The 144,179-nt window shown below is 45.1% G+C and overlaps 2 protein-coding genes and 1 long non-coding RNA gene across 7 annotated transcripts in view; 2 read left to right on the top strand and 1 right to left on the bottom strand.

The window, feature by feature from the left end:
- LOC115658007 (tumor necrosis factor ligand superfamily member 10-like) overlaps positions 1-11,880 on the top strand; it is a 16,065-nt gene extending 4,185 nt beyond the window's left edge. Inside the window, exons 2-5 of the mRNA XM_030576458.1 lie at positions 4,687-4,833; positions 5,689-5,725; positions 8,375-8,482; positions 8,850-11,880. Of these exons, the coding sequence (XP_030432318.1) occupies positions 4,687-4,833; positions 5,689-5,725; positions 8,375-8,482; positions 8,850-9,292 (735 nt within the window). The 3' untranslated portion in view covers positions 9,293-11,880. The remainder of the gene's footprint in view (positions 1-4,686; positions 4,834-5,688; positions 5,726-8,374; positions 8,483-8,849) is intronic.
- Positions 11,881-33,616: 21,736 nt separating this feature from the next.
- Positions 33,617-117,464, bottom strand: LOC115658110 (H(+)/Cl(-) exchange transporter 5). 4 transcript variants are annotated; one of them, XM_030576642.1, is made up of 14 exons: positions 117,250-117,464; positions 109,299-109,437; positions 75,280-75,432; positions 54,440-54,591; positions 51,998-52,097; positions 50,335-50,522; positions 49,176-49,298; positions 48,403-48,609; positions 46,290-46,370; positions 44,221-44,763; positions 41,216-41,402; positions 37,393-37,791; positions 34,721-34,937; positions 33,617-33,987 (listed from the first exon to the last, which is right to left on the bottom strand). In XM_030576642.1, exons 3-14 carry the CDS (start codon positions 75,413-75,415, stop codon positions 33,897-33,899), a joined length of 2,424 nt encoding a protein of 807 aa, XP_030432502.1. In that variant the 5' UTR covers positions 75,416-75,432; positions 109,299-109,437; positions 117,250-117,464; the 3' UTR covers positions 33,617-33,896. The 4 variants fall into 4 exon arrangements, with proteins under 4 accessions (XP_030432502.1, XP_030432503.1, XP_030432501.1 ...); XM_030576643.1 differs by lacking the exon at positions 109,299-109,437; XM_030576641.1 differs by lacking the exons at positions 109,299-109,437; positions 117,250-117,464 and adding an exon at positions 81,594-82,045.
- Positions 78,976-103,612, top strand: LOC115658111. 2 transcript variants are annotated; one of them, XR_004002156.1, is made up of 4 exons: positions 78,976-79,208; positions 91,452-91,928; positions 98,304-98,457; positions 103,166-103,612. It is a non-coding gene; the product is annotated as an uncharacterized LOC115658111 (long non-coding RNA). The 2 variants fall into 2 exon arrangements; XR_004002155.1 differs by lacking the exon at positions 91,452-91,928.
- Positions 117,465-144,179: the final 26,715 nt, after the last annotated feature.

Below are 144,179 nucleotides of genomic sequence, written 5' to 3'. Positions count from 1 at the left end.
GCAGCATAGGAACAGCATCTCCCCAAATGAAGTTACCAGTGTTGATGGAAACATTCTTCTTTCGTCACAGCTGCATCTCGCTGGGGGTCATGGTGGCATAACTAAATTGGTCAGGGGTGTGCCCATATTAACTTTTCACTGTATGCCAGATCTTAGTCTGAGCCAGCTACTATAGTCTTTCTGATCAGGAGGAGATGTCAACGCAGTCCCCTGCCCCTGTGAGTTCACAGTGAGAAGCAAGACCCAACAGCTAGTCAAAGGCACAGAAACGGTGAAACCCTCCCGCTTCCTACAGGATTAGAATGAGACAAAGGATTCAGCGTAGGGAAAACCAGCAGGGACTGGGCACTGAACTGCTGCCTAGATGGGTAACTAACCCTACAGGGATGCCTGAAGGACCATGCTGGGTACAGTATTTTAATTCTCCAGCTGTTCGGTTTCCCATGGGTAATGAACTGGGGGGCAGGGCAGGCCTCAGTCCAGTTTCAAAACCACGCACTCAGCAGGTCCCCTGGTTGGCAATCTGAGCAGGGAGGCCAAGGACCGATTGTTCCCGAGACCCAGCTCCCCTCTCTCCAGTACTAGGGGATACCTGCAGGTCAGGGTTGAGGCAGACTGGCAGTTAAGGGCACATTTGGCCTGCTGGGTGGCCACACATGCCCTGCAGCTAGAGGACTCTATTCTCCAGGGCTGTGAGCCAAGCACTTCTCCCCAGCAAGATTGTTTGTCTGGGCTGGTGATTCATGCTGAGCGAGGAGACAAAAACATGACACCGCAGATTAAACCAGCCGGAGGGGAGGCTAGGCCTGGGTGTTTATTACAGACTGAGTCAATTTCACAATGCCTGACCTAATTCTCTGGTGGTAATAAGGCAATGGGAGAGCTGCCCATTCAGTGCACTGAGCCAAGATGTACAGGCATTTCAGCCTCAGCACAGCTGTAGGCTCCATACGGTGCTGCATTCCAGTTTTTCTCCTTTATTTCCTTAGCAAGACACACTAAATCAGTGCCCTCCCCAAACAGGGGCAGCCCTCTCTGCAGTGCTGGGGGCATCTGTTTCCCAAGGACACAGTGCTGCAGGGGCTGAGATTCTGCACCAGCGGGAACATCCATTGCACATTTTGGCTAACAAACAGGTGCAGGGTCGGATGCTGCCGAGGCTTAGAATTAGGCAGTGGAGCCTTTTGCCTCTAGGTCACTGGTTCAAATTCAGCCCAGCTGAGGAGTAACCACAAACATCGACCCTCTGAGGCCCAGGAGAAATAATTCAGGGGCCTCAGGCTAGGTCCTGCATCAGAATTGGCACTAACTGGAAGCCTCAGCAGTGAGCAAGGACTGAACAGACCGTAGAGACTTCCAGGAGGGACGATGGGATTGAGGCATGCAAAGCAGGGCCAGGCTGCTACATCAAACTCTAGAATCTCAGCATGTAGCACGGGCCTCTCCGCTTTCTAACTAAAGCTGCCTTGCCCACAATGCTGTTTGCTGCTGTGTCACCTATTGCCAATGGGTAATGGGCTGCATTCACTGTAGGAACCTTCGCCTGCAAGGTGATCAGTCTCAGCACTAATTTCATGGACACTCCAAGCACAAGCACCTCACTACAACAAAATGGAGCGAGGTTTCATTTGTCACAGCCATCGTCCATGTCAGCGAATAGCCTCCCACCATGCCTGGTCTCAAGAGGGCATAGCTGGCAGCAGTATTCAGCTGGAAATGGTTCAGTTTATCTCCTGGGAGTCGATGCAGATATTTACAAGGGGCGGATTAAGGCAGGAGCTGGGGTTTGTGAGGAGAGTGAGCCCAGAAGGAGCACCCAGCTCCTATTACACTGGGCTCAGGCTCCCAGGCAGGAGGATCAGAAACTCTGGAGTAGGAGAAAGAGCCCTCTGCAGATGAGAAAGAGAGCTCAAAGAGCCAGATCCTGCCAGGTGCTGAGCAAGTTTGACTCCCAGTGACATCAATGGATGTTGAGGGTGCTCAGTGCCTAGCAGGTTCAGGCCATAAATGATGGGGAGCTTAGCCCCAGGAGTTTCTCCAGCAAGGAGCCGAGTCCCAGCTTGTCTCCTGAGCATAAAACATTTGCCATTGTTCCTACTCAGCACGAAAATAAAATGATTCTAAGACAGTGGGAAATGCTTTTGGAGAACAGTTAATTCCAGGGGCTGATCAGGCCTGTTCACCAGGGATCCCTTCAGGACAGAGATGAGGCAGGAGGGCAGGGCAGCCTGCAGGAAGTTCGCCTTGTCATTACCTGTCCTCTACCTGTTCTGTAGATGGAAGGCTCTGGTCTTAAACCAGCATCTTTCACCACAGTTAGATTCACACAGCCACAGTAACATGGACTGCGGGCAGCTTGCCTAGCAGCATTGCTACTAGGGCTTCAGGCTGGGTTTTACTGATAGACAAGCCAGAAGCCAGATGTCCTAGGTTTGATCGCTGGGACTTGGGTTGCAAAATGACTGAAATCCCCTGAAGAAGAGCTCTGTGTCAGCTCAAAAGCTTGTCCCTCTCACCAGCAGAAGTTGGTCCAATGAAAGATATGACTGCACCCACCTTGTCTCTCTGACATCCTGGGACTGACATGGCTACAACATGACATGAAACTGCCTTCGACAATCTCAGCTCTGCCATTAGCTTAACAGAAACACCCCCTCTTTCTTCCCCTCACCTCCTCATGTATCTAAGCCAGCAGCCCTAGGGGGTCCAAAATCCTGAATCAAATCCCCCCACAATCACAAGGGGAAATAAAAATCAGATTTTAAAAATAATAGCTATGGGATCCTTGCCTCCGAAGCCTTTGAGTCACCTTTTCAATGTTTTCTCTGCAATGAGGAGAGCTAGAAACTTAGTGGGTGTCCCCGCCTCCACCACCAATGAAAGCTCAGATTTTTACTTCACACACAGCCCTAGTAGAACTGCCTCAGCTGGACACATATCAGCTTTCTGTGTTTGGGTCCCACCACGCTAGACCCATGTCCCTTCCCTTGGGCAATCCTGCAGCACTCACTCTCTAGGCCTCTTTGGCATATTTCCTAGGCACAGGCTCTAGGTCTGTTACCTTGTCACAGAAATGGAACTATGCAACCCATCTGCTGTAGACCCCCCAACCAACACTGACACCACCATACCGACACCCAGGGGTGTAACACACTCTGTCCTTGAGACCACCTTGATGGGACCCTGGCTTTACAGCTACCTCTTCAGGGGCACACAGCAGTGAAAGCAAACAAACAGGTTTTGAAAGAGTTTCTAAACACAATCACTCTTTAACTAGTACAAGAAATACAGTGATCCAGGCAAAATAAGAAATACCCATGCATGTTTCCCTGCCTCAGTTTCCTCATCATGCTTGAGCATTTCCTGGGCTCAGGGCAGAGCTCTCTGGGATGTCCAGGATCTTTCTGCAGCTCACGAATTCTCCTCTGGATCATGGAGTCTCTCTCTCCTCCACGTCAGTTTCTCTTGACTTTGGGTGGTCCTGCAGTGAGTTAAACAGATCCCCCTGCTACAAAAGCATGTCCTTTCTCCTGCCTCAGGTTCTCCGGTGTTTCTGTGTCACCTGAGTTTAGAAATCCTACTACCAGCACCTGGTTCTGCTGCTGGGGAAATTCCACTACTCCAAACCCAGCCCACTGCAGAGAAGTTGGAGAAAATTGGCTTCCCCCAGATGCCTCATTGTTCTGTCTGGGCTATGCCTATTTACTAGTTGGTAGCTTTCAATGACTGTCTCTTTCAAAGACAAGGTGGAGGAGGTAATATGACTTATCGAACCAACTTCTGTTGGTGAGAGAGACAAGCTTTAGAGCTTGCACAGAGCTGAAGAAGACCTGAAGAATTCGTGTAAACACAAATGTCTCTCTCATCAACAGAAGTTGGTTCCAATAAAAGACGTTACCGCACTCACCTTGTGTCTCTAACATCCAGGAACCAACACGGCTACACCATCATCTTTCAAAGGCAGACTTGTAGGCACCATTCCCTTCCCCTTAGCACAAGGAGCATGAGGCAGCGCACAAAAGACAACAGTCATAAGGATAGAAACAATTCATAAATTCAAGCTAGAATTTATAAATTGTACACAGATTCCCCAGATTGTCAGAGTCACGTTTTCACATGATTCCAGGAGCTGGAGGTTCAATGAAGACATCAAATATCACAAGACTAACAATAAAATTGCATGAGATAGCAACACTGCTCAGCTATCGATCACTAATGTGCCAAGCAGTGCAGGAGTCTATTCCAGGAACTGTACTTCAATAGCACTCATCTTGCTAGATCTCCCAGTGCTTTGCTGAAGCTAGCAAGGGGACCTGAGACCCAGACAGGGGAGGTGACTTGTATGCACAGCAAGTCAATGGCAGAGCTCAGGGACTGAATCCAGGTCTCATGGCTCATCCACTGGCTGGTTAATACCCAAGCATCACATTCACATCACAAGATCTCAGCCCCTCTGGCACTGAGATCAGAGAAGCACAGGCTTATTCGCAGTTCCTGCATCCAAGCCTGGCACAGGGCTTACTCTGGATGAGTATCAAAAAGAAGAGCAACAGTCCATATTTACATAGGTCTGAATCACATCAGCTGAGGTCTCCCTCTGCACCCTACAGCTCACCCATGCATGCAATCCTTTGTACGCTCAAGAGGCTGCCTCGTTAAATTGATTCAACTCATCTTATTTTCCAGTTAAAAGCCCAGACACAGGGGAGCTCAGAGGAGCTGAAGTGTATGCAGCTGATCAATAGATTGCAGGAAGTCTCAAACTTGGAGGAGCTGATTGGCAACCAGTCCTGCCTCAAGCTGGCCAATAGCATCAAATCCTACGTGACCATGGTGAGTCCACGACAAACCACACACTGCTTGTGGGGAGGGAAGGGAAGAGGGAGGTAGACACTTGTCAAGGAAGACCCTAGAACACCACAAAGGGTGACATTCCAGCAGAAGGTCTTGGGCCAGTCCCTATAGGTGTCTAATTCCAATCAGTTCCCAGGTCAGGAGGGACTCAGAGTTGGTACCATCTGGTGGCTGTTGATGGCCCATGTGAAATGAGTTGGTGTATCTCAATCTAGGATCTCATGGACGACATCACAGAAGACACTGTATCAATGGGAACGCCTTTGTTGGCCCTCGCGGTAGAAAGGCCAGGGAATTAGTTCAGCTCCCTCTTTCACCTCCACCCTTTCCTGCTCTGACAGGGTTACCTGCTACTGCCATTGAGTGTCTGTGGCCAAACCAGAACTGAATGTGGTTAAAGAGGATGGGCACAGACAGATATCTTGCTCTGAACAGGGCTGTGATGTGGTTTCCGAGGTGTTGCTGGACATGGTCTGTCCCTGTCTGCATTTGCCATCAAACCAATGCCAATTCCAGTGCCAGCAATGGGTCAGTTTCCTAGTGCACATGCTGCCAATATGCCTCAGTTTCTCCATCTGTAATACCCACCTCAAGGGGAGGGTGATTCTTATCAATTTTTGAGCTCCCCAGGTGGACAATGGTAGAGTAAAGCAGAGAGGCGGCAGCAGGGTGTGCCTGGTGCTTTATCCTACCAGGAGGGGCTTATTGTCCGATTGAGCTTGTTGACAGGACTAGAAGCAACGACAGATGTGGGGGCCTGGAAGAGGCAACAGGACACAAGGGAGTTGGGGAAAGTCTCCTGTTTACTCACTCACCTCTCCTCTTGCCTTCCAGGTGACAGAGAACATTATCCACAGGAGTGCACTGAAGGGTGAGTTTCTGGCCCCTGGCAGGAGGGAGCAGGGCAAGTGCCCTTCTGCACAAGGGATAGAAATGGCTACATTACCTTAAATCTGCTTTTAAATGTGTGAAGATCTCACCCATCTGGCCAGCATGGGTCCCTGTTAAGTTTGATGGAAAGCGCTCGATTTTCCAAAGCAGCCTGTGACAGAGCAGACGGCCTTTTACACGTCCACCTTCCTGTGCGTGTAATGCTCAGATTTATGCACAGCCAGAGGATAGTGAAACTAGATTGGTCGGAGTGTTGATCAGTTTCACTTCTTGGTTGGGGTGCACTGGCACAGAGCTGTGCTTGCTCACCCCAAAGTGAACCAGCAGCAGCATCTCCACGGATGTCACTGGAGTCACAGCAGGATGAAAGCAGTGTTAGGGAGAGGAGAACTGAGGCTGTTGTGTTAAGTCACCAGAACCAGATGGGATTCACCCAAGAGTTCTGAAGGAACTCACATGTGAAATTGCAGAGCTACTAACTGTGGTATGTAACCTATCACTTAAATCAGCTTCTGTACCAGGTGACTGGAGGATAGCTAATGTAACACCAATTATTTAAAAAGGCACCAGAAGCAATCCTGGCAATTACAGGCTGGTAAGCCTAACTTCAGAACCAGACAAATTGATTGAAACTATAGTAAAGAATAAAATTATCAGACAAATAGATGAACACAATTTGTTGGAGGAAGAGTCAACAAAGGTTTTGCAAAGGGAAATCATGCCTCACCAATCTGTTATAATTCTTTGAGGGGGTTAGGTCAACAAACATATGGACAAGGGTGATTCAGTGACATGGTATACTTGGACTTTCAGAAAGCATTTGAAAGTCCCTCACCAAAGGCTGTTAAGGAAAGTAAGCAGTCATGGGATAAGAGGGAAGGTCCTCTCATGGATCAGTAACCAATTAAAAGACAGGAAACAAAGGGTAGAAATAATTGGTCAGTTTTCAGAATGGAGAGAAGTAAATAGTGGTGTCCCTCATGGGTCTGTATTGGGACAAGTGCTGTTCAACATATTCATATGTGATCTGGAAAAAGGAGTAAACAGTGTGGTGGCAAAATTTGAAGATGATGCAAAATTACTCAAGATAATTATGTACAAAGCAGACTGTGAAGAATTACCAAGAGATCTCACAAAACTGGATGAATGGGCAACAAAATGGCAGATGAAATTCAGTGTTGATAAATGCAAAATAATGCACGTGGGAAACATAATTCCAATTATACATACAAAATAATGGGATCTAAATAGGACCTAAATTAGCTATTACCACTCAAGAAAAGCTCTTGGAGTCATTACAGATAGTTCTCTGAAAACATCCATGCAATGTGCAGCAGCAGTCAACAAAACTAATAGAATGCTAGGAACCATTAGGAAAGGGATCGATAAGATAGAAAATATCATAATGCATAGTATAAATCCATGGTACGCCCACACTTTGAATACGGCATGCAGTTCCATTTGCCCCATCTCAAAAAGGATATATTAGAATTAGAAAAGGTACAGAGAAGGGCAACAAAAATGATCAGGGGTATGAAACAGCTTCCGTCTGAGGAGAGATTACAAAGATTGGGACTTTTCAGTTTGGAAAAGAGATTACTAAGGGGGGGATATGATAGAGGTCTATGAAATCATGACTGGTGTGGAGAAAATGAATAAGGAAATGTTATTTACTTCTCATAACACAAGAACCCGGGGTCACCCAATGAAATTAACAGGCAGTGGGTTTAAAAACAAACAAAAGGAAGAAGTACTTAACACAATGCACAGTGTGGAACTCATTCCCAGGGGATGTTGTGAAGGCCAAAACTATCAATATAAAATAATGGGGTCTAAATTAGCTGTTACCACTCAAGAAAAAGATCTTGGAGCCATTGTGGGTAGCTCTCTGAAAACATCAGCCCAATGTGTAGGGGCTGTCAAAAAAAGAATTGGTTAAGTTCATGGAGGATATGTCCATCAATGACTATTAGCCAAGATGATCAGGTATGCGATCCCATGTTCTGAGTGTTCCTAGCCTCTGATTGCCAGAAGCTGGGAATGAGTGGCAGGGGATGCATTACTTGATGATTGCCTGTTCTGTTCACTGCCTCTAATGCACCTGGCATTGGCCACTGTCGGAAGACTGGATACTGGGCTAGATGGACCTTTGGTCTAACCCAGTATGGCCATTCTTATGTTCTTATAAAAACATTCTTTTTGCAAAAACCATGGTGAGCTTGTCAAAGGTGCTAACAGAGTTTGGTGTTCAAATGCCAGGAAATTGCAATGGAAGGTGGGTGGCCAACTCCCTGAGGCTCCATTCCAACACCAGCCTTCATTCTTGGGTTTAAATGGCCCCGACAGCCTGCCCCCTAACACACACACACACACACGTGTCCAGGGCTGCATTCCTTTCTCTCCTTTAGGGCTAAAGGATCTGTGGCAGGAGGAACATGGAATCCTGAACTCAGGGCTCACAGGCACCTTTCGCTTCCCTGTAAATGCCTACGAGTAAGAGCAAGTCTCACCATGCTGGCTTCACAACACTGAGGTGCTGAGTGCTGCTGTGGGGCATATGTGTGTCAGAGAGAGAGACACACACACTTTACAGCCTCTGCAGATCCTTCTTTCTTTCATTTCACCATAGAAGCCAGGAGGAGCTATTTCAACAGCTCCAGTGGGCAGCTGTCTACAAGAACACCTGGCAAGCCCTCTGCCCACCTCACCCTCCGGCAGCAGAGCCCTTCGCAGGACGGTGAGTCTGGGTTCCTGATAGGATACTAGTGGTGCCCAGAGCCATGGGAGCCTGGGGGCAGAGGAGGAGGGCGAGGACTGGGGAAGCCTTAGCCTGGTGGCTAGTATTAGAAGACAGGCTTGGGCAGTGAGGGAAGGGGGGTAGAAATTTTTGTTGGCAACTCCACGTCAGCTGTGGAGATTCAGGTTTGGGGCAGTTCTCTCCCCCACACCTCGATCTGGGCTGGGATCCTGGTTTTGTTTCTGTCTCAGGCCAATCTCTGTTTATTATCTATGCCTGAAGCCCATCAGCTAGGTTGATGCCCAAGCATAGGATGCTATTTGCTCCCGTCAGCCTCGCAGTGACCTCTGTCTGTGTTCTCCTCTAGGAAGCTCAGCACACTTTGGGGAGCTCTCCCAGTCCTGCCGACACCCCATCACCAGGTGGGAAGACAAGACCATGCACTCGCATCTCCAGAACATCACCTACCGAGATGGCAAGCTGCGGGTGAGCCAGGCGGGCAAGTACTACATCTACTCGCAGATCTACTTCCGCTACCCCAGCGAGGGCGTCACAGCCCGCGTCTCGGGGCACCAGCTGGTACAGTGCATCAACCGCGAGACCTCCTATGGGCAGCCCATCCTGCTGCTCAAAGGCGTCGGCACCAAGTGCTGGGCACCCGAGGCAGACTACGGCCTGCATGCCCTCTACCAGGGCGGCCTCTTCGAGCTCAAGGCAGGTGACGAGCTTTTCGTCTCCGTCTCGTCCCTGGCCATCGATTACGACGATACAGCAGCCAGTTACTTCGGGGCCTTCCGGCTCGAACTGTGAGGGGGTAGGGCCAATGTTTTAAATCCTCCTCCCATTGGACGATCCGATTGCAGACTCTCTTGATGTCGCTGCCCTTGATGGCCCAGTTATGACAAACCTCGACCAGGCTTTGATCCGATCACTGTTTCTGCCTTGCAAATCCACCTGTACTAGCAGGTTATGGATGCTGTGACATTTGCCAGGCCCATGGATGGTGGCCAGGACAACTGCTCTCCTTGACTTATGGGGTGATGCCCTGATTCCGTTCCCATTGGGTTTTGCCTTTGGAGGGTTGCCCCCATAGCTGCAGAACAATCGTGGTCCCCTGCGGGGTGGAAGAGCCAGGGGGGCACCTCCAATGCACCCCTCACTCCATCATGGAGACAGAGCCATAGGAGGAGGCAGCAAACTGTGTGGAGGTCTCCAGTGAGAGCAGAACAGGGCTCCTCACCCCGTCCTCAGGGGGTTGGTGCCTTCCCCAGGAGTGGGCGCAGGGAGACGCCCTTATGTGCTGTGAAACTCACCCTTCAGATCCCTGAGGGGGTAATGCCTGGGGGGAGCAATAAGAGGGTCCATTTCTCTCCCCCCAGCACACCAACCGACACGTGGAAAGGACTCAGCTGTCAGCAAGCTGCATACAGCCCCTTACCTGGGGAAGGAGTCGGGCCAAGAAACATGGGTCTGCTCTTTTAGGATGGAGCAGATTGTATCTGATCCAGCCAGCACCAGCTTTGGAGCAGGCCATCACAAACACACGACAATGACGCCTTGAGATGATGTGACGCACGCACAGCCACGTCATAGCGGTGTGAGGGGAATGTGACATGGTTCAGCGTAATGGCATCAAATCTGCACATAGGGCTGTGCCACACCACGTCGCCACCTTGGTGTCCCTGTAGCCAGGATGTGACAGTCCAGTGTGGGTCTGAATCCAGGTCCTTCTCCCACTAGGTCACCTGGGTCCAGGGCATCTGCCTCTGTGCAGTACAGCAAGCTGCATGTTGTCTCAACACAGAGCCAGAGGGAGGAAAACAGGGACCAGGAAGAGAGATGACAGCAGAGTTTGCTCACTGCAGGCGGGGAATGTAGGTCAGTGGATTGGGTTCGCCCTTCTTTGCTCTTCCTGCCCCGCTGCACAGGCAGGTCTGAGACAGCCTACAGGTATCTAGAGCTGGGCCTGAGCCATGCACAGACACGTTCTGCTTTCACTGAAAGTGGGATTTTAATCCAATACAACTCTGCAGGTGCACACCACTAGATCTGCGTAAGAGGGTCTTAACTCATGTTAGCTGAAGTCAACTTGTAATCTATTTAAGTGAAACTGGTTTGAGACCTTCTGAAATGGACTTGAGTGTCTATGGTGGGGTGGCACCGATGGAACTAAATTAGCTTTTAAATCAGCTTAGTTAAATGAGTGCACAAGCCATATAGACAAACCCAAAGCAACTCTGCGAGGGCCAGAGGCTCCACAGGACCCTCTCCCACCCATCCACTTCAGCACACCCCTCCCCTCTTCAGTGCTGCACCATTTACAGCACACCTGTCAGAAAGGACTTGATGCTACCAGGATTCTGGGTTAACATCCCCTCCTTGGTATTTGCCGCTCTGGTGACCCAGCTCGGAGCTGGCATGGCTGGCTGCTAATGGACAGGAACAAAGAAATGCTGGTTTTAGATGCTGTTTGAGGTGGGGTTAGTTTTTAAAGGGAAAGAAAAAGTTGTTAGGGCCAAGCTGTAGGTTTAGAGGAAGGGGACAGGGAGTTTACAGAGCCTGTGCTGAACGGAAGCGCTTGCAGGAAAGTAGACAGATTTCAGTGAATGTTTCTCCCAGAAAACACTTAACAGCTGGCTTTCCCTAGCTGAAAGTGACTCTGTGAAAACAGCATCTTCTGACTTGCAGATCCGCCTGCCATGTGGATCGGTCAGAGCTTCAGAAACAAAATATGCTTCATTCCTATCAGCCCTGCTGAGTCAGTGCATCTGAGAGCATGCGAGCTGGATTCCATCCTGGCTCATGCATCACTATGACCAGTATTGTTAACTAAGGCCTTGTCTGCACTGGGATTTCAGACAGCAGTAGAGCTGCAATTATGCAAAACCTCTGGTATAGACACAATTTACACCAGTGCAGTTTATCCTGGGGTTTGTTGCCCCTGTACAAACTGCTTCAGCTGCACATTATGCCTTACCCTAGGGGTCTGCACTGGTACAGGTTCTCTGGTGGCTAAAATCCCACCATAACCAAGGCCTAGGTCTCAATTGCATAGTCCACTTCTGCCCCCAATTACACCTTGAAGGCCATGGGGTTGCACAGGTGTAGCTGAATGCAGATTCTGAATGTCTAGCATTGAACCAAGGCTCACTGGCTTGTCCCACACTAGGTGTAAGATACTTGTAGATTCTGGGCAGGCAGGAGAGAGACCCAGCTTCCATCTGTGTAATTACTTGTATATTCTGTGTATCATAATAGCACCACTAAGACTGTTGATATGTACAGACATGCTGGAATGAAGGATCGTCTCCAGTGAAGGCTGTGAGTATGCGCTGCCCAGCAGGTGGACTTTTGATGTGAGATTTCTGTGCTTGTTCAATAAAACTTGTATTCAATCATTGCGTTTGCATCTGTTTATATGGAGCAAGGCTGCTCTGCTGATCACGCTGCTGCATGATGTCCAACCCGCCAAAGCCAGTTCAGGCTCATCAGGCTTTTAGAGTGGGCACTGTGCCTTTAAGGGCTGAGCTTCCCAGACAAAGAGTCTGGGTGGAGCACTGCGGCACTCGTGTTATGCACAGCCAGTTGGTAGCAGGCATCCCAACAGACTCAGAGCTCCTGCAAACACAGAGGCTCAGATACTCGAAGTTATTTTGATGTCCAACTGCAGCTGAAATCAATGGGAGCTGGGTGCCTAAATACCTGTGAGAGCCTGGGCCCAAGTGATCACTGAACCCCACGCTTAGCAATGCTCTGCTTCTCGTTAGTACAGTTACATGGAAATCTGGATTTGGTGTTAACGTCATGCTCTCAGGCCAGCCAATACAGCCCATAAGGGAAGGGGGGGGGAATGCCACGGGCTGAAGCCTTGCTAGATCAGGACTTGTAGCCATGGAACTCAAGACAAGGGCCCTGATCCCAAGCCCATTGAAATCAGAGGGTGAAAAACCTGGCTGCATTGGAGTCAATGGGAAAGTTCCCAGTGACTTCCATAGAGCCAGCATTTGCTATGGCGTGTCAGAGTATTTCCCACTTTAAGACCACCTCCCCTGTCAAAGAATTCCATAGCCCAAGGCCAGCCGGATGCATGTAGCACCCTGGGAACGCAGACACTTACAGAATCAATCTGCACAGTGGGCCAGAGACCAGGGCGAGCGCCTCTATTCACTGAAATTCTCTGCAGGTTCAGTGCCTATGTCGGTCCTGGGGAAACTTGGAGTTTGTTCCAGCTTGTCTTGCTGTTCTCTGAATCTCAACCACAGGCCCTTATGGCTGAAAGGATGTGTGAGGAGAACTCAGTCACAGGAGCAGCCCAACACCTTCCCTCATGAAGTCTTAGGCCTGGTACACGCTCCTCTGCCCTCAGTTAAGCGCCAGTTCAGCTGTGGGGCTTACAGGGAATCTTGTTCTTGAGGGGTGTGGTCTGGTCTGGTGGTTGAGATGCTAGTTTGTGACTCCGGAGATCTGGGTTTGCAGGTTTCCTGGGTGATGTTGGGCAAGTCCTTGAATCACTCTGTGCCTCAGTTTCACATTGGTAAACGGCACTAATAGCACTTCCTTTCTCCCATTCTTTGTCTCTCTTGTCTATTTAGATTGAAAGCTCTTTGGGGCAGGGCCTGTCTCTCAGCATGTGCCAGGCACTGTGTGCACCTATGCATAACAGGGCCCAAATCTTGGCTAGACACTAGCTGATGTTTCTCATTCTCCCTACTGGTGTGTGTCTGTCCCTAGGCTGCGCACTCCTTGGGGTGGACTCATTCCTAGAAATCTGTCTGGAAGGAACATAGTATGAACTACCATGAATACCCCATACATTAATAATCAGTGATGCTCCACAGGCTCTCAAGTCCAGCTCTGGGTATCTCCAAACCTGGGCAGTCCAGTCCAGATATGCTAATGCCTGCATCAGCTGCATAACTGGCCATTTTGGCTGCCTCCCTTGCACTTACCCAGCTTGCAAATGTACCTGGCCCTTCAAGATTTTCACATACTAAACCAGCCTCCCTGATTTTTATAGCAGTGAAGCTGCAGGGTTGGGAGCAGATCCTCCTGCAGTGTAAGAGGGATGCCACACTCCAATGTCTTACCACCGCTGGGAAGAGGGAGAAGGTAGGGGCAGGGTGAATGAATAAAGGAAACAAGCTATCAGTCTGTGGCCTCTCACTCCAGCCTTCTGCTAGACAGAATTTTCTAGCTAAAGGTTCATGATGTGCTCATCTGCATGGCATAGGAGCAACTGATTAGGATTAACTTTTGCAGATGGATTTTAAAAGGCACCTGCAGTAACCAGCTGACTCTCATTGTGTATTTGATCCCTCTGCTAACAGGACTCCAGCTCCAGCTTTCCTGTTCCAATGCAGCTGTACTCCGGGCCCCGGGCTTTCACCTTAACCTCTCGCTCCTGATCTGTTGGCCAAACCATTTAAATCTGCATCCCCCAGAGTGGTTCTTGCTCCCAGGCTAATTCTCTCACCTCTGCCCCCTGCAGTGACCACTACTTGGTATCTGCTGTCCACTCAACCCAGCTTCAACTCCTGGGAATCTGCTCGTGCGATTCCTCAGCATTTGCTCTGCCTCCAATTCCATTGGCACCTGCAAAGGTGAAGAGCTTGTTTCTAACACCCTTGTCCAAAGAATTTATAGTTTGTGATGATCTGACACAGTCTCAAACCAAGGCCCAGAGCCCCTCTCTCAGAGCTTCCATCCAGCCTGGAAAGTCCTCAGCTCCTGCTCAGCAAACAGGTTCCTTCTCTTGGAGCCTTCTCAATTGCTTTAGGAGAATCCATGCACTGGGTGTGTGCGTCAACAGGATAGGTCCAAAGGATAGAAAAGACACTGAACTAGACGTACCTAAAGATCCCAGGCAGAGCAGGACCCGCACCTCCCTCCTACTGGGGAAGGGAACAGCTCAGGCGCCAAGGAGAGAGTCTGCCATGGGAAACCCCTTCTACCAGATCCCGCACACATGACTCAGGAGGTGGAAGGAGGAGGATGCCCTCTGCCCCAACAAGGGAATGCACCCTGGCTCCCTGCTCCCGTTGCCCTGAGGGATCCATGTGCTGCTCCTTTGTTCTCATTGGGAGATTTTCCTGTCTCAACAAAGTCAGTTTGTTGTTTGGGAGCTTGTCCCAGGGCTGCCTGTGGCTGGGAGAAAGAGTGCAGGTAGGGGCTGCCCGGACCTGCCTACAGAGTGCCAACCACCTCCTACAGAGATTTGCTAAGTGCATGATTCAGACTTTGCAGGAACCGATGAGCCCAGGGACAGGGTTCCCTCCCTTTCATTCCCTCTGCTCCTACAGGGGCCAATGGCTGCCCCTTCAACCCTGGCTCTCTCCCATCAGTGCTACATGGGGCCCAAACGGCCTTTATCTCTATTCTGATACTGCATATTCTCTGTGGTTTCTTCCAGCTCGTTCTCCTCCATGAAAATAGTGCAGGCACTGTGGACTGTGCCTGTTCGTTCCTTTGCAGATTGGGCTTTAACAAGCCCAGGTGAGACTTTCAGCGTCACCTATTGATATTGCTGGGCCAGCTCTCTCCTGAGCTATGAGACAGCTCCATTTGCCTCAGACAACCAGACATTTATCACCCCTTTCACTCCCAGACAAGCAGCTCACTCACACACACAGCACTGCAGCTGCAGTGCCCTTGCCCATTTCACAAGGGCCTCTGAACTTACTGGCTATGCCAGCTAGGGTGACCAGACAGCAAGTGTGAAAAATCAGGACAGAGGGTGGGGGGTAATAGGAGCCTATATAAGAAAAAGCCCCCAAAATAGAGACTGTCCCTATAAAATCAGGACATCTGGTCACCCTAATGCCTGCGTGCCTGGGTCAGGAGCCCATTCCTGCCACCAATGGGCAAATCTATTGCTCTTTGCACAAATAACGTGAAGAAATTCCCCGGGCCCTGCTGGGTTGATTGACAGTGGTGTTTAGGAAATAGGTCTGACAGGGGTGGGTCTAGCTACACTCACACTGCTGCTTGGAGTGGTTTCTGGTGGGCACCACAAGAGGTGCACCAATAGGGTACTTGAAATAGTTCTATACAAGTGGTCCCCAAACTGAGTGGGGAGGCCACCCTGCCAAACCGTCCCAGCTGTGCCCTTAACTGTGGTCCTGGCTTCCAGCCACGGCTCTGCACCCGGCCCTGGACACAGCCCTGCCCCCCAGCCTTGGCCACTGGCCCCAGCCCTGCCTCCAGCCTCAGCACCCTTACCCTTGTCTGCACCCCACTCCCCACATGAAAGGTTTGGGGACCACTGTTCTATACACTACCCCTGCTTAGACCCAATTTTCCTCAGGCTTTTTCCAAAAATACCTAAGTGACTTTCACTGCAACTTCAGCTCCTAAGTCACTTAGATGTTTTTGAAAGTTGTACCCATAATCCTGCAGGCAACTTGTCTCCCCTGACACACACAAATGATTCAACCTTTTAGGGTTACTTAGCAGCTGGCTGCCATGCTTCCTCAGGCTGTGATCACAACAGGGTCAGGGCTACCCAGTGCTGGATCAGAGACCTCCAAAGACATGGAGGTGCTGCAGGAAGTAGACCTGGTGATTCATATGAGGGCATAGATGCCAACTTTGTGGGTGTTCTGAGGCTCAAGCACCCACAGAAAAAAAGTGGGTGCCCAGCAGCCATCACCCATAGCTGGTTGGCGGCTCGGGGAGAGGTTTGGGGGAGGGCAGAGAGCAGCAGGCAGTCAGGACTTTGGGGAGGCAGTGGAGTGGGGGTGGGAAGAGGCGGAACGAGGGCAGAGTCTTGAGGGCAAGGGTTGGGCAGGGCCTCCGAATGGAGGGAGGGTGAAGAACCTCAGGGGAAAACTAGAAGTCGGCGCCGATGATCGGGGGACCACTTCTCCCCAGTCCATATTAAAGCACTGCCCCAGCATTGTGGTAGAAAGTGCTACGCTGCTGGAGGTGTGCCTGCCAGCTCACAGGCCACCCAGGAGCCCTGGTCAAAGATCCTATGGCACTTTTTTGCAAGAGTCTGGGGGCTAGCCCTGGCCAAACTCCAGTTTGGTAATGGGTGTCTGGCACTTTAGTGGTAGGAAAATGATTTCTGTGCCTAGTGGATGGACCCTTGGGGACAAGCGGAGCTATAGAAATGCAAGGCAAACGATCAGTAGTGTAACATGACTACAATTACAGCCGGGTGCAGTTCAAACTGTGCTGAGCAACATGCAGCGTATTAAGGGAGAGAGCATCTGGTATCATGTAGGATGAGGTCAGGTGCTCCTGCCAAGCCAAAAGGGTGGGGAGTCCTGCCACGCTATCCCTCCCCTACATATCCCTGACCTGGGGCTCTCCATAAATCTACGGCCACTCCCCAGCTCTGCTGTCATTGGCTAGTCAATGGCCAAGTCTCCTCTGTGTCTGTGGTTCACACTGGTGTTTGGTGGAGCAGTGGGGCAGGGACAGTGGTGGTGTGCTAAGAGGCCTGGGCACCCCAGGGTAAAACAAAGTACCAACCGGCATTAGGACCATTTCCAGACTTCTCATCAGTTTCAGGCGCTGGTATACAGCTGCCAGTCAGGAGATCGGTAACCAGACACACCCCTGGAACAGAGAAATTCAGTGTCAACTCAACACTGACTCTGAAAGTCAGCCACACAACAGCCTTTCTTGGCTCCAGACAATGAACCCCAGCTGGCTCTGTTCACAACACAGGAAACGCATTTTATTCCAACCAGAGCTCCACTGGCGAGAAAGGAAATACAAAAGCTTGGAAGTCTCAGAATAAAAAAAAAAATCAGAAAGAAAAGACAGGAATGCAGCTGTCTCTGGCGTGGAAGGCAGCTGCCGTTTTCACCATGAACATCAACACAACTCTTTAAGAATGGAGGAAAGGAATACGGCAGCCAATCAAAACTGCATAGGACTTTGGGGAAGCAGAACATCGTCACTCAAACTAGAATTGACCAGAGCATGCAGATTAAGCCCTCTTTTCTCACCAGAAGTACCATGAGGTCTTTTAATGACCACAAGTGGTCAGAGCCTCTGTTCTAAGTTCACAGTGGGTTTGGCAGCATTGTGCCTGGGTATATGTTTAATACCGATCCTGAGAACCTGACTGCTACTGAATGCTCCACACCACTTCCTGGGACCTTCTCTGGAGGTCTTCTGTACACCTATAAAGCAGGACTGATTCAGAATGAATGTACATAGGTCATTTCACGGCTACGGGGAAGGCTGAGGGTTCAGATCCCAGTCCTGAGCCCAAGCTCTGAGCTAGGGTGATCTGGGGATACTGCAGAAGTAAAGCCACTGGGAAGAGAGCAGCAAAGGAATCATACCACCCCTGAGCAGTCACCTCCAGGCCTGAAGCAGGAGGAACTACATTGGGCTGCCAAGGGCCTCCTGTCCGGGGCTCTGTGCTTAAAGGGAAGGTGGCTGTGATACATGGCTTGAAAAAGGAGAAGGTGTATGTATATAAAGAAGGGATAAACAGCCGTGCCGGAAGCTGTGCTAAGGGTATGAATGACTCCCAGGAAATATTACTAGGTGCAGGTCGTTTTGCTTACAGTGGATCCTTGCATTCAGCAAACTCCAACCAAGTCCTCACCTGCATCCATGATCTCAGCACAGAGCCTGCACTGCAAAAGTTCTACCCTGGAGCAGGGAGGAAAGATAGGTCAGGGGTAGGCAACCTATGGCATGCGAGCTGATTTTCAGTGGCACTCACACTGCCTGGGTTCTGGCCATCGGTCTGGGGGGCTCTGCATTTTAATTTAATTTTAAATGAAGCTTCTTAAACATTTTAAAAACCTTATTTACTTTACATACAACAATAGTTTAGTTATATATTATAGACTTATAGAAAGGGACCTTCTAAAAACATTAAAATGCATTACTGGCATGCAAAACCTTAAATTAGAGTGAATAAATGAAGACTTGGCACACCACTTCTGAAAGGTTGCTGACCCCTAGGATAGGTTTTGCTGCACAGGAAGCTGAATGGGCCTATACTTCCCATGCTCTGCCAATGAATGCCACTGGAGGGCAGAAGCCCTGGGCTGACACAAAGCAGGATGAGGTTTGTAGTGCATGGGACGATGCTGCTGAACCTAAATCTGCAACGTGTGGGTTATTATTTTATGGGGCAATGCAGAGAGGCTCCAGTGTGCTGCATGCACACACAGGCAGTCCTTGCCCAGAGAGCTGACAAGCTACAGAATTTGCAGTCAGCAGACTCCAGATTTACATCCATGTTAACAGATTCCCTGGCCTTGTCTCAGCCTCTGCCTTGCTCCTGCAGCACTGGCACATGGCTTTCCCACATCTCCCCACACAGCATTTCCTTAGGTGGAGCTGGATCGCCTAAGTTCTCCATCACCCTGAGTCTGCCCCTCTTTCCTGGCTGCATCAAGACTGCCCAACATGTATCACACCCATCTGCCAGCCCTGCCTCCACCCATCCCCAGCGCAGCAACCCCTGGATCACAGCATCTCCCTGGAACACCACATGGGTTTGTCCTCCATTCTGGCTGATTTGTTAAGCTTGGAGCATTAGTCCACTAAGCCCTTTCTTGGCTGGTGGGCTGCCTTAGCTGAGTCATCCTTTCCTGAAAGCTATTCAGCCAGCTGCCCCCAGTATTTCATCCTTGCTATAAAACTTCCCTTTTAAAAGTAAACTCATCATCCCTGTCTGCACTCTAGTACAGATCCTGGGCGGGGCGGTACTCAGGAGGCAAATCTCAATAGCTGCCAGGGGTATGGGGCTCTTGTTGTTTGAGCTAGCTTTGATGTAGCTACATCAAAGCTAGTTTGGGTATGTCTATGCATGCTGCAATCACGCCTGGTTGTGGTGCAGACATCCCATGTCACAGATGGCAAAACTACAGGTGATAATGATGTTGACCTTTGTGAAGGGCTTTCAGATCTACTGATGAAAAGTGCTAGATAAGATTATTTTGATGTAGTTTACACTGATTTTTTTTTTACTTTATTGAATTACAGGACACTCTTGCTCTGCAATAAATGCCTATACACAGACTTACACTGGGATAACTAAAGGTGTGTATGGTTATTTTGGTTCCACTTTCCACACAGACAAATCTTAGCTGAGTGGCCTTTTCTGGATTGTCATAGCAGTGAACCAACTGAAGAGCTACAGAAATGAACTAGGAATTCTGGAAGACCTGCCCCATAGCCCTTAGGAGACCTGCTCATGCACCAGGCCTCCATTGCGCTAGGTGTGGTTTATTTGCAAAGACTGTGCACAAAGTTCTGTTTCTGTGAACACGGTAAGAAACAAATAGCACCTTGCTCACAATTTCTAAATCAGCCCCTTCAGCTGGTCCTGTGTGCTCAGGAGCTCTCTTGCTGCTCCCTCCCAGGACCATGCTCCCAACTGCTTCTCTCACACACAGAGCTTGCCAATCAATTCCGTAGCTCCTGTGTTTGAAGCTAGTCTCATGGAATTCCTTCAATCTCCCTGGATTAGTTCTTGCTCAGGCTTTACCCTGCATCCCCAAGCCTTGGGCAGTGACTTCTATTGTTTCCAGTTATCACGATGTAAAATGGGCTTAGTTGCTTCTTCCATTTAGCCTGAAAGAAGGGTGCTTTACATACCCATCCACTTTAGGTGGGTGTGTGATTGTTTTTAGATCAAAGATTCACTTAATGGCAGCCACTTCCACTTTTCAGTATAAGCAGGTAAACTTTTTAACAACACTACCTTAAAAGCAAATTCAGACAAGCTTATACTTTCCAATACAATAGAAAGGACACCAACAGCCAAGCAGTGCCCACCCTGTTGTGGCTCATCACACATCTCACTCCCATTTGCTAAAGATTTAACTTTCATTTCCTTCCATGCTGCATTTCTGGTTTGTTAATATATAATACAGTTCTCTAACAAGGCTGAATGGGAATTTAAAGGGTTGCAACTTAAAACTTAGCATCAACATTTAAGCTTTGTTGCGTTTTTTTTTTTTTTAAAAAAACACCTCTTTGAGCAAGCTCCTAGTCAAAGTGATATTACAGCATGGATATTATATATTCAGTTTTGCCAACCCCAAGTCTTCAAAAATCATGAGTGAAGTGCCCCAAAATCATGAGATTTTTAAAATTTTAGGATTTTGTAGCCAAATTTAGAGTGGCCTCAGTTTCCTCATCTCTAAAATGAACATAGTGATACTGATCTTCTTTGTAGAATGCTTTGAGAGCTACAGATGAAAAGTGTTGTATACAAGCTAGTCTTATTGTCAACCATCTGGTTTTTGATTTGAGTCATGAAATTAATTGGTCGTGTTTTTAGGCTTTTCACTGTAACCAAGAAATATATTAACCTTAAAAAAAAGGGGGGGGGGTGAGATTATCCCTTAACCACATGCCGAGGCTTTAAGTAAAAACAGGAAATTATTGTGAGAGTTGGCAACACTTTATACTGAATTTAAATAAAATGTAGAGAGAGAACAATCTAGCTGCTGGGTCTGAATCCCAGACATTGCTGCATAGGGAAAGTCAAATGACAGTCTAATTTCCATCCATGCTGCAATTTTGCATTTCTTAGCCCTGGTCTACAGTGAGGAGGGGGAGGGGCAGAATTGATCTAAGCTACGCAACTGAAGTCGACGTACTTAGATCAATTTACTGTGATGTCTTCACCGCGGTGAGTCAACTGCTGCTGCTGCCCCATTGACTCTGCAGAGGTGGAGTACAGGAGTCAACGGGAAAGGGCTTGGGGGTCGATTTATTGCGTCTCGATCCCCGCTGGAGCAATCGCTACCTGCCGATCCAGCGGGTAGTGTAGACATACCCCGAGAAGAAGATAATCCAGTTGGCTAACAAGACTGAATGGGAATTTAAAGGGTCACAACTTAAAATTGGATCCTACCATTTAAGCTTTACTAAAAACAAAGCTTTGGTCAATCTCCCCTCACCCCAATAAAAGTGACTGTTGCGTTTCTATGTATATTTAACTGAGTATTTGTTCAGGCCGAGGCACCAGCTGGAGTAGATGTTACAGGAGTTGTATACAAAAAGCAGTATCTGTATGTGTGTGTTTATAGTTAGCACACACACACGCACGCCATCCATGTTTGTAGGGTCAATAAGGGTTGTAGGGTCCATAATGATTTCCCGTCCATACTTCTGAACAGCAGAGAAAACAGCACACCTTGGCTTGAGAAGAGATGAGAGGCCCAGGAATTTCAGCAAACTGGGTTGGTGATAGATCCACATCCCTAGCCCCTCAATTAATTTCAAAAGTCTCTCAGAAGTGGAAAGGGCTAGAAATGTACCTTCCAGTTTGAAGTGAAAACTGAGATGAGCACTGATATCCAGAAGGTTTAAACAGACACGTTTCTAATTTCTGCCTGAATGACACAGATTTTACAGGCTCGAGAGTTCTTTGCAAATTATTCTGAATTCAACCACTCAACCAACAGCATGAAGAATTCACTGGGAACAACTGGATTCACAATGTGCAGTGTCAGAGACATTAAAAGTAAATAAAAATCCTAAAACAGTGTTTTTCCAAAAGCAGAAACCTCTGAGTTCTCTAATTCTGTCTCATTTTATATGCCTCGAACTTAGAAAAAACAATTCCCCAGTAGTCAGGAGGCATCCATAAGACATTTTGGGAGAAAATATATAAAAAAAATTTTAAATAAAAGAAACTGGGGTGAGGTTCAATCATGGCCTCTAATGAAAAAATTCTGATTAATTCTTGTGGCCCCATAATGTTTAACCCATCCAACAAGCACCTTTCCTTTTATTGCTGCTAATAGTGTCTTTATCTTCATTGCCTTGGGATTCTGTTGACTTTGAAATCAGTGTGTGTAAGCACATATGCAGCTCAGGCAAACACCCCTCAGCTGTCTGGCAAACTGCCATTGCAGCCTGCTTGCCCTTTATCTAGAAACAAAACAAATACTCAAGCTAAAGGCTTCCCCGTTTTGTGATTTTTCTAACCAATCATCTCAACAGCCAGATCTTTTGTTTTGTTTAGTTCCCTTCCAAACTGAACTGGTTTAGGTCCCAAACATGAAGCAAGCTCACAAAGATAAGGAGGAAATCCACATAGAAAACATGTCAACACTCCAGGAAATTTCTTGGAGTAGTGTAAATAAACCTTACAGAAAGTATTGTCCCATTTGAGGCTGCTGGGGTTGTGACTTTACCAGACATGTTCTAGTTGCTATTTAAAGAACCAGAGGAGAGATCTTGTGCATGATTTGGCCCCTTCTCAAATGTATTCAATGCTAGCATAGTTTCAGTTTGTGACTGCTTATATCGCTTATAAAACTTTTTGTTTTTCTGCTGCATCTGCCATTATCAACCCTGCAGCCAAGGGTGAAAAAACAAACAAAAATGTATCTATTCCTCTGGCCAAAAGTTAATGATTAATGGCCACTGTCAGCCAAAGTGCAGTTATTGTGCAGTCTGTATCCACAGGGAGATTGAGAGGTTTGGTTCAGAGATGTGTAGGAACTTGTGGCCTTGCTCATGCGTTCCTTCATAATGGGTAAAGGCTTGGACTGCAATAACATAATGCACTGTTAATACCAGACACGTTATGGATTGGGGGTGGTCAGTTGCTCATAATGAGGTCACAGTTTTTCCATTGGCTATTAAACTTTGCATGCTTGCCATGGGCTCAGCAATGATTTTTTGCAAGGGAAGTTACACCGCTAAACTGCTTTAGCTCTATGTATTATTTAATGGGCAAGATTTGTAAATGTGAGATTAGGGATTTCAGGTGCCTAACTCTAGACACTGTAGAGAGGCCTGAAACTGCCATCTGGAATCAGGCCCCTTAATAGGGGTGTCATGTTAGGCACCTAAAATTTGAGGCATCCACTTTTGAAAATCTTGAGCACCCCATACATATGGCGATAGGCAGGTAAATCACATTGAATCCTGCACTGTGCACTCTGTCCACTAACCCAGACTCCTCAGGGCTTATTTGAAACATTCTAAGCTACTGAGCAGCTTCAAACAGATGCTCTAAGTTACAGCAGCCTCCAGCATGCAGCACAAACCAGAACAACCCAAACAATGTGTCCTAGAACTGTCCCCACATGCTCCCATGCCAGGGCCTGTGTAAAGGGCGAAATATTACCCTAAGAGCTCCGCCGAGCTCATGTTCAGTGTTCATCATGTGGAGCATCTGACAGTGCAGCCCTAGAAGGTCAATGCTCTTCTGCTTGGTGTCACGGAAAATCAGGGCAGCATGGTATTGTGTGCACTCCTCGAGACTCAATGACACCCCCGCCTCACCCCAGTATTGGGGCAGCGAGCTCTCCGCCCGTTAATTGCAGTTGCTTCAGTGCTTTCACTCAGGGTATGTCTACACTATGGGATTATTCCGATTTTACAGCAACTGTTTTTTTTTAAAACAGATTGTATAAAGTTGAGTGCGCGCGTCCACACTAAGCACATTAATTCGGCGGTGTGCGCCCATGTACTGAGACTAGTGTCGATTTCCGCAGCGTTGCACTGTGGGAGCTATCCCATAGTTCCTGTAGTCTCCCCCGCTCATTGGAATTCTAGATTGAGATCCTAGTGCCTGATGGGGCAAAAAACATTGTCATGGGTGGTTCTGGGTACAGCCTCACCCCTCCCTCCGTGCAAGTAGCAGACAACCATTTCGCGCCTTTTTTCCTGGGTGAACTGTGCAGATGCCATTCCACAGCAAGCATGGACCCTGCTCAGCTCAAGACAGCAGTCATGGACATTGTAAACACCTCGTGCATTCTCGTGCAATCGATGCTGAACCAGGACTTGCAAAACCAGGCAAGGAGGCGGCGGTGGCGGCGGCTACGGCAGCGCGGCGACAAGAGCGATAAGGACTTGGACAGAGAACTCTCTCAAACCGCGGGTCCCTGCGCTTTGGAGAGCATGCTGGTAATGGGGCAAGTTCTAGCCACAGATTGCCAATTTTAGGCCCGGGAAACAAGCACAGACTGGTGGGATCGCATAGTGTTGCAGGTGTGGGATGATTCCCAGTGGCTGCAAAACTTTCGCATGCGTAAGGGCACTTTCATGGAACTTTTGTCACTTGCTTTCCCCTGCCCTGAAACGCCAGAATACCAAGATGAGAGCAGCCCTCACAGTTGAGAAGCGAGTGGCAATAGCCCTCTGGAAGCTTACAGTGCCAGACAGCTACCGGTCAGTTGGGAATCAATTTGAAGTGGGAAAATCTACTGTGGGGGCTGCTGTGATGCAAGTAGCCAAAGCAATCATTAAGCAGCTGCTACAAAAGGTTGACTCTGGGAAATGTGCAGGTCATAGTGGATGGCTTTATTGCAATAGGATTCCCTAACTGTGGTGGGGCGATAGATGGAACCCATATCCCTATCTTGGCACCAGAGCACCCAGTACATAAACTGCAAGGGGTACTTTTCTATGGTGCTGCAAGCACCAGTGGATCACAAGGGACGTTTCACCAACATCCACGTGGGATGGCCCGGAAGGGTTCATGACGCTCGCGTCTTCAGGAACACTACTTTGTTTAAATGGCGGCAGCAAGGGAATTACTTCCCAGACCAGAAAATAACAGTTGGGGATGTTGAAATGCCTGTAGTTATCCTGGGGGACCCAGCCTACCCCTTGATGCCATGGCTCGTGAAGCCACACACAGGCAGCCTGGACAGTGGTCAGGAGCTGTTCAACTACAGGCTGAGCAAGTGCAGGATGGTAGCAGAATGTGCATTTGGCTGTTTAAAGGCTTGCTGGCGCACATTACTCACTTGCTCAGACTTCAGCCAAACCAATGTCCCCTTTGTTATTGCTGCTTGCTGTGTGCTCCACAATCTCTGTGAGAGTAAGAGGGAGACCTTTATGGCGGGGTGGGAGGCTGAGGCAAATCACCTGGCCGCTGATTACACACAGCCAGACACCAGAGCGATTAGAAGAGTACACCAGGAAGTGGTGGGCATCAGAGAGGCTTTGAAAATCAGTTTCATCATAGGCCAGGGTACAGTGTGACTGTTGTGTTTGTTTCTCCTTGATGAAACCTCCCCCACCTCCCGATTGACTCATTCTCTGTAAGCCACCCACCCTCCCCCTTTGATTACCGCTTGCTTCCTAAGGAAATTAAGTCACTCATTTAAAAATCATGTATTATTTATGAATTAATTATAAAAAGAGGGAGAGAACTGACAAGGTAGCCCAGGTGGGGTCTGGGAGGAGGATAGTAGGGAAGGAAAAGGCCACTAAAAAAATTTCAAAATAATGAGAGCCTTTTGGTTGGGCTGCCCACTGGGGTGGAATGGGCGGGTGCACAAAGCCTCCCCCCACGCGTTCTTAGTCATCTGGTGGGTGAGGAGGCTAAGGAACATGGTGAGGGGGGTGGATGGTTATACAGGGGCTGCAGCGGCACCCCGTGATCCTGCTGCCAATCCTGAAGCTCTACCAGACACCAGAGCATATCTGTTTGATCACGCAGCAGTCCCGAGTTGCCTCCTGACACCTCAGATCTTCCTGCCACCACCTCTCATCTTGAGCCTTTCTCCTCTCCTCACGTTGGTCCCTCCTATCCTCACAGTCACTGGCATCTTTCCTGTACTTTGATACCACGTCCTTCCACTCATTCAGATGAGCTCTTTCATTGCGGGTCACTTCCATGATTTTCGAGAACATTTCATCTCGCTCTTTTTTCCCCGCCCCTTATCTGAGATAGCCTTTGGGATGGAGGAGGAAGGGAAAAAGGAGAGAAGATACCCATTGTTCTGTAAAATGTATATTCTTTCACAGTGAACCCCACTATTCACCTTACATTGCACGTGTGATCTCACTACAAGGTCGCATTTTGTATCTTAATATTGAGTGCCTGTGGCTTTGGTGTTAGAGATCACAGATGCAGGTCTGGGCAGCAGAATTCGGCTTGCATGTGGCCATGGTAAGCCATTGTCTTTCGGCTTCTGCAGCCTTCATATATCCAGCGCCCTCCTTTCCCAAATAGCAAGCAAAGCCCGTTGAGTGCTGCTTCTTTCCTGTTAACATGCAGCACCAGAACCGCCCCCATCCAATTCTCTGGGATGATCACTTTACCCCTCCCCCCACCGCGTGGCTGGTAGCAGGGAAGATTCCAGCTAGTCAAATGCGAAAAAGTGCCACTCACCCCCCCCCCCCACACACACACATTCCCCCTGCTTGGCTAAAAGGATTTCTTTTAAGCCATAGGCGAACAGCCCAACCATCTCTGTTCCCTTAATTAAATTCGCGTATTTCAACCCGGTTACCATGAACGATATCACTCTCCTGAGGATAAAACAGCGAGATAAAGAACGGATGTTGCTTGAATGCCAGCAAACACCGGGACCATATGCAGCTAGGCTTTCTCATGCAATGATACCAGATTACTTGCTACATGCATGGCATGGTCAAATGTCCTACCATGGAGGACGGAATAAGGCTGCCCTGCCCAGAAACCTTCTGCAAAGGATTTTGGAGTACCTCCAGGAGAGCTTCATGGAGATGTCTCTGGATGATTTCCACTCCATCCCCAGACATCTTAACAGACTTTTCCAGTAACTGTACTGGCTGTGAATGCATCTCAAGTCCTCAGGGCAAACTAATCATTAAAAAATGCTTGCTTTTAAACCATGTTTTATATTTACAAAGATACACTCACCAGAGGTCCCTTCTGTGGCTTCACTGTCTGGGATAGTGGCTTGGGAAGGCTGAGAGGGTACTTCTGAGAAAAAAGTTCCTGACTGTTGGGGAGAACAGAGTGCTGTGGGCTCTCTGCAAGCTCGTCGTCCTCTTCCTCCTCCTCCTCTTCCCCGTCCGCAGAATCCTCAGGCAAGGCTAAGATTACCCCCACCTCGGAATCCATGGACAGAGGTGGGGTATTGGTGGCAGACCCCCCTAGAATTGCATGCAGCTCAGCATAGAAGCGGCATGTTTTCTGCCCTGCCCTGGACCTTCCGTTTGCTTCTTTGGTTTTCTGATAGGCTTGTCTGAGCTCCTTAACTTTCACATGGCACTGTACTGAGTCCCTAGTGTGGCCTCTCTCCATCATGGGCTTGGAAATTTTTACAAATGTTTTTTCATTTCGTCTTTTGGAACTGAGTTCTGTTAGCACTGAGTCCTCTCCCCATACAGTGATCAGAACCAGTACCTCCCGTACAGTCCATGCTTTTTCGATTCTCAGACTGCATAGTTACCTGTGCTGATGAGCTCTGCGTGGTCACCTGTGCTGATCAGCTCTCCATGCTAGGCAAAAAGAAAATGAAATTCAAAAGTTCCTGGGGCTTTTCCTGTCCACCTGGCCAGTGCATCCGACTCCAGATTGCTGTCCAGAGCGGTCACAATGGTGCACTGTGGGATACCGCTCAGAGACCAATACCGTCGAATTGCGGCCATACTAACCCTATTCCGAAATGGCAATACCAATTTGAGCGCTACTCCCCTCATCGGGGAGTACAGATATCGGTATTAAGAGCCCTTTATATCGATATAAAGGGCTTCATTGTGTGGATGAGTGCAGGGTTAATTCGGTTTAACGCTGCTAAATTCGGTATAAACCCGTAGTGCAGACCAGGCCTGTCTCCCCCCTATAAACATCCCTTGTTTCTTCCTTTCATTTCTATGCCTATTGCTTACCCATTTCACATGCTGCACTGCCATCTGGTGGCCAGCATCATACACCACGTGGGATGCTGCTGCTGGCTTTCCAAATACTTCCTGTCCCAGAGGGAACAATAAAGTAGAGAAGATAGGAGAAAACACGGGAGCAGGTTAAATCCAGCCTAGCACCTCCACTCAGAAAGGCAATCAACATCCCAAATAATTAGCCAATGTTTCCCCTTCCAGTTCCATGGCGGAGAGATTCTGCAACCTAATATAATGCAAGTGTCAGTTCCAGTCACTTGCTCACTTCAGCACAGACCCTGCATATTCCCTCCACCGGTACAAGCAGGATGACAAGTGAAGACTTGGTTCTCTCCCTAATGCCTGTTGCTGCTCTTTTTGTTTACCCCTCTCTTTCCAGTTTGATTTAATCTAGTCTGCAAAAATTCCCAAAGAGAGCACATTCTATCGTCTTCCGGAACAAAACCAGACAATCCTTGTTACTTACCACCTAAAAAATTCCCAAACCTGCTACTGTACTAGGGGAGTGTCTTTAAGATGCCACAAACCCGAGGTCTCCAGGGTGAGCTCTTCCAGAGACAAGAAAACACAGTTGCTGATCTTTCCCCTAAACTCTACAAACCAGAGCTCCCCAGCCTCACAGCAGCGTTCTACAACTCAGCCTTCCCTCAGCACTGCAGCTTGATCAGGTTCCTGCCTTATGTTTTGAGCACAGCCCTACAGAATACTAAGAGGAGGGACTGGGTAGGAAAGCAGTGATACTTTGTCATGCTGCAATGTTTCATTCAGACAAATCCAGGGCAGTGTACAGGATTTCTATTGGGGTAGAGCTCAAAGGAAGGTGGACAGACACAGATGATAATATCCTGTCCTGAAAAGCACAGCTCTAAAAAGTACAAAACTCGAGTAGGAAGCAGCCTATAAAGTCATAATACCCATGTAACCAAAGTAGGCTATAGACCACATGCTAGAGAATTACATTCAAGTACATTTCATTTGTCTTTATCCTGAGTATTGATATTAAGAATAAATTAACACCATGGCCCCTATTTACAGTTTCCACTAATATAAGTCCCCCACTGATAGGCCTGACATGAGCACCTCTTGCCAGACTGGATCCAGGATGTGTACAGAAGTAGGGCAGCCACCTCCTCTTGAGTAGGCAGCATGGGTGTGTTGGGCTGGACACCAATGTATGCAAGGGTTATGAACACCCCACAGTTGGTCAATGGTGCCTTTTTAAATGTTGCTCATCACAATAGAATCCGAACACCTCACCCTCATTAATGGAGTATTATGTTTTCCTCACACACCAGCCCTGCAAAGCATGGAAGGGTTCTCTATAGCTGGGGAATTGAGGCCTAGAGCAGATTACGAGACTTGCCTGAGATGGGAATAGAGCTCCCCAATGCCCTATCTGCTAGTGCATCCTTTTTACTCCTTTTAACACGAATCACAGAACACAAGACTGCTGCATTTTGCAAGAGAAATTTATTGGCAGAACTCTACTTGTATAGTTATGTGACTGTATTTAAATTGGCATAACTCCCACAACTGCCACTTTCTAGAATAAGTGTTCACCCAAGCAGATATAGTGTGTTAGTCTACATAGTGAATTTTACAGCACAATTATACTCACATATCAGTATAATTCTGCTGGTAAATTTCACTAGGAAGAATGGCCCTAAATGAATTTTGAAATGGCTTTAATTAAGTGAATACAGCTTCATTGTGCAGACACGGCTCAAGTCTCTTGTTGGCAATGGTTTATTCAGTGCCCTTTTAGCTGTAGCTCATCATTTAAGACCAAGTGGATGCGTAAATGGGGCTTTTAGAATGCTAATCTGTTACCTCCTTGACCATATCTGGGGCATATTTGGCAAGAGAGAGGGAGGCAACCACTGAGAAACAGATCACTACCCATGAGATCCTGTTCTTTCATTCATAACTGCTCAGACATGATTTACAGGCACTCTCATCAGTTGGCAGTTACTGACACAAACTGAAGTTCCTTTTGCTGCTCCACTGTATGCCAGAAGCTCATCTGACTGGAAAACAACTGTGTTGGAGAAGAATCATCCATGTTTCAGTCATCACAGTTCCTCATGACGATATCCTGCAAAGAGGTCATGTTGCCTCTCCACCCGCTGCCACCTTCTTGCTTCCTCATGAGGGAAGGCCCTGAAAGTTAAGAAATTGTTCCTACTTATTTATTTTACCTTAGAAGTGTAAAGTCTCTTCCTCCTTCCCTGTTTTTTGGTAGCGGATTTTTGGAGGACTAGAGCTCTCTCAGCCTTCCATTACAGGGGCACAGGGACTGCCATTTACACAAAGAATTTTTCATCCAGGTGCTTGACAGGAATGGGTGTGACAGAGTGTTAAACATTTTTAAAGAATGGCCTTGACTAAAAATGTCTTCTCTCAATTGTTAATGCTTCACTCATTTCTAGTCTCTTACCAGTTCTCCAGCCCTCGCCAGAGTCCTCCCACAAAACAGAGATGGATAAGAAACCCGAACATACCCTCTTTATTGAAAAAAATCTTTCAGATCTTTTTACATCAGAAAGCAGCAAAAAAGGGCACTTTTCCTCTTCTTCGAAAGTCGTCTGTAAGTCCCTCCTACCACCACCTTCCTACATCATTTGCTCTGTACCATTATGATAAACCACCACCTTAGCCTTCCTTCAATTTGAGGCTCTAAATACCCTGACCAATGAATTTTGGGAGGAATACCAAACTTCATTTAAGGCCAACACAACCAGATCTTTTCCACTCCTTTTGTGATGCTACAGACTGTCCCCCACCCAGTTCTATCAATAGAATGTTTATCAAGCAGGGTCTCCCAGAGCTGAGGATCCACTGCAGGCTGTGCCACCTACACTGGGTGACCACATCAGCCTTTACAAACCAAAAGGAATCTACTGCGTAATGCAGTGAGCAAACTGCCCCTTAGACGCCAGTTGGTGCAGTCTGCAATCCAAAGTAAACTCATGTAAGGTGGATGAAATGCTGCAAGATTCTAACAATCTGTCGGCTCACACCTCGTTCTTATATGGATGCCAGGCAGATATTTCCTGCTGTTAAACCCAAGAGCCTTTTAGTGCCATAAATTTCATGTAGTGAGCAGCAATAAAGCAAAACCCTTTCCTCTCCTTAACTTCTCCTGGTTTGTTTTTATTACTCAACGGGTATATGCCTATGGCTTCTGGCAGTTGGAGAACAGAGAAACTCTGATGTCCATTCTCCTTGGAACATGGGTCAAGGTTGTGGCTGATACTGGACTAGCCCACTGCGATGTTCCATGCTGCTGGTTTTTTCCTTCCATCTCCTCCCCTGGCCCACCCACAGTGTGCTCGAACAGCAGTTCCTTTCCCCACATGACATGGGAACTCAACGGGTGAATCCATTTGAATGCAACATACTGACAGGACTGGGCAATCTTACAAGCCATTTTAAACCCTCTAAATATGGTGGTCCAAATGATAATAGCTCTCAAAGAGACTAAATTAGGACCATGCAGTGTGTATGTTTGAGAGCTTGAGTCTTCTACACCTAAGGAAACAACAAGAAATGTGAACTTAAAGCCATTTGTCTCTTCCTGGAACTGAAGTGTGAGACGGGAACAAAGCTGCATTAGGAATATGGCATGGGGTACACAACATGACATTTGTTCTCCGGCTGAGATAGATTTGTTTGTTTGGTGCAGGCTTGATTATAATTTAGTAAAAAATAGCTTTTCATGGTGTTCTTTACAAACACTGGGCACGTAAAGCATTAGTTTGTTGAGGAATCAGGGACAGCACTTGGAAAACAGGACAAAAACAGTTGTTTCAAGGTAAACCGAGACTCCAAGTACAACCCATTGATAGAGCTGAGGATAACAAAATTTAAAAACTACTTGTTCTGAATTGCAAACATTTTCCATTCCTCCTGTAAAAGAGGGAACAAACAGCAGTCTCCTGCTGAACAGGAAATGCTGAAGACAAAGTCAAGGCTTTTATTTTCCACACAGAAGATACTGATGTGGTGATAACATTCTGGTCGGCTGACTTGACTTCTCCTATTCAATATGATTTGAGTAACAGCTGCTGTTGTCATTTGTTAGGATGCTGAAGCAGCGGTGACAGCTGCCCACTGCCGGAGACACTTTGAAAACACTTGTTGTGTGCTTTAAACAGAAACCAGTCGATTTACACTGGAGTGAACTTTTAGTGCTCATGGAAGTCTGATTTACCCATAAAACTGGTTTATCAAAGGCAACCTAGATGGTGTAAACTTTCCACATTGCCTCCTACTCTGAATGGACCTCATCTAAGGATGAGGGGATTTCAGTCCCCAAGGTCCTTAGCCAAGACTGCCCCAAAAATGGCCAACTTGTTCTAAATGTAACGCCTGTTTTAATGGCCCAATAATTGCCCATCAGGAGCTAAACTAAGAACACAACTCATTTCTCATAGGCAGCTTGATAGTTAAACTGCCAAAAGCAATGGCCAAGTATTTGACACTCAGTCAACTTTTGGCCACTTCCCTGAATTCAAATCAGTGAGTCAGAGGTGAATGGCAGCTCCGCATTCCATTGCTAATCCTTAGCCATGTCTATAAATCGATCTGGGGTGGGCGCTAAGATGAACAGGCTGGTTTCTGGTTGTATTTCTGTATTTGGAAAGCATCAGTAAATGGTCAGTGATCTCATAACTGACACCAATTCAATTTGCTAGAATCTGGGACAAACAGAATTGGGAAGGATGATCCAGGTTATAAGTTATCCTGCTGCAGTGATCAGGAAGGGTTTTTCATTGCATAGTTGGTGGTAATAAAACAGACAGCAGCTGGAGAATGCGCATAAAGTGGCAGTGTTACTCATTCCCAGAGACAGGATTCCATCCTGAGTTCGGCATAGTAAAGGGCATGGAAAAAGGGAACAGAATATGCATACATGTAAACATTATGGATCTGGGAAACTCCAATAAAATGGACATACCCTTCAACATACGACACTGCTGATTAAGAAAGAGGTCAGTTGTGCAATATTTGTAACATGATCAGGGATCATTTGGACGGAGTGCAGTAAAACTTGGGCAAAACTCAGGACTCTGACTTAACCCTTTCATTGCTCATTATAGAGAAGGAGAAATCCTTGGTCCTTGCCAACAAGGGGAGAGTTGCAAGAATATAACCAGTGAGCCCTTCTGCTCTCCCTTGGGCACTTTTAACGAGCAAATCAGAGGGTAACTTAATACATTCAGAGAAGACTAAAATGAAGCTTCGTTCTGATTAGAAGCAGAACTTCCAAAACAAGTCCTCATTTAGCTGGGTTCAAATATAGAACTCAAAAAAAACCCCTAACATTTTGCTGATTGCTTTTAGAAACCTAAAAAAGATCAAAATGTGTGTTTTCACCAAGCAGCTGTGGCCCTGGGAATTGTGGCCCTTAGTTATGATCATCTCTTTCTCAGGCATCTTAGTGCTGTGTGCAAAAGTCATCCTTCTCCTCCATGGCTTCTGAAGACTTAAAACTAGATAGTCTTTTCTTCCCCTCCCAACATTAGTTATCAAAGTTCAAATAAAATAAGGGAACAGATCTAATTCTGTAGCATTTTGCTTTTACTCCTTCATGGAATCTTTCCAATGCAACTTCACAAAAGCATTATTATAAAAGTCTTTTCTTCTAAAGAGAAGATTAATTTCCACAGATTATGTAGTGCAATTGGTTATTTTGTAGAAAAAACATGATTATCTTCAGCTCCATACAGGAAAACTCTGAAGATCGCTCCAGTTTCTTAATAAAAATAGAAGAGAAAATCCATAGTCTTTCATAAAGTTTCATTTTTGTGTTAAACACCCAATACTTATTAGTCTGTTTTTAATTGAAGAGTATGGAATCTGGGTCTTGATTAGCCATCTGTGCAATGTGCTTTAATACATCCTTTTTGGTAATGATCCCAAGTAATTTCCTGAAAAGTTAATTAACAGATTATTAGCATATGAGCTCCTTTCCCTGATTTTCCTCCCACAATGACTATGACTCTGACTTCTCTGATGGCAATTCTAATCCATGATCATCAAGTGTTTCCACGGTTCAGACTCTACGCAAAGTGTGAAATTTACATTTTTGATCAGACCACTGGTCAGTCTACTTTGGGTATCCTTATCTAAACAAGCAGATCTACAAATATTAGTCAACAATTTATTTTAATTCCTCCCCCACACCCATCTTCCACAGGTTTTTCTAAAAAAATTCCATTTTGCATTCAAAGTGTCCTAAAGAGAACCAATGACTCCCCCCACCCACCCACCCACACACACATCCCCTCTGCCCTTCCTCCACACAGCTCATGTGGAAGAGGATTGTGTCTCTCAGATGCAGTGATCTGACATGGTGCTGTGCCTAATGGCTTTAACCCCTCCCAAACTGTTTACTGCCTTTACCAGCAAGGTTTATTGTTTTAACGCAACTTGTTGGTGAGCTACCCCTGCTTTTTACTTTTTCTATGCTTTTAATTCTCTATTATATGGATGTAAAACTAGAATGACTCCAACTAAATCAATGAGGTTACTCTGGATTTACACCAGTTGAAAAGGAGAGAAGAATTTGGCTCCCTGAGATCAAGAAGCAATTTTTAATGCTGTGTATTCAGTGCTACCCTATTGGATTCCCAGCCAAATTTCTCTGTGTGGCGTTCTCACCCATTGTGAGTGACGAGGCACTGGCGCAGTCCCAGCTTGCGGAATATATCCACAACTATCTCCATGGGCGTTTGGTCTGTCACTGTGAATGGACTGAGGTCCAGGATGCTCCTGAGTTTGAGCATGGATGGGGAGCTTGGAGGCAGCGGAGGAGAGTGGTCAGTGAAATAAATAATTGAAGTGCTCACAATTCCATCCTGCTTCTTCCGGGCATTTTCTGAGTGAGAGACATTGTGGGTTATAAAGGGAAGACATTTAAAGCATAGGTTTTTCCTCCCTCTGTTCCCATTCACAGAGCTTTACAGGACCTTTCCTTTATCTACTAAAGCAAAGGAATAGCAGAGGCTCTCTCCCAAACCATCTGTCCAGCCGCCTGAGAGGAAGGGGTGATGACACTGGACAACAACTCCCTTTTCTTCAGCTGAAGATATCCCAGCTCCTGGGGCATCATAATCATCCCACTCCTGAATGCTACTTCAGCTCAGCACATTACATTCAGCTCAGCACCGAATGGCATTCACGACTGAGTTTGGATTAACCTTTTAGTGCTGCCAGACCAGCTGCATCACCTTGTTGCTGCCAAGAAACCCACCTATAGAAGAGCATTTCTGGACATGACTAGAGTACAGTACTAGGCACAGATCTGCTGCTCAGGAGAAGTGAGAGAGGGATAATAGTTTGCCTTTATGTAGCACTAGTCATAAAAGGACCTTCAATCTACCCACCTAGACAGAACTTTTTAAGACGGGCAAAATGATGCACAGAGGGGTATGCAACATGTTCAATGCCCTTACCCGGCTACTGAATCGGGTCTCTTTCATATTTAGCAGAGAACAATATTTTATAGCAACTTAGTAGATAGGGATCACTAGGTACACTTGATTAGAGAGAAGATTCCCCCCGGTTGTTGAAGACATGGCTCAGGTAAGATCTTCTCCACCTTTGTAAAGTTTACTTTAATGATAGTAGCAGACCTCACCTCCCAGCCATAACAGGCTAATCTGATACTAGCCATACCTACCACAGTGTCTGGATACCATTTAATTATCATTATTGCCTACAACAAGGAGAGCAGCTGGCCTGACTTCTAAAAGTCTGAATTCAGAATTGTGCCCAGCTTAGACATTCACCAATCAGATCAGGCAGATCGCTGGGAACAAATTCTTTTTCGTGCATCTTCAGAAAGCATGAACTACTCCACTGGAAAATCTCTGCACAGGCCTGACTAAATGAGACCATGTTGTATCCCAGTGCAGTCAGGCCCAAGGAAGGAAATCATTAAGCTATAATGTACCTTTCCTGTATTTCCTTCCCTCCCATTGTCAATGGCTGAAATATTTAGTAAGATACATATCAAGAGCAAGCATTCCCATACTGAGAGCCAGCGAGTGAAGTCTGTACTGCATACAGTCTTCAGAATCCCACCAAAATCAATAAGTGTTTTTGTACACTACAGAGTCTCTCACTAACACAGGCATGAACAGGGCTGGTTCACACACATCTGGGTGCACCATTACAAGCTACATTAGGGAGCTCAAGAGAATGTGTTTGCTCTGCCTGCTCAAACTCCTCTGCCATGTCAGGCAAAAGGATTCCATCCCACAGAGGGCACCAACAGGTAGTACACCCAGAGACAGTGCCTGTGTTCATGAAGTTGAGGACAGAGTAGGTGAGAAGTTCCTGATAAGCAGGAGGGTAAGGGGAATTTGCAACATGCCCCAGATAGTGCTGTGATGAAGGAGGAGTAATCCTTATTTTCAAGCTCTGAATCAATACAAAGGCCTGGTCTACACTGGACGGGGGGTGGGGTGGGGGGAGGAATCCATCTAAAGATACGCAACTTCAACTATGAGAATAGCATAGCTGAAGTCGACGCATCTTAGATTGAATTAAAATTACTTACTTCACATCCTTGCGGCGCGGGATTGATGGCCGCAGCTCCCCTATCGACTTTGCTTCTGCCTCTCGCAGTGCTGGAGTTCAGAAGTCGACGGGAGAGCGACTGGGGATCGATTTATCGTGTCTACACTACACGCAATAAATCGATTCCCGATAGATCGATCGCTTCCCACCGATCTGGCGGGTAGTGTAGACGTACCCAAAGCTGCTCACACTGCCCACCAAGCAGCACTGAAATATGACACACAACTAGCACATTAGCCTTTCAAAACCTGTCCCTGGTGGAGTGGAGGTTGATGGGAACCCCGTGACTTTAATCCTCCATCTGCAGGTTTGGCGCACCATCTCAAATGGCCGTGGGTGTGGATGAAACACTGACTCACTCTTTTAAGTGCATCTTAGGTTTTGTTTTTAAGTGCATGGAACCAACAATACTCCAACCACACTGAAGCTTAGCTGCAGAAAATGTCTTTCAAAAATAAGTCAGCCAATAAAATAAAATATTTTTAGCTGCTGCTGGGCCAAAGCCTTATTCTCCATGGCAGTGCTCTCACTGTGTTGATTTAGTCAAACACACACACTGAGTAGCACTTTGTGCACCAAGGCTCGGGGTGATGGAAGTTAGATGCCCTGATCACAGGCATTGCATAATGGAAACGTTCACTGAAGCCTACATCTACAGCACTCTATTTAACAAGTTGTAACTGGTGACATTTAGAGGTCTCTAACTGCAACGCTTTTATCCACATTGCATTTCACCTGTGTTCTCTTACCAATTGAAATGATGAGATCTCGCCGGAGGACAAATCCGACCAGCCTCTGGGACTCCCGGGACACCACCACCGGATAGCCGCTGTAAGTGGTTTCATTGATTATGGCCTCTACATCCTCTACCATCATGCTGTCCTGTGTGATGACAGTCAGAACAGGGTCATTCCGACGGGGTCTCATTACATCCATGGCGAGAGTTTTGTGCGAGAACTCCTCCTTGGCTTCTAGGAAGGGGTAGCCATTGAGACGAATATGGGCATCATAGATGCCCTCCCGTCCAATCGCATCTGCCACCCACTTGCTAGTCATGGCTGCAGCCATTAGAGGAACAATGTATTCCAGTCCACCAGTAAGCTCAAACATAATAACCACCAGCGACACAGTCATACGAGTTACTCCACCTGCAAAGCAGAACACAAGTCTCAGAGTTTGACACACTCCTAGGAATTCTCAGCAAGAGCTCCCTTGTTTCTGATGTGCAATGTAGGCATACTACACTAAAGTCAGCTCTGCTATCATGAGGATGTAGCAGATGGACTTCCCCAGTCTTCACATTCTACAGACAGACAGGACATCATTTTCAAGGTTACACTGGAAAACAAATGTGAATATAGGTAAATGTTACTTAATTACAAAATGTCCATGCTTTATAGCAGATTGGTTATACGTTTTAGTCTGGATTATAGGAGTCATTAAGTTTGTTTTGGATAGATCTGCTTCTCAGTGTCACTTAAATTCCATGAAGCTAGGAGCCAGAATTGTTCCTTTGACTCTCCCATAGTACACAGAAGTAGCCCAAGGAACCACACACATTCATATCAGCTGGTTGGGCATACTTCTGATCTGGACTGTTGCCTCATGCTTTTGTGGACAGAACCATGTAATTCAGTGGGTCTGCTATCATGAGGAACTAACAACCTCTGAAATGTGTCTGATATTTACATTGGTTTAGTAAGTTATATACATTTATTAATTTCCCAGCAAGTGGGAACTGAGAATCATTAGTTAGTAATAAATATACATGCATCTACACACTAATATATTTTTATATACAAAAATAAAATACCAACTGGTGTTTTAGTCCCAGCTTGCTGGAAAGTTGTTCATTGTTCCTTGACAAGAGTACAAAAACTGTTCACACACACGCAGAGTACAGATCTGAAACACCTCATAACCACAAGGACAGATAACTGTTTATGATCAGTTTCTTTCAGGCTAGTGTACTGCCAAGCCAGGTGGCATTCTGACTGTCACTGTTGCCATCTTCGGTTCCTTGGACAGCCATGGGAGGATACAAATGGCTTTTTAACTGGTTTGGTTTAGCTACCCACAGGCATGAACACTGGGAAATACACACACACACACACACCAGTTTTCAAAGCAAAATGGATAAAAAACATTCAGAAGAGCCTGAGTGACCTAGGCTCTTAAGTCACTTTTGAAAATGGCACTTAGGCTCCTTTGAAAATTTTATCCAATGAAGCTGCCTTCTTGAGTTCTGAGTCCCCATAGATACTTCTAAAGCTTTGTTCTTTTTACTTTTACATTTTACAATAGGGAGGTTTTTCCTCCGGTAACGGTCTTCTGCTTTAAGTGACATCTCCACTTCAGCATTTGTCCACCAGTGACAAAGACCATAAAAACAACCATGTTTATTTAATGCTATTGCTCATTACTACATATTAAGTACTCTGCCAACAACAGTGGAAGTGACTAACTGATCTATTTCCAAGAAGACTGATAATGTTCTAAAACAGCATGTTTACACGCCTTCTATTTTACACCGCTTCTCCAAAGTCAGGAAGTATTTTAGATTTCAACAGCAAATGCATTACTCCTTTTTCCTAACAGAACCCCAGCACCAGAACAATTGTCTCCAAACTGTGGGGCATACCCCCTTGGGGGGTGCAAAGGAACATTGGGGGGCATGGCAAGGTGGGAAGGGAGCGCCACCCAGCCCCGCTCTGCCCTCCGCTCTGTTCCAGCCCCAGATCCACCTACAGTTCTGCTCCCAGCCCTAAACCTTCTCCCAGCTGCAGCCCCAGCCTTGTCCCCTGGCTCCCAGCCCAGCCACTGCTCCAGCCCCAGCATCAGCCAATGGCCCCAACCATGGCCTCAGCCACAGATCCAGCCCCACCCGTGGTCTTGCTCTCAGCCCTGGGTCGGGGGGGGGGGGGAAGGGTGCAACAAAGTTTGGGGGCCACTGGGCTAAAAGTAAGTATTCTGAGTTTTTAGACACGTGTCCTCTCTGAAAACAGCAGCAGCAGGACCGAGAGAAATCTAAACTTCCAGGGTTTGCTCCACTACTTCCACTTGGATGCATTAACTGAAGTTGGTGTGACTTGTGATGAAAACCAAAGGCACAACAGATCTTTGGGAAGCATAAGGCAACATTGTAATAGGATGAAATTTAATAGTGAAAAGTGCAAGGTCATGCATTTAGGGATTAATAACAAGAGCTACTGTTATAAGCTGGGGAGGCATCAGCTGGAAATAACAGAGGAGGAGAAGGACCTCAGAGTATTGGTTGATCACAGGAGGACTATGAACCGCCAATGTGATATGACTGAAAAAAAGCTAATGCAATCTTGGGATGCATCAGGTGAGGTATTTCCAGTAGAGATAAGGAGGTGTTAGTACCGTTATACAAGGTACTGGTGAGACCTCATCTAGAATATTGTGCACAGTTCTAGTCTCATGTTTAAGAAGGATGAATTCAAACTGGAACGGCTTCAGAGAAGGGCTACTAGGATGATCCAAGGAATGGAAAACCTGTCACATGAAGGGAGACTCAAAGAGCTTGGCTTGTTAAGCCTAACCAAAAGGAGGCTGAGGGGGGATATGATTGCTCTCTATAAATATATCAGAGGAGTTTATGGAGGGGGTGGTATAATGGGATAGCCTAATTTTGGCAATTAATTCATCTTTGACTACTAGTGGTAAATACGCCCAATGGCTTGTGATGGGATGTTAGATGGGGTGGGAGTTACTACAGAGAATTCTTTCCTGGGTGTCTGGCCGGTGAGTCTTGCCCACATGCTCAGGGTTTAGCTGATTGCCAGATTTGGGATCAGGAAAGAATTTTCCTCCAGGGAAGATTGGCTGAAGCCCTGGGTTTATTTTGCCTTCCTCTGCAGCATGGGACCTGGGTCACTTGCTGGAAGATTCTCTGCACCTTGAAGTCTTTAAACCATGATTTGAGGACTTCAATCTATCAGACACAGGTTTGATACAGGAATGGGTAGGCGGGTGAGATTCTGTGGCCTGCATTGTGCAGGTCGTCAGACTAGATGATCATAATGGTCCCTTCTGACCTTCTAGTCTATGACTGCAGCCCATTAGATTGGGAATTGTGTCCCAGGATAGAACCCGGTCAGATATGCTCCTACTTCACAAAAGGGATTTTTGTTAAATGGATGAAGTGTTCCCAAAAATCCACAACAGAGTACATGAAACAAGAATTGTACCATGAAGCAGAAAGGCTGACAGAAGGACTGAAAGACTAGAGAAAGGCTTAAAATCAATTAGGTTGACCAGGGATTTAAGTATTTACTCAGGAAATTCCCACTGAAGTGTTTCATCTAATTTCCAAGGACATCCTGGTGCAGATTAGACCAGACAGAAATATGATCAGTACATTACCCATTACAAAGTAGTTTCAAAGAGCTTCCTCTCTCCAGATAAAAGCAGTTTCAAAGTCCACAAACCTAGTAGCATTTCGCACAAAATCATTTCTCTGCAACTCTGAAGGCAGCTCTGTAGATAATTGACAAAGTATGACACTAAGTTTTGGCTTTAAATTAGCAACAAATATTTATTGCTTACCTAGACATGCTGCAGCACCAACCATTGCATAAAGGCCAGGAGTAATGCAATCAGCCCCCTGACTGCACCAGCCACTGAAGATAGTCCAGTCATGGTGATAATAAGCCAGCTGCTCCATTCCTACTCCTAGTAGTCTGCCTACTATGGCACCAACTGCCATGCTGGGAATGAAGAGACCTGAAGGGACCTACCAAAAAATATCCAACACATCAGTGTAAGGTAAAGGCATGTTTGCAACAGTAAGTCAACATACATGGGGGGTAACAGACAGAAGTTGAACACAGAATCAGTTTGGCAATCATAATCAACTATGATTGTTGGCGATAATCGTCAAACTATATACTGATCTGCTCCCTGCAGAGGGAAGGATACATACTGTAGTGACACTGCTAGGACGTCCTGAATGAACAGGTAAAATACAACGTCTATGGCGCCTGCCTGGATAATGCAGCCCTTACTGTAACATTCATTCTCAGCTCCCTACGTAATCAACTGTACTTACCTATCACTCACACCTGAAACCGTGCAAGAGCTCTGTTGTAAAAGAACCTTGCTTTAGCTTGAGGCGCCAACAACTGATCATTTCAGGAAATGCAGAAGAACTGAATGAGATGGACATCATGCTTTACAATATCACCGCCAGCTCCTGCCCCATTTAAAGGAAAGACATGGGGGCATTCAACATCCCAGAGGAAGGTTTAGGTATCACACACTGCCCCCTTTCCTGTCTTATGCTTCCACCATTAGTTTTCAGTCCCATGAAAATATGTATGCTAGGCTCAATTCTTAAGCCATGTACATTGTTTATAACAACTCTATGGTGACACAGCACCAAAACACAATTGCAGGTTGAAAAGGACATCTTATTGTGAGATAGGGTATTCCAGAGCCCGTCTTCATTTTGTTATTGGGGTTTACTTACACTATGGTGGATTATACCTGCATACATAAAGTACCCCCCTACACCCAGGATTTGTTACCATACATACCTAGTTACTGTTGCTCTGTTTAATAAGGTTCTAATAAGCCACTGTCCTCCGAGAATAACAAAATAGCTACACACAAATATACATACATACATATACATATACATATATTAGTGTTCCCCTATGCCTCTCCAACTGGACAACGGCTGTGTGGTGTCATATGTGAAACACCTGAACAGAGTGAAAATTCCATTGCTAAAAACAGAAAAATCCCTCTCCCAAGCATGAAAAATATCTAATTGAGCCTTGCTACAGTGGTCCCCAGAATAAGCTCTTACAGGGACCATTAGTAATTCTCACAGCCATATTCACATAATTTACTCTGACATGATTTGACTTATAAAGTACAAAGTGCTTTCAGTCAAACTGTCAGACTAGCTGAAAGCATCACATCCTTTTTCTCATACATTTGAGCACTGTCCACTGTAGCAAAGGACCACTTCACTGTAACATTAAAGGGAAAGTTGTTTTGCATATATTTAGTGATTCATAAGTTTGCCGTTAGTGGAATTAGATGGTCACTTTTCAAATACTGGTAAAAAGAATCTTAGTTTGCAGTCCTACAGCGAGCATCTCAAATTACCCCTGTTCAGTTTCTTATGAGGAAGCCTCCAAGTGCATTATAATTTTAGTGGCTCAAAAGGTTGCCAATGAATAAGCATGAAAGGGTCTCACATTTGATACTCTAAGCTTTTTTTTTTTTAAATAATGAAAAACAGCTTACAACTGGTGTCAAAGCAAATCATGTCCAAAGGCGGGTATTTCAAATTAACTATCTTAAGAAATGACCATTTAAAATAACTCAAGCTGAAAAAGACGCCCAGGGACTACATTTTTATAGAAGAATGCACTTTGATTCTGCCTGCAAAAAATGTAGAAGCTGGAAGGATGTGAGAAATTAATTTGCGATTGTGCATACAATTAACTTAAATGTTTTATATGTGCAACTTCACTCAAGTTCTAGTCTAAGCGTCCAAAACCAAGACAATTCAGAACTGTGCTTGTTGCTCCATTTTTAAATAATCTCAAGAAGTGGCTGTGGCGGAGGTGGAGATGCTATGTGAATACTATGTAGCCTGGTCAGTGAGGTGAGATTGTTGTACATTGGGTATAAGACTTATACCCTTAATAGAGGCTATGGATAAAACAAGTAGGAAAGCAACCCAATGGATCTAGATAAGCAGCCCCCAGCAAACACTGGGGGCAATTACAAGACAGAGGTATACTTCTAGGGTGAAGTATTTTGACAGGCTGGGAGCCTACAGGTCAAAAAGATACTAACCAGTGAAAGCCTTTTAAGGAAGAGATGAGTCAACTGTCAGGAGCTGTCAGGAAGACAGGCTGGCACAGGGAAAGACTCTGCAGAGGAGTCTGAAGGCACTGAAGCCTTCCCCCCAGATCCAAGGAAATGGTAAGTCACAGGGAAAGGCTGGCATACATAATCACTGGTTTATTGCTTTTCAGATCTGTTTTCTCTCAAATGCCTTTGCTTTGAGAAGGCTTCCCGGTTACTGGATACCACTTGCTCCTGGGGGAAAGAGATCCACAGGCACTGAAGATAAGTCAGGCCTGCTATGATGATCACAGGGGACTGCAGGCAAGGCCTGGTTTGAGAGAATCACATGATACTTCTAAAGACAGGTGATGGCTCACAGCTTGAGAGGGATGCACTCAAAGCAACCAGCAGGGGTGAGAGGTGCACTTAGCCCAGTAATTGTGACAGTGGAGTGTCACAAAATACTGCTAAGAGTAACCCTGCTAACTACCAATAATTGGGCACAATTAGAGGAGTTTAGAATGGGGGTAAAATTTGCAAGAGCATATTAGTCACTTTGCATGAGGTCAGTCCCATTGAAAATCCATGGGATGTAGGCTATTAAGTGATTAAGGCTAATCTGAAAATTACTACACTTGATTCTTAACATTTAGAAAGACTGAGTTTCACTTTCTCCCAATTCTTTACAAAAGGCATGGATTTGAATCTTCCTACCTGCATACCATTTTACATGTCATTCTCACCTTCATGCCAAAAGTGAATATGGTGATGAAGACTTTTAGGATAAGGGCCAAAGCCAGCTGCCACATAGCTGTGTAGACTCCTGGGCCAGCAGCTCGGTCCGGCAGAACATCCCCCGTGGTGCTGTTGAAGTCATTCACGTACTCGCAGAGCTTGGAGAAATCCAGGAGCCCACAGTCATTGAACAGCTCAGAAATCAGCTCACTGGTGCTCATACGGGTATACTCATTGGGGAAAGCCAGAACAGCTGTGATGGCAGTCACAACAAGCACCTCCAGCACAGGATACTTGCCAAGCTTGGTTGTCTTACGTCTTCTGCACCAGGCAATGTTGCTGCGAATAAAGAAAGATCCCCAAAGACCACCAAAGATTCCCAAAAGGATGAATGGCACAAGCTCCAGAAGATGCCAAGGTGTGTGAAACTCCACGTAAAACAGAACCAGGCGGCTATTTCCAAAAGGGTTGATGGAGCGCAGGGTGAACGCTGCTACCAGGGCAGCAAAGAAAGATCTCCACAGTGTCTTGAGGGGAAAATAATAACTCACCTAAAGAGAGGGGAAAGTAGATTCAGTCATTTATTGTAAATGACATTAATTACTGTCCAATAAGAGCTACCATTGCATAAAGTAGGGTTAAGGACTCTAATGTAGAAGGTTGGTGCAAGATACCTTGCCTATAACACAGTACTGTATATATAAACAGCCATATTATAATCAATGCATTACACACATGCATAGAGTAGTCTTCATACTAGTGTTTCCATACTGTACGCTAAAGATAAATTGTTTTACTCAATGAACCACCAAGCATTCTAAAACTTAAAAAAATTAGCTACTTAAAATTCCAGATTGGCCTAGTAGTAAGCCATGGAACAGTCAAGCTACTGCTTCATTCAAAAAGAAAACCCTTTTATATAGTAAAGTGACACATGAATGGCATAGTAGCCCTGAGCGCACCACATGTGCACCCTACTGATACTATCCACTGGAGACTTCAGACTACTTCCACATTTTGGGATTAAGTCATAGGATTTTCAAGCTGTATTTACAATGAACACATGTTAATGAAAAATTATTTCAGAGGTGCAATCGATAGAGATACTAGGCAGAATGGAGAATTCTTTCCAAAACATGGTATAAGGTTCTGGGCTTGAAAATATAAAGGTGGCAATGCTTTTTATTTAGTAAGAGGGAAAAGGGGCATCTAGATGGCCTCACTGATTAATACCTATGTCTTATACCAGGTACCCAGGCCTGATCTGGAGTTCCATTCTTGACTGGTCGCATGGAAGATATGTTTTGTGGTCAATCTGATCATTTGTGGGCATTTGCTGCATAGAAAGCCATCCCCATCAGGGTAAGTGAATATTATTACTTTGAGAATGTTGTGGTACAAACTGCTGACAGCTGGAGCTGAATGACTGGTTACATATCACTGATGAGTCTGGCATGCTGCATCAGAGCTGAGCTGTAAGATAGCTGCTAGAGTGGCTACCACGATATTACCACTCAGAACAGGTATGAGAGGATTGCTAATTGTAACATTAAATTCTTAAAAGGGTAGCAATGATCTATTCCATTTTTGTGGCTTGTGGCCCCTCCAAAACTCAACTAAATTAAAAGTCTCCTTGGAGAGAGCCAAGACTGGGTTATTAAGGTGGATATAGATTAAGATTGAAGTACCTCATCAGTTTTTTTCGGGGGTGGGGGGGTAGGGGAGTAGTGCGAGACAGAGTTTGGGAAACAAGACTATGAAAACTGCAGGTGTCACTGGTCAGTACCGGCATGCAATGGCACAGTTGTGTGGAGGAATTATCTGTATTGCTGTAAAAATAAAGACACTAATTCACATCTTTCAGAAGTAACCTTTCAAGACTCGAAGCATTCAACTGACACTCACAAGCATTCATGTTGCTTAGCTGGCTCTTACAAATACTCCAAATGATATTTAACTGCGTATGCTTCAAAACAGCCATAGAGGGGATTGAAATGCTTTATGTTTAAAGAGAAGGAGCAGTTAGTATGACTGCAACAAAATCACTTGCCAGGAGTAAATACAAAGTTTAGATTACCTCTTCCAGACTAAACAATACCCCTCCAATTGGTGCACCAAAAGCTACGGACACACCAGCAGCAGCAGCAGCTGACAAAACCTAAATCAAGAGGTTAAAAGTCATACATGGACAATAGTTATATTACTCCTTTGTTCAAAAAGATACATTTTGTACAACTCAGATTTCTATTGTATAGCTCACCTAACATCTGAATTGATTTAAAATATGACCACAGTAACAGGTGAAATAAACTGGAGATTATTCCATAATATACTACAAAATGTTATCATTAACATTTAAACAGCTCTCTATTCTCAAACTTGGTAGTATCAATGTAGTTTACAATTACCTGCTTCCTCAGATTTCATGTTGTGTGTGTGTCTTGGAAAAAGGTTCAGAACAAAGTCACAATCACATCTCAATAGCAAACACAAAAAGGTATTTTCTTGTTAATTCTACACTCAACAATCACATGGCTCTCTTTTATCTTACACCTTATATCCAGTTTCCTAGAAATAATTAATTCATGGAATTCTAAACAAGAGACTGCGTGAAGTCATTCATGATGCATCTCTACCCCGATATAACGCAGTCCTCAGGAGACAAAAAAAATCTCACTCCATTATAGGTGAGACTGCATTATATCGAACTTGATTTGGCCCCCCCGTTCCTTGTTCCCTGACCGCCCCCTCTAGAGACCCCCATCCCTAATCACCCCCAGGACCCCACCCCCTACCCAACTCCCCTGCTCCCTGTCCCCTGACTGCTCTGACACCTATCCACCCCCTGACAGGCACTCACCGGCTGCGGTGGGAAGCAGAGTGACGTGGCCCCAGCCTGCTCCGCTCCGCCACCTCCCAGCCGCATCGCTCCGCTTCCCGCTGCAGGTGAGTGCAGAGAGGTGGGGGGGGAGAAGGACACTCACCTGCGGCAGGAAGCGGAGCACCGCGGCTGGGAACTGGACGAGTGGAACAGGCTGGGGCCAGGCTGCTCTGATTCTGCCGAGGGCGGGGGAATCCCTCTCCCCCAGGCAACACAGCTGGGGCCAGGCGAGGAAGTGGAGCGGACTGCTCCCAGCCCCCTGCTAATCCCCCGGGCCACTCTGGGCCTGTGGGGCCCCCCAAAGTGCCCCCCCTCCAGCTTTTGCTTCCCAGATCCTGGGGGGGCAGGGAGAGGTCCTGACTGCCCCCGACACCCTCTGCCCCTTATCCAACCCCTCGGCCCCGGCCTAGCACCCTTAACACGCTGCTCAGAGCAGGGTGTCAGAGCTTTACTGTGTTGTATGTGAGCTCGTGTTATAACGGGGTAGAGGTGTACTTAAATTGTGTCCTAAAGGCGTTGTACTTATGGTTGCCAAAAGATAATCCAGACAAGGCGATACTAGGTATCTCAGTCATCACTTTCCAAGAGTTGCCATAAAATGTCATAGGAACTTATGGAATATCTCTCCAATTTATTTACGTCAGTTCACCAGTTTACTGCGGTCATATTTTAAATCAATTCAGATGTTAGAATTCTCTCCTGAACTAGTTAGGCTCTTAAAATGCACCGATCTCCATGGTATTTGAGCGTCAGATGGCCCAATACCTCAGCCTGTACTTAGGTTAAGTAGTGTCTACTCCTGTCCAAGTCCACAGAGCACTACTTGTACAAGTACTATAACTCAAGGGCTGCAGAACTGGGCTCAAAGCAAGTTTATATCATTTGCTAATACTTATTTCACAAACCAGAAAAATCTCTACCCTATATACATTAAGGAAAAGTATCATTTCCTGGTAGAAATATTTTCACAGGAGAAGCCAAACAATTTTTGCCCCAAATAAGTGTTGTGTTAGATTAAGAAATTGGTGCTAGATTCCTTACCTATCAGACGGGTACATATTTAAACAGCAATATTATACTCAACACATTACACATGCACAAAGTAGCCTTCATATTACTATGTCTGCATACTGTATGCTAAAGATAATTGTTTTACTCAATGATCTGCAGAACCACCATTCTAAAAATTTTTTAAATTGGCTACTTATATTCCAAATTGGCCTAGAAATAGTAGTAAGCCATTTGGCACCTAGTGCAAAACCCACAAACCTTCCCCTGCAGTTTTTAACAAGATTACAGTATCTTTTACCTCTCTGCGCTTGGCCTCATTTTTCCTGTATTTGGTGAAAAGGTGACACAAGATGTTTCCACAACAGCAAGCTACATGCACCAAGGGGCCCTCTTTCCCCAAACTTAAGCCAGACGATACTGCCAACACCAAGGTAACAGTTTTGATTATCAGGGTCCACTTGCCCAAATAGCCTCTTATGATGAAACCACTCAAGATCGTTTTGATCTGAAAGTCAAAGCAAAGTTTTACAGCCTTTCATTCAAACATTTGGTCTGCAAATGGACTAGATCTCTGTTTTATCAGAGGCCCACTATACTGTCAAGGACTTTGTTTTACAGCTGTATTAAACACTTTATAGTTGCTAAACAGTTTATTTCTTTCATATTTTCACTGAAAGTGAAACAAAGTTAACTGTTGGTCACTGACACCAGCTAATCTCTGTTGAGCTGCTGGCTGGTATACATTCCAAGTGCTATACAAACAGTAGTGTTTAAGTTCTGTGACGACATGCTGATGGGGAAGGTGCTTTTAAAAATATTTTTGCAGTCATTACTTGGAGACATGGGAGACTAGTTATATTTTAACACTGCAATTTGAAATGAAATGAAACAAAACAGTTGGACCATTCTGTTCTTTTCTAGTTCTACATTTTTAAAAAGTGCAGTTTTCCATGGTATTGTCATCTTCTGATGAACAATTACATCCCTCCTCTATCCCAGAAGCAACCTTTAGCCAAATGATGGGATATGTTTCAGACTGCTTTGTTTGAGGAAAGTGACAGTCAGACTCACCTCTGGGATTCCTGAGCCACAGGCATAAGGTGCAAATCCCCTGACCAGCAACACTGCAAGGAGAGAGAATACCAGGGCCCAGAGAACATACATGAAGTAATTGAGAATGTATGCAAATGCCCCCTGAAATGGAGAAAAAAATTGCTTGATTTAGACTGTCACCCTCAATCACAAGCACATTGTCTATGAAATATTTAGAGAGATTGATGAGGAGGAAGAGAAGCATGTAGAATTTGTATTTTATACGGGTGACCGCTTAGTATCGGCACGCCAATACACAAGCAGTGGGATATCTTGTGAGCATATATAGTACATTGGCTAATGAAGTGGACCACGTGGCTTTAAGGACAGGCTTAACTTACAGGATAAAGATATACACCACTATTTGAACAAATATAAATGTCCTACTTATTAGACACACTGGTAAAGAACACAAGTTCTTAATCCTGTTCTAAAAAAGAAAAACAAAAATCAGCAAATTCTGCATTGCCCTAAAAAGATTTCAACTATGCAAAAAACCCTTTGCGAGGCCAAGAACTCAAATGTGTGTTAGCACACTGATACCTTTACACAATGTAATAACCTTTCAGCTTCCCTCACTGGATAGAACATAAACATAACTAGGCTTGGAAGGATTCGATTTTTACTGGCAAATGTTGGTAAACATCAATTTCACTATATGCACACAAACTGACAAAATATTTCTATCAATAATAAAAATTTACAGATAGGCAAAGAGAAATACTACTTGAGAAGTTTGATCTGAGGATATTTACTGCATATATTTTGCCATGTGATTTTGAAAATTTGCATCTCAATAATTAGTGAGCTTTAAGTTTCGAATCTCAGTGTCTGTCACGAAATAATTATCTGACATACCCCATAATTTACGCAACTGTGAAAATTAAAAAAAATGCTTAAAAATAAACTGATGTTATCCATCAAAATTATTAAAAACATATTTAAAAAATCAAATTTGCCAAACCTAAACAAAACAGTGGAGTTATTTTTATTCATACAACTGAAAGATGCCAGCATTGGGTGCTAAGATTGATGGACACTTCAGGCTGGAAGTATGCTTGCTTTACAGCAATGAACCCTGTGACTAAGTAAATGTGCAAAAAACAGACCAACAGAATTCATTTTTCTTACACCTCACCTCTCCATGGCCAATTATAAGTTGTGACCAGCTCTCCCACTCTGGGCACTTATCCCTATCCTCAAAGGTTGTCTCATTGGAGTTCCAGCAGCAGTGTTCATGGTTAAACCAGAAGCCTGACAGACACAGCCCTTCTTTCAGATCTGTCATCCAGTGGGCAGAGATGTCTATCAGACCAGCTAGAGAACCTAATGTGAAAAAGATGATAAATTAGAAATAATCTCTCACAGACTGATGGGATCTCCTGTGGCATTCTGGTACGTTTACCATAGGGCCAAACACAACCCTTGCAGTATTTACTTATGTACATACAATTTGTGTTTGTTCTTTGAAGAGCTAAAGAGAGGATTCACCTATGGATATTTTTAAATGTGTGCCGGAGAAAAGTGCCCCAATATTTCAACATCTGACAGACAAAAATTGCACCAAGTCCCACCCCAGGCATCAGAACATAGTTCATTTTGGTTAGCAGGTAAGTTTTTCCAACATAAATATGGTGTGGCAGATAATTTGAGATACAGAAGGGGTAAGATCACATTTATGGAGCACCTAAACAAAAAAGGTCTCATGCTCTTTACAGCACTTACACACTAAATCTACAGTTATACTAACAACATTGACTCGGGGGCATGAAAGAAGCCATTTCCAATAGCCACTAGAAACCAAGAAAGTCACAGGGATGTGCCAAATGGAAGTAGGAGAAAGCTGGTAAGGAAACACGGTTTATGGTTTTGGGGTGATATTCCCATGATTCCTAATATCCTTAGAACAGATGCCTTCAGATGAGTTGTCCCCCACTTCCAACGCTGCAGGAAATGTCACGTGTTTAATTACCAAGGTGGTGACCATGAATGGAGTTAACCTGATTTATATCAGTAAATTTGGGTACAATATATTCCAGAGGTCATGCTAGATGTTTAGCAATACTCTTCCAACACACATTAATGAAAAAAGGGCCACAATGAAGTATAATTTCCATGTGTCAATAGGCAAATTTTCTATGTAAATATGAATATATCCGCATCATTTATTATAAAAGAGTTTAACTACTGCCTGTTGATTTATCACTGCTCCACTGGCTCCAGTTGCTTCTGATGTAGTTTAAAGCCAGCTGGAAATCTGTCTTTCTGAAAGGTCTGGGAATTGGCTACCTGAGAACCCCTCCCATTTACCTTTATCCCATTGAGCAATTAAAAATGAGCAAAAAATCTCCTGCTGCCGTCCCTGGAGTTGGCCTCTCCAGTACTGACAGGAGAGCTTGGGGCCCCAACCTTTGGAACTTGCTCCCTTTGGCTGCTGGCCAGAGCGATTCTTTGGTGACTGACAGGGTACAATGAAGATGAGACGTTTCTCTTTGATTTAGGATTTTCTCCTTGTTGGGCTGAGTCTTCTATTTGCAGTGGTAACAGCAGACTTAGTATGCCAGTAAGAGGGATTCTAGCTTGTTTGATTTTTTTATCATGACACACAGGCACTATGGCTCTAAGTGCTTAAATATAATTTCATATTCCACTGTAAAACCATGTAAGCAGAAATGGCAGCACTCATCTCTGGACCAGAAAGTCACAGGCTCTGGTCACACAAGAGTTTGGGTTAGGAGGAATCAATGCAGACACTATAGTGCAGGACTGGGAATTCATTTTAAACTGTATTGTCTTCTCACCTGCTAACAGCCCTATGAGGAGCATCAACAGCCAACCAGAGAAGGCATCGCTCACGCTATGAATCAGGGCCCATGTTGACTCTTTACTTTTACTAGCAATCTGGAGGAAAGGTTTAAAAAGGCAGACATTAAACATTCTTTAGCAGACACATAGACAGATCTATTTCAGAAGCAGATGTTTTTTATTAATCCTGGAAAAATACTAATAGTAACATCAAGGTCAGTTTCTCCCACCAATACAAAAAATTGAGATTTAAGATTCAAACACTGTCCTTTAATCACGTGATTGTACCCAGCAAATGCAGGGTTTCCAAAATCAAAATATCCAGTATTACAAGCAATGCATTATGTAGAGTGGGTCAAGGACAATTAAGCTTCCCAAAACCAGGAAAAATCAAAGAAAAGATTAAATCAAACTCTCACTTTAAATGTCTTTTCCCATTTAAACATACAAACTTGCATGTTATTCTTTAGTTCTCTCAAACCCAGCACTTTTACTATTAATAGGACTGTTGTCCTGAGCAGTTTGTGGAAACAGAACTACTTCAGAGCATTCCATGTCCACCTGTCATCATGCCATGCACCCTCAATTAGTATACTAATTCCTAGATAGATACACATTTTTCAGCAGGGTACAAATGCTTAGTGTGTTCAATCTAGTCCCTTGACCAGGGGAGGAATGACAGAGGCTGGGCATTAATCTGAGCACTCAAGTAGACTCTGATCTGTGATAATCTCAGAAATTGAGTTTGTCAAGACCTTGCATGTGTGTGTATAAATCCCTGTTAATGGAAAGCTTATTTCAACATGGCTTTTCAGGCCAGACATTTTGGTTCAGAGGTATTCAACTGTTCTGAGGAGATCTCAATACTTAGACAGCTCTGAGTCTCAAGATCAAGGTTGATAACGTCTTCTAAGGCTCTGCCCTATAAAGTTTACCTAACATTTGAGACTATTTTATGTTTGCTCATCTTACTGCTCTTGAAGGCTGTATGAAAGGATCAAATGGGGGGTATTGAGCGCACTAACAATTCTGATGCAAGCCCCAGTACATAGTCCATTATTCCTCCTGGGTAAAAGACCCATTAGCCAAACAACAAATCCCCATTAACTGCAATAAAAAAAGGTTAGCAGACACCTTTCTGGCTGAAGGATTTTAATTACTTGTTTCTTTAGATTTTGCCTTTTAGCAGCAAAATTGTTTATGAGCATAGCTACTACTGACCCAGTGAAGCTGAGGGAGGGAGTTTTTGGAAAGGATAAATTATCTGCTGTAGGTTTCTTTTTATGGTTGCAATCTGATCTTTTTGGCCAGTTAGTAATTTTTGGTTTGACCTGGTTTGAATTTATTTGTACAGAGGAGGTAGCATTATTAGCAGCGTGTCTGGGCATTTCTCAACGAGGCTATTCATGACAGTCTCTGGTTTTTCATTTTCTTTTCTATGTAATCCCTTTGGTTTAGTTCCCAACATAGACAGTGATGAAGGAGCTGTGGGAGTGGGAGGAATCATGCTTGAAGCATCTACACAGCTGCTTACAGGGTCTTTGAGTACTTGTTCCTCTTTGGGATAGTCTGAGCATCACACAAGATTGTCACCTTTCCTGTGCTGACTGGCAGTCTTAGATTTGGGGACTCCTCACTTGTTAAAACAGAAGCTACTGTGTCATGCTCAATGTAACTTTCAAAAGAATACTTTGGCAAACAGAGTTACACTTAATATGCTTAGGCCACTCACTGCCCTATAAAAAGCTTGCCAACAAGTGTCTTATGATACAGGAGCATGTCAGTGAGCTTAATTCCCCATTTAAGGCACTCTCTGCCATTCTAAACCAATTCCTTCACCACACACTACCAGAAAGCATTGGGAAAGGAACTCATGAGTTACTTCACTTTAGTCTTCTCCAACAGAGAACACGTTTTCAAGGCTGAAAATTAATGGTTACGTTTTTATTGTTTGATAATAGCCATTATGTGATCAAAAAGAAATCTCTCTCTTCCTTATAAACAAAACCATGTATATAGTCTGTTCGCTATCTTCCTCAGTTCAGATATTATCCTCTAATAACAGTAATGCAGTTCCCAGAAACCTCCCACATCCTGGATGCAAAGAAACTCAGGAAAAGATGGGATAAATTCAGTTGGCTCAATTCCTCAACCCCGCGTGCCATTCCAAGAGACTAACAATTCTTGCACAGAGATTCAGGGCTCATACGCCTGGTACATTTTGATTTCTGGTAAAATTTTGTACCATTTCCTTGGACTAAAAGATCACCTGTGGAATAGTGCTCGGGTCACTCACTGGGAGAAACTCCTCCACCCTCAGATACTTCTGTAAGTGTCCCACGATTAAAGTATTCAGAGACAAGGAGATAGAGGTTTATATGCAGACAATTCTGCTTTGCACCACCAGCGAAAAGCAAAGCAACAAGAAACAAACTTACCTCTCTGTGCCTGTCCCGGTCTCTGGACTTTTCTCTCACCCAATCGATAGTATTGAAATCTTCATAGGTACCCACACCAGGCAGAGGTTCCTCCAGAAAATCCATCATCTGGCTTGTGCCATTCATCCCTCCTCCATTGTATAAGGAGAACCCTGAAAATCAAAACGAATGAAAAGTAAGAGCATCTGCATTAATTCCAGCATTCTCCACGTCTCAGGATGCCAATAGAGCTGATGAATGCAGTCCTAGGTAAAGGCAGGTAGTTATTCAATCACTCCTTGAGCACACAGATTTGTTGAGAGAACAAGTCAGTCTACCAGTGACTAAGTAGCACAACGTACTCATGCATTAGATACGCTCGTGTTCTCATCAAAGACCATAGCGAATAATGGTTCACATCACAAAACCACCCCGTAACATGACATAACCACAACTGTCTGTCCAAGGATGACCAAGGAACAATACAGAGCAGAGTGGGCTGGCATTAACGTCTGGCAGTAGCCACGGATATTAGTCCCTGGCTTTCATGAGTATGACCGACAATACCCCCTGGAGGGATTCATAACTATACCTTGCTGTCTTGGGAAAGTGGAGAGCAACTTAGTCCTATTTAAAACTACAGCAAATATTTTCAAAAAAGTCATCAAAAATCAAAGTGTTACAGCTAGCAGAGCAGAGGATGAGCAGCCCTGGGAGCAAGTCCTGAGTGAGGCATTCCTTTGGTAGCTACTCCAACAGATTAGAGAGATGTGGGAGGCACAGGAAGCAAAAAGCATTAGCCAAAAGGCTTGAAAAATTTACCCTACAAACCACTAACCCAAGACTCAACAGGCTGATATACACTGGCGTGTCCCAAGCCACTTTGTCTCCTGCAGGCTGGAATGGAAGATCCTGGTCTGCAACCAACTGAACTCTGATCTCCCACATAAAGCTATCCTTCCCAACACAACTAAATCCACTAATGCTGCACCTCATCACAAAAAGCAGCAGCTCCTAATAAATCAAGTGAAAACAGCCTCTCACCCCACAATAAATATATTTATAGCAACTCCCCACACAAATCAGCCTTGTGCAGCCCCGTCCTTGCAATAAATCCATTAATCGTAGATCTTCCCTCCTTCCTGCAAGTCTCAGAGCCCTCTGCTCTGGTGGATGGATCCCTGCATAGCGCTCTGCAAACCCACCCACCCTTCTTCCTCCCAGAACACTCGTCTGCTAAAAGCAGTACCTAGAGCAGCCGACTCTGAGGAGCAGCCCTGGGTTATGCTTCGCTGACACTTGGAAGAGAATCTCCCTCCTCCAAAATGTAAATACTAGAATTGGGGGGGGGGGGCAGAGGGAAGGGGGAGAGATGGATTTTTCGAGTCCTGGTGTTAAGACATCTTCAACCATCAGTATCACTGACCTATACAGAGTGGCATTTAAGAAAATGCATGCTAAAAACAGGAGGCAAGCAGGGAAAACAGGAACAGCTCCATAATGAAGATGACAATAGCAGCAAGCAACATAATGCTAGAAAAAACAAAACCAACAAGAGATACTGCTGTGTATGAATTGTATTAGAGCACAGCAAAGAGGTCTCAACTGAGACTGGGACCTTGTGGTAATAGCCACTGTATATACACATACTAAGAGTTCATGCCCCCAGGAGCTGACAACCTAAATAGATAAGGTAAGACAAAGGGTGGGAAGGAAAACAGGCACAGAGGGTAAGTAAAATTATTTGCCCAAGGTGACAAAGATGAGAACACAACCCAGATCTCCTTACACTCGGTTCAGTGGCCTACCCATATTCTCCCCCAAGAATAAAGCCACTGAACATGAAGCCAAGAGAGAGAAGAAAAATGTGCTCCTTTGTGATGAGTCTGAAATGCAGTTTTTCTTATGTGATAAAAATGTAACTCTCCTCCACCTGCAAAATATTCATTAATCCATTGCTGCATTAATATTCTGTTTTAGGGAAAATGTAAATCACCTTTAATCTGAAAAAAAGCCTTAAAACACATTAACCTAACATTTGTTCTCTGCCCCTTTGAAACATGCTTCTTAAAAAGTGCTTTTTCACATGATTTGAAGAAATGAAGGGGCTAGAACAAAGGGCGGGGGGAAATAAAACAAAGGTCTTTTAAACCCTATCCAAGGAAATCAAGGGGCTTTTTTGACAGATTAATATATGTGGAACAAATTCTTCCTGTGTAAATCAGACCAAGCCTTCATTCCTTTATGTATGCAGGCACAAATCTTTGATTCTGGTCAATACCAGTGGATTCCTTTAATACTTACCCCATGTATTTTTTTCTTCTAAAGCCCACAGATGTTCAAGCAGCAAGGACTCCCCAGGTTACAATGAGAATTAAGTTAGTTAATGGAGATTTTACCCATGAATAATGGTTTTGCTGTCAGTTTTGCCTCTTAAGGAAGCTTTCATTTTACAGGCATTCCCTCTCATAAGTTCTCTCTACAGACCAAGTAATTCAAGGCTTCCCAATTCTTACTGAGGCTTCAGGTACTAGCTTTTAATCATTAATGAAATGAAAAATCTAATCGCAAGCTGAAGGCAAAAAGCACAATAAAATGCGCTATTGGAAGGGTTGCTTGAAGAACTGTTACCAGCTAATGAATGCCGCTGAACGGTGGTTGTCAGGAGGCTCTGTAAGATGACTTCATACATGCTGATCTGGTTTTATTGATTGCTAGATTAAGCTCATAAATGAGTATAGAGCATTTTCCTCCGCCCTTTGAAGATCACTTATTGTAGGAGAGAAAATGTTTCCAAAGAAACTCTACTTTAGAACCATGACTTACAGAAATTAATTTATGAAACACATTCTGGAGCATTCTGTTGGCTGTATGAGTACCCTTAAGGTGTTAGGACCCCTTGAGTCTCTTTTACAGTCCTTACAAAGAACATCCAGCAAGATTTGTAACTTATAGAAGCACCCAAAGATTCTCAGACAGGTTGTATGGCAGAACATTCCAACATCTTTGCTAAAAGGAGGCATCTCATGCAATGGAATGTCCAATATGCTGACTCTGGACAGAATGGACAAGGCAGGGTCATTAAAAGAAAGCTGTACTGGATGCCAGTGATGGTGGCACTCCAGCTTTACACTTCCCTGCAACTCTGCCCCTTTGTGTTTTGGCCCAGGTATGGGGCGATGTAGAGGGTAGACTGGTGACACACACCCCACACTCTAAATTTGGAGAGTCAGAGCACATGTAAATGTATTATAAAGCAGCAGGAAGTTTCACAAATGAGTCTCCCAAACAGTCACTGGAACACAGAATCTGGAGATCCCTTAAAAATATGTAATACAAATTGCTCTTTAGCAGCCCATCAACACCCAGGATTCCCCCAAACTCTGAAGCATTTAACAAAGCAAGTGCTAGTCCATGCAGTCCTCAGAACAGACTCAGCAGCTAGTAAATCTATTATATGCTCACCCAGCGCAAGTACACTACTGTGATACAGCTCTCTTAAAGAGTTATCCAGAAAGGGTGTACTGCTCTATTATACAAAGAATTCATAGATTCTGAAACCAAAAGGACCATTTTGATCATCTAGTCCAGGGGTGGGCAAACTTTTTGGCCCGAGGACAACATCGGGATGCGAAACTGTATGGAGGGCCAGGTAGAGAAGGCTGTGCCTCCTCATACAGCCTGGCCCCTGCCCACTATCCAACCCCTCCCACCTACTGGCCCCCTCAAAACCCCCCTCATCCAACCCCCCCCTCCTTGTCCCCTGACTGCCCTGTCCCAGGACCCCTGCCCCTAAGTGCCCCCCAGGACCCCACCTGCTATCTAACTCCCCCTGTCCCCACCCCCCCAGAACCTCCGCCCCATCCAATCGCCCCGTTCTCCATCCCCTGACCGTCCTCCCCAGAACCTCCCCGCATCCAACTGTCTCCTGCTCCCTGTCCCCTGACTGCCCCCCTGGGATCCCCTGCCCCATAGCCAATCCCCCAGCCCCATGGCTGCAGGGGAGGGGAAATAGTGGGGGAGGGGGCCGGGGCTAGCCTCCCAGGCCAGGAGCTCAGGGGCTGGACAGGACCGTCTGCAGGCCGTGGTTTGCCCACCTCTGATCTAGTCTGACCTCCTGTATAACACAGAACAGAGAACTGCCCCAAAATAATTTCTAGAGTGGATCTTTTAGAAGCACATCCAATCTGGATTTAAAAGCTGGTAGTGAAACTCCCACCACAGCCCTTGGTAAATTATTCCAATGGTTAAGTACACCCCTCATTTAAAACGTACACCTCATTTCCAGTCTGAGTTTGTCTAGCTTCAACTTCCAGCCATTGTATCGTGTTATACCTTGCTCTGCTAGATTGAAGAGCCCACTATTAAATACTTATTCCACATGTCGGTACTCAGACTGTAATAAAGTCATCTCTTAACCACCTATTTGTTATGCTAAATAGATCTTTGACTATCATTCTAAGGCATGTTTTCTAATCCTTTAATAATTTCTTGTGGCTCTTCTCTGATCTCTCTTTAATTTAGCAACATCCTTCTTGAACTGTGGGTATCAGAACCAGACAGGATTCCAGCAGCAGTTGCACCAGTACCAAATCCAGAGGTAAAGTAACCTCTCTGCTCCTACTCGAGATTCCCCTGCTTATACATCCCAGGATCGCATTAGCTCTTTTGGATGCAGCATCACATTAGGAGTTCGTATTCTATAGATTATCCACCACTGCTTCCCAGGACAGAGTTCTCCATCCTATAAGTACGGCCTACTTTCTTTGTTCCTAGATGTACACATTTAAATGTAGCAGTTATAACATGCATATTGTTAGTTTGCACCCAGTTTACTAAGTGAACTATATCGTGCTGAATCAGTGACCTGTCCTCCTCATTATTTACCACTCCCACAATGTTTGTGTCATCCGCAAATGATCAGTGATGAAAGAAAACAAAACCAAGTCAGTGATAAAAAAGTGTTGAATAGTGTATGGCCAAGAACCGATCCCTGATGGACCCCAAAGGGGAAATACCAACTTGAGGATTCACCATTTAGTTACATTTTAAGATCAGCCAGTTTTTAATCAATTTAATGTGTGCTATATGAATTTTATATCATTTGAGTTTATCAAAATGTCATGTGGTACCAAGTCAAACCCCTTACAGAAGTTTAGAGCATATTACACCAACACTATTACCTTTATCAACCAAACTTGTAATCTTTGTCAAAAATAGGTAAATTAGTTTGACAGGATGCATTTTCCATGAACTCAGGTTGATTTCTATGAATTACATTACCCTCCTTTAATTTTTTAAATATCGAGTCCTGTTTTAGCCGCTCCATTATCTTGCCCAGCATCAATATTAGGCTGACTGGCCTATAAATTACCCAAGTCTTCCCGTTTAACCTTTTTAAAAAACTGGCACATTAGCTATCACCCAATTTTCTGGAATTTCCCCAGTGCTCCAAGACGTACTGAAAATCAGCATTAATGCTCCAACAAGTCTCTCGGCCAGCTCTTTCAAAACTCTTGGATGCAAGTTAGCTGGACCTGCTGATTTTAGAATGTCTAACTTTAGTAGCTTCTGTTTAACATCTTCTAGAGATACTAGTGGAATGAAAAAATCATCACCATCATATAAGACTAAATCATCTGTTTTTCCCCCAAATTCAGAACAGAAATATTTATTGAACACTTATGCCTTTTCTACATTATTGCTAATTCTACCATTTCTATCTAGTAATGGACCAGTGCCACTGTCAGGATTCTTTTTGTTTCTAAAATATTTACATAACTCCTTATTGTACTTAACTCAGCTGGTCATCAATTTCATCTTATGTCCCTACATTTCCCTTATCAATTTTCTACAATTCTTAACTTCTGATTAATATTCATTACTATGATCTTCCCCTTTCTTCCATTTGTTATTTTATTTTTATTGTTTACGGCGACTTTTTCCCTAAAGCAAGTTGGTTTTTTAACCAGCACTGCTTTCTTCCTCAGTTGTGGGAGTGGGGCTTTTGGGGCACCTAGTAAGGTGTTAAATTATTCCCAATTATCATTCACATTTTTCTTATTAAATTCTTCCTCCCAGCTAATTTGGCTCAGAATTGTTTTCAGATTTGTGAAATTGGCCCTATTAAAGCACCAAGTGTGTGTGTGCACATACTTATATATTACTGTTCTGGACTTTATTCTTCCTGGACATTTAAAATGATCAAGTCATGATCACTTGTACCTAAGCTATGATTATTTTTAGTTCTGTGATCAGTTCCAGACTTCAGAATATAGAATTCCTATGATGGCTGCCAACACTTTTTAAGTTAAGAAATCATCTAGAATCTTTAGAAACTCCAAGAATGTTTTAGTATTGATGGCATGAGGCCTCCAGCATGTTACTCAAATTGAAGTCCCCCATGATCACAGGGGTGTTTTTCCTTACACATTACAGATAGGTGTATAAGGAGATGGTCATCCTATTCCCTAGTCGGGTCTGTAGCAAACATTGTACTTGTTCTGTTATGACATTGATCCATAAGCATTCAGGATAATTTTCTTCAAAATTATCAGTGACTCGGAAACAAGTAATGCCATTTCTGACAGAGTGCCACTACCCTTCCCATTTCCCACCATCACTAGATTCTTCCTAAATGGGTTATATATAAACATTAATTTTAAAATTCCAATCATATGAATCATCCCACCAGGTTTCAGTAATACCAACTAGATAGAATTTATGCTCATAAATGAGCAATTTCAATTCCTCGTCTGTTACTGTGAGCATTAGAGTATAGGCAACTGAAGAATTTCTTCTTTTTATGCCCTTTCTTTCCTTGGTTAATTTTGTTCAGCAAGAGTAGCGGTAGGAGAGAATTCACTCAATCTTCCATCAATTTGTGTGTACCAATAGACCAAGCCATGGTTTCAGAAGTCAGTTCAGCTATTTTTCATGGACAATCCTAAATCAAATTAAAAAAAAACACCACACACTTACAGGAGGGGGAAGGAGAGGAAAAGAGGGAGAGAATTACAATGTTGAAATAAGCATTCAAATGTGTTTACTGTACTTATCAGACTGCAATGCAGTTTATACAGAATACTTTAAGAAAAAGCATGATCCCCAAACCAGACAAACCTACAGTATCTTCCCAAACTCACTTCTCACAGGTTCCCAAGAAAATCCTACAATCAATATCTTCCTCCCCAGTAAAGACTACCAGGTGAATCTTGTAGCATGCCTGTCCAGCACTACAGAATGGCCTGTTTATCTTGCTTCATTTCATTTGGTACCAAACTGACCAGGTTACAGTCAAATTTTCTGGAAACATTCACAGATTTTGTTAGCCTGATGTGAAACCCCTGTGCTCATTTTGCAGGGGTGCTGAGCACACTCAGTTTCCACTGGAAGCATTAAAGAAAGATTTAGCTTTGCCTGTCATCTGTGACACTGTCTTTACACTTGAGGATAGCAGCTTAAAAATAAAGAGTGGGTAAGCTGGTTTCAGCCTTGATAGCCGTTGCTGTTTAAATAACCCACACAAAAATCCCAAGCACTACCCTCTCCTGGAAAATAAAGGACAAAAACTGCTAACATTTGGAGCTCATACACAACTGGTACAGGCCATAACCTTCAGATAACATTCAATCAGTATGCAGCTACCTGCAGTCATTATGACCCACGTATACTTCTACCACAAAAAAAAGAAATACCACCTACAATATACACCAAAGAGGAGTACGCCCTCGCCTCTCTCCAGGCACTAACACAAAAATGGAGAAAGCAAAATGGTAAAATAAGGCAACTTCGGTGACTCATGCAAATGGTTATACTTCCAGTCACAGTACTAGCTTCAAAACAACAAGGAATAAGACTAGTGCATGCTCTTAAACATTCTAGTTCAAGGTGTCCCAAATTTTAATAGCATGTGCTATTAAACAGAAAGACTGTCTCAAGGAAACAGTCTCCCCGCACACAACTACATAATACCCCTCTAGTAACTACAGCAATTGCTTAGCCGGAAAAGTAATGTTAGGAAAATGTATTAGCAGCTTTTAATACTATTTAACAACCAGACTAGAGAACAACCTGAACTAAGGGTACATAAAAGACCTACAGCCCAGCTGCAGCTGGCTCGAATCAGCTGACTCAGGCTCCCAGAGTTATAAAATTGTAGTGTAGATGTTCAGACTTGGGCTGGAGCCTGGGCTTTGAGACGAGGGGGAAAGGGTCTCAGAGCCCTGGCTCCAGCGCAAGCCCAAATGTCTACACTGGTATTTTTAGCTCTGCAGCCGGAGTCAACTGACCTGGGCTCAGACTTGATGCCATGGGCTTTTTATCTCTGTGTAGACATACCCTATGTGACCAGACACCATTTGTGGAGCATGAGAAAACTGTTCCTGCTATGTCCCCAAGGAATGGAACAAGCATTATTTTGCTCTGTTATTATTGACTCAAAGAATGAAACAGCTTCAGATCACGGTTTTAAGAGCAAAGCAATGAGACAGATTTAGGTATGTGCCAGGAAGTGCCCTGATGTACACACTTTGGTATGAGTTTTATGGGGTCTCTATATTCAGCAATAGTGAATAGAGAACTAACTATGCTATCCTTGGGGGATACCAGAAAGGCACATAAATTAAAATCTCATGGAAACTTTGCGGATTAAAACTTAAGACTGCAAGTAAAGGATGAATTCTTGATCAATGAAAGTGACCCACAGTTTCCAAAGCAGTGCAATGGTCCTTGGGAAAGCTCATCTATTAAACCACAGTATTTTGACTTCGCATAAAGCCCTTCCCACTGCTGAAGGTTGACTGAAAAGGATCAATAAAATGCTATTATTATTCAGTTTACATCCCTCCAAGACACAATCAATCAGATTCACTCTCCTGGGATATCCCCCAGCTCCTAACTACCATGGAATCTTCTCCCAGCTGAGGATCACCGCAAAGCAGACAAAGTACAAAAGCACAAAGAATATGCACAGCAAAGCATGCTATGCAGCCTGAACGCATTGCAGGAGACCTTAGGTAACAAACTTCAGTTATGATTAAGTCATCCACTCTTTGGAGACTCCTGTGATACCTATGCATCATGGATAAGTTATAAAGGTCTCGCCTACAGGGCAAGTTACTGTGCAGCAAGCCGAGGTGGGAACCTACAGCTCATCAGCTCACTGCACAGTAACATTCCACGTGGACGCTGCTACTCTGCAGTGAAAGTCCCAGAGCACAGCCTAGTATACCAAGCCACATGCGCTGTAGCAACATGCACAAAGGATGATGTTATGCAGCAAGCTAGTGTGCTGGCAATTCACACCTCAGCTTGCAACACAGTAACTTGCTGTGTAGACAAGCAGATACCTGCCCATAGAACAGGCACCATCACTATCACCACAGTGGGTGTTGGAAGTCCCAGTTAAAAGGTCAAGTAGGAAATTCACTCTTCATAGTCCATTCCATTTGGACCCCTAGAACTAGCCTGTCCGGTCAGAGATGTGTGTGCACAGTACTGTTCTCCAGGTAGCACCTGTTTGATGGATAGAAAACTTCATTCATCAGAGCATCACTCAAACATCTTTAAGATAATTATTCATTTTTACATTGGAAAATGGGATCCAAGAGTCCTGACAAAGCACAGCAAGAACATGAGAATGGACATGTTCATCTTTAAACACAATATAAAAAGAAACATCCTTACATTTCCAAGAGCAATACTGAACTACAAGATGGCTGGTAGTAATAAATATTTACCAGGGCTGCATTTCCTGTCCCTGTTCATGACAGATCAAAACACTAGGCTAATTACAGACAGATCCAAAATGAAAGGAGGGGCCATAAGACTGGAGGAGCACAGTCCTGTCCTGTCATGGACAAGATGACCAAACAGATTTTCCCCTTCTCTAATTTGCACAGTTAGATCATCAATTAGTACTTGAGCCTGCAGCCAAATACACCAGCTGACATGAGAACAGGAAGACTCCCTCTAGGCAGAAGTTAGGCATTTTAACAGACATTTTAGCATGTTTACCCTCTCCCCCCACCTGCCAAAAAAATGTCAATGCTCCATTTAAATTTTCCTTGATTAAAAATCCTTTAGACAAACTGTGAACAATACTGACAAATCTAATTTAAAATAAAGCAGCATATGCACCTACGCAGTGCATCATTCAGTGTCCATTGCACAACTAATGCGGCAATAAAAAGGTTACTGCACTTGGGAGGCACAGTTCTCTCCAGGATGCCCCAGCCTTCCTCTGTTAGAGGGAATCTGGTAACAGAACTGCTTTGCATAAAGGAAAGGAATCACTTGTTTACAGCAATCTGCATGACACAATCAGAGGACAGAAATCCAATATTCATTCTTAGCCCTTTGCAGCCACCATTCTTTCCTAGGAGCGGAGAAATCAAACCCGCAGCATTAGCACGATGACCAGCAGTTTAACCATTGCTCCCTAACAGCTGCTGCGGTGTGTTGATACAATTAACCAAGACATATGCTCCCTTCAGCAGCCTCCTTACCCTCATTTGGATTTTTTCCTCTCCACAGAAGCATTGTTTGAAGCCTGTCTCATGGCCATTTGGCTTCAGGAGATTGGTGAAAGGGACTGTAGGGTAACTTCCTTTACAGTGGCACTTGCTGCATTCTCCTCCCTTTCCAGCACTGCCGGGCTCTCTGCACCGAGCATGTCGTCACCAGCTGACAGTCACATGAGCGGACTCTTGGCCCTCCTTTGAAAGAGGGAGGATTTTAGCTGAACAGAAGAAGGTTAAAGATGCAGTATCCCTTGCTTCACAGCAGGCAAGCTAGGAATGACAAAAGGAAGCTGGCATCTAGAGAATTTAACTTCCAGTCACTGGAAACAGCCTCCAGATGGAAGCTGCAACTAAAGTTACAGTAGACACAAAACTTTGTTTGGGGGGAGAGGAACAGGGGCACATAAGAGGTTTGAATGAATGAAAGGTTTCATTCCTTTCCTATAGACATTAGATCTTCCATTACAAAAACACTGCCTGCACATTTCATTTTCAGCCCCATCTCCTAAACGTCTGAAGAGACTGCTCATTGGTTTTAAACTGAGAGCAAGCTAGTGCTTATGAAAGCAAGTGATTAAATTGTGGCAGCTAGTGCCAAGTACATGCTGTGTACCTAGGGCAAACTTCCTATACTTCTGTGCCCTTCCATTCCAATTCCCAACATCCCTGTTACTCCAGTCCTAGGAATCCACACACCTCTTCCAACTAATGTCATCATCCATTATCCTTTGGGTCAGAGATGGCCATTTTAACAAAAGCTTATACTGAAGTACTGACTGCTAAGGAGTCCATTATCTGATTTACAGCCCTTTCTACATGTTGGACAGAGCAGGGTAGCTGCATCTCATTCCTGCTATGCTGGCTTACAAAGTGTCCTCTTCTTGACCAACATATCTTGCTTTTAAGCTTTCTGTGCCATGGCTAACTTTGGCTTAGCACAGAGGTTCTCAAACTGCGGTCTGCGAGCATCATTCAGGTGGTCCGCAGATAGTTCCTGCTAAGGTGTGCGCCTGAGTGACTGCACACAACCAAATGAAGGGCCACCCATCTAATTAGTTGAGCCGCGCAGGCGTGACTCCACTAATTAGGTGCCTGGATCCAGGAGAAGACGCACAAGTAAGGTGAGGTGGTGGCCTTGGGGGTGGAATAGGGGGTAGGTGGGAGGCTGCAGTGGGATGAGAAGAGGGGTGGGGGGAATTTGGAATGTGCAGGGCTGCGGTGGCCAGAGAAAGAGGTGACTTTCCCCAGCTCAGGGGCTGCTGCGATGGGGGAAGAGACCCCTCTCCTTCCCTGCCCCAGCTTGGGGGCTGCTGTGGTGAGGGAGAGACCCCTCTCTTCCCCAGCCACAGCTCGTGGGCTGCCGTGGAAGGAGAGAGAGGGCACATCTATCGCATTAGAAAGGTAAAACTACTGATACGAAAACGAGTTGTGTGCTTATTTGTAGAACAAAAAAGTTTATTACTTTTTTTTATATAGCGCTTTCATCCAAAGCACTTTACCATAGCTAGCTAATGGTACAAACATTTGGAAAGATCATTATGTGGTCCGCCAAGATCCTCAGCAATTTTCAAGTGGTCCATGGGGAAAAAAAAAAGTTTGAGAACCACTGGCTTCGCGAATGGGATTTGTTTGCCACTGGAGTTTTCCCATAGGTTAAATATCTATTTAACAATGACATACTTTTCAGGACCTCTCTTTTCCTGTCTACCAGTTGATGTTTTGCCCATTAAGAGAGTTAAAGCGACACTCCTTGGGTGCCTGACATATTTCACACAGGGACAGTACTCAGTCCAGTAAAGCTGCACGACTATAAGCACTGCTTCAATCCTTTTTGCAACCTCTTTGTAGAGCCTCATGGGTGATCTTATCTTGCCATAAGAAATGCACAGAAAGTGATAACATTTCTCTAGCTCCGAGATGCTGGTGATAACCTGTGACATTTCAGCCTTGCTCTATGGCTCTGAAACATTACACCACAGTGAATGTGAACTTTGGTCTTGTGTGATTCCATGCTGGTTCCAGGCTCTGTGGGGCACTCTGTTCTCATTGACCGCAAACTAAAAAGCATGCTTTGCATACAGCAGTGTGACAAGATAACCAAATCCACGAGTGGAGGCCTGTGATGGTTCTTGGGATACCCTGGACTGCGAGTCATCCTGTTACCCCAGCCTCCAGTGTGAAGACTTCTTTGCACTTACCTGGGTGTCAGCTCTCTGACACCTGTCAGCCACCTCTGCGCTGTGCCAGTCCTTACTTTGCCCTTCTGGTTAACAGTAGGTGCACCCCAGGCTCTTTCAAGCCTCCCGCTATAGCATCCAGCCCCTTATCCACTGAACACTCCCAGAAATACCAGGCCTGCTATCTCTAAGGGAACAGTGCACCCACCAGCTTGTATGATTCAATCCAGCACCTTGCTTAATACCACAGCACTGAGATATATTCATAGTGAAAAACAATAAGCTTATCAAAAATATTGCTCAAGGATGCAGAAGTGAAATCAGGAAGGCCAAATCACACTTGGAGATGCAGCTAGCAAGGGATGTTAACGGTAAGAAGAAGGGTTTCTACAGGAATTTAGCAACAAGAAGGTGGTCAGGGAAAATGTGGACCTCTTACTGAATAGAGGAGGCAACCAAATGACAGAGGATGTGGGAAAAGCTAATGCACTCAATGCCTTTTTTGCCTCTGTCGTCATGAACAAGATCAGCTCCCAGACTACTGCAATGGGCAGCACAGTATAGGGAGAAGGATACTAACCCTCTGTGGAGAAAGCGGTGGTTCAGGACTATTTAGAAAAGCTGAACAAGCATAAGTCCATGGGGCCGGATGTGCTGCATCTGAAGGTGCTAAAGGAGTTGCTGGATGTGATTGCACTGCCATTGGCCATTATCTTTGAAAACTCATGGTTATCGGGGGAGGTCCCGGATGACTGGAAAAAGGCTAAATGTAGTGCCCATCTTTTCAAAAAAAAAAAAAAAAGGGAAGGAGGAGGATCCGCAGAACTACAGGCCAGTCAACCTAACCTCAGTCCCCGGAAAAGTCATGGAGCAGGTCCTCAAGGAATCAATTTTGAAGCACTTAGAGGAGAGGAAAGTGATCAGGAACAGTCAGTGTGCATTCACCAAGGGCAAGTCATGCCTGATTAACCTAACTGCCTTCTATGATGAGACAACTGGCTCTGTGGATGAGGGGAATGCAGTGGATGTGTTATTCCTTGACTTTAGCAAAGCTTCTGATACGGTTTCCCACAGTATTCTTGCCAGCAAGTTAAAAAAGTATGGACTGGATGAATGGACTATAAGGTGGATAGAAAGCTGGCTAGATCATCGGGCTCAACAGGTAGTGATCAATGGCTCCGTGTCTAGTTGGCAGCCAGTATTAAGCAGAGCGCCCCAAGGGTGAGTTCTGGGGCCAGCTTTAAGATATTCATTAATGATCTGGACGATGGCGTGGATTGCACCCTCAGCAAGTTTGCAGATAATACTAAACTGGGAGGAGTGGTAGACAGGATACAGAAGGACCTAAACAAATTAGAGGACTGGGCCAAAATAAATCTGATGAGGTTCAACAAAGACAAATGCAGAGTCCTGCACTTAGGATGGAAGAATCCCATGCATTGCTACAGACTAGGGGCTGAATGGCTAGGCAACAGTTATGCAGAAAAGGACCTAGAGGTTACAGTGGATGAGAAACTGGATAAGAGTCAACTGTGTGCCCTTGTTGCCAAGAAGGCTAACAGCACTTTGGGCTGCATAAGTAGGAGCTTTTCCAACAGATCGAGGGATGTGATCATTCCCCTCTACTCGACATTGGTGAGGCCTCATCTAGAGTACTGTGTCCAGTTTTGGGCCCCACACTACAAGAAGGATGTGGAAAGAGTCCTTGGGAGGGCAACAAAAATGATCAGGAGTCTGGAGCACATGATTTATGAGGATAGGCTGAGGGAACTGGGATTATTTATTTAGTCTGCAGAAGAGAAGAATGGGGGGGGGGATTTGATAGGAGCTTCCAACTACCTGAAAGGGGGTTCCAAAGAGGATGGATCTAGACTGTTCTCAGTGGTAGCAGATGACCGAACAAGGAGTAATGGTCTCAAGTTGCAATGGGGGAGGTTTAGGTTGGATATTAGGAAAAACTTTCACTAGGAGGGTGGTAAAGCACCGGAATGGGTTACCTAGGGAGGTGGTGGAATCTCCTTCCTTAGAGGTTTTTAAGGTCAGGCTTGACAAAGCCCTGGCTGGAATGATTTAATTGGGGATTGGTCCTGCTTTGAGCACGGAATTGGACTAGATGACCTCTGAGGTTCCTTCCAACCCTGATATTCTATGATTCTATAAATGAAAATCAACAGGCAGCAGATTTAGTACAAAAAAGATGAAGAAAATTTTCACACTATGCACAACTAACTTGTGGAATCCATTGCCAGGGGATGTTGTGAAGACCAAAAGTATAACTGGGTTCAAAAAAGAACTACAGAAGTTCATGGAGGATAGATCCAGCAATGGCTATTAGCCAAGATGGTCAGGGATGCAACCCCACACATGAGGAGACCCTAAACCTCTCTATCAGAAGTTGGGAAGGGAAGACATGGGTAGATCGTTGTAGAGTTGCCCTATTCAGTACATTCCCCATGAAGCTCTGGTACCAGCCACTGCTGTAGATAGGATACTGGGCAAGAATGTGTGATCTGGTCCAATATGGTAGCTCTCATGTTCTTCCTACTATAAGATTCTCAATAAAATGGTAAGTTAACAACACTGATTTTATCATGCTGAAGAACTTGTCTACCATCAAACATGCAGTCAGTGCAGACTGGATTCCATGAATTAAAAAATGCTCGTTTATTTAATAGGGAAGACGTGCCCAACAGCGAGTTTCTTTCAGTGGGAAGAGTGAGGAAATCAAGATCTAGATTATCTGACAGATATAACAAAAAGCAGAACAAAGTGAGGTATTTCTGCTGCTGCCTGAAGATGGCCCTGTTACTAAACAGCTTTTCTGTATCTACTGTAAAGCTTTTTTATGTACATTATCAAAATATCATAAGATTTATCACCACACCCTTTGGGCCTGTCTACACAAAAACAACTTTTAGTTTGCAACAGGACGGGATTTAAATCCACCTCACATTAGCCTGCCATGCACTAAGTGTCCACCTGGACTATTCTTCCTTGCATTAAAAGTTCCATCATGTACTTTAATGTGGTTTCCTGCCCAGCTCTAGAAGGGACATTAGCCAAGAAAAATCCCAAGAAGTTTGGCCATACTGCTGTTTGTGTACCCAGACAGCTGCTCCATGGACTGGCCTTTTTTTTTTTTTTTTAATTAAGAGATCGAAGAAGAACACAAAATTTATCCACTTCCCCCTGTGTTGCCGTACATTGCTATATGGGAGATGCACAATGGGCAAAATGAGTTGAGGAAAGTACCAGCACATAGAGAAAACACCAGATACTGCTCAATCTGGGACACAGGGAAGGAAAAGAAAAGACTCGCTAAGAAAAACATTTTGGGAACATTAAAGGACATTTTAAAGTTAATCCCAAGCTCTAAGCAAATACAGGTCTCAGTGACACCCTCTTTAAAGTGTTTCCACTAACCATCTATGGATCTCTTGTGTGGTTTTCCACCCAGTCGTGGTTTGTGTACAAGCCAACTCCTTTAAGTGGAAAAAACAACAGAGTTACAGCTGACCATCTCCATCAGTATGCAGGAAAACAAGGGGGAAAAAAGCTGCTCAGAATACTAATGCATCTCAAGCATTACAATATTTGTATTCCCTCTACCTTCCTTTTTCTGAATTGGACCCAACTGGACAGAATATAATTAGCCCACTGAGAGACACTAAATTAGCTCTGCAAGAGGTAGTTAAAAAAAAAAAAAGTGTTACTCATTTTTTAAATCTGCTGAAATCCAAGCATAGACATAGATCGAACAGCACCAAGATATAGGAAAGAAGCACTGTTTACAAGTCCATTGGCAAATCATGCTGGTTTGTAAATGTTAATAATCAGTTAAAGGTACCTATAACTTCAGTAGAAGATTTTATATTTTAAAATTCTGTATGTTACCAAAAGCGCATCTAGTATACTCCTTAAAGCAAATTTGATAGCCTAAGTTTTTATTCCATATAATTTTTGATGCTTTTGAAAACTGACATGTCTGATAGTCTGATTCTCAAAAATAAGACAAAGTTACTGTACAGTGAGATATTATAGTTCTACACCAGAGGATGAGATGAAGTCTATGCTGCATGATAAGTGTGCATATCCACCTTGAAGGACAGTAACATTAGACAGATGGTTCTGAACTCCAAGGTAGGCCTGATCTACATAGAAAAAATTATATTGGCATAGCTACATCAGTAAAGGGTGTGGAAAAAAAAACCCGCATCCCTGACCCACAGCTATGCCAACAAAATCCCCCGTGTAGACACAGCTATGTTGACAGAAGCCCTCAGCCTTCATCTGGGGAGGGGATGTTCCAACACCAACAGAAAAAAACTGTTGGTAGGTTGTGTCTACACTATGGAGCTATGCCAACATAAGTATGCCGTTATAGTCCTCATAATATATACATATAGTCATGGATTCACGAATAGCACAAAAGACATGAGGCCTAGTTCACAGATTTATAGTTTCTAAGATCAGAAGAGACCACTGTGATTATCTAGTCTGAATTCCTGTATTACAAACACCATAAAACCTTCCCAAAATAATTCCTAGAGCAGATCTTTTAGAAACACATCCAATCTCGATTTAAAAATCGCCACTGGTAGAAAAATCCACCACGACCCTTGATGAACTGTTCTGATGGTTAATTATTCTCACTGTTAAAAATGTGCCTTATTTCCAGTCTGAATTTGCTTAGTTTCAACTTCCAGACATTGGATCACGTTAGACCTTTCTGTTAGAGTGAAGAGCTCACTATTTAAATATTTGTTCCCCATGTAGAAACTTATAGACTGGTCAAGTCACCCCTTAACCTTCTCTTTGTTAAGCTAAATAGATGGAGCACTGTGAGTCTATCACTATAAGGCAGGTTTTCTAACATTCTTGAGGCTCTTCTCTGAATCCTCTCCGATTTATCAATCTCCTTCCTGAACTGTGGACACTAGACCTGGCTGGGGACCCTAGATCAACGATTCCCAAAGTGGGGGAGGTGGCACCCGTGAGGGGTTGGGATGCTGCAAACATGTTTCAGAAGGGTTGCAGACACCCTCCTTCCTCCCCCACACAGGGTTGTGGAGTTAACAATCTACTCACGTTTTCAAGGCCAACACAACATAGTAATGCTTGCCTGAATTTGCTCCACTCATCTGAATACAGGCTCTGCATGATCCAACTTTAGATCAAAACCAAAAGAATTCTTCCTTGAGGATGAGGCAAACTGGAGGGAGATTATTTGAAACCCCTTTGTTGAGGCACACTGCCACCAGATGTGTACGCTGTATTGACTGACTTGTCTTGCAAGGACTCATAGGAGGTACAGTTTGAAAGGGAAGACATCAGTCAGTTTTGGAACTCTGTGAAATGTGAATCTCCATCATTTATTCATAGGCTCAAAGAGTAATACTTCTGTTTGCTTCCTGTTTTCAGTGTTTTAAGAACTGCTGCATTAAAAACCAAGCACCACCACTGCAGAATGTTGAGAACTAGCTACTTGTGTCTGACAACCTTCATGGTGCATTTACAACTGATTTGCAACTTCTCAGATTCATGCATCTTATCATTAACAAGAATACAAAAAGTTATTATACTTAATAAAAACTGATGTATCTTTTGAATGAAAATGTACACAAATGCACATTTTTGTGTATGTTAGCAATATGCAGAACAAAAAATCTTATCTAGTGATTGTAAGCAGCGTGCCATAGTGAATACAGCACTGGACTGGGTTTCATGAGACCTGGGTTCTATCCTTTACTCTGCCACGCATCTACTGAGTGACTGTGGGTAAGTTACTTGCCCTCTGTGCCTCAGTTTCCTCATCTATAAAATGAGTAACAATATTGACCTCCTTTGTAAAACATTTTAAGATCTACTGATGAAGAGTGCTATATAAGAGCTAAGTATTTATTTGTGGGGTAAGGAACTGGGGATTGAGGATTCCAGAACAAGATTGAAAATATGGAAAATATAATATCATATAAATCAAAACTACACTTTCTACTGGAATTCTATTCTGACCACTTCAAGGATATAGCAGAATTAGGAAAGAGTCAGAGAAGTGACAAAAATGATTAGAGACACACATTTATATGAAGAGTGCTTGAAAGAAACTGGCATTATTTACCTTAGTAAGGAGATAAGAGGAGCCATGATAAAAGTAAATAAAATAATGGATGGTACAGAGGTAGTGCATCAGACACTTTCTATTCTTCCAGTCTTGCAACAAAAATGAAGGGGGCATTCAATGAAACTAAAGATGGCAAATTCAAAACAAAATGGACTACTTTTTCACACAATCCCTGGACTGCGAACTCATTGCTACTGTACGTTAGAGACAAAGAATTTAGCAAGATTTAAATATTCAGTCCATCTTTTTATGGAAAACAAGAGTATCCAGAGTTATAGATAATACAAGTTTTGGAATGAATGAAACATCTCATGCTTCAGGAGTTTAACTCTATTAAGGATGACATTGAAATCTTCATAAGGCAGATTATGCCACATCTGCCTACTGTGGGATTTTTAAACCTTCCTCTGAAACATCTGATGCTGGCCCCAATGTTGGAGATAAGGTATTGGCTTGACAGTCCCTGGATCTAATCTAGTATGGCAATTCTTGGGTTCCCATGGGAGGGGATAATGGAAAATATTGATGGTCTAAACGGAAGATGTGGCTGGAAAAGTTTGAAAGTCACTAATCTAGACAACTATCTAGTCAGTATCAGTATGGTCCCCACAGTTGTATTCGAGTCCTTTCTTCAGCCCAGTTTTAAAAGACATCAGCAACAGGGATGGCACAAGCTAACAGATTTCCCAGTTCAGATATTTTCTGAACAACTTAAATTCTCCTTGGCTCAGTCTCCTTACTCTTACTTACATCCCACTCAACTATCCTGAACAATTTCTCTCCCTCCCTGCCATTTTGCCCCTTAAATACTTTAGACCATTATACCCCATTTCCTTTAGCTTTTGATCAGCCAAGATATACAGAATTAGATCTTTCAAGTCTCTTTGTCCACTTTATCATTTTTGTGGCTTTTCTCTAAATCCCCTCCAATTTGTGCACATCTTTTTGGTATGAGGTCCCAAGAGAATATTCTAAGTGCTCTCTCTAACAAGTCCTCTATAGACAGGGTCCCTCTCCTCCTTGTTCTTTATTCTGCATTCTATAAATTAATGAACCTCGAAACACCTTTATCTCTTTGCTTTACTGAAGTGGCTGCACTGTAGCAATGCAGACTACTGTTTCAATGAGTCACTTCACCCTGGGTGAAAGGTACGTTGTACTTATCAGTTGAACAAGAAGAGGGGAACTTCTCAATTTTCAACATCTAAAAAAACAGTAAACCAGAGCAGATGGTTTTGCTGAGATTGAAGAGCACCTCAACTAATAGCTGCATTATAAAGAAGGGCAGCCAAGATCTTTGGATGGGTGCCGAACAATTATGAGTAATAGAGCTTCTGGGCCATAACTGTCCCAGGGATCATGTTTGCTTTCACTCATACACCACGCTGCCTCAAGCCACTGATTAATTGCTTGCTTGCCCCCGGTGATATGTGAAGTGCCTAGATAGGACTGTGGGGAGGAAAAACAAGTCCTTGAAGACACAGAAAAGAGTGCAGGCTAATTTATTGTATATACTAAAAGATCACACAAACAGAAATACATTGAGAAGAGAAAATACTTCCCCTGTATGACAATTCACTAAACGTGTACAGCCAGGATTAGATAGTTTACTGTGATGGGGAGGAGCCCTGGCTTCTCTCCTACAAATAGTCACTAATCTACCTTCTGTAGTCTCTCTTACCTTCTCTTTTAAAGAAACACACGGCTACTTTGTGCTGCACCCAAGTCCTAATTCAATCACTGTTTACTTATAGTTACAGAAGTCAATAGAAGCAGGTGAGTGCACACTTGGCTGCTATATGGTACTACAGCAGCCTGTACAGAAAGCCACCCCGGTGAAAACAGTGCAGTGTAGAGAATTGTGTTGAGGTCACAATAGGAGTGACACAGCAAAGCATACAGCCCTTACACCACAATCTGGCCACTCCATTGAGAAACTGGCTCTTGCTACAGTCACATGAAGTAGTACACATTAACCTGAAATCTACATAAAGATTTTAGTGATGATGAATTTAATGGAGATGGCAACATGAGCATTACCTCCCAACATCTCTCTATCCAGCGGGGGATCATCATCTGTGATGGAGAAATCCAGAGCTCTTCCTGCTATCTCCACCATGTCTTCATCACTGGTGCTGCCCTGAAAACTCCCTCGTCGAAAGCCTTTATTATTCATGGCTACAGCCTCTGAACCTAGAATGGAAGGGAAAACAAAGATAGTTTCATAGCATAAGGTTGAAGACACCAATGTGTACACCTATGTTCCACAGTAATGGATGTCTGGTTATGTGCTAATCCAGTCTGACTAGGTGAATGAAATAAAATAGTAGACCTGGTATCCTACATACAGGAAGGGATTATTTTTTCAGTATGGCAAACCTACATGAAGTATGACAGCTGCTTGTTCTAGCCCAGGGATCTGACTGGATTTTCCACATTTACAAGCTGTTGTTCCTGTGATATATTTCATGCTATCACATGGGCCAGAAACAGTGATTTAGTTACATGAAATAAGACGACAGCATTTCAAAGAGTTACCTGCAGGGTGCATAAAAAATCACTGATTTTTTTAAAAACTGGTTTTAAATCTCTTTGCAAGTGAATGTATTTAATATTAAATTTGAAATAACCACCTATTAAAGCCTAAAACTTACTATCATCTATTAATTAAATTAAAAGCAATATTCAAGCACTACAAGTCTGCTGCCAAAGTTCAAAAGAAAGTCAAACAAATGAACTGGTGGAAGTCACTGGCTACGAACCAGAGTTTTGTAAAGTGCTAAACCAACTTTTGACAACAATACTCCTTTGTGCAGGTGCAGAGACAATATTTTCATTTTAGTTTGACTAGTTCAGTTCAATGACTGGGTCTCAAAATTGAGAAACAGATTGGGAGCTGAAAAAGCAGGAACGCTTGTTTTTCTTTTCCACTCTACGAAGAAAAATGAGATGTGAGTGGACGAGATCTACTCATTGTAAAATTTTAAAGGACTCAGTGACCATAAACAATAAGTTCAATTCACTAACCATTAATATTTCTGTTTAATAAACAAAACATGTTGAGAGAAATAAGTTTATGTATCCATTACATTTGAGGTAGCATTATTTTAGCTACTAAAAACAAATTTGAAAATGTTATTGCGCATTTTGAATTGAATTTCAGTTACCATCCAAATGTAGCATGAGGAAAGATGAGTAAAAAAAAATCATTTAGTAATGTTGTGATGTGTCATTCATTTTCTAACCCAAAATGAACAAAATAAGAATCTGAATAAATGTATGTTAAACTATTATGTAGCTTTAAATAAATGTGCACAGATATAATGTACACTCCTAGTTAGCAAAGAACCAAATTTAATGTAAAGGCCATATTCGCTTATATGTCAGCATGTTTTAATCAAACAAAGACTAAGCCTCTTTAGAAAATCAACAAAATAGCACAGATGCAAAACAAGATTGATTTAAATTAACAACTGATTTTAATTCATCCTGGTTATTTGTAGAGATGCCATGAAAGTGTAATAATAAAATGCTCATGTTTTTAAAATGGATTTTGAAAACCACACACACCCCAAACTCAGAGGAAACCAGCTTCAACAACAGAAATCAAGATACACTGCTACCTCAATATAATGCCACTCGATATAACATAAATTTGGATATAACGTGGTAAAGCAGTGCTCCGGGAGGGAGGGGCGGGGCTGTCTGGTGGTCAAAGCAAGTTCAGTATAACATGGTTTCACCTACAACATGGTAAGATTTTTTGGCTCCCAAGGACAGCATTATATCAAGTAGGGGCAGCTCCAGGCACCAGCACGCCAAGCGCATGCCTGGGGCGGCAAGCCATGGGGGACGCTCTGCCGGTTGCCATAAGAGCGGCAGGCAGGTTGCCTTCAGCGGCATGCCTGCGGAAGGTCCACTAGTCCCGCGGCTTTGGCGGACCTCCCGCAGGCGTGCCGCTGAATCCGCGGGACCGGGGACCTCCTGCAGGCAAGCCTGCCTGCCGTGCTTGGGGCAGCAAAATACCTAGAGCTGCCCCTGATATCAAGGTAGAGGTGTATTATGAACATGCATCTAACTCAAGAAACTACAGCCACCCAGTGCTCTGCCTAACATCAAAATTCAATATTAAATTCCCCTAAAGTCATGAGTTCAAATCCTGAAGTAGGTGGTGTTAAAACCAACATACAGTCATGTAGGGGGATTTAAAAGGCAATGCATGAGGTACACAACAGACCAGAGAAGGATTTTAAGAAATCTGGCAAGCAGTCATGTCAGAAAGGTTTTTAATCCAGGCTACAGAGCTGGTATACAGAAAAAAAAATTATATATATAATTTTTCAAACAGCCAAACGTCTTTGAACTAGCTCTAGAATTTCTGTATTGCCTATAATCATTTACAGAATCCTAAACCCTTCACTTCACCTTAATCAGACAGCTCAGTAGCAGAAGTTAATACATTGTGTATTTCATTTTCAAAGTTCTGGGTCGGGTAACAAGGAACATTTGCACTGTAACTCAGAAGCCACACATGGTGGCTGAACATTCCCAAGCAAAAAGGAGTTAAACCACTACTGTTATCAGTGGGTGAAACACCTTAGCCTGGTGTTTCCAGACGGGGAAGACAGCAAAGAAATTCATTTGCCACTAATTTTGCTGAATAAACTGTCTTCACCTTCCTAGAGAGTAATCTTTTTGTAAAAAGGAGAATAATGTAACATGTTGCTCATTAGCCCCTCTAACACGAAAAAGAGACGTTGGGTTTTTCTTCTCTCAAGTGTTTGGATTTACAACACTGGATTCTTTCTTCCATTGTGAATCCTTCATGCTGCTCCAGCTGCATAAAGGTGTTGTAAGCCCAGCAGAAATGGCACAAATAAGTACATGCTAGAAGGCGATTCCTCTTGCGAATGGGGGCAGAATGGCACTACTGCACCCTTTGCTGAGTCTGCCTGTCCCTGCAGCCTGTCTGCCATATGACCAGATACGCAGCTCAGCCTTGTTTTAGGAAAAAGAGCACTTCCAAACAGCATGAATTATGCTCTGCAAAAGCATTTCCTACTGCTAAGGAAAACAATCCTGGCATTGCAAAATAAGATGACAAACAACTTCTCTCAGAAAAATACTCCTAAAATCACAGTACACTGGTTAGCCTTTAAACTGTGTTTAAACTTTAAACACATTAAACTGATGCAGAGCGCAAGAGAAAAGAAAATGCTATGGGTACATTCGCTTTAGTTGAACACAATGTTCAGTACAGCTAGTAAGCAGCTGTACTCTAACCCTAACCTAACGCACAGAGTGCCTTTATATTCATAGCCCTCTGAACACCCACACATGGAACAACTTCCAGTATTTTATATAACTTGCATAGAGGAGGTTGGCTATAAGTTTTATTTTATCCATGTAACTGAAACTGACTTGTTGAGGATTTGTGAGCCGTTGTGTGTTCTCTGTGGCCAAAAGATTTACAAGACAGTAAAATAAAGTCTAATGTTAATCAAGTGGAATCCTCTCGCGGCACAATGTTTACTTAATATATCCAAAAAGTATTTCTGATTTCCACCAGATATGGAACTCTTATTTCCTGACTGAAACTGATCCGCACTGTTGTTCTTCAAGAGCTGACATGTTTCAAGCCAGTAGAGGCTGCATACAAGTGATAAGCGAAGCGATCCCTATACGTATGCCCCTTATCTCTTAGACACAAGACATCAAGAGCCTCAATTAGGATGCTATAAATGCGACGAACTTTATTTTAAAAAAATACATGAATTTCGTGCTGGACTAATAGCCCTCTGAAAGCTGAAGTTCAATGTATTCAAAGAAAAGGAACAGCACTGACTGAAGTGTAGATGTTCTGACACATTAATCTCTGCCAGTGAGATTCATCTCTGATCTGCAGGAACCACCTCTGGGGGGAGAACATTGCAGTCTGAATAGGTCTCCAATAAGCCTGCTGGCTTGAGGTAAAAGACTCATTCTCCTAACTATCCAGGTCCCCATTTAATGAAATTTTCATTACTTGTACATGTGTTTTTTGGAGAAGTATTATTTTTAACTTCTGTTATTAAGTGTCTTATAAGTATGAAAAATGAGTATCCCAAATGGTTGGAAAACTGTTCTCAGAACATAATTATCAGTGGTTCACAATCAAGCTGGAAGGGAATATGGAGAGGGGTCCTGCATGGATCAGCCCTGGGTCCAGTTCTGTTCAATACCTTCATCAATGATTTAGACAATGGCATAAAAAAATACACTTAAGTTTGCAGACAATACTGAGCTGGAAGGAGTTGCAAGTGCTTTATAGGATAGGATTAAAATTCAAAATGATCTGGACAAACTGAAGAAATGGTCTGATGTAAATAGGTGAAATTCAATAAGCACAAATGCAAAGTACTCCACTTAGGAAAGAACAATAAATTGCATGCATACAAAATGGGAAGTGACTGTGTAAGAAGTACTGTAGAAAGTAATCTGGGGGTTATAGTAGATCACAAGCTAAATATTGTATGAGTCAACAGCATCACATTGTTGCAAAAAAAGCAATCATTATTCTGGGATGCATTAGCAGGAGTGTTGTAAGCAAGACACGAGATGCACTGCTAAGGTCTGAACTGGAGTAGTGTGTCCAGCTCTGGGTGTTTATATTTTAGAAAAAAGATGTGGAGAAAGTCCAGAGGAAGCAACAGAAATGATTAACGGTCTAGAAAACATGCCTATGAGGGAAGTTTTGAAAAATTGGGTTTGTTTAGTCTGGAGAAGACAAGACTTGGGGAGTGGGGGCACATGATAACAGTTTTCAAGTAAGTAAAAAGTTTTGTTACAAGGAGAAGGGTGAAAAAATTTTCTCCTTAACCTCTGAGGATAAGGCAAGAAGCAACGGGCTTAAACTGAAGCAAGGGAGGTTTAAGTTGGACAGTAGGAAAAACTTCCTAACTTTCAAGGTGGTTAAGCACCCAAACAAATTGCCTAGAGAGGCTGTGCCCTCTGCCACTGGAAGATTTTAAGAACAGTTTAGGCAAACACTTTTCAGGAATGGTATAGTTATTACATAGTCCTACCTTGAGTGCAGGGGACTGGATTGAAAGACTTACTGATGTCCCTTCTAGTCCTACACTTCTATGACTCTATCCCAAGTTTCTAGCCATCAAATGTAATCTCAATGTTTACTGAAAGCCTTGTGCTTCCCGAACACAAAGCAACTCGCCTTGTGTCTCAGGATGAAATCAAAAGGCCAGATGCCTCCAAGAGCAGACATGTATGTTTCTATGTTCTACCACATAAAACAAAATTGCTATTCAACAATTCTGTCTGAAATTCATACTGGGTAATTACACTAGAAAAAGTACACTCCTTGTTCTTCTGATAGCTCTGAGAATAGCTTTGAGAGGACTGGTACTGATCTTTCAATCAAAGTCTGCAGCCTATGAATTGCTCCTCTTTTCCATCATTCTTGTTATTTAGAATTTTAGCTGCTGAACATCAGTCCCTTCATCCACAAGAACTTACTCGTACCTTTTGAACGGGTATTGAACTTATGCTATAAGAGACTTGGATATGAACTTTCCTGTCTTTTGATGTGTACATGTGGCTCCTAGCTGAATTGCTCCCATTCACTGACACTGCATAAGAAAAAACTTCCTGATAGTCCAATAATAAAGGCTGTGCAACAGCCACTGTGCGTGCTGTATGGAAGCAAGTGGCTGACTTAATATTTACTATAAAATACAACTGAACACTTCTTTCAGGGATGAATCTTGAAGTCTCCAGTTACAGAAAATACAGCAGTAAGTTGTTCAAACTAACAACCACGCTTGTTTTTTGCCTTATTTTGAGAGACTAGTCCCTCAGCAGGTGAGCAGTAAGGCTATGTCTACACTGCAAAAGACACCTGCAGCTGACCCGTGCCAACTGATGCAGACTTGGGCTAAGGGGCTGTTTAATTATGGTGCAGATATTTGGGCTTGGGCTGCAGCCCAAGCTCTGGGACTCTTTCCCCTCGCAGGGCCCTAGAGCTCATGCTGAAGCCCGAACCTGAACTTCTACACTACAATTAAACAGCCTCTTAGCCTGAATCAGATGGCAGGGGCCAGCTGTGCGTTTTTAATTGCAGTGTAGACATACCCTAAGTTTTCAAACTAAGACTCCTGGGTCCTCCAGTGCACAAAAGAAGTGTGCCACATGCTTTGTCCCTACATAATGACTTTGTGACCATACATGAATGAGAGCAGCTCTTCCTTCCCCCCTCCACAAATCCATACACCACACAACTCCTTTATGGCATAAGGTAGAAAATCACTGAAAGAGATACAACTTGACCTTCCCTCATGCCCCATGGTGGGCATACATACCAAGAGATTGCTGGCCTAGCCAGGGGGAAGCCATCTTCCTAGAGACTCTCCAGTCAGCCTCTTCCACCTCTTTCAGCCACAAGATGCCATTTTCTCCGTATCAGTCAACCACAGTGCTGAAGCACTGGATTAAAAACCCCAGCAGATCCGTCCTTCGGGTGGCTGGAAATGACTCAGAAGATAGGAACCCTAATAACAAAAGCTAGACTGAATACTGCCCAATAGGAATTTGCACTTCCAGAATTATGTTCTAGTCCTTGTGTGTCTCCATCATGATGTTAACCAGGCCCCTTTGAGTACTTTTAAGTCAGAAAACAATTCCCAGGGCTCCCAGTCTCCTTCTCCTTCCCATTTCATACTTAGTCGTCATGTGCCAAGCGCTAAAATAAATTTGTTTCCCATCCCTACTCAACTGTTTTACTCTAACTGCCACCTCATTCTGAGGGCTGCTACTCCTCTTCTTTCTTTATCCGAATCCCAACAGAGCTGTTTGGTAGGAATGAGGGAAGTAGCTGCCAATTCAAGCTCACACCAGTCAATCAACTTCTGTAAAGCCAACCTTAAAGGGCCAATGCTCCAAACAAATGAGTATGTTGAAACAGATCTGTTGACTATGAACATTTCAAATGCAGCTCCCAAACACATTTTGTTCATCTAATAGAAGGTTTGGCTTTGGCTCCAGAGCTAGTACACAGAAATTATACCAGAGAAGAAAAAAAAAGTCTTTCAAGAGAACTGAACAATTCTAATCAGCTGCTTTCAGAGACATTCTTCTGGTGGGGAAAGGAGTGACAGTTTACCACCCACAGATCTCTTCACTTGAAAATCCAGACAATTAGAGGGACAGTACTTTTCTTATAGTCCAAGACAATTCAAATGCAAGTTTCCAAACCAACCATCCATCAGAGCACCTGGACAAGCAATTCTTGATCCCCCCCCCCATCCCCCCAGTTTGGTTCATTCCTGAACCCTGTATTCTTCTCTTGCTCCCTCATATCAAAGCTCACATCACAAATAGTTAGAATTACTTTGAAACCCTATGCAAACACTAAAAAGGAAAATATCAACAGCACAGAAATCTGTTCTAACTGCAAATAGTTAGAAAAATTTACAATACAATCATTGGATTGTTGTGCCAATACTTACAGTACCTGGCCTGAAGCCAGTAGAGCAAAGATTTATAGCAACACATTCACACTGCTACAGACACTTGTGCTGTGGTTTCAAATACAAAATTTTTATTTTCAGAGCTGAAAACTTACTCATTACAAAAGGACTCCCAAAAAATAAGCTAGTTCATCAAAATAAGTTATTTTGGACTCTTTTGTATAACAGGAGAAAAACACACACGTTAGAGTTTCAGATCCTTATATGCAACCTTAATTTAGATATTGCCTTTGACTTAAAAAACAAAGAAGCAATGACCCACAACAAAATTAAAGATATATAAAAAAACATTAAAATAAATTAGCCATACCTGTGATCACAGCAACTTGGTAGCTCTACATAGTTGTCACTGTTTATGATACATTCTGCCCTTTGCTCAGTTTGGGAAACAAAACTAGACTAGTATCAGAGGTGTAGCCGTGTTAGTCTGGATCTGTAAAAGCAGGAAAGAGTCCTGTGGCACCTTATAGACTAACAGATCTATTGGAGCATGAGCTTTCGTGGGTGAATACCCACTTCGTCGGATGCATCCGACGAAGTGGGTATTCACCCACGAAAGCTCATGCTCCAAAACTAGACTAGTCACTTGTATTGGGGCCAATCCAAAGCCTATATAACTCAATGGGAGCTGGCATAAGTGGGCGCTGGATCAGGCCCTTTCTGTTTATAGTCAGATTCACTCCCTGGTTCTGAATTGGATGAAGCTGTTCTATGTATATTGTCAACAGTGCCGAGGGGAATGACAACAGGAAAAAGATGGATTTCTTCAAATTCAGTGACAGTTTTTAAAACAATTCTTAGAGCACCCTAAATTGCTCCTAAACTACTTCATAATCCCTTTACTTGATATATAGTTAACTCTTCCCAAAGCACTAATCAAACAAACCCTGTGCATGCAGGTTGCAGCAAGCAGTAACCGGAGAACAGTGCCTCACTGTAACTTAATTGATATTATCTAAATTAAAGCAGAGTACAAATATAATTCCAAGATACTGATCTAGTTGAGTGTCTTAAAATAATGTGGGTTACACCCTGCAGCACACACACACCACTACCAGACTAGTTTTATAACAAGATTGAGGGCTTGGCTACACTGGAGAGTTGCAGCGCTGGTGATGGGGTTACAGCGCTGCAACTCACTCTGTGTCCCCACTTGCAAAGCACGGCCAGCGCTGCAACTCCCTGGCTGCAGCGCTGGCTGTACACCTGGTCTGCTTGGGGTGTAGCGATTCCAGCGCTGGTGATGCAGCACTGCTCATCAAGTGTGGTCACCAAAAGCGCTGTTATTGGCCTCCAGGGTATTAGGAGGTATCCCACAATTCCTGTCCACAACAAACTGGAAGAATGGCTAAACTACGAGCTCCCCGGAGCTACCTATCTAAAAAACAAACACAGCTGCTCTTTGCTCCAGCAAGCGAGCGGAGGCAGGGGAATTGCTTTGGAATGTTCACAGCTGTTTGCTTGAGGAGAGAGGGGAGGGGTGAGTCCGTGCTGAGCAGCTGCTTATGTGGTCTGAAGGCTATTTAGGAGTGCATAATTTGCATTTAGTGAATAAGAGAGGTGGGGGAAGGGTCAAAAAACGTTTAAAATGATTGAAGGTAGGTGCTGTGTATCTTCCAGTCCTTAGAACTTGCAAGGCAGGGAGCTGACACAGTGTCCGCTCCAAAAACCCACTCTCTCTGTCTCCCCCATGCTCCCTGTCACACTCCACCCCATCCCCCTCTTTTGAAAAGCACATTGCAGCCACTTGAACGCTGGGATAGCTGCCCACAATGCACCACTCCCAACAGCGCTGCAAATGTGGCCACACTGCAGCGCTGGTAGCTGTCAGTGTGGCCACACTGCAGCACTGTCCCTACACAGCTGTACGAACACAGCTGTAACTCCCAGCACTGCACATCTCCAAGTGTAGCCATACCCTCAGACTAAGGGCTTTATGTACTGTATCACTGCCAAGTCAAACAAAAGCCTCTTAGCCTTAGGACTGACACAAGTGCTCTTTTGCTACTACTCTGATCATTAGAACAGATTGCACAACAAATTCTTGTGACAGGACAGACCCCAGAATTTCCCAGAAATAAGACTATTCTTTGTGAAGCTTATCTACCAAATCTTCTGGTGTAGCAAAAACATGAAGATACTTCATCCTAGAGGGACAACATAGTATGAAACATTCTTAAAGGGACTCTGTCAACTTGAAATCTAGCCAGGTTCAAAATACAAGTTAAAGTCATTTCAAATACTAGACCGTCGTGGTTTTATAATCCCATTATCCCGCACTGGAAAGAGTTTTTCTCCCCTCCCCACCACTACTTTGCACACACAGGAAATTGACTATACAGAGGAAACAGGGAAGGTTGCTGGACAGAAAGAAACTGAAAAGAGAAATGTTACTTCTAATTATAGTGCAGTATGGGCAAAAAAATCTGAAGTGATTTTTAAGACAAAACTGTCCCTTTAATAAATGTGTTGCAATGGATTCAGTTTAAGAATAAACCAATTGACCATGGAGGTTTAGCGGTTTGTTCAACACTGGCACCATACACATTTCCCTTCTATTGTATTTTAAGTTCATAGTTACAAAGGGCATTTAACCTGCCACCCATTAGCCACCCAGATTTTCCTGTTCTGGAAAGCAGAACCACCCCTTCATCTATTAGTGTAACAAGTCTGTCTGTACATCACATCCCTTCTTTCCATTGGGAAATTAAGGTTGCTTACTTTCAAATTCAGACGAGTGAAATGGAGTTTGGTGGCCTCTCCTGATTGAGCTCTGTCAATGGGGGAAAAGGAAGCTCTCAGCCTGGGCTCAGATACTATGAAAACCTGACTGACAGTGCTCCGAATGGTGGTAAGTCAAGTCTGAAATGTGAGGCCACCAATCTACATCTCCAAGTGGCTTCAAGCATCGTCCTGCACTTTCCACAAGGCAGCTGATTTAGCAACCCTTGGGGCTGCCCAGAGTGGACAGACAGATAGTGGAGACATAGTTACAAAAGGCAAGTATCAGTTGTGTAACCAAAATGAAGATAAAAAGTTCAATCAATTTTGTTTTGCACTTGAACAGGTTCAGTGCAAGTCATTACAAACTGTGGCACTTTAAAACATATGCACGGGTCACACTGCAAAGATTAATAGTAATTATACTAGAATACCCCAGGTCATGTTGAGAGATGTGGCTTTGTTCCATCAAGACAACACACCCCTCTGTGCTTTCCTGATCAATGCTACAAAGTGATACATGTGTATGCACGACAGCCGATCCCCATGGTTCTACAGCGTTTGAGACAGTTTTACCTCTATGTGGCTAACCTAATGTGCAAGATTTTAATTTTGTAGTATATAATAATCAGATACTTAAGCATGTGTGCCATCCCAGGGACATTAATAAGTAGGACAAATTCTACTGCACATGTGATGGACAGTGATTTCTCTATTTGCATCCTAGTTTCTGCTCCTCTTGAATAATTCATCACTGCTTCTCACAGCCTGGTGCTATTCAGCCCCAGTAGCAACAAACTTGAGCAGAAGCAACCATCACCATGAGAGCTGTTTTCATCCTCATTCGTATTTAACAATGCTTGGCTTCTGCCTATGATTTGTATTTTTGAATAAATCCCCTTTGCTTTATTAGGTATTTGTTACTCATTAAATATGACAGAAGACTGGATCTTTAGCAGCAACACATCTTAGTGTCTTTTTTATTATTTCAATTTAACAAGACACCATACCAATTCTCCAGGTGCAGTACAGAATAAAAACACACAGGGGGGAGGGGAGTAAGGTAGAATCCAAAATCTAACTGCCCTGCCAGGAATTTCCACGATTCATGTCACCCATATTGTTCAATGACTAAAAGAGGGTAATTAGAAGATACATTGAAGGGCCAAAATAGACCTTAAGCTACTTTGCAGGAGAGCACTCTAGTCTGGAGGACACAGGGAGAGGGAGAAAAGAAGAGCAGTTGCCCCAAATCTGCTTCTCATAAAGAGTAGAGCCACTTCACAGCAACTATACCCACATTAAGGATGCAATTATGTCACTAAACCTTACAAGTCAATAGTATCAAAAGCTGCTGATTGATCATTTTTACATCTATATAGACACTTAATTACTACTTGTATTAGCATAGTGCCTAGACCAGGGCCCCACATTTCTAGGCAATCAGACACTGATGGGGAAAAAAAAAGTTGCAGTCTTGTACACAGGCCAAAAATGATTACTTAGAGTGGGCTGAGGAAGTCTGAGGACTCTAAGAAGTGCGGGAGTTGCTCCACTGCACCTCTCTCAAAAACTGACATTCCCCAACCCCAACCCAATACACACTGCATTACTGGACAATTTTTTTCATTTTTTTTTTTTAATATATATAACGTGGACCACACACATAACCAGTTTCCCAACAATGCACCTGGATGGTCAGCTGGAGTTTTTGCCTCAGTGATAAGACTATCAGTTTAGTAAGCTATCCAATGCCTTTAAGAAAAGTTCTGGCAGTTTTCCCAACCACAACTACTTGACATCGGCTGCTTTTAATCCCCAGGTATGAGCACATTTAAACAAATCAAGTGGGAATTCATTTTCCAAGTGCTTAAAGAAAACAAATGACAGCAGAGAGAACAGAAAGGGTTGTTCTGATGGAAGAATGAGGGAAAAGGACAAATAAATATCAGAGCTTGGTAGTTCCCCTACAAATAGATCAAGAGGTGGTTATCTTATGGAGATCCTTTACCTGCTGACCACAGTTAAATGCAACTCAAGATTCACCTGGAGCCCTGTGGATTTTAGCAGGATCAGAGTTTTCAGAAAAATTTATCACCAGGGACTAGAGTTGTTTCTATGAAAGAGGCATTTCAAAAAAACTTGTTACTATTCTCTCTCGCATATTCCTACATTAAAGTTGTAATGAAAGCAAAGACATTGGCCTTTGTGTGAAATGTACCGTTATCTCATTCAGGATCTACAGTAGAGCAGAAATTAGGAAAATTAAGACAGCACTGTCAGCAGAGTGTAGAGAATTTGGGACTAGGAGCCAGAACGCTAGAGTTCTATTCCTAGCTGTGAAAATGACTCCTTTTGTGGCTTTGGGCAATTCGTAATTTCTCCATCTCAGTTTCTCCATGGGTAAAATGGGAATAATGCTTATTACCTCACACAAAAGTGCCAAGGATGAGTTGTTCTTTAACTATGCACTGGTATTACAGAGATCATCCTGATCACACTAAAATGAATTGTTTCACCAATTCAGGTAGTCCATGTTAAATCAGAGTGCTTTCCAAACTCGTCTGCTATAGCTGCTCTCCCCCTCCAGGAACGGTGGAGGAGTTCTACACTGGGATAGGTTCTAACCACAAGCAAGGCTCTTAACAGTAATAATTCTGACAATCAATGACATTTTGCAATATCTACCAGTAGTCTCTAGACACCGAAATAAAGCCAAACTCATTGAGCTTCTGACCTCATTAAGGATCTGAGCCTGCCCCTCTAGAAGTGAATGGCTTAAAGCAACATTCAATTTAGTCACATTTTGTCTATTCTTCAGATTAAAACCATTAGTACACCTGAGATTAGGAGATTAGAAAACCCATCTTTCTTCCTCACCACCATCCATCTTATTTACATTGTGCCTAGTCAGTTACATCATTTCCCCGTTGGCAGTCACTCATCCTCCTGCCTTGCACTTACCTCACTAGAAAGAAAAATCACGTTGGAGCATGATTTTAAGGTGTGTTAAAATATTAAATATGAATTTGCAGTCAATGAAGACAGGGACTATCACGTTTAACATGTGACTTGAATATGGGTCAATTCTATTGGCAAGTTGTTAAACAATGGTCCCAATTTTCACTGGCTGCAATGTCATGATTAACATCATGTTAGTTAAGGTGACTTCTCATGGCTGTGTTGTAGTCTAACAGGACTGAATTTTCTTGCACTTGGTAGATTACAATTGCTTTCCCCACCCCTGATTTGAATCCTGACCCACATTTCCTCTAGTATGTCACAGAAAGTTTGCTGGATTTAATATTTAGATACTAAGAAGTTTTAAGCTGAAGTAAATATTTAATATTATGCAAGAGTCTACTCTACAAAACACATCATTCCTTTTTTTCCCTTCATGTTTAATTTTCTTTTGTAACTCCCCTTACTTCCATGCAGAACTATGATCAATGGACCTTTTGTTTCGTTAGCAAGTATGTAAACAACGACCAAGCTTCTTTGCTAATACTGTAATTGAGAACCCTGGATAACTGGAAATGATTGTATCTTAAAACCAATTTAAATACTTCTCTCTCCCATTTTATAAAGTTTAAAAGTAGAAGTCCTCATAGATTCTAGGGTCAGAAGGGACCAATGTGATCATCATCCTGTGTTAGATTTTGTCCTAGTGATCCAGCTAAAATTTCTTCTACCTGCAACACTGTGCATTTTTCTGTGTTGTAGCTGGCTGCTGCCCTCCATATTTATTAGATCAGACTAGTCAACAGCCTTCTAAAATCATGAACATTGGCCAGTTTAGGCACAAAATTTGCTCACCACAATGATGATGAAAGAAATAATATTTTGCTCACACATCAAAGTTAGCAACAAGACTAGCGTGTTGCAAGGCTGCCATACATAAGTAGTTTGCAAATCATTATGGGATTGTTTGAGAGCACAGGCACTGCAACCCAGGTCTGATCAAGTATTACAGCTCATAATGTACATGTATGAATGAAGTCCTCTTGCAATAGCTGAGGTCAATGGGAAAGGAGGAGAAAAGGTAAAGGGAGTTTAATTGTGAAAATGTCCAGAGACAGACAAACTCACAGTGAACATTAAATATTTTCTGCACCTAAAATTTCAAATGTACCACAAAGTTTTTTCCTGCAGATTCACCTTCTTTGCATTAATATCCAACATCAATTGGCAAGAGATTCACTTGTATTTAGCAGATGTATATGCAGATTAGATCCGACATCAGTTTCTTGACAAGTTGCCAATGTGCTTTTGGTGTATTTAAGTTTTATTACGCCAACCCAAGTAAATCTTTGACATTAAAAGACCAAGTGACAAAGACCTATGTGAGTTTAAAAATGCCAGCCTTTACTAGTCTAAACAACAAAAAAAGATCCAGTGTATTTTATTTTAGGCCTCATACCTAACAAGGTAGAACAGAGTTGCTAGGTGACATTTCTTTAACATTGTCAGTCACACCTGGGATTCATTTGGCCGCAATAGTATTGATTTAATACTGAACTTCCAGGTTCAAAAACATTCACCTGGAGCAGGGGGGTTCCCAAACGTGGTTCACAGCTTGTTCAGGATAAGCCTCTGGTGGGCCGCGAGACGCTTTGTTTACCTGAGCATCCAAAGGTACAGCTGCTCTCAGCTCCCAGTGGCCACGGTTCACCATTCTTGGCCAAAGGGAGCTGCGGGAAGCGGTGGCCTGGCCTGCACCATTTCCCGAGGCTCCCATTGGCCGGGAACGGTGAACCACAGCCACTGGGAGCTGTGAGCAGCCGCACCTGCAGACGCTCAGGTAAACAAAGTATCCCACAGCCCACCAAGCGCTTACCCTGAATGAGCCATGAACCACATTTGGGAACCCCTGATGTGGAGCATTTCTCACCACTTAGGGGAGGGTCTCTTGTCCAATAGCCCCAGGCAACCAAAATATAATTCTTGCGACCTGGTTCTACCGATGTGGACTGATGAACTGGCTCCTCCTCCTCTTCAGTCAAACACGACAGAAATCAGTGAGATTTCTCAAGTGTTTTTCAGAGCTGTTACTCGTATTATCACACTCTCCATTTGAAGACATCAACTTTTTGTCTTTAGTGAAGGGCAGGCGCCTACGCTGCTCAAACTGGGTCACTGCAAAAAATTAAAGAAATTATTTTCCATGAACTGAATGTCACCAACACAGACTGATAGGATGTGGCTGGCATTCCTCAACAGGCTGAAAAATACACTGAAAGCAGGGACTGAAAGACAATGGCCCCCAAGACAGTCCTGAGGTAACCACAGGCAGACCCTCCCATATAGCTTCGTTCCACCCATCACCCAACGAAAATACTTCTCCCACATGCAACATACATTGAAGACTTAAAAGATATGGCATGTGATCTGGAGTGAATTAGCCAATCTTGGGAGACCAGAATCTCTTATGCTACTTAGTTTTGTGGGCATTTTTGGAAGGAAGGTACTGATTACTTTGTGCCCTGTCCACAAAGCTAAGTAACATAATAGATTCTGGTCTCTTATGAGAATGATAGTTTAATATATACATTTTAAGCTATGCCAAGAAGTAGGTGGCTGGAGCTAGAAAATGTGTATGGCTGAAACACTGAGTAAGTGTGCCAAATAATAAAAAAAAAAGCAACCAGTCTGGGGCAACATCCCACTCAGCTCTTTCCTGGCCCTGCATCTACATTGCTACACTGACAATATCTGTTTCCCATGTCTAAAGGCTTTTACTCCCACTTCAAACCCACTTTTAAGCTGCTAACGACTTACACACAAAAAAATCCAGTTTGCTGGACAATTCCAAAAATGATTCTAATTGAGTATCTGGTGGCCAAACACTTTATCAAGGCTTGTAAAAATGCATTTCAGATTAGTTTTTACATTTTTCTGGCTAAATCCTCTTGTCTGTAATGAAGTTTCCATTCTAAAGGACACAACCAACAGCTTCTCTCCCCCATGTAGGCAGTGATGGCAATCACGGAAGTCACTCCGGACAATCACAACAACTATTTATAACACTCACACGCAGAAGAAAGCTAACAACTTTGCCAATGATGTCTCAAAACTCTACAATTACATGAAGATTAGTAGTTTCTTGTTTATCAAGTTTCCAGGGAAGATGAGACCTTACTTCCTTGACTTTATCCTGCTGTTCATTTAATTCCTATTGCAAAAGGAGTAATAGTTTCTGAAGACTGGTTATTCCTCTCCATTTTCCATTAAAATAATTGCATCAGCATTAATGTACTAAGACAAGATCAGAGACAAAGTGATTCATCTTCACAACATCAAAGTCTTGGAAGGTCTCAAATTGCTTCTTTCTACTTCTAAAGGCAAAGTTTATTAAAGTAGCTCTCAACTGAAATTGCACTAGTGGATGCATTACTTAAATGCCCTAGTAGAAGAGTTCTAGGAACCAAGAGAACCCTACAGACCAAGGTAATATTTATTGGAAGTACATAGGTTGCTTTCTCCCTTTACTAGAATGGCACATAGTAATGAAAGTATCACAGGTCCACAACAACGACGCAGTAGTCTAGGTTGAACAGTGTTATATCTGTGTTTCTATGACAACTAAATTTCAAGAGTTTGCAGCTCTGCAGTCAATTTGGCCTGATATTGACAATACACTCCTGTGTATTGCATGAAACAGATGAGTCACTATGAAATAAATCAATGAGAATAAAAATGTTCCTGTTTCATTTAATTGCTCAAAGATATTCATTCAGTTTGACCATAAATCCATTACCAGGTTCACTAATCATCATAGCAATGTGTGTTTTTAAATCAAAGTTTACTCCCTACCCTACAACCCAGTTTCACTTGATACATTCAACTGACATCCCAGCAGGGGTTCATCACAATACTATCTGATGCAGCATACTGAGATTATAAACAAGGTGGTGATGGCTTTGCTACAAGCAGAAAGAATCTTGGGATGCAGGAGAGGAAGCTCTTAAAACTGAACAGTCTTCAAGCAGCAAAAAGGAAGAAAAAACAATAATACTGGCCAAGTACGCTTTCCATACAAGTTATTTTTTTCAGAATTACTGCGATCTGAAAATATCCTTTCAATATTTTTATTAGCTCTGTTGAAATCTAAGCTTCAAGTTTCAAGTGTCAAGGATCACTATGTATGTTTAAATAGACAAACTTTAAAAAAAACTCGTTAAATTTAAAGAGCCTTGGAATTCTAGTTATGGAGGGTTTCCCATTTCCAAAATACATCACTGCAATGTAAAATGACATGCTGCTGCTTTGCAAATTCAGTCACACAGAGAACCATTTCCAGCCAAGCACTAGGAACAGCAAAGGTTGAAGATTACTACTTAAATATTTGTTTTACAGCATCTTCCATGAACTCCAATCAGGATTGGGATGGAGCTCCATTGTACCATACGTTCTGTGCCCCAAAGATGAAGGATGAATTGCAAACCTAAGAGATGATTTTTTTTCCCTCTTCAAAGTCAAGGAAATTAATAATTATGATTCCACAGTCAAAGCTTTAAAGTCAAGAAATCCAAACCTGCTACAGCCATGATAATTCAGATGTGTTGCACGTGTATATTTCTCTGTTTAGATGTGATTCTGACTGTATTCCTGTTAGTAAAGAAGTATACCACAAAATATACCGGAATTGCAACGAGGCAGAGTTAACTGCTGTAGGAACCTTAACTTTTGCATTCCCTGGCTTAAGATTGCATAATTAGAAATCATAAATGTTACATTTAAAGTTTGTTGCATTACATTATTCTACTGGCAGTGGAAAGGGGCAGGTACACTTGGCATGCTGGAGTTGAGAGTTGCCAAGACTTCCATGAACATCTTAGAAGTTTAGGTCAGTAACATAAAATACCACCTGGTCTCAATGTTGTACAAAATATCAGCTTGGAGGCAAATCATTTTATGCATGTATCTGCTTCAGTAAAATAACCATTAAGATCATCCTCTCTGGATTCTTCACATGACCAGCATATTTTGAAATTCATAATGATCACAGACAACATATACTGCAGGCTCAATTACGTCTTTAACCCTTAGAAGACTGTAAACATGCCATTTGGCTGGCAGTCAACAAGCACTTGTTGATGCAACGTGGGCTAGGAGAGAATTTAAGAGGGATATTTTCAAAGGCACAAAGGGAAATTAGGCATCCAATTCCCATGGAATTATCAATGGGAACTGGGTGCCAAATTCCCATGTTTTCCTCTGCAACTAGAAATATGGTTGTATGAGGAGATTTCCAGATGGTTGGCAAGAACCAGTGAGTATTAATAGAATTTCTCTCATAAGGATGGGATGGCTAACTATTTTAAGGAGAACTGCCAAGCGGAAATGAGAATTAAGTACAGACTTTTGCTGAATGCTTCCAACTAACCAGGCTTTAGGAGTGTTCTTTGCAAAAAAACATTAAAATTAGGGCTGTCAAGCGATTAAAAAAGTTAATCTTGATTAATTGTGTTCTTAAACAATAATAGAATACAATTTAAATATTTTTGGATGTTTTCTACATTTTCTACAATGTCAAACTTTAGAGCCTACAAATCAAATCAGTCCTACTTCTTGTTTAGCCAATGGCTCAGGCAAACAGGTTTGTTTATAGTTGCAGAAGATAATGTTGCCAGCTTCTTGTTTACAATGTCACCTGAAAGTGAGCACAGGCATTTGCATGGCACTAGTGTAGCTGGAACCACAAGATATTTACATGATGTCCCTTGATGCTTCAACCACCATTCCATAGGATATGCGTCCATGTTGATGATGGTTCTGCTTGATAACCATCCAAAGCAGTGCAGACCAATGCATGTTCATTTTCATCATCTGAATCAGATGCTACCTGCAGAAGGTTGACTCTCTTATTTGGTGGCTAGTATTCTGCAGTTTCCGTATCTGAGTGTTGCTCTTTCAAGACTTCTGAAAGCATGCTCTACACCTTGTCCCTCTCAGATTTTGAAAGGTGCTTCAGATTTTTAAATCTTGGATCGAGTGCTGTAGCTATCTTTAGAAATCTCATATTGGTACCTTCTTTGCATTTTGTGAAATCTGCAGTGAAAGTGTTCTTAAAACAAACAACATATGCTGGATCATCCTCCAAGACTGCTATAACATGAAATATATGGCAGAATGAGGGTGTAACAGAGCAGGAGACATACAATTCTCCCCCAAGGAGTTCGGTCACAAATTTAATTAATGCATTATTTTTTTAATGAGCGTCATCAGCATGGACGCATGTCCTCTGGAACGATGACTAAAGCATGAAGAATATGAATCTTTAATGCATCTGGCACGTAAATATCTTGCGACAAGAGCTACAACAGTGTCATGCGAACACCTGTTCTCACTTTCAGGTGATATTGTAAATAAGAAGCATGCAGCACTACCTCCCATCAATGTAAACAAACTTGTTTCTCTTAGCAACTGACTGAACAAGAAGTAGGATTGAGTGGACTTGTAGGCTCTAAAGTTTTACATTGTTTTGTTTTGAGTGCAATTAGGTAACAAAAAAATCTACATTTGTAAATTGCACTTTCATGATAAAGAGATTGCACAAGAGTACTTTTATGAGGTGAATTGAAAAATACTCTTATTTTTAAGGTGCAAATATTTGTACTAAAAATATAAAGTGAGCACTGTACACTTTGTATTCTAGGATGTAACTGAAATAGATATATTTGAAAAATGTAGAAAAACATCCAAAAATATTTTACAAATGTCAATTAGTATTCTATTGTTTAACAGTGCGATGAATAGTGATACTTTTTTAAATTGTGATTCTTTTTTTTTTTTTAGTTAATCACGTGAGTTAACTGCAATTAAGTGACAGCCCTAATTAAAATATTTTCCTCAATCTGAAATCCCTTTGGGATTACTTGATTTGCTAAAGACACCCAGAAATGCATCAGATCAGTCACACCTTCAGCAAACCAGCGGATTTCACGGTAGAAGATACTCTTATCCCGCAAATTAAAACATTCAGATCTGCACTGCCTCCTCACAAATAGATTAGTTACATGTCACTGCACACTTCCAGGGCACATCACAAACACTGTTCTTGCCCACAGATATTAGGGGTTGCCCATGCAACCAGAGGTCCCCAGCCCTCACAAGAGCATATTTTATGGGAAAGAACACTTTGCAGGCAAATGACATTAAAAATAGTGAGACAACTGATTGAAACAAAATGTGCTGTATGGGTAACAGAGTTTTAAACTCTGCAAACTGACGAGTCCACATCTTTTCCATTTAAGCAAGATCTTACACCCTAAAAGCACACATTCTCCACCATCTGTTATCCCAGGCCATGTGCCTGAGATCGACTTTCTGTATTCTAGTACATAGACGATATTCTCTCTTCATTCACTTGTACCAATTATACTTTTCAGGTTACTTTGATGTGTGCCTGTTTTATCTGTCTGCCAAGCTCTCTTCTTCACACACATCCAATTATGCACCTCCATGTGTCTATAGAAACCCATACTGCAGTCTGTCATGCTGTGCCCACTGTATGCCTTTTGAGTCATTCACTTGGCTTCACATGTCTAGACTGTGACCCAGGAACGCCTTGATACCAACTGAAGGGCACAGGGGATGCACAGGGTTGTACAGGAATCCCCTGGGTTGGAGAGCTGCATAATAGTTCAAAGGATGGCAGATGAGGTCTCTGCTAACAGCCAGTAGCCCACTGGTAACCATAATCATTGTGAAATGTCTATATGGATAATATTTAAGGAGTTGTGTGTCTATACTGAAAATTATGCTCTTAAGATCTTGGAGTTAGGACAGGTCACCAGGAGGCGACATATCTCAGATATGTTCCTCTCAAGCAGAAGATAATGGAGAGCTATATCCTTGTCTGTCCATTTGGGTATGGTGTATTGTACACCTCACATGGTATGTCTTTTTGATACTGAGCCAGGTGTGTATTGAGAAATTGCAAAATGGTCTGACAGACCTTGGAGCACAATGAGACTGAATCCTTCACTTAGGAGGCAAAGTAACAGCATGCTTGTCTCAGAAAGAAGGGTCACAACCTGCCTGGCTGTAAAGTGCTGCAGGGATTTTGAGAGTACTAGTCAGGAGAGTATCTTGTTCATTAGCGTAGGTTCTAGAACGCACATTATGATTTTATTTTATATGTAAATCATTTGTTTCCAATACATGCTGCTACTTGAATCGCTCTGATTTGTTCCATAAACTTATCTCTGATTTCACTATAAACCAGTCTAACCACTATTAGTTCGGCAGAACGGTGATCTGAGATGCAAATGGTCAACCGGGGTATTCCGCTTCTTTGGAAGCGGAGACTCTACGTATATTGTAGCTGTAAAGTGGCACAGGGGTTGGGCACTCCAGGCAGATGCAAGGAGGGCTTGAGGGTTGGAGTGTGCCTATCGTTCATCTGCAGAATGACAGTAGGGCCTGTGAGGTCTGGAGGGGCAGGCTTGCATTGCCCATAGCCACTGGAGTTGGGGAGGTGACCCCAGCAAGCACAAACAAGGATGCCTCATGCTAAGGGCAGGGAGTAGCATGGTGCCTCATAACCCTGGGTGCCCCCAGAAAGCATGTCTGTTTCGTCCGTGCCCCCCTTACTTACAGGACAAAACGAGAGTTTGAAGAGGAATTTGAATGAGAAGACGACAGTGGCTCAGCAGACCACAACTGGAAGGGCATGTTACGGGAAGGGAGCAGTGAGGAAGGTTCAGGGGTATAGTGCAGTAAGAGACTAAGGCCTGGTCCACACTACGCAGTTAAATCGATTTAACGCTGTACCCGTCCACACTACCATGCACTTTAAATCGATTTAAAGGGCTCTTTAAATCGATTTCTGTACTCCTACAAAACGAGAGGAGTAACGCTAAAATTGATATTACTATATCGATTTAGGGTTAGTGTGGATGCAAATCGACACTATTGGCCTCATTATTTTACAGTAGCTACCCACAGTGCACCGCTCCAGAAATCGACGCTAGCCTTGGACCACGGACGCACAACACCGAATTAGTGTGCCTAGTGTGGACGTGCACAATCGACTTTATAATATCTGTTTTATAAAATCGGTTTAAGCTAATTCGAATTTATCCTGTAGTGTAGACGTACCCTAAGGGTTTGTCTTCACTACTGGTAGATTGATGCTGCTGCAATCGATGCAGAGGATGTCTATTTAGTGGGTCTAATCATGCTTGGAAGTGCCCCTCTGTTATGGATTTGCTAGTAACTTTGTGTCTCTTACTACACACACTGCGGGTGAAGACAAAGAATTTGATATTGGTGGTAAATATGTGCAACATGCATGATTTTTGGCAAAAAAAATCTTTGGTACAGTCTAGGAGTGGTAACAAGAAAATCCTATGAGATTTCTCAACTAGTACTTGTAGATAGGCTTAAAGCTTGTCACAGGAGAAAGCATAACCAATCTAGACTGCTGTGGCCATTCTCCAGACTATCCAGATTTTTAATCATTTGATTTGACCTCAGTCCCAATTAGACTGGATAAATGTGGTTCCATTGTATTAAAAGTAATTCCAAATCTTAAAAGGGGATCAATAAGATGCATATTCAGTATAAATCATATTTCATAATGTTTCACTGCTGCACTATGGTAATCCTTATCTGTTATTCCTTACTGAATTATATCCAGTTTAAATGTAGGCTTTTTTTTTTTTGGGGGGGGGGGGGAGACCAGTCTTTTTTTTTTTTTAATATAAAGCACCATACAGACCATAATGCTGTTTAAAAAATAAAAATAAATAAAATAAAAAATAGCAAAGGATTTTCTCTTCACCAACACCACACTCTCACCCTTTTCTGTCACAGAAAAGCCCATTGATCTACTGACCCCACCAATATTCTCACCTCATCTGAAATCTACTGTAAACAGGTATTACTGGATGCAGTTCTAGGCTGCCTGAAACTGCCCAAAGCACTGCATTAATCCAGAAAAGACTCGGTCCTACGGTGCGAAAAATGGGTAAGTTCTGAGCATGGTATGTGGTTCATTTACAATGCTTATTTCTCTTAAAGAGCTTGGTACTAAAACTTAAGAAACCAATAAAGGGAAAACTGGACTGAGAACACGGCTGTAGTAAGAACTTGATACAAGGAACACAGATTGAATAAAACCCTTCAAATATAGCGATACAGGAAGTTGCCTATTTCCAACCAGCCAGATGCAGATACAGGTATGTATGGTATGTCTACACTGCAGCAGGGAGCGAGTCTCTCAGTCCACATACATAGACCTGCACAAGGAGGGCTCCAGCTAGCAAGCTAAAAATAGCAGTGTGGATGTTGCAGCTCTGATGGAGACTCGGAGTCAGGTAGACTTCAGAGCCCCAGCTGCTGCCCGAACGGAGACATCCACATGACAATTTTTAGCCCACTAGCTCAAGCTAAGCTAGCATGAGTCTGCTACCCAGGCTGGGAGGCTCGCGCCCCACTGCAGTGTGGATGTACCCCAAATGGCTCCCCTTGCTGTAGTATCTGGTGCAATCGGTGGCGCCCTTCTTTTGACTGCAATGGAAATACTGAGGCACTGTTCCGCAAGTGAATTAAATCCAGTCAATTGACCTTTAAAACTGGACTTCTGGCACAGACAAAGCAAGCTCTATAGAACAAGGATACAAAGTATTAAAAGCAGAAGTGATGTACAAACCTTGGGGAAGAAAGGAAGGCATTGCTTCATCTTGCTCTTTAGCACACCTCCCTCCCTAAAGCCAATTACAGAGGCATCCAGTCCTTGGTCAGAAGACCAGAGGCCGCTATATGGAGCAGTGGTGGGCAACTTGTGGCCCACATGCGGCCCAACAGATAATCTGATTGCAGGCCATGAAACATTCTGCTGACGTTGACCACAGGGACATGCTGACCGCCGCTTCCCGCAGATCCCATTGGCCGGGAATGGTGAACCATGGCCACTGGGAGCTGTGGGGGGCCGTGCCTGCGGACAGTCAACATAAGCAAAATGTCTCGCGTCCTGCAATCAGATTACCCTGATGGGCTGCATGCGGCCCACAGGCCACAGGTTGCCCACCACTGATATGGATCCTTGAAGGTTTAAGGCTTGGGGGCAAGAAGCCATGCACGCACCCCAATGTCACAAACAACCAGGTGTTCAAAATCAAACCAGATATATTTCAAAGAAAAAACTGACGTTACTTGCGATGACTGATGGTGGCTAGGTACTGCTCACCTCACTACAGCAAGCACTGAGAAGTATTAATGCTTAAGATACTAATTTGTTTTAGTTCTGACACCTGTAAGAGGTTTGCCTACAGAACTGTACAAACTTCCACACTGTGTGACAATAATGGGCCCATAATATATTTCAGTAAAACAGATGATGAGATTTCCAAGTCCCTGTATTAACCTTACATGCCAAATGCCCAAATTTACCTTACTGGGATTAGTTTGTATCAAGTAGTATACTCACAGGCAGTGGCAGCTCTAGGCACCAGCGCCTCAAACAAGTACCTGGGGCAGCAAGCCGAGGGAGGCGCTCTGCTGGTCCCTGCAAGGGCAGCAGTCGGGCTGCCTTCAGCGGCATGCCTGCGGGAGGTCCGCCGGTCCCACGGATTCCGCAGAAACTCGACGGCGGGTATGCTGAAGCCGCGGAACCGGCAGACCTCCCACAGGCATGCTGCGGGACCAGGGACCTCCCGCAGGCATGCCGCCGAAGGCAGCCTGCTTGCCAAGCTTGAGGTGGCAAAAAAGCTAGAGCCTCCCCTGCTCACAGGGGTCTTTTTAGACACTGCCTCATCTGTTTTGTCTTTGATCACTTTCCAAACTATGTTTGAGAAACCCGAAAAACTCCATGAAGTACTGGGTCGCGGAATGGAAGACACTGGGTTGCAGTGGCTCTGGTCAGCACCACTGACTGGGTCGTTAAAAGTGCCGCCGGTGGTGCTGCATGGCTAAGACAGGCTAGTTCGTACGTGTTCCAACACCGCTGCGCCTCAGAAGCAGCCAGCAGCAGGTCCAGCTCCTGGGGCGAAGGGGTTTTATGGGGCTTCACATGCTGCTCCCACCCCGACTATGAATCCACTCTGCACTATGAAAGGCCTGCCAATCAATATTTCAAAGGTGAATAACTAAGAGCATGGTGCAAAATTATACACATTGTGTATCCCATTCCAAGACTTGCCATTAGACAATGAAATCTAACTACCAACAGTTGATAAGTGTCTCCAAATGTGTCACCTTCTACTCTACCAGTGGCCTGTTACTACATAATCTAAGGTACTGCCACTCTGACCTTGCAAATATAAATTCTTGCTGTCTCTGCCAGGCCTTCCATACATTGATCCACATCTCAGACACTGCTGAATGCAAAATAGGAGATTACAAAGATGTATTAAGGAGTGTGGGTGATTTGGCATATGATGTATGGGAATAAGCAAGACTCCGAGCTGGAGCTAAAAAGTTTGTCTTCTGCTATAGTCTGGCACCTGGTTTATTGGTGGTTTTGAGGGAGAAGGAAACCAGCTGGATTAGTTTTAAAACCAGCCTGATGGTAACATCAGCTGCTATAAAACTTTTTCTTGCATTCCGGACTGCATACATACAAAGAACAGCATAATGAGAGAACATAGCCTCTTGCAAAGATGGATTTTTAAATGAAAAGTTAGAATTTACTTTACCCATTTCCTTGAAGACTCACTTCTTCCAAGACACCCACAAGAAGTTGCCCAGATAGTAATGGCTAGGTAGTGGGGCAACTGGGTATATGGGATGTATATATATTATGTATATATATTAATTGTATCCCTGTCTTACAGCCTTAATATGGCACATTGTGATGTTTCACTCCATATTCTTTATTAAAATATGCTTTGATATGAACAACATAACAGATGTTCTTTATGCAAGATAGGTCTTGTAAAATATCATTGAAAAGGTTACAATTTACTGAATGTGATTATCCAATTTGTATGCGTGTATCATTTCTGTATCTGAAGTTAGGAATATTAACTATGTATCTGTATTTCAACTATGCTACTTCGGGTGACACCCCACTGCTAACACTTCAGGTATAAGAATGAAAAAGCTAGACAGGGCTGATGACCCATCAGTGAGGACACTGGACTATGAAAAGGCTTGGCCTTCCTGCAGACCTCCATACTGCCAATGTGGGTTTGGCTACACTTGAGAGTTGCAGCGCTGGTGGTGGCTTTACAGCGCTGCAACTCACTCACCATCCACACTGGCAAGGCACATACAGCGCTGCATCTCCCTGGCTGCACCGCTGGTTGTACTCCACCTCGACAAGAGGAATAAAGACTATAGCATTGCTGATGCAGCGCTGCCCCACCAGTGTGGCCATCAAAAGCGCTGTTATTGGCCTCCAGAAGTATTCAGAGATATCCCAGAATGCCTGTTCTAGCCACTCTGCTCATCAGTTTGAACTCTACTGCCCTGGCCTCAGGTGACCAATCATCAGATCGGCCCTTTAAATTCCCCGGGAATTTTAAAAATCCCCTTCCTCTTTGCACTCCACACCTGGCTGAGCAATCAGTGAATCTTTCCAGGTGACCATGCCTCCACGCGGCAAACGAGCCCCAGCATGGAGCAATGGCGAGCTGCTGGACCTCATCAGCATTTAGGGGGAGGAAGCTGTGCAGTCCCAGCTGCGCTCCAGCCGTAGGAATTATGATACCTTTGGGCAGGTATCAAGGGCCATGACCGGGATGCACTGCAGTGCAGGGTTAAAGTGAAGGAGCTGCGGAGTGCCTACTGCAAAGCCCGCGAGGGAAACTGCTGCTCCAGTGCTGCCCCCACAACCTGCCATTTCTACAAAGAGCTGGATGCGATACTTGGGGGTGACCCCACCACCACTCCAAGGACCACCATGGATACTTCAGAGCGGGGGGGGGGGAGGAGGAGGAAAGCAAGAGTGAGGGTACTGGGATGGGGGGAGACACCCCAGAGTCCCTGGAGGCATGCAGACAGGAGCTCTTCTCAAGCCAGGAGGAAGGTAGCCAGTCGCAGCAGCCAGTACTTGGTGAAGGACAAGCAGAGGAGCGGGTTCCCGGTAAGCGGCTTTTATTTTCAGGATGGAAATTTTTCGGAAGAGGAGAGAGGGTTAGGGGTGCATGCATGCATGCCTTGATGTGGAATAGCCCACTGATGTCATCTATCACGTCGCGATAATCAGCCTGGGTAATCTCTTCAAAAGTTTCAGCCAGAGCATGGGCAATGCGCTTGTGCAGGTTTACTGGGAGAGAGACTGTGGTTCTTGTCCCAGTCAGGCTAACGGGTCCATGCCACTGTGCTACGAGGGGTGGGGGGACCATTGCTGCACACAGGCAAGCTGCACAGGGGCCAGGGCGGAAGCCGCATTGCAGCAGAAGACCCTCCCATGCTTCCCAGGTGACCCGCAACAGCGAGATATCTTGTAGGATAAACTCCTGTGAAAAATGTTGGGATAGTGTTCAGTGTAGGTGCCCCCTGCAGCTGTTTGCTCTCCCCAACGCACTGAAACCCAGAGGACTGTATAGCCCTGAAACAATCAGTCCCCCTTACTCACCATTTCAGGGCTTCCGTGGGTTACGTGCGCTCTCTTTGGGATGGGAAAATTATGCTATTGTGAAGACTGTTAATGTGCCCTCAAGTGTGGCGGAATTACTCTGTCTGGTATAAATAATGCTGCCTCTGTTAAGTGTTGCATTTTGCCTTTACAGAGCAACCTTGAGTTCTCGGCTGTCCGTGTTATCACCGGCTGAGAGACTACAAAACCTCCGGAAGAGACCGCAAAAAAGCAAAGACGACATGCTGCACTAAGTGATGCACCAATCTCTCACAGAGAATTAAAAAGTGCAGAAGTGGAGGGAGAGGGAAACCAGGATCCACAAGGAAAACAGCGCACAGGAAGCAAAGCACGGAGAGGCTGGAAAGCATCCTGGAGCACCAAGCAGACTCTATTCAGGCACTCGTAGCCAAGCAGGCGGAGCACTACTGCCCCCACCCTCCCTGCACTCCTTGTCCCAAAGCTCTTTCCCTTGTGCCCCTATGTCAGCTCCAAACCTCCTTCCTCAACATCTGGGTTCTTACCGCCACCAGCTGCCTCCAACACTTGTATGTTCACCAACTAGCCCTGAGAACTACGAACCTTACCCTCTGCACTCAACCCCCATCACCATACAGTATAGGCATCCTGAAGTGCAGCAGTCATTGCACAGCACTTCAGACAGGACACATTCAAACCTGTGACTGTACAGTTTCCCACTCCACACCCTTGCCCTTTCAGATTCCAAAAAAGTTGTATGTCTTTCAATAAAGTAACTCTTTTCAATCAATGAATTTTCGGCTTTGAAAACAGTCTTTATTATTGCAGAAAGTTAAAGATACCTTAGCCCATGAAAGAAACAGGCACTGCAAATCAGGTTAGCAAACACAGATTCCTACTAACATTGTAACCACTGCACTTCACTCCCGTGCAAGGCACCTAATATTACAGTTGGTTTTCAGCCTCAAATTCCTCCCTCAAGGAATCTCTAATCCTTGCAGCCCTGTGCTGAGCCTCTCTAGTAGCCCTGCTCTCTGGCTATGCAAATTCAGCCTCCAGGCGTTGAACCTCGGAGGTCCATGCTTGACTGAATCTTTCACCCTTCCCTTCACAAATATTATGGAGCGTACAGCACGTGGATATAACTGCGGGGATGCTGCTTTCCCCCAAGTCCAGCTTCCCCTACAGAGATCGCCAGTGCCCCTTTAAACGGCCAAAAGCACACTCACAGTCATTCAGCACTGGCTCAGCCTGTAGTTGAACCGTTCTTTGCTCCTGTCAAGGCTCCCTGTGTACGGTTTCATGAGCCATGGCATTAACGGGTAAGGGGGGGTCTCCGAGGATCATAATGAGCATTTTGACATCCCCTACTGTGATCTTCTGCTCTAGGAAAAAAGTCCTGGCCTGCAGCTTCCTGAACAGGCCAGTGTTCCAAAAGATGCGTGCATCATGCACCTTTCCGGGCCAGCCTGCGTTAATGTCAATGAAATGCCCACAGTGATCCACAAGCACCTGGAGAACCAGAGAGAAATACCCCTTCCGATTAACATACTCAGATGTTAGATGAGGTGGTGCCAGAATAGGAATGTGTGTCCCATCTATCACCCCTCCACAGTTAGGGTAACCCATTTGTGCAAAGCCATCCACAATGTTCTGCACGTTCCCCAGAGTCACGGTTCTTCTTAGCAGGATGCGATTAATGGCCCTGCAAACTTGCATCAACACGATTCCAACGGTCGACTTTCCCACTCCAAACTGGTTTGCAACTGATCGGTAGCTGTCTGGAGTTGCCAGCTTCCATACTGCAGTAGCCACCCGCTTCTTCACCAGCAGGGCAGCTCTCAATCTCATGTCCTTGCGCTGCAGAGTGAGGGCGAGCTCCTCACAGAGTCCCATGAAAGTGGTTTTTCTCATCCAAAAGTTCTGCAGCCACTGCTCGTCATCCCAGACTTCCATGACGATGTGATCCCACCACTCAGTGCGTTTCCCGAGCCCAAAAGTAGCGTTCTATGGCGCTGAGCCTGTCTGAATGCCACAATCAATTTCGTGTCGTATGCATTACACAACTCACTATCATTGTCAGACTCCTCACTGTCACTTTGGATCTTAAGGAATAGCTCAACTGCCAAATGTGATGTGCTGGTGAGACTCGTCAGCATACTCCTCAGCAGTTTGGGCTCCATTTCCCGCAGACCGAAATGGAACACAGAATCGCGCTGCACAGAAACCGTGGAAAGATGGTGCCAAATGTGGATGGAAACACAGGGATTGCTGAGATGTGAAGCGATGCATCATGGGGCATTGGGACAGAAACCAGAATGACCCGCCCCCTCCGCCCCCTTCCCACAATGCCAGAATGGGAAGAAGTGCTCTGTGGGATAGCTGCCATAATGCACCACTCCCAACACTGCTGTAAATGTGGCCACACTGCAGTGCTGGTAGCAGTCAGTGTGGCCACATTGCAGCGCTTTCCCTACACAGCTGTACGAAGACAGCTTTAACTCCCAGCGCTGTACAGCTGCAAGTGTAGCCAAACCCTGTCTCATGGATACTGTAATACTACAATGTCAGGTGACTACAGTGTCAGGTGGTCTTGTCACCTGATACTAAATATTACCTGGGACTTGTAACATTCCACGGGAAGGGAAGGGGGGTAAAGTTTGGGAAACAAAGGATTCCCACTTTATGTAAATCCTATTTAAGGGTGGGGAGGAAAGCAAATGGGACTCCTCTCCATGGCCTGTCTACCCGAGAAGAAAGACTGCTAGAGCCACCCAAAGGGAAGGTGGGGGAGGGGGAGGGGGAAGGGGAAGGGGAGGGGGGGGAAGCGGTCCAGACTGAGACGGATCCAGTCTGAAAAGGAATATAACCGGAACTTGGAACCACAGTAACTTTGCATCTTACCTAAAAATAACATTTAGGGTGAGAATTTACATTTTGTAACCTGTTTCTTAAATATATTCAGCTTAGCTTGTGTATTTTGCTTTATTTGGTCAGTAATCTGCTTTGTTATGTCATCTCTTATATTTACTTAAAATTCACCTTTTGCTGTTAATCAACTTATTCTTGTTTATAATATAACCCAATTTATATAATTTCTGACCGGGGGGGGGGGGGGGGGGTGAGGCAAGAAGTTGTGCACATCTCCCTCCACATTGAGGGAGGGAGTGAATTTCATAAAACCTTTGCGTTTGTACCTCTTAAGGGGAGTGGGCACAAGAGTGTTGAGGAAAGCCCCTAAGGTTGAATCTTTCCAGAGCGGATCTCTGTCTCTCTGTGCAGCTGGGTGTGGCCCTACCCTTATGTTTGGCTGGAAGAGGCTTGTGAGCCTAACCAGCAAGGCCAGGTAAAGGGGACTCAAACTGGCAGAATAGGTTGAGTCAGTGGCATCCAAGCACATCAGGTGACACCCAAAAGGGCCCATACCTGTCACACACAGATCATATATTATAAACTTTTTGAAGGAGGAACTGTGTCTTGCTATGCATGCCCCTAGACTCAGATAGCAGGGGAGTCAGAATAAGAGAAAGGCAGCTCCTCTCCGGTCGCACAAGGAAAAGAGGAATTGCTTGTTTCCTCCCAACAGCTGGATCAGGGGTTAGGAACAGAGATACACCCATGGGTCGGGAGAGGCCTGGCAAACAAGAGTAGTGTTGTGAAGAGAAAGACCTTCACTAACAGAAAGCAGAGAAATCTAGGGTGGGAACAGAGAAATGGGGAGGAGGGGATGTTGGGGTGATGTGGAAGAGATAACAAGAGACTTGAGGGGTACAAGGGATGGGGAAGGCACATCAATTTGCTGAGATGGAGGAGGAGTTTCCCCAGATAGTTAATGCCTTTGAAAAAGATTAGCAGTTACAAAGAGGTTGGTTCCAGCCCTGTCCCAGAGAGGATTTATACACTATCACAATAATCCCCACTGACTTTGCTCAAGCCACTCTGCATGACAACAGTCCAGCAAGTTCCTCAGATGTGAAAGATAAGTTATATTAACAGTAGGACAACCATTCTGCAAGCATGTTGTTGACATTCCGCTAACCACATGTCAAGGCTGCCATTAGACAACAGGATCTGACATGAAGCTGCTGGAGTTTTTAACCTCACTTGTTAGCCCAGTAAATAAAAGGTTAACTACCAAATGTTTAAAAAAAAAACACCTTTTCAGTTACGCAATCTAATCAACCCATGTTTTAGACCCTCCTCCCCATCTTTAAATCTTGCAAATAAATGCATTCCATTAATTGTATTTAAATAAGTTGTACATGAACAGAAATTGTTTATCCAGTAAGAGAGATTTCCTAATTTCCTAATTGCAGGTTGCATTGCAACAATTGTAAGAGTGCCTCACTGCTGAAAATGCTACCGAAGTTCAAAGCCAGAGACATCAGCATTATAGCTATTCTGCCAGAAAGCAGTGCCACTTTCTGAAATAGCAGGGCTGCAGCCTTGACCCTTAAATATACACAACCTTATTTTTTGCACAAATCAATAAAACTGAATCAGGGAGAGTGAGGGTAGGGAATTACTCAAGGTATTTATTTCGATCAAAAATGCTGCCTCAATTTGAGCCAAAAATTTAAATGACTCTGGTTTTGAAATGCAGTTGAGTTAGCAAAATAACTTTTATTGTAATGGAAGAAATAACCAATGTTGTTATTTAAGGGAAAAGGAAAGACCCAGCATGTTCGTGAAGTACAATCTCCCAATAACTTGCTACAAGTAGTACTTCCAATATGAGACAATAGAAATTAAGTTTGGTAATGGAGAGACAATGGTGGTTTACAAACTTTTTATTCCACTACTTTGTGTTATAGGAAATAAGCACACCACTCACTGGTGTAGGGGAAAAAAATCCTCATTTACAATTACATCATCCAATAAGCTTTTTTCCATTAAAACTGCCCAGAGAACTGTTCTTGGTTCAATGCTATTCCAGCTCTATCAATTATCGACTACAAAATCATTGCTGGTGAAGTTTGTAAGTAATACAGTTCTACAGAGTAATCACAATTGCTTGGAAAACTGGACTCTTCTTAACACCATGTTTTAAACACATCCAGATGTACATTGTACAGCTAGAAGCCAAGAACATAGTTCACGCTTAGTGAAGAGTATTTTGGAAAGCTGAGATTCTGAAGTGAACTTAGCGTCATGGTGGATTCGTCACAAGTGTGATATGGTGGCTATGATATGGTGATTATTTTTGTAACTCAACTATTGCTCAAGCAGTAAGAGTATTCATTACACATATTTACAAACAGAAGATATGTAAATTTCACTTCCTTAAGTTAAGTGGCCACAGGAAGCATAGTAATCTTATGCCCAACCTACCAGGCAATAGTGCAGGACGTTATAACCAGGGCTTGAAAAACTTGCCAGGTGCTTCCTAGAGAAAGGACTTATTAGCCCAAATGCAGATACAGAAGACAAGGCAGAGGGCATGCTACAACGAGGTACAGGCTCCTTGCCATCAGCTGCTGGGAACTCTACCAGAGAGATAACCCTAGACCTGCTTGGGAGCTCCACCAGTAACAGAATCTAGCTAGTAGATATTTTATCAACTTGAAGCTTCACCCCTCTTTCAGTGCTGAAAATGAGAAAGAGCTTTCTGCCTCTTTCACCCCATCAAGAGCCCCTACCTGCTTTGAAGGGAAGGTCCTCGCCATGAATGTCTACCACTCTCACCTAAATGCATTTACATATTCCATCAGTAAAGAAAAGGATCAGTCTACTCTTCATCCTCTACTCCCAGGTCAGTCTATTTTGCTATTTTGTGATGATACGGTCAAAGAAACAGTTTATATTTCAAAAGGTGGTGAGATTTGTGGTGATTCTAATAACTTTCAGGTGAAAGTTCCAGGCCTGGGCCAGTTACAGATAAAGCCATCTCATCTGCAAAGAATGGCTGCTGCAGGGATGAAAGTGGGAGGAAAAGAGGTCTCTGCTACACTACCCCATCCCAGTCTGTTTTTGGGTCCTCCTTCCACTCCTCCTGATGCTGTTGCTCAGAGGTTTCTCAAGGAGAACCAGAATCAGCAGGATGTTCCACTGCTGCCAAAAACGTTCTGAGAAGTAACAGTAAAATAGATCAGAGTTTTGTTAATTTCACTCTACTTGGCAAAGCTATAAGCAGCAGTAGCAGCACCAGCACTGTGTGCAGACTAAGGAAAACACTGAAACCTCTGTTTATATTTCTTCCATATGTAGATGAAGATATATGATGATGTTACAGACAATAAGTTGCATACAGAAACAAGTCAACTATAAAGAGAAAACTCAGTGGAAAATTGTGTAATTTGAAACGTCACCTGGTATTCACAGATAGGCCAATTTCTTTGTAGCCCTCATAAAAGATAGTTTTCTGGTTCCAAAATAGTGCATCACCACATGGCTACATTAGGATTCCTTGTTGATATCTATTCCCTGCTTTTCCTTGGACATTGGGAGCTATACAAAAAGAGTAGACAAACTATTGTCAGTGCTACCTACATTACAACTTTGGAGTACAGCCTGGTTATCATATTTTGCATTAGAATATTAGGTGAAATGATTTATTCATTTGATATAGCAACAGGCCTGATAAAATCCAAGAAATCTGATTTTCTACTTCACATATTAAATTACAATTGTAATTTACTGTTCGCTAAAAAGAGGTCAGGAAAGTCCCTGATCTTGCAACAAAAATTCTTGGGTCAACATCATGTTAAGGAAGGTTTTAAAGATAGGAACTTCAACAGCACAAAATGTCAGATTCTACAGTATCAGTTTCACTTCCTTTTAAAACGACCTTCTCAAATATGCACACCTAAGGGCCTTCAGAGTGTCCCCACTCCCCACGCATAAGAGTTTATCCCTGATTTTTGGTACTTGGTCTCAGGACATTTGAATTTTGTCCCCGAGTGCTTGCACAGAGATTTGAATTATGTGCTTTGAGATTAGTCAGTCTGCCATGTATGAAGTTTTATAGCCTTTAAGGAGACAGCCACAATATCCAAAGCTGGATAGGTGAACCTTACTCACCCATACCCCCCAAATACTGCTAAGTAAACCAACATCTTTCAACCTAGCTACTACCTACATGCTCCCTTTTCAGAGGGATTTTCTCTTCAGACAGCTGATCTTACAAGACCACCAGTACTACCATTATTGCACATCCATCAGGATCAGAGAAACTGAGAACAGAATGTTCTTCTCTGCTGCTGAGATGCACTCTGACACTGATTTGTAATGCAGGATCAGATGTAACTGTTTACTCTGAAAGTCCACATTACAGGGGGCTGTTTGATCTAATTGTTACTCCAAGTTTTCTAGTCTGACAGCCAGTGCTCACTTGGAACATTTACACTGAAGAAAAGTTAATGTGTTAAAAAAGGCATGTACCACACTTCATTTGCTTCAGATTCCTCTTCACTCTTATGCTATCGCTGTAGCATAAAAATAAAAGTGCTTAAAAGAGAACAAGGGGAACTGAAAGGCTTCCGGGATGGGTTTCGGGTAAGGCATTTGCTTTTCGGTTTTAACCGATAATGCCAATAAAAGACCCACAATACAAAAAATGAAATTGACATTTATCCAGTAAAGGCCAGGAAAAACATCAGAAATGGTTACTTGTATCTAAGGGCTTGTCTACACCGACAGTAATGCGCACTATGGGGCGTGACTTCTGAAGTGCACCAACATTTTGCACATTAACTGTTCCACACAGACCTTGCTGGTGAAACAGAACTACATTAGAGAGCACTCAGGCAAATTAAAGCAATTACTCATTACTGTATATACAAAGAGAAAGCTCCACAAAACAAAAACAAAAAAAAACCCAAGTTTTGGTCATCTACCTAGAACTCAAAAATTGGTAAAGATAACCACCCTTGCCCCACAAAATTAAATATACCCTGAAAAACAGAAGCCCTAGTTATGAGACAAAGTCTTTCACCTTAAGGTCACTACATGAAATACAACCCACAACAAGTGAAAATCATTATCTTTTAAAGGCTGGTTGATAGTCTCTGTGAATGACTTGATAACATTCAGGAACCAGCCTTAGGCCAAGACTCTACATCACAATTTGCTACATTGTTGGTAAGGTCATCCCCACATATGGCCCCTCCAAGTCAGACATGATGCACAATGTGGGTCACGAGAGATGACAACACAGTGTGGGGGTAGCTCAAAACACATCTGCTTGTCCTGGTACTCAAGGAATTCTATAATTCTATGTTTTTCCCTTAAGCTCTTTGGCTATCAATTTCCCCCATGTAGGGCAGTGAAGATTCTTACACTGAAACCACAGTTCTGGAGGTGATCGATTTTATTTTAGGGAAAATAAGCAAGAATAATCAGTGTATATTCGCTGGGAATTGGGGGGGAAAAAAATCACTGTCAGGGTTATAGTCCAAACCTAATGATCAGTTTATATTTTGAAAACTATTTTATCACATAGAGGTGCTGACACTTAAAGCGCAGATTAAGGGTCCAGCTACATAATGGGGTAATTTCTCTGTGTGGGGGTATGCAATACAAGGGTGTGATTTCTAAAGCATACTGATGTGTTATCTATGAATTGGTCCACGTAGACCTTTCTGGAGTGCATTAAAGGTTCCAGAGCACACTTTCACATAGCACTGTTTCAAAAAGCACTATGTGAAAGTGCACTAGGGAACCTGTAAAGCACACCAGAAAGGTCTATTCATTGGTCCATGTAAAAAGGTTAGTGTGTTTTAGAAACCATACCCCATAGCATGCACTCCCCCACTACCTAGAGAAGCCCTAAGTGGAGCAGAGAGGATACTTGCCAGGCTTCCAATTGAAATTTAAAATGTGGAGACTATAGAAAAATCAACTTGTAATAAATTAAAACTGTTTGTATTCCAACAGGGCAAAAAATATCCTGTTTGTTAGTTCCCATTGTGGTAAAGTGCATAAAGCAAATGTTGACATCAAGCAGTTTGAATTATCAGAGGACAAAAGGTTTTTTAACTTTCAGGATACAGCACGTACCTATTCAAAGCCCCATAACAGACTCCTTATCTGATTGACCAACTTTTAACAAAATTTCCTCTGGGGAAAAAACTGAATGTGAGAACTTGCATATAGAAAGTGACCTGTCCCAAAGAAGGGTGTATGTGTTTTAAAAAATCTTTAAAGGGAAGCTCTGTCAAAACTTTAACTGATGAGTCAACATATTACTGTTTAGTTTAAACTTACCTCTTCACCCTGTTATGTAGGATGAAGTCTTTAATTGCCCTCGTTCCCTGAATAAAGCCTGGCTTACAAACAGCTTCACTACCTACAGTTCTACAATAACTTTAAGTACTTGTTTGGGGGTGAAGGAAGGGAAGTATTGAATTTTCACACCACTTATTGTGATGCCAATGCTTAGCCAAGAAACTAAAAGAAGGAAGTTTTAAATCCTTTCTTGCTACATTCTGTCATCCCACAGCCCAGAAGAGGCAAATGGTGAAATATTTAACAGCAAAGGAAACGCATGACCTTAAACTCATTTGTAAACCCATGAAGGGTTTAACAGCTCAAACTGCATTTTCACAGCAATAAGAGTACATTCTGCAGACAGTCATACACAAACCTGAAAGTCTTTATGTTATCCCTTACTTAAGTCATTTCAGTTTCCTCTGCTAATGCCACCTCTACAGAAGACTTACACTCTTCAGGGTGCAGAAAAATAAGGAAATCAGGGCTGCTTTAAAAAGAAACATCAGTTGAAAGGCTGTTTCCAATTTCAGAGTGGTAGCCACGTTAGTCTGGCATAAGCTTTTCTGGGCTAAAACCCACTTCATCGGATGCATGCAGTGGAAAATACAGTAGGAAGATATATATACACAGAGAACATGAAAAAAATGGGTGTTGCCAGCTATAAGAAGACTAATCAAACTCACACTTTCTTGTCAACTGTTGGAAATGGGCCATCCTGATGATCACTACAAAAGTTTTTTTCCCTCCTGCTGATGATAGTCCACCTTAATTGATTAGTCTCATTATAGATAGTATGGCAACACCCATTTTTTCATGTTCTCTGTATATCTATATCTTCCTACTGTATTTTCCACTGCATTCATCCGATGAAGTGGGTTTTAGCCCACGAAAGCTTATGCCCAAACAAATTTGTTAGTCTTCAAGGTACCACAAGTACTCCTCGTTCCTTTTGCTGTTTCCAATGTTTCAAACAAAACCCAGGTCATGTTTACAAGACTAAGGATCTCTTGCTGCATTGCTATCATTGTTCAAAGCACCAGAAATATGGTAGTGTTCTCTATCACTGTCCCTCTGTTACCTAATGACATTGAGTGGTTGTTCTATTTTTCTGAAGTTAAAGACGCATATGTCATGTGTCTAAGTTACAAATTCATTACATTGTTTAACAAGCTATTGTTCCACACCACTGCATCTTTTATAAACTAATTTACATTCAGTGTAAACTAGTAACCTCTGCTTACCATACAAGCAAATCTATCTTGTCAAAACAAGAACAAAAAATGTGGCTACACATTTAGCTCTCAATAAATCCTAATTGAATCTCAACACAGTGTACTTCAAACTCACAGGATCCAATACCACAGTGCTTAAAGTACAACTCGCCTTAAATTCCATGAAATATTTGCCAGAGGCTATAAGAGTGGTCCCTTGGTGAGGCGTGCACTTGGAAGTAGTAGTGATGCTTGCACTTGGATTAGCAAACTACGATGCTTTGATGTAACATGCATAATACAACTTGCAAATACCAGTTCACAGCACTTCCAAGTGCAAGCATCACTACTAGCTGTTGCACCTCTGAGTTTTCAGAGCTGCAGCTATTGATTACCAAAGACTTGCTGAAGCACATTGGTGGTTTAGAGTTCTACTTTTACACAAGTTGGACAATCAGGTAGCATAAGTGACTAAAAAGTCTTATTTTGCTGGCAAATTCTGCCCTTTCCTTCCAGATGAGGAACTGGTCACAGCTATGTATGTATTTGTCCTCTCTAAACTGAATTATTGCAATTCATCACATCTGAACCTGAACACGAAAACAGCATGAAAGCTCATGCTGGTGCAAATTGCAGCTGTCAGCCTCCCCTAGGATTTAGGCCAGGAGTGGGCAAACTTTTTGGCCCGAGGGCCACATCTGGGTATAGAAATTGTATGGCGAGCCATGAAGACTCACAAAATTGGGGTTGAGGTCCAGGAGGGGGTGAGGGCTCTGGCTGGGGGGTACGGTTCCGGGGTGGGGCCAGAAATGAGGAGTTCAGGATGCGGGAGGGGAATTCAGGCTGGGGGCACAGGGGTGAAGACTGAGGAGGTGGTGAGGACTGCGGCTAGGGGTGTGGGCTCTGGGGTGGGGCTGAAGATGAGGGGCTTATGGTGCAGGAGGGTGCTCTGGGCTGGGACTGAGGGGTTCAGAGGGCAGGAGAGGGATCAGGGCTGGGGCAGGGGGGTTGGACACGAGGGTGCAGGCTCCAGGCAGCGCTTACCTCAAGCGGCTCCCGGAAGCAGCGGTATGTTCCTCACTCCAGATCCTACGCAGATGCATGGCCAGACTGCTCTGCTGCATGCTGTCCTGTCCACAGGCGCCACCCCTGCAGCTCCCATTGGCCACGGTTCCTGGCCAAAGGGAGCTGCGGGGGCAGCACTTGGGGCGGGGACAGTGTGCAGAGCCCCCTGGTTGCCCCTACATGTAGGAGCTGGAAGGGGTCATGCCGCTGCTTCCGGGGGTGATGTGGAGCATCCCCCGACCCTGCTCCCCGGCTAGAATGCTGGAGCAAGGCAAGCCCCAAACTCTGCTCCCCAGTGGGAGCTCAATGGCTGGATTAAGACACCAGGTGGGTCGGATTCGGCCTGCGGGTCGTAGTTTGCCCACCCCTGATTTAGGCTGTAAACACATCAAGCCTGTGCCTCAGTGCCTCCATGGGGCTCTCACCCTGCCTCTGCAGCCTCAGTGGTAATCTTCAAAGAAATTAATGTATTGGGACCCTGTTAGAGACCACATCTCCGTATATGAGCCACACAGTTGCAGACCACAAAGCCTTGAAGGCATCTTGAGGCAGCTAGGGACAAAGCACTCAGCTGAAGGAATTCAGATGTGAAATGAGCTTCCAGAGGAGATTAAATGAGTGACTACCTTTAGGAAGGTTTTGCAGTGTTTCCTAGTTGGTAAAGCTCTCCACCTGACTCCCTGTCCTAACTTTTTTTTTTTTTTTTTTTAAATACAGCTCACCAGAAGCTGAGCTTTCTGTGTCCTGAGAAGACTGTGAGACAGAGTCTCCATGAATTCCACAAGGATGTTCACTACTGTTGATCAGTTTCATTTGGCAAGCACACAGTTATTACAGGGATGGGAGCAGGCAGTATATAACCCTAAGATATAGGTCTAGGCATGTGTTAAATGAAGGATACTATATTATACTTTGAGACAAATGAAAAAAGGTTTCTTAAGTGACCTTTTTGCTGCTTTGCTCAACACCTGACCAAGGAACTTGGAAACCTATCACAAGACCCCATATTCCCCATTTACAGCTAAAACTTTCCATCCTAGAAGCAGTTACCCAGTTCCTATAAGAATTAACACAAGAGCCACACCTTGTCTGACACACTATATGACATCTGAACTATAAATGCAAAATATTTCCTATGTCCAGACAAACCAGAAAGCTGCTGCACGTCTTATATTTTTAAGAGGACTTCAATGTATGTATAAGACAGGTGGGCCCCCAAGCTTTTCAGTGATAGGAACTTTAAGAGGGTTGCCAATATGATCGTGAATAAGCAGATACGTGGTCTGCAAAACAATCTACTTGCCCATATGTGATCCCATAACAACACTGTAGCAACTACAATGGCTGCTTACATTGGAAAAGAACATTAGGAGGGTGATGCATCCATAGCTGTTTAGTTAACACCCTTTAATGAATAGCCAGCACCATGTGACAAGGCAATTTTCCACAGGCCACCACAAAAGGCTCTGCAGAGCACCAGTGTCCATGGTCCACTATACAGGAACTGCTGGTTTTGCCTCAAGCACCCCACCTGCAGCAGCCTAAGCCAACCCCCTGTGCAAAGCAGCACCAAAGTTCCCAGTCCAGTTCTGTGACACATCTGAAAGGACATGATGCCAGGTGATTGAATTGGCTGTTTACCAGGGACAGGGTCTCACTGCTGAGACAGCATCTGCAAGGGGATTTGGGAGGCTTCAAGATAACACGCAACTAGAAGAGTTTACTGCCTCCTAACCTGACCAGCACACACCTCGACCCTGCTGCCCTCTGCTAGGGAGAAGGGAATGTGCAGCGCTGACACCAAGCATGCCCACACAGTCACTGGAGGAGAGACACTGGACTGAGGAAAAGAGGTCTCAAACACCCCAGAGCCCCTCCAGCTTCCCCCCCCACACCCACACACTCCTGCCCCGGGGGCCCCCCGGCTTCCTCACACACACACACACTCACGCCCCGGGGCCCCTCCGGCTTCCCCACACACACACACACTCACTCACTCCTGCCCCGGGGCCCCTCCGGCTTCCCCCCCCCCACTCACTCACTCCTGCCCCGGGGCCCCTCCGGCTTCCCCCCCCCCCACTCACTCCTGCCCCGGGGCCCCTCCGGCTTCCCCCCCACACACACACTCACTCCTGCCCCGGGGCCTCTCCGGCTTCCCCCACACACACACACTCACTCCTGCCCCGGGGCCTCTCCGGCTTCCCCCCCCCACTCACTCCTGCCCCCCCCACTCACTCCTGCCCCGGGGCCCCTCCGGCTTCCCCCCCCCCCCACACACACACACTCCTGCCCCGGGGCCCCTCCGGCTTCCCCCCCCACACACACACACTCACTCCTGCCCCGGGGCCTCTCCGGCTTCCCCCCCCCACTCCCTCCTGCCCCCCCCCCCACTCACTCCTGCCCCGGGGCCCCTCCGGCTTCCCCCCCCCACACACACACACACACTCCTGCCCCGGGGCCCCTCCGGCTTCCCCCCCCCACTCACTCCTGCCCCGGGGCCCCTCCGGCTTCCCCCCCCCACTCACTCCTGCCCCGGGGCCCCTCCGGCTTCCCCCCCCCCACTCACTCCTGCCCCGGGGCCCCTCCAGCTCCCCCCCCCCCCTCACTCCTGCCCCGGGGCCCCTCCGGCTTCCCCCCCCCACTCACTCCTGCCCCGGGGCCCCTCCGGCTTCCCCTCCCCAACTCCTGCCCCGGGCCCCTCCCCGCAATGCCCAGCACCCCGCCGGGGCCAGCGGCCGGTTGGGGATCAGGCCGGGAGCAGCGGGGCGCTCACCTCTCGGGGGACCAGCGGCCCCGCTCCCGGGTGGGCGCGTCTCAGCGGGCCGCCCGGCTCTCTACAGCGCTACACCTGCGGGAGGGAGACTCCATTCGCGGCGGGGTGGAAAGAGGCTCAAGTGACAGTCGCAGTCGCAGCCGCCCCCATCCCGGGCGCTACCACCCACCTTCCCTTCTTGGGAAGCCTGCGCGCTACCGCCAGCTCCCGAGTGGGAAGGGAAGGGCGCCGGCGCAGCAGCAGTGCGCCCCGTGAAGCCGCTATGCCGCCATCTTTGGTGCTGGTAGGCGAGGCGCCGTGCTCATGCACCTTGTGCAGCCTGCCTGGTGCATAGCAAAGAGGTCAGCTGTTTGATCCCCCATCCCATCATCTCCTCAAGCATGGGGCAAAGGGTTTGGGGGGTAGGAGTTTGGGGGTGTTATGGACACAGGCAAAGGGGGGATAATCGTACTGATCCCCAGGCTTAGGGTGCCCCCCCAAAACAACGTATACATAAACAAAGTGAAATGGTGGGAGAGAAGCTTACATGAACTAGGAGGGCTCCAGCTGTCTCTCATCAGGGATCAGGCCTAGCACATGGAAGAAGGTGTGGAAGCCAGACCTCTGCCAAGTTTCCCAGCTGGATTCTAGCTTTATAAACAGCTAAATCCACACACACACACCCCCAACAGCTGCATTCTGCTGATGTAGCATGGGTCCGTCTCCAGGTCAAATGAGACACTACATCTCACCTGTCTATGTAGCCCCAGCCTCACCCTACCCTGGAGTGGTTAAAAATCAGTTGCTCTGCCAGAGTTAGAGACCATACACTCAGGGCTGCTGCAACAATTTGTATGGGGTGAGGGGGTGCTGAGAGCCACCAAACCAAACTATAAACCCTGTATATAATGGAAACTACTTCAAGCAGAGGGTGCGGCAGTACGCCCAGCACCCCTAGTTCCAGCACCTATGCATTCACCCCAGTTTCCAGAGAAGTTCCACTGTCTCCAGAACTTCTTCCCAGACACTTGAACTCTCTCAGATTTTCTTTACATCACTCACAGTGCTCTGGCATTGTAATAACTACTAGCCAGAGCCTCTGAGATTCACTGCCACCCATCCTCCTTTGCATGCTTGGTGCACTGCTGTGCGTGCTCATTACACAGTGAGCAGGTGTGCCAGACCAACACCTGTCACAACTTGTCAGGCAACTACAGTGTAGTACAAAAATGATGCGCTGATAACTCAGGCCTGGTCTACACCTAAAACTTATATCAACCTAGCTACATCACTCAAGGCTGTGAAAAATGTTATACTCCATGTAACAGTAGTTAGGCTAACCTAAGCCCCACTGCAGAGGGTACTGTCCCTGGTAGCAAGCTCTTTGGGGCAGGGAGTGTCTAGTACAACCTGTGTGCAAAGCACCCAGCACAACAGGCCCTGATCTCAGCTGAGGCCTCTAGGTGTCACTATAATAATAAAAGTTTGCACATAGTCTCACAGTTCCCATCCTATGCCTTCCATGTGGACCCTCTATCTGGGCTTCCTTTGCCGAGCTAGAAGCAACTCATGGCTCTGGCCTGCATGCTTAGGTGGCCTGACTACAGCTGGGCAAATAACAGATTTTTCAGTTTACTAACAATTCCAAAAAAATTGGGGCGGGGGGGAATGGGTCAAACTGAAAACCATCCTTTTCAAAGAATTTGGCATATAAAAAAGCTAAAAAAATTGCATGGGGTCAAAGAAAAAATTTCATTTCCATTTTGAGCGTGTTTTCATATTACAAAGAATAAACGTAATGGAAATTTTGCAACAAAAAGTAATCTCAAATCAAAAAATCAAAACATTTCATTTTGAAAGTGTCAAAATGAAACACTGATTTCTTGGAGACTTTTGTGTTAGGAGCTTTTTTTAATTTTTAAATTAAACTATTTAGTGAAACTGACCCAAATTTGCTACATTTGCACCAAATCTGCTTTTTTCACTGGAGAAAAGTTATGGTGCAAAAATTTTGTCAGGCTCTACTTGCATCCACTCGTCTAGTGCCTTATTCACTAGATCACACTGCTTAGTTTGGGCCAGAAAATGTAAATGGAAGGATGATCTTATGTTTAAGGCACAGGCCTGGGAGTTATGAGAGCTCGGTTCCATGCTTAACTCTGCCTCTGGCTTACTATAAGAATGTGGGTAGCCACTCTGTGCCTCAGTTTCCCAGTCTGATAAATGGGAATTATAATACCCAAGAGGGAGGGAGAGTAAATTCATTAATGCATTTAAAGTGTTTTGAGATGCCTGTAGGAAAGATGCTACAGAAGAGCAAAATACTGTTATATACATTAAAAGGTTCCAAATGGTCTTGTTTGTCCCATAGAATAGAACAGAATTACCTTTCATATTTCTGAGATCCTAAAGCATTTGTCAAATGTTAAATACTTCAAGTACAGGGACTATTCACAGAATGATCAGCCGTTGTGCACTCTGCATCAGGTGTTGCCTTTTGAAGATTTGTTCTGAAAGACCAAACATGGTCTTGGAATAGCAGGAGGTGCATCAAGTCAGGACCGAGGTGAAATGGCAGAGCTGTGGGTCGGGGGAAGCTCAGGGCTGGATAGCAGGGTGGGCTACAGGCTGAGTTTGAGGATTATCAGGAGAACAGTGTGGGGGGAAACCCCAGACTGGAATAGCAGAGGATGGCTGCAAAACAGAATGGATGGAAACTGCCAGAGCTGTGCATGGTGACTTGCAAAGAGCCTACCTGTAGCATACCTGTTTCTTTCCAGTGCTGTTTCTCCATTTTATGAGCACATTGGGAGGCAGGAGAGAGGATCAAAGAAAAAAATATTGTAAAGAGAAGAGGAGGGAAATATAATAATCTTCTGGGTCAGGTTTTTAGGACTCCTAACACCACTGAATGTGAATTTGGACCAGAATTACTATACTGTCTGAGAATAAGCAGGCAACTCAGAGCAATCAGTCAGATGCTTTATAGTAAGTCTAGGGTATAAAAGAAACCCGTTAAGTGCTGCAAATTAGTGCATGTTTCTTCTTGTAACTAGCTGCTAGGAGATATAGGGGTGTCTGACAATAGAAGAGTTTAAAACTGGAACCCTGACTTGAATAGATGTGTTTGTTATTCAATAATGTTGCAGCACATACAAGTTACACAGATTTTCTCTTTAACTCACTGACACTGAAAGTAGAGAGGCTATTGTATGAAACAGATAGTTATCAGTAAAGTGAGGTAAAAGCAACAAAGAGGGTTCTGCAGAGTCTAATATGTAATTAACTTCAGCTTTCATAGGACTAGATTGTCAGAAAATTGGGTGTCATGTATTAAAGTTCACACACACACACACACACCCGGGAACAGGACTGTACTGTAATTTACATAGTAGCATTTAGCCACTAGAGGGAGACTCCACACTTGGTTGAATAGCTTTGACATTTTTTGTGGCTGTGATGATGAAACATGGTGATCAACTGTGATGGCGAGTTCCTCTTTCTAATGGGAACTGAATGGAAGCTCCCAGCTGCCTGTTCTACACGAGCCTCGTTTGAATGAGTTGAATGAGCTGCAGTTATAGGACTTCATACTGGACGCAGCTGAAACCGGTGGATTTCTCTCCATTTCCTCTGATTTCAAGAAATTTCTCTCCAGTTCCTCAGCTTCTCCAGGTCGGTGGCTGGGGAGGTGGGTTTCCAAGCATCACAATGCATTCTCCAGCCTCCATGACTTTCTCAAAAATCCTCTTCCTTTCTGTGTTGCTGGTGTTCTTTTCCTTATAATTATTAAGTTAGTCTCAGCGACTGGAATGCCATGAAGCAGTAGCCATCCCAGGTGCTTTCTGCAGGACCCGCAGATCCAGGGTCTTGTGGACTGTGTGGCAAGCTGGATCTAAATTCTGTAGCAAGGCCTGTGATTTCTCTAGCACAACAGACTGTAAATCCTGCAGGAGCGTCACAGAAGCCAGTGAAGGTTTGTATGGACAGGGCAATGAAACCATAAGCAGCACAGTAGCTCCTGTGCTAGTTTGATTGCTATGAAATTCCCTGTATTTGTATGTTATCCCTACATTTTGGGTGGGGAGCAGCTAGGGCTTGTGGCTCCTAGGAAGGCATGGAAGGGGTGCTTGGGATTAATCAGGCAGGCACATTATTTGGATGGGTCTGCTAAAATGGTCAGCCATGAAATAGTTAATGATGTTGACCCAGAGCTCCCAGCTGGGGTGCAGCTGTTTAACACTCCCCACTGTGGCAGACCCCTGGCAGAGCTGCAGATGGGAGATCACACCAGTGTAGGGGCATCTTCTATGATGTAGAGCTGGCACTGCACTTCCTATGCCACCCCTCTCTTGGACTGTGTCAGGGGCATGGCTGGGATGCTGATCCCCAAGGGCTGTATCAGCCATTTGAGGCCTTTGGAGACTGGCATGACAGAGCAGCCTGAGGGCTGCACTAAGTTACACTAGGAAATAGAGCAGTACAGAATGGATTCTGGAGAGAGGAAGGCAAAGGCCACCTGAGCACATACCTGTTCTGAGCTGAGCTGAACTATGAGCCACTCAGCTGTAGCCAAGGATCTGAGCCACTGACTTTTAAACCTGTCAGTCTGCGAACTTGTTGTCTAGTATCTGAGACATTCACCTGGCACCTACTGATCTAGGTGCTACTCCTGCTGCTACCATTAATCTCTTTGGGCAAGTCATCTCCCCTGTTTCCCCTCCCCCCCCTTCATTCTGTATAGACCAGTGGTTCTCAACCAGAGGTACACGTACCCCTGGGGGTATGCAAAGGTCTTCCAGGGGGTACATCAACTCATTTAGGTATTTATCTAGTTTTACAACAGGCTACATAAAAAGCACTAGCGAAGTCAGTACAAACTAAAATTTCATACAGACAATGACTTGTTTGTACTGCTCTATATACTATACACTGAAATGTAAGTACAACATTTATATTCCAATCAATTTATTTTATAATTATATGGTAAAAATAAGAAAGTCAGCAATTTCTCAGTAACTGTGTGCTGTGACACTTTTGCATTTTTGTGTCTGATTTTGTAAGCAAGTCATTTTTAAATGAGATAAAACGTGGGGGTATGCAAGGCAAATCAGACTCTTGAAAGGGTTACAGTTGTCTGGAAAGATTGAGAGCCATTGGTGTAGACTGTACACTGTCTCGCTATGTATGTATGCAGCACCCAGACCAGTGGGGCCTCTAACTGCTACTGTAATGCAAATGTATTCAAGACATAGGGCAGTAACTGTTGTCTGTTATATGATGTGTGTACAGCACCTAGTGCAATGGGGCTCCATTAGCTGACTGAGACCTGTAGGCACAACGGCAATAAAAAGAGTAAATAACCATCATAATACAGTTCAGATGCTTCTTGCTGCCAAGCTTTGGGCTCCAGCAGACTTTTATTGTGGGCATGATGGGAAGCGCATATGTAGGAGTTCCCAATCGGCATAGCTCATCCTCCAAATCTCCTGGCAGGAGAAGGCAGCACTAACCCAAATATATTTTCCTGGCACTAGAGGGCAGCTGTAACACAGATAAGGCAAATCACATCTTATCATGTATTTATACCTGCTCCTGTACTTTCCACTCCATGCATCTGATGAAGTGGGTTTTAGCCCACAGAAGCTTATGCCCAAATAAATGTATTAGTCTCTAAGGTGCCACAGGGACTCCTCATTGTTTTTGCTGATACAGACTAACACGGCTACAACTCTGAAACAGATACAAATCTCTCTCTGGGCCTGTCTCGTTAGCAACATAGCTTTCAACACAAGATCTGGTTTGCTGCAGTTGAGGCTTGGACAATTTCCCTTTTATTGGAGCAAGCACTTGTCTGAACTTACAGCTTGTCCCCAGAGAGAGATCAGAGGAAAATACCTTTAAACTCTGGCTGCCTACCAGCTGCAGAGGTCGCAGCATATTCTATAACTGAGCAGCAGTAGTAAAGGACAGTCAAAAAAGTGACTCTGTATATAGGTCATCAAGGGGCTCCGTCTTTATCCTCCCCCCTCAGTGATTTCAGAGGAAATCAGCTCTGTTTACAAGTCAAAGTGTTTTTCTTACTCTTCCTGGGGACTGAAAATCCAGCTGGGTTCTGCCCCTTACAGCATCCGTCATAATAAAAATCAGCAATTGGAATTCAGTCAGTTGACGAAGCATGAACTAGGGATGTAAAATGTTAACCAGTTAAACCACCTTAACCGCTGACCTCTGGGCCGGCCAGCCGGCCCCACACAGGTCAGAGCAGCCCCAGCTCTGCCGCCCAGCCGGATCAGCCTCAGCCTGTTAACTGTTTAAACAAAATACTTGTTAATCGTTTGAACAGTTAACTTTTTAAATGGTATTTACGTCCCTAGCATGAACCGGAAAAACGTCAGGTCTTTTTCTCTTAAAGCTGTGTTGCTCCCTACAGGGATAACTTGTGTGTGCATGGTGCTGTGGTTGTGTGTGTTGACTGGGGTAGAATTGGGTCAGGGCACCTATCTTATCTGCTGCTTTCTTTTCTCTCTGTGCAATCAAACCCAGCTTGCTGAAGTCTTTTTGGAGACCGTCATTGCTCCCCCAGCTCACCTCAATAGCATAATTGCTCCTGAGAGAGAATGATGTGCTGGTGCAACTGTTTTTGTTCCAATGCCATGTGCCTTTGAAAAGCCCCAAGATTCAGAATGTAAGGGTCTTAACCTACTGCTCATTACCATAGCATCTGAGCACCTTTCATGTATGATAAATAGCAGTAAGTCCTTAGTGGATTTCATGGAGTCTCTGGCTCTGTTCCCTTTTCACGGTCAAAACTCTGCTTGGACTAGGGTTTAGGCGGTTGGGATTTAGGGGCAGAAGGGGGTGTCAGTGCTGGAATGTATGATGTAAAGGCCTTTTCAAAGAGGAGAGTTTTGCCTCATTTACTAAATATAGTCACAATCTGGATTTGCCGCCTCTCCTCTGGAAGTTCATTCCCTAGCTGGATCCCCCTGAATGGGGAGGAGTGGTGAATGGTGACTGTCAGGAAATAAACAACACCTGTTCTTCATTTCCATCCCAGAACACTCTTAGAAACAGCCAGCCTGATACCAGCTTGCTGGTTTCCAGTGCACATTACTTGCATTCCCCCATGCATGATCTCAGGCTGCCATATAATAATGTAACAGACTGTACAACCCCCTGTTCTGATCTCTCTCTGTTGAGCTGGTTCTACTTCTGATGTGCATTCCCCCCAGACAGTTGCTACTGACTCAATCATTCCTGCAAAACTGATTAATTGTCAGTGAATCTGTGTGGGCAAGAAATGCTGGACTGATAGCTCTGGCAGACTGATGGGAGTGAGTCATCTCCACAACAGCTATCCCCTAGACAACAGCAAGGCATGCTTAGCCCTGAGCTGGATGAACCACGCATAAGAGGGAGAGAGGACTCAGTAGTCACCATAACCCATTCAGCCGTTGGCCTGTGTGCTGCTATCAGCGACAGTCAGCTGGACTGGTGATGTTTGTAATGGGGACACCTATCCACCAGGAAATAGACATGCACACGCACCCCACTCATTTCACAGAGACTGCCAGGCAGTCAGCTGGTAACAACTGGGCCTACTAAACTGAGCTGGGTTTGAGCTGGTGCCCTAAGGGTGAAAGATTTAGGGTTGCATCCATCCAGGTTTTACCTGGACAGTCCAGTTATTGGCTTCTGTGTCCAGGTGCCATAGGGTTCCCAGATGCCTGTTTTTTTTCTAACCAGAAAGTCCGGTCGAAAAGGGGACCTGGCAACGCTAAATGGCACCCAAACCAAAAGTCTGGTTACCACAGGGAGGGGAGAGGCACCAGGTCATTAACCCCTGCCACCCCTGCCTAGCCAGGGCTGCCTTCTACCTGCAGGCAGACTCCTTGAGATGATCCAGCAAGTGACGGGAAGAAGGGGGAGAGAGAAGTGAGCAACGGGGGATGGCACGTTGGGGGAAGAGGCAGAGTAGGGGTAGGGCTTCGAGGGAAGAAGCGGAGGAGGGGCAGGGCCTTAGGAGTCCAGTTACCAGCAATTAGAAAGGTGGCAACCCTAGAAAGTTTCCATAGCCCTTCCCATGCCATCTATTCTAGCAGCCCCAGTTTTGTGTTAGCCAGGAATTCCTGTAAAGTTGCACAGGTGCTCAACTAGGGACCTGGGGGTATGAGGAATGCTGAGTGAGGAGGCTAACATGGACTGTGCCTGTAACCTTGTACTGTCACAAGAGGGCCATTCTTCTGCCTAGGAAATCCCTGTCTTCAACTCATTAGGGCTAATTCCTGATCTAGAGGGACTGACACTAACCTCCCTGCAACCCAGCCTGAAATAATAGCTCAGAGATGTAAACTGCCCCAATCACTGGAATAGAGTGTTAACCCTGAAACCTAATTATGGCTATTTAAATACTTGTGAGCTATTTGACTGCCATTGATTTTAGCAGAAACCTGCAGCTTTTCTGGAATTTGCTGAGAGCTTGGACTTATGAGCAAAGCACTACTTTTTCACACAACATTTAATTCGACTCTGGAGATTATGGCCACAGGAAATTGTCGAGGCAAAACACCTGGCAAAATTCAAGATGGAATTGAACACTTATGCACATACAATATCCAAAATTATAATAGTTCTTGCCAACAACAATTTTGGAAGGGATACTAAACCTCGTGCTGTGGGGCTACAACCAACCTCTGACAATCAGAGATTAGGAAGAGACCTAATGCAGGGGCAGAATATCCCATATCTACCTATCATAGTATTCTTACACCTTCTGCTAAAACTTCCAGTGCTAGCCACTGTCAGAGACAGGATACTGGGTTAAATGGGCCACCCTAGCTATTCCCACCTGCCATCATGGTCCCGCCAGGCTGTTGGCAGCTGGCATGAGTTAGAGTCACTCTCTAGGGCTTGCCCTGCAGGACCAAAGGCTCAAGAGCACAGAAAGATGGCTTAAAGCCCCTCCCAAGATGTGGTGCATGCAGCTTGGCTGCAGGAGAGACTGGCATCCCAGGATCTGTGGGGGACAAAGAACACCAAGCAATTCACGCCCAGGACAAATTTGGCCCAAACAATCAAACCCTGGTGAGAAGCAGTGGGTCTCTTCTGCTCTGGTTTCCATTTCAGTAACCAAGTGACCCACAGGCCCATTCAGTTTCTTTATTTACCCTAGTTGTTGTCTCCACTCAGTGGAAATTCCAGGCGCTTTGTGGGAGGAACATGCAAGAGAAGTGAGACACACTGCAAAGACTTCCGCTGAGATCCTGTTTTGTAACTTCCCGCAGTGCAGCCCTGATGCCACTGACACTCATTACAGAGAAGCAGGTGACTTCTCCCAGGCACCCGGGGCAGAACTGGATTACTTCATAACAGTGTGATCCTCAGAAGCTGCTTGGTTAGTTCTGGCCTGAATAATAGCTTGGATCCCAGCCCACTTATGAACCCGAGCTTAAGGGACTCAGTGTCAACATCCTCCCTTCAAAACTGACTTTTGCTGCACAGAAATGAGCGGCGAGCTGTCACTGGGGTGAGGGATCTGGACAGTGGGCAGCAGGAATGTTACTTTTCAGATCCATTCTCTCCCCCAAACTAACTTTAACAAACTTCTTGCCACAGGGCCCCTGGCCCTTTAAGAGCCTAGTCTCACCTGGGAGGCCAGGGATCAGCCAATGCCTTTGATTTCAATGGGAGTGAAGCACCTAAATACCTTTGAGGACCTAGGCCCTGATTCTTAGATGAAAGGCCAAAAAGCAGCCCCATTGAGAGAGGCCTGCAGGAGCTTCTGGGTCGGGGAAAGGAGCCGTTGTGGTGTCTGAGAAATAAACCCATCCCTGAAGAAAGAGATTGAAGTTCGGCCTCCACAGGGAGCTTTATCTGTTGCACTGTCAAGAGAGTCAGCCAACCAGCTTTCACCAGCTTCACCACTGGAGAAGGAAGAACTAGACCTAGTAATGTCCTGTTGCAGTAAAAGCGGGAGGAGGGATATCACTGGGGAGAAATGAGATGTAAGATGGCATCATGCTGCCTGTATCAACATGCCAGCCCTCTTTTCTAAGGGCCTGATCCTGCCATGCGGTGAGCACCCTCAACTCCCATTGTCTCCCATGCCCCTCATATCAGGGCCCACCCTTAAAATGCAATGCTAAAATAAAGTTGCCTTTTGAGAGGTCTTTCATCTCTTGCCCCAGCAGCTACTGGGGAGAGGGGGTGGTTGCCGTTACCTTGGAGGGTGCAGTGAGCAATGCTGCCTCTCAGAACTGGTTGGAAAAATTCCAGAGAAATGTTTTGTTGAAATTGAAAGGTTCTGCAGGGAGGGTTCGATTTTGACAACATTCCTCCAGAAATGCGCTGAGGACCCCAGGGAAGCTCCACCATGCAGACTGCCACTGAGTCTGGGACCCGTGGGCTGTCCCTCTGGTGGAAAATTTTGAATTTGTTCTGAAACCAATGTCAAAATATCGAAATCCTCCATGAACCAGAAATACCTTTGTCTGCATGGCTCTGTTGCTGACAGCTCACACCCAGCATTCACTTCTGAGATCTGGCAGCTCTACTGAATCCATCCAGCTCCTCTGGAGTCTGCCTAGACTAGACATCCTCAATGGCGCAGCATGCACTGGATTTCCTGCAATTGTTTGGGAGACATTTCTATTTGATGGTTCTGAAGTCTTCATCAGGAACATGGAGAGGATCTCCCTAGAATATTGAAGGCATCATTGCAGCCAGCATGGACATGCCAGTGGAGAATGTTACAGGAGCCAGAGTTTCCTAGCTCAGGATCGTATCACCACCACAACATTCCTGATCTCCAGCAAAAGGCAATGTGTCAGAGGTCAGTCCTGGCCTCCTCCCAACTCCATAGCAAACAAAATTAGCTTTGGTTCACCAACGCCCTGAACAACACATTCACAAGTGGCAGCGTGACAAGGCTTTACCTCATCAGAGGCCACACCCTGCTGCTGCCTCAGTTTCCTCACTGTCACAGCCAAACAAAAGCACCACAGCTGGTACTTTGTTATTACTCTCCCCTTCTGGGGACTGATTTACTAACATGCAAAAAGTTTAACCCAATAGACATGCCCAGCCTTCTTCTCTAGGATCACCAATCTATCATACGCTCCGCTGGCTCCTAATGCCCTCTTAAGGGGTTTCCTCCAACTCCTCCCTCCAGGCAGCTCCAGCCTAGCTTTTCCCTCTGGGTGGTAAGAAGAGCTTCTGCCCTGGGATAATCTGAACTTACATCTCCTCTAGCTCTCTCCCCTGTTTACCCTTGAATCAGGTCTCATCTCACACTGAGATCTAAGCAGATGCACTCTACCAGCTCCACCACAAGACTCTCAAGCTAGACCTTCCTTAGCACTGGATCTCCCCTTTTCTTCTCCTCATATAGGAAGCCCCACCCTGGGGCTACCATCACATGATGGCTGGTCACCTGACCCAACCCTCAGCCCAATCCCAAACCCAAACCCATCACCTGGGAGGCAGATACCTAGGCACAGGTGAGGATGAGTCCAACTTTCCTTGAAGGGCAAGGCCACACTGTGATAGGTATCCACTCCCAAAAGCTGTTGGGGCAGTGGTCAGCGCATCTGAAGCAAACAACCGGCAGTGTGCATGAGCATTAATACCGTTCACCTTTAAACAGGGGGAAGCTCTTCGCCATTTGCTTTTCAGGAACAATAGGCACACAGAGGAAAAGCATGGAAATGGACAATGATCAGTGTCAATATTTGTCATGCAATTGTGGTCTGTGTGCATGGTGGGGGGAGCTGGAATTACTGGGGCTGGCTGGACATTTGCTGCTAATTTGTTTTTTAAATGGAAATGTGTCAAAAGTGCCTGCTTGCCCCCCAAAATTTGGATATTTCATTGAAATGCCCAAACCTGGCAGCTGGAAATGTTTGAAATTTCAGCCAAACATTTTGGATTGTTGGGTTTTGGGTTTTCCAACAAAATGTCCAAAATTTCAATAAAAACCAAAAAAAAAATGTTTCATTTTCATTGAGATTTTCCCTGGGAGGAAAAAACTGCCATTTTCCAAACAGCTCCAGGAATTACACTAGTTCCACCCCTCCCTACTCAGATGAGATATGCATTTCACCAAAGGTCTTATACAGCTACATGTGGGAACTTTAATAGCAGCTCTGGGTTTCCTTGCCTCATCCGTGCGCTCTGTGGACAGTGAGGCTGTATCGAGGATGGGAAGCCAAAGGCAACTTTCTCACTGTGTTTTCCTATCCAAGTACTTGGCATCGTTTTAAGAGAAAAATTCCCCTGGCTCAACATTAAAGATAGAACTAAATCATGTGATGGCAACCTCTGCCCAACTGCCACCCGTTCTGCCTCCAGTGTTCTAGGAAACTGCTTATTGTAAAAGGAAAGCACTGAAATAGCAGGAGACCGGAAGTGTGCGGCTAGACGCTGGTGTGCAGAGAGAAGAGCTACTGTGGATGCTGGAGTGCTGTGCCCATTGATCACGGACCCAGCCCCATGCATGCATAGCAAGCATTTGGCCATGTCACACTGATGTCACTGCTTTGCAAACTGGTCAAAAACCCTGCAAATCCCCCCTCCTGTATTGCATTTGCACCGTAGAACATTCTGCCAGCTGAGTTGTCCATCCACGGTGCTGAGGTTACTGGCTACTCCCCTGCACTCTAAGCCAAATCTGAGTAAGAATCTAAATTGCTAATCCACCAGCAGAGGTTGGGACTGATGAAACAGCACCCTGAGCCATAGGCAATAGTGCCTTGTGTTGCTGCTAGCTGGTACAGGGTTGGTATGGCCATGTTTCCTATCCAGTCCTCTGTCTGTCCAAAGGGAATTCCCTGTGATTCACAACCTTGGTGGGAAGTTTAAGTGTGTGCGAGGGGGAGGGTAAACTGGAATATTCTCCGTGGAGGACCCTGGAAAAAGAAAAAAACAGTCCCCTGTGCTCTGCAAGGTCACTATTTATGGACAGAAAGTATGAGTGGCGCATGACTCCGTTTGCAGGCTGTGACCCTGCCCCAAAGCCAGCCCCCACTCAGCCCCCCAAGCTGCTCCTTCCCACAAGGTCCCCCCCACCTGCCTCTCGTGCCTCTTCCTCCAAGGCCCCCGCCTCACCCGCCTGTCTGCTGACCAGCCAGCCACCCTGCCCCTCACTGCTTACACGCACCTCTTCACCCCCTCCCCAAGACCCCCATGTGGGCAGAGTGGGGACCAGAAGAGACGGAGTGAGGGTGGGGCCTCTGGGGGAAGAGGACGAGTGGGAGTGGGGCCTCGGGGCGAAGCGCGGGCAGGGCCGTGGCCCCAGCGCCCTTTCAGCAGCAGTGCACTCCAAAGGCGGCAGGCCAGCTGTTTAGGGAGGCTTAGCCTCCCCTGGCCTCTTATACCTGCTGCCCATGACAGAAACCTCTGATGTGTACCTGGGAATGTACAAGAAGAAGTAAAGCAGAGCTGAGTTTGTGTCCAATCTGAGAGGGCGTTGGACAGTCAAGGAAGAGCTCATGTTCATTAGCTTCACAGGAGCAGTTCTTCTTTTCTCCTGGAGGAGCCCGAGAATGGGGCAGCAAAGAGGATGTAGAACCTACTGCCTCTTTATCTACCTTACACTTTCATATGGCACCTATTGCTGCAGTAGTTCAGCATCAGCCTCTCCGTCACTGATCTCAGTCCAGCGTAGATCAGCAGAGAGCAAAAGCTGTTCCTAGCTCATGGCTACTGAGTGGCCAATATGAAATGAGATGGGGGCCCACTTTGGCTCCCAGCAAACATCATCCAAACTGGTACAGACTACTCCCTTCAAGGCAGTCTCAGCAGAGAGGCCAAGGGGGGAATGGGAATTGACCTCCCTTCATGTGTGGGCTGCTTGCACCACTGCTGCCCTTTCTGCCCATGTGCTGTGACTGCAAAAATCCAGTTCCAGGGCTGCCAAACCAGCAGCTTTCACCAGCACTACCTCCCAGACCCTCAATGGTATTTAGGCTCCTAAATCAGTGTGAGTTAGGCACCTGCACATCTTTGAGGATCTGGGCCTAAGGTCCCTTTAAGCAGAAAAAGGTAGGAGTAAAAGTGGCAGTGGAAAGCCAGGTGGGAAAGAGACCAGGAGTGGTTAAATGGCCTTTCCACTCTATTGTCCTAGCCTCCAGGGTAAGCCGCGTGTGCCAAGTCTGATTGAACTACCATCACATCATTCAGTGTTCATAGCACATCACCACAGTTCCCAGCGGGGACTCACAACCTCCGGGCCCCGCAGAATCGAAGTAAAACAATCTGTGGAAATGACCCAGCAAGGAGAGGGGACAGGATACCGCTCAGCAGCACCGCAGGCTGCATTGTGCCTTTGGATTCCTCATGGATGAAGTCAGACTCCAGCTTTGCTAGTAAGGGGGGAGCTGGAGAGGGAGGGGAGAAGGCAGGAAGGATCAAGGGCCACAAATATCCCTTCCCCTGCTGTGATTATGGGAAATCATTTATATAGGATACTCCCCCGGAACCTAACGGATGATCCATGCTCCAAAAGCAAGTGATCCTCTCCCCCAGCCCACAAACCAGTCCAGCACACCCCAGAGGGAAACGCATTCACCCCCGAGCTGTGGTGATTGGGTTAGCCCTGTGCACTGAGCAAACGCCTGTCATTTGGGAAGCTTCGGGGCTGGAGCACCCATGGAAAAAAATAGTGAGTGCTCAGCACCCACCAGCCACAGCTCTTTGGTGGCTCACCAATCAGCTGTTCAACAGCTGGCAGGAGACACTTGGGGGAGGGGGCAGAGTGGGGGTGGGAAGAGACGGAGTGAGGGTGGGGCCTTAGGGGAGGAGCAGGGGCAGGAAGAGACAGGATGAGGGCGGGGCCATGGGAAGAAGTGGGGATGGAGCACCCACCAGGGAAAATAAAAGTCAGCACATGTGCTACTGTGTCTTTTTGGTGGGATGCAATGAAGGCGCAGTACCACACCTGTTTGGGAGAACTCCCAGCCCCACCTGGGAGCTCAGAGGAATGGTGTGAAATGTGGATCCTCCTGGCCAGGCAGGACTGCTGTATATCAAACCCACTCTGCTCAGAGGCCATTTGCCTGAAGTACCCTTTGAAACCCCTTCATCATCTTCCTCTAGTACACTGAAGCTTACTATAGACCCCTTCCTATTGCAGTCCTAAGCTCTCCGGAGTTCACCATGGGATGGGGAGATAGGGCTGCACCTACTTTTACCTTAGGGCCTGGTGATTGAAATCAGGGTGCGTGACGTAACACAGCAGCAATACCTGGTCTGTGGGAGTCAGTCTGTGATACCAGTGGCCAAGTGTTCAGCAGCTTCCTTACTATTTAAGGCATTGTTTGTCTCTAGGCCACCTAAGCCAGCTGGAGTGCCATAGCTGAGCCCAAATCCAGGCTGCTGGCATCACATCTCTCCAGGAAGGAAAGAGGGTGCCTGGGGACTGGCACCAGGGAGAAGGGGTGAGGTGCCAGAGGAGGATGCTGGTTATGTGACCGGAGGGCGTGGCTTCGGGGAGGGGATGTGATAGGAGGGGTAGATTAGCAGCTGAGATGTGTACTTGTGAGATGTAACCATCCCCACCCCACCCCCAGCAACCTCTCTTTACATCCTCTGCCCCTCCCCCTCCTCTGTTAAAGTGGCTCACCGTAAGCACCAGAAAGTGGGGAGAAGGGGTGGCCACACTCAGCTTCCAACTCATCTCTCCCCATTAGCAATAGAAACATTGAGCCCAAGTGACAGCTATGACTGGCCTGGCTCAGCAATATTCCTCCTACCTCCTGATCAGGGGACAGCTCAGCACAGTGGGGTCACAGCCAGGCTGTGGGGAGAGCACGGCTCCATCCAAGCTCTCTCCAGCTGGAGAGAGTGCCAGGGAGGAGGCTATGGCAAGTGAGTCAGCAGCAGCAGTGACTGTCACAGGATCATCTGAGGAAGCAGGACACTGAGACACATTGCAGGAGGGTGTGACACATTGGGCCAAGGGTGGAGCAAGTGGCCATGATCACTTCTCTTTCTGGAGCAGAGTATCCAGCTCACACCCACTCATGCCCTCTTTCCAATGCTCTCATTCTAGATACTGCACCATACAGTCTTGGTTCCCATCCCAAATACTCCCACATACTGTGTGGTTACTGCAGGTTTCAAAGCCCATGCTGTAGTTTATAAGCAGTCCCTGCACAGCCGCATTAAAGCTCCCACAGGCTGTGTCTGCCTCACACCAGAGGGGAAGGTTCTTCCCGGTATCTGCTCAGTTGGGGATGGAGCTGGTGCAAACACAGAGAGGTCCCAGGTTTTAGTCCCTCCTGGTTGTCCCAGCACTGTTAGCCCAAGTGCCTTGTGATCACAGCTCCCATGAGATGCCATGAGGAGAAACCATCCAGTCTGCCGCTTCCCTCCTGGGAACTGCAGAATTGTTCCCTTTGCTATATCCCCAACTACTAAGCCAGGCTTAAATGTCCCAAGCAACAGGGCTGCCATCATTTCCCTTGGCAGATGATTCCACAGAAGTTTCCTCTGCTCAGTTTCATCTCATCACTCCCAGTTATCCTCACACTCCCTGGACCGCGCTAAACAATCCAACTCCAGCCAAAAGGGTCACCCTCTTCAGATGCCAAACTGCACATATCTAAGGCCTGACTCACCACTGCTGTCCTGAATCAGCTATTCAGTCCATGTGACCCTTCCTCATGAAACTCCTGCTTTCCTGCCCACTCCTTCCATGGTATGCTCTCACCTTGAATACTGTGTGCAGATGTGGTTGCTCCAGCTTCAAAGGGATATGTTAGAATTGGAAAAGATGCAGAGAAAGGCAGGAAAAATGATTAGGGGCATGAAACAGCTTCCATAGGAGGAGAGATTAAAAAGAATGAGACTGTTCAGCTTGGAAAAGAGACAACTAAGGGGGGAATATGACAGAGGTCTATAAAATCATGAATGGTGTGTAGAAAGTGAACAAAGAAGTGTTATTTACCCCTTCACATAACACATGAAGCAGGGGGTCACCCAATGAAATTAATAGGCAGCAGAATTAAAACAAACATAAGGAACTACTTCTTACACAACGCACAGTCAACCCATGGAACTCACTGTCAGAAGATATTGTGAAGGCCAAGGCTATAACAGGGTTCAAAAAAGAATTAGATAAGTTCATGGAGGATAGGTCCATCAATGGCTATTAGTTAAGATGGTCAGGGATGCAACCCCTGCTCTGGGTGTCCCAAGCCTTTGACTGCCAGAAGCTGGGACTAGATGATAGGGGATGGATCACTTGATAAATTGCCTTGTTCTGTTCATTCCCTCTGAAGCATCTGGCCCTGGTCACCGTTGGAAGACAGGATATTGTGCTAGATTGACCATTGGTCTGACCCAGAATAACCATTCTTATGTTCATTACTTTTGTTCTTCTCTGAATTGCTTCCATTTTTTGTGACATCTTTCCGTCCTGAGGAATCCAGAACTGAACTAATTGTTCCAGAGAATGTGGCATCAGAACCCTAGAAAGAAGGACCGTTCTCACTTGGCTCCATGGTTCCAGGTCGCTGTTGCATATGCAGCCTTCAAATCACATTGCCTTTTCCTCTCTGTTTGCTGTCCTCTCTCTTGGCCTTCGTGTCCAAGTGTCTCTCTCTGTCCCGTTCTCTCACTCCTGCTCGCCTCTGTCTAGAGCAGATTTCTCTGCAGCCCCACCCGAGAAGCCTGACCCCAGGCCCTGCTAGAATGACACCTTCTGAAGATCTATGCCATTCACAAGGGGCCCCTAAGGAACCCCTTCCCTCACAAGTCATGCCTCAATGGCTGAATCTGTGCACTGTCTAGTCAGTTTGAGACATGCTAGCATACCTGATTCTCAGTGAATGCTGTTCCCCCATGTGAATTACAAGATCACCCAGACTGCTGCATGCTTAATAGGACAAATCATAGAGTGTACACATTCCATGTAAAATCTCAACGCCCCTGCACGCTCAGTCATTCCCCTAGGGGCTTCCCTTGTTCCCTGGATGCTGCTGAGGTCTGCCACTTCCACCAAGGAAAGCTGTGATGGTGACATAGTGAAAGCACAGAGCTGAAGGACACGTGGCCATACAAGCACTTTGCTTTCCCAGTGCTACACAGGAAATTACTCACACTGGGTAGTTTCAGGATGAGGTCTCCAGCGTGTTCTCGTTTCTCTCATTGCATGCCGAGTGAGACTCTCCTGAGGTGCAGCAAAGATGCTTTCCCTGAGCCCATACACTCTAGTGTAGGTGTTAGTGCATGCAGCATTGATGAAAAGTGCCAGATCGATAATGCTGGAGACTCAAGTCCCTAGAACAAGTGCTGCACTGGCCATGGTACTGTAGTACAAAGGTCCACTACTCTGCCCTACCAATGAAGGGACCACTGCTCAGACCAAGAGCGCCGTTTGGTGTTCACACCCCACAAACCCCACCATAACCAACCCTCTCACCAGAGAGATCAAGGGCTGAATAGACTGTGGAGACCTGTCTCTAGAACTGGCCTGACACCCAACACTGCATTTCACAAAGGTTTTTCTCCATCACTCCCAAACAGCCAGTTTTCAGTTACCACCTACCTGCAGTGGGACCAATGATCTAGAGGTGATAGCCTCTGTACCTCACATCCTGTTTTATTCTGGCCCTGTTCTCTGTGTGAAGAATGCAGGCCTGGTTTCCAATCTGCCCTGGTGCTTCAACTAGACTTTTCAGGGACACTTTGACTTAAATTCTCCAACTCATCAAGAATTAAACTATTGCTATGTCTACAAGGCTTGTTCTGTATTACTAGAGACAGTTAATGACAGACTAGAGTTTGGAGGCAGCTGTCCAGGGAATCGCTGGGTGAAATCACTGGCCTGTGTTACATAGGAGATTAGACTAAATGATCATAGTGGTCTCATTTGGCCTGAAAATCTAAGAATCTCTGGCTGCTCCAGACTCCACAAAACAGGTCTGCTGTCTGCCTGCCACCCTGTCCTTAAACTGTTCAGCTTAACCATGGAACCAATTGAAACTGGGACCAAGGTAACAAAACCATCTTCAGATAGAATTGGATCTTGAGAGGCAGGAACTGATTCAACGCTCTTTGGGGTGGGGTGGGAATGAATGCAGTACAAATCGATCCACTCCCTGCACTCGAACACGTCCTTACTCCCTGCCAGAGTATGTTCTAGAAAACATGCTCTTCAAATAGAAGCAAAGTGATGCACAGAGGCTAGTGCCTTCCTCTCAGCCCCCATTAACCCCGGAACTTCCCCCACAAATCACATGGGAGCGTTTGTCACACAGGAAAACAAACTTTCTGCAGAGGCAGGGGATACCTTCACTGCTGTGGTTCCACTCAGATAACGTCAGCATCTTCCATTCCTATGGTCACCCTCAGCTTCTGGGTGTCCAGCAAATAGTTGTACAGAAGCTACATGGATGTGCAACTGTATGTGTAATAACATCCCTGCTAGAGGATTGAACCCAGGACTTTTGGCTCTGAAGATATGAGCCTCTGTGCCTGAACTAAAGGCAAAGTTTCTTATCTTGGACGCAAGAGTAGACTCATCAGCCTCTACTCCTGTTCCAACCACTACAGGGAGACAAAGAACCACAGTGGTTTTGTATGGGGTACATATGGACCAGGGGTAAATCCTGGTCAGGCTGTCTCTCTCAGAAGCTTTCTCTTCCCACCCTTTCTATGAGCTCCTCAGAAGATAATAAATCTCTTCTGCCCTGATTAATTCATATCCAGCAAAGAAATCGGCTGCTTTGCCTCAGAGTCAGAGAGAGTGAGTCCTGCTCACCTGCTCTTCAGGAGCTCAACTCCAAGGGCCCATCAGAGCCAACGAAGGTCTGAAGAATAGAAATTCAGCTGATGATCCCACAGTTTCTTTGTGGGCTGAGGGTAGTAATCACTTCCTTAGCCTGTCTCTGGTGGCCTGAAGATGCCCCTATATCCACATCTGGGTCAGTGAAATTTCTACCACTACTTCAACAATCACCACCCATCCATTAAACTCTCTCTGGAACGCTCCCACACCAGCATCAACTTCCTGGACACCAGGATCAGCTTCAACAATGGAATCTTACAGACAACTATATACAGGAAAGCCACAGATCATCACACCTACCTTCACAGATCCAGTAACCAACAAGAAATCTGTTTTCTACAGCCAGGCACTCAGATACCACAGAATATGCTCCAAGGAGAAAGTCCAGGATATACACCTTACTACACTCAAAACTGCCTTCACCAAACAAAGAGACTCCACCAGAGAAGTAGATCACATCATGGAATTGGCACCCAAATACTCTGAGATAACCTGCTTCAATACAGAAATAAAACCCGCTCTGATTACACACCCTTAGCAATCACCCACTCTCCCACACTGGAACACATACAGGGTATCAACAACTATAACACATACTTGATGGGGACCCCACCCTGAAAGAAATCTTTCCTGAACCCCTGCTTCTGACCTTCAAACAACCTCCCAACCTCTCCAATGGCATCATGGGAAGCAAGATCCCCACAGACCAGGACCCACCAATTCAAAGCAGCACCAGACCCTGCCAGAACAACAATTGCAAAACCTGCAGACATATCTCCATTCCTACAATGATCACCACCCCCCGCAACAAACTTTTCAAGATCCATGGGTCCTACGCATACCTATCACAAATGCTCCAATAACAACTGTGTGGGTGAAACCAGACAATCACTGCACTCTCAAACGAGCACAGGAAAACGATACAAGACAAAAACACCATATCACCTGTGGATGAACACTTTTCACAAAGTGATCACTCTATATCTGACCTCTCTTTACTCATCCTCAAAGGAAATCTGCACAACAATTTCAAAAGATGAGCCTGGGAGCTTAAATTCATAACTTTGCTGGAATCTAAATATCATAGACTGAACAGAGACACTGGATTTATGGCTTATTACAGGGGTCGGCAACCTACGGCACGCGTGCCACCTTTGGCACGCAAGCTGATTTTGCCTGGCATATGGCTGCCAGCCAGGATACCGGCGACCGGCCCCGCACAGTGCACGCGGCCGGCTGAGTGAAGCCGGCTGAGTGAAGCAGGGCCGGTGGCCAGGACCCTAGACCGGCAGCAGGCGCGCCCCTGGCTCCCCCCTCACCACACTCGTTCTGCGGCTCCGGGGAGAGTGAGCAGCTGGGGCACGGAGCCCTGAGCCTGCTGCGGGAGGGGCGGCAGCAGCTCACACTCCTGGGAGCTGCAGAGCCTGAGTGCGGTGAGGGAGGAGCCAGGGGGCGCACGAGGCCCACCACCAGCATGCATCCACTTCTTCAGGAGCCCCCCCAGGGGGGACACTGGGCCACAGCCCGGGCAGGCATGCCCCTCGGCTTCCCCCTCACCGCACTCGGGTTCTGTGGCTCCTGGAAGTGTGAGCCGCCGCCGCTGTCCCTCCCACAGCTACTCCCCTCCCACTGCCTCAGCACTCCACATGGAGGCAAAACTCCATGTGAAGCCAGCATCTGACCGGCATGGGCATGGTAAGGGGAGTCTTGGGGGGCAGTCAGGGAGCAGGGGGAGGGTTGGATGAGTCAGGAGTTCTGGGGGTCCTCTCAGGGGGTGGGGAGTGGTTGGACAGGTGAGGGAGTCCCCCGGGGGTCTGTCTGGGGGCAGGGGTGTTCATAAGGGTTGGGGCAGTCAGGGGACAGATAAGGGGTAGGGTCCTAGGGGGGCAGTTAGGGTGGGAGGATTTCAGGAGGCGGCAGTCAGGGAACAAGGAGCAGGGAGGCTTAGATAGGGGGTGGGGTTCTGGGGGGGCAGTTAGGGGCAGGGGTTCCAGGAGGGGGCAGTCAGGGTACAAGGAGTGGGCGGGTGGGGGGGGCTTCTGACTGGGGCAATTGGGATGGGAAGTGGGAGGGAGTGGATGGGTGCGAGGGCAGGGCTCTCCCTTCTTTTTTGATTGTTGAAATATGGTAGCCCTAGGCCACGGGGGAGCCAAGGGGCGCATGGGGGTTGGTGCCCACATACATCCACTGCAGCCTGCACGAGCCCCCGGGGGGGCACCGAGCCACAGTCTGAGCAGGAGGGCCAGGGGTGGGGGCTCAGCTGCTCCCCACTAGTGGTGCTGCTGCCGCCTTTGCAGGGCTGCTGCCCCCCTGCACCACACCGGCTCCTCCATGGCTGGGGCTCGCTGCTGCCGCAAGCAGGATGCTCTGGCTCGCTAGTGCCTCCGGAAGGCAGCTCCTCCCTGCCGAACTGCTGCAGCGGCCCAAGCCCGGCAAAGCCAGTGAGTGGACTTTGGGCAGGGGCCACCTGGGTGGGTGGGAGAGCTCTTGGGGGGGGGCTGTTCAGGGGGCAGGGAGGGGGGAACTCGATCTGGGGAGCAGCCCCTGGGCACGGCTGGCCCCTGGGCAGGCTGGCCACTGGGCTCTATAAAGGCTCGTTGGGGATTTGCCCCTCAATGAACTTATGTGCAAGGTGGAAGTTTCGCCTAGGGCGCAAAATATTCTTGCACTGGCCCCGCCCCAGGGGGGTGTGCATCCCAGGTTAAGAATCACTGCACTAAACTGATAAGATCTGCATTTTAATTTAATTTTAAATGAAGCTTCTTAAACATTTTAAAAAACTTGTTTACTTTACATACAACCATAGTTTAGACGTATAGAGAGAAACCTTACAAAAACGTTAAAATGTATTACCGGCATGCAAAACCTTAAATCAGAGTGAATAAATGAAGACTCAGCACACCACTTCTGAAAGGTTGCCAACCCCTGGCTTATTACAACAATCTGAAAGCCACTAACAATCTCCCCTGCAGCTGCTTCCCTGCCACACACACACACACTTCCTCTCCCCCCATATGACTAGAGGAGAGTTAATGGGCCACTTCACCTTGAATAGTCCCTGGAAATGTGTGTTAACTATTTATGCCAAACAATCTGTTCTACCTTGTGGCTCTCAGAGGGGAGCTCTACAGCTGCACTGCTGTAGCAGTTTAATAAAGATGCTCTGTGCATACAGGAGAGAGCTGCCCTGTTGGTGCAGTTAATCCACCTCTGTGAAAGGCGCTGTCTATATTGACGGGAAAAGCTCTCCCACCAACTTAGCACTGTCTACACCGGGAGTTAGGCTGGTATAACTACATCACTCAGGAGTGTGGATTTTCCATACCCCTGAGTGACATAGTGATACCGATGTAAGCCTGTAGTGTAGACCAGACCTCAATAAGTTTTCCAGACCTGAAGAAGAGCTCTGTGTAAGCTTGAAAGCTTGTCTCTCTCACCAACAGAAGTTGGTCCTATAACATATATTACATCCCCCACCTTGTCTCACTAACATCCTACATGGCAAACAATTCTACATGCCGTGGGGGCAGTTTCAGAAGAGAACTAGGTTAATCATCCAAAAATTGTTTCCTTCTACAATAGCTAGAAGTTTAAATATAAATGTGAGCCTGAGCGATATGGCAAATTTAGGCTCCAATGCTACTGAAGTCAATGGAGCTCCCAGCTAGCAACACCAGGACAAGGAACAGTCCCTCAGAGAACATCGTTCCATTTCAGTGAAGAGCAGGATAAGCGTGAGGGAATATGGCCCTATTCTCTGGAGACGTGTGTTTCACATCTTTATGGCTTTGTAAGCATCATGTGCTTTGGGCACACCTTTCCCCATGGCACTGCCTTTGCCATGGTGCTTTCGCTTAATGGCCAAAGCTTTCAAACTGTGAGTAGCAGCACTACATTTTTCTTCCATTATTGCGAAGGATGACTGTGAGCTGTGTGTGTCTTATGGGGGAGGGGCGACCCGCCCCCTGCTGTACGTGCTAGTTCACCAGGCCACGTATTCCATCTCCCAAGGGTTCTGACAGACTCCAGTGCTGTGCCCAAGAGCAATGTCACGGGAGTTTCCTATGAGGGTGTGGACTGGGAAGATTCTGAAATGTGAGGAAGGAGGGCTTCTTTGGCTCAGTTAATTCTCATTCACAAATTAGGGTTGTTAGCCAAAAAACATCCCCAGAAATAAAACCTTCCACCCCAAATTAAGCTCTTCTCCCATGCTTGGTTACGGCATCTCTTGCCCCTTTATTCGCAATGGCCCCTTGTTTCTGCCTCTCCCCCCTGCCACACCTTTGTTTCAATCTCCCCCCTACTCTTCTTGTTTGATTCTGTCTTTCTTTTTGGAGAGGGACAATCTTCTAAATCAGTGCTCTCTCTGTTCCATTTGTACATCACCATCTGTTCCTCCCCTCCTACTCCCCCCTTCTGTCCCCCAGCAGGCCTGTGTGGTGGGACCCAGTCTCTGGTGGGATGATGTGCCCCATGGATTGTCTTTGTGCTGCTCTTTCATTTGACCAGAGGGGATCACTAGAGAACAAAGGGAGATGCCCCCTCCCCCAGGATGGAGCATCCCCCTGCTACCAGCCTAGGGAGCAAAGGACATGCACAGGGCATTGCTTCTAGACCATCCCTATATCTTAGTGGGAATCCTTTCCCCACACCTCTTGAGAGAGGCCTCCAGCACCAACAGAGCACTGCACCTGTGCTCCTGCATAGGAGGGAGACTTCTGTGGCAAAAGAAATATTTGGTCAATGTGATCACAGGAGATCTGGCCTGAAAAAAACTCAGACATTTGTGGTACATGTGAGCTCAGCAGATCTGGCCAGCTGGGGCTGTGCTACCAATGGGGATTGGGGCTGGACCTTACCCCATTCCCAACATGGAGACTTGTCTATTGGATGAGCAGGGGATCTGCTCATGGTGTCAGTTCCCCAGGGTCCACGGGCAGTGGCAGAGCAGATTCCCTATGGCCATAAATGATATTACAGACCCTGGCTCCCAGCAGAGCACAGAGGAGGCAGCTCTCTGTAATGAGCACAGGTTTTTAACTGATCTCCCAAGGCAGGTGCTGTTCTGGGTCAGTGTGATTTGCTGCCAGGCTCTTGGTTAGCCACTTCCTGCCCCAAGGCAGCCCCGTGTGTGATGTATGGCTTATAAGAAAAGCAGATAGCAGCAAGACTACAGTAGTTGTTAGGCAACCTGCCCTGTGGTGTAAAGAAACAGACAGCCTCAAAGGCGTGCCAGGGCACTCATGAGTGCCATGTACCCGCTCTGGTCTGATGGTTGTAGTTTATGTCACTTCTGTCTCCTCTGAAGGAGCTCACGGGGCTACAAGCAACCTGCCCTGTTATCTGTTACCTTCACACAGCCCATTCAGCACTGATGGAAGGCTCTGGGCTGACAGCCCTGGGGAGTAAAGGTCTCTGCAGAGCTGATGGGTCCAGGGCCATATGACCCCCACTCAGCATGCTTTGCCAAGGGTGAGTCTGTGCCCCTCAGTTCTCACTTGGGGGGCCCCAATATCAGAAGGTCTCTGTGCCCCGTTCAGTCTTCAGCCTCTCTGCTAAGACTGCCGACAAGCAGCTACAGGTGGTGGTTCTTTGCTAGAGTCCAGAGGAGGGAGAGAGCTCCTACAAACTGACTTCACTTAGGCAACTGACTTGGGCGATAAAGATATGGTGGCATTGCAGCCTGCAGTCAGCAATCCTCTCCATGACTGCAGGATCTGGATGAGGTCCCAGGCAGGTCCCAGGGGGCGACACTGCCCAACACAAGCTGTGTGCCCCAGTCTGCAAGGGGACAGGCAGGGAACCAGAGGGTCTGGGTGTGGGTGAAGCACTCCAACTACAGGAGACCCAGTGCATCTTTACTCTTCTCTATCCTGAGGGACGCCATCCTGGGCTGGATTTGACTTGGCCCCGTAGTGATGAAATGACGCAAGTTTCTAATACTGTCAATACTTGAGGATGGGGCCAGAGAGTCTCCAGACTGATGATCTCAGGGCAAGACAGAAACATCCTGGATCAACAGCCGCCCTGTCCTGAACAGCAGATCACACCTAGCCCCTTGTGCCCTTGACCTAAACAAGAACGGGTGTTGCTCAGGTCATTAGGGTTTCCAGGGGAACCTCAACTTATGTCCACAGGGCCATCCCAGGAAGAACAGATATAGAGACCCAAGTGATATCACCTGAAGCATGGCACCCCCACCCCACTGCTCGAGTGCTGGTGTAGACCTGGGAGCTGGAACATTCAGGATCAGAGATAAGAGTGGAACCAAGCAAGGGCAGCTGATCTGTGGGGTCAGGTTTATCCCTGGTGTAACTCCCCTACATAAAGACGAGCTGGTCCAAGGATATTTTGAGGGAACAGAAGGGAGGAGGGAGCTCCTTCCTTTTTAGTGCTTTACAGAAGACAACCTTTTGCTTCATTCTCTTCAGCAGGAAGGTGTGCAAGACAACACACCTTGTTGCATGGCAGCATTTCAAGGTGCTAGGAAACAGCTCTGTCTCTTTGTGAAATGTCTGGGCAGGACAGTGAATGACTCCCTCCTCTGACCTCGCAATGTGGGAAAAGAGACCCATAGTTGTGGGGATTTCCTTCCTGGCTTGTTCACAAAGGGTAATGGGGATTTTGATCACAAGGGTCACAAGAAGGTTAGGAAAGAGTCCAAAGAAGAAGTGAAATTAAAAGTTACCTAAGTGTACCGTTGGTATCAGCAGCCGGCTAGTAACAATACCTAGCCCGTCTAGAACATTTTTATCTATGGGTTTGAAGCTGCTGATGTCTGGTACTGCCTCTGATAATCAAGCCTAGTGTTTGGAGCATGAGTTGCAGGTAGGTGTAGGTGTAGGGTTGGATCTTGGCCAAAAGTGGTTCAGGAATTGAGATCCAGGGGCAGGCTAGGGTCAAAACCGAGATCTCAGAGGTCTTGTGGAGTTTTAAACAGAGTCTGAATAGTTCTGTTCTCTCTGCAGAGCTGTTTGGTTGTTGGAAGTGTCCCACAAGCTGTCCCCCACCCTCCAGTGAAGAGCCCGGTTGGTGGGGGAACTATGTGGCTTGTAGGGAGTAGCAAACACTCGGCCTGTCACATGCTGCTGTCAAGCGGATGCAATCAAGGCCAATAAACTTTGCACCATGTCCACCACAGACATGAGAAAGGGATGCT

The sequence above is a fragment of the Gopherus evgoodei genome, chromosome 9 (assembly GCF_007399415.2).
Source record: "Gopherus evgoodei ecotype Sinaloan lineage chromosome 9, rGopEvg1_v1.p, whole genome shotgun sequence".
NCBI lineage: Eukaryota > Metazoa > Chordata > Testudines > Testudinidae > Gopherus > Gopherus evgoodei.
This window is presented reverse-complemented; position numbering and strand designations above follow the sequence as displayed.

What these genes read in the sequence shown, in the direction of transcription:
- LOC115658110 (XM_030576641.1), bottom strand. Translation starts at nt 81,627, where the DNA reads ATGGCTTCCCCCTGGCTAGGCCAGCAATCTCTTG. An exon ending in TTATAATTGGCCATGGAGAG is followed by an intron (nt 49,299 to 50,334) that starts GTGAGGTGTAAG and finishes TCTCCATTTCAG; the next exon opens with GGGGCATTTGCATACATTCT. An exon ending in ATGAGGCCAAGCGCAGAGAG is followed by an intron (nt 46,371 to 48,402) that starts GTAAAAGATACT and finishes CTCTTGATTTAG; the next exon opens with GTTTTGTCAGCTGCTGCTGC.